This window comes from Talpa occidentalis, unplaced genomic scaffold, assembly GCF_014898055.3.
Source record: "Talpa occidentalis isolate TD23 unplaced genomic scaffold, MPIMG_talOcc4v2.1 talOcc4.12, whole genome shotgun sequence".
NCBI lineage: Eukaryota > Metazoa > Chordata > Mammalia > Eulipotyphla > Talpidae > Talpa > Talpa occidentalis.
Genome location: NW_023601212.1, coordinates 18406269 through 18513197, shown reverse-complemented (window position 1 = coordinate 18513197; position 106929 = coordinate 18406269). Strand labels below are relative to the sequence as shown.

At 52.2% G+C, this 106929-nt stretch overlaps 3 protein-coding genes across 14 annotated transcripts; 1 reads left to right on the top strand and 2 right to left on the bottom strand.

Moving 5' to 3' along the window:
* Positions 1-6287: 6287 nt before the first annotated feature.
* On the top strand, positions 6288-20460 carry TREH (trehalase). 2 transcript variants are annotated; one of them, XM_037505397.2, is made up of 16 exons: positions 6288-6316; positions 6623-6735; positions 15262-15362; positions 15494-15638; positions 15708-15795; positions 16838-16938; positions 17078-17170; positions 17276-17392; positions 17488-17610; positions 17827-17876; positions 17968-18162; positions 18683-18900; positions 19165-19276; positions 19582-19694; positions 19998-20048; positions 20243-20460. In XM_037505397.2, the coding sequence occupies exons 2-16, from the start codon at positions 6728-6730 to the stop codon at positions 20393-20395; spliced, it is 1668 nt and encodes a 555-aa protein (XP_037361294.2). In that variant the 5' UTR covers positions 6288-6316; positions 6623-6727; the 3' UTR covers positions 20396-20460. The 2 variants fall into 2 exon arrangements, with proteins under 2 accessions (XP_037361294.2, XP_037361295.1); XM_037505398.2 differs by lacking the exons at positions 6288-6316; positions 6623-6735 and adding an exon at positions 9074-9188.
* Positions 19823-65467, bottom strand: PHLDB1 (pleckstrin homology like domain family B member 1). 11 transcript variants are annotated; one of them, XM_037505389.2, is made up of 24 exons: positions 65415-65467; positions 60548-60646; positions 59244-59324; positions 58462-58585; positions 57350-57520; positions 49539-49664; positions 46598-47946; positions 43352-43633; positions 42796-42936; positions 42542-42679; positions 39898-40026; positions 39388-39543; positions 34363-34473; positions 34116-34205; positions 31056-31196; positions 29545-29685; positions 29305-29407; positions 27649-27943; positions 27470-27560; positions 25678-25824; positions 23967-24083; positions 23636-23738; positions 22757-22842; positions 19823-21968 (listed from the first exon to the last, which is right to left on the bottom strand). In XM_037505389.2, exons 3-24 carry the CDS (start codon positions 59301-59303, stop codon positions 21828-21830), a joined length of 4242 nt encoding a protein of 1413 aa, XP_037361286.1. In that variant the 5' UTR covers positions 59304-59324; positions 60548-60646; positions 65415-65467; the 3' UTR covers positions 19823-21827. The 11 variants fall into 11 exon arrangements, with proteins under 11 accessions (XP_037361286.1, XP_037361285.1, XP_037361288.1 ...); XM_037505388.2 differs by lacking the exon at positions 60548-60646; XM_037505391.2 differs by lacking the exons at positions 60548-60646; positions 65415-65467 and adding an exon at positions 59669-60077.
* A 5675-nt stretch (positions 65468-71142) lies between these two features.
* On the bottom strand, positions 71143-105900 carry ARCN1 (archain 1). The gene is made up of 10 exons (XM_037505383.2): positions 105764-105900; positions 91453-91716; positions 89718-89897; positions 89375-89580; positions 87499-87663; positions 83351-83516; positions 80066-80213; positions 79643-79751; positions 75535-75739; positions 71143-73093 (listed from the first exon to the last, which is right to left on the bottom strand). The coding sequence occupies exons 1-10, from the start codon at positions 105764-105766 to the stop codon at positions 73004-73006; spliced, it is 1536 nt and encodes a 511-aa protein (XP_037361280.1). The 5' UTR covers positions 105767-105900; the 3' UTR covers positions 71143-73003.
* Positions 105901-106929: the final 1029 nt, after the last annotated feature.

Sequence of the window (106929 nt, the reverse complement as noted above, 5' to 3'; positions counted from 1 at the left end):
AGGCTTTTTGCAAAACTAGCCTCTGCTGCTATCACCTGCAGCCTTGATCATGCTAATACAGAAGGCACTTGGGAGCGTGGGCACGGGGCATGTGTGCCTGACTGTGGACACCTGAAGCATGAGTGCAGCACGTGTCAAGTAGGCACACCTGGGCCTGGAGGCCAGGGCTATAAGGACAACTATGGGAGGACGAGTGACTACAGGAGAGGTGAGACTGTTGTAGAGCAACCCCGATACAAAACGGGGTGCCTGACTGTGGGTCCTCACCCGCGCGCTTAAAAGGACTTATCAATGCTCTACTGCAGGCACACGTGAAAGGTTAATAAAAGGTTTATTTACAACGGAAAGGGAAATGAGGAAATGTACAGCTCTGGGAGAAAAGTGGGAGACAAAGTTTTAAATGCGTCCTACCCGATCCGCCGATCAGGAATCCCAAAATGGCGCTCTGAGAGCTGGCCGCCAGCCAGGAGCCGTGAAGCCAGGAGGCGAGCGATCGCGAGCCAGAGAGCGAGCAAGCCCACGTGTTTGGTTTTTATATCCAACCTGGCTGCCCAACTCCACCCTCAGGTCCCAGCCACCCTCCCCTTGGTGGTGATGGGATTTGTCTTTCCCAATGTCCTGATGGCTTTAGTCTGGAGTGGGGGTGGAGTCCACAAAGCCTGTATGAGATTATCTCAGGACATCCTTTCCCCCTAACAAGACCACGGGAGAATGCCAGAGAGAGCCCAGAGAAAGAGTTAAGACTTTTGGGGGGCCTCCCCCTGCTGGTATGCCTATGTACCTGGTTCCCTGAGAGAGCACTAAAGCTTGGAAAATCCACTGAGGGTTCTGGAACTCTGTCGGTCTGCCCTAATCTATAGTGAACCCTCCCTGTGCTTGCGGGCACAACAGTTTCCTTCCATGCGGGGAGCCCAGGCTGTCGTGGCTCAAAGGGTCCCCTCGCTCCACCTCGCTGCCTTGCTGTCCTCATAAGCACTTGTTTTCTGCCTCGGGTTCACTGCCCTGTGGTTAGCGCTGGCTTGTGCAGTTCAAAGCCCTTCATCAGTGCTCCAGGCAGGAAGGAGGGGAAGAGGCAAAGGGCACAGCAGCCTCGGCCTTTCCCTTTTAAGGAGCATTCCCAGGAGTCCCTTCCAGCAACTTCATTTACATCTCGTTTCCAGAACTGCGTCCCTGGCCACCCCTGGCTACAGGGGAGACAGGAAGTCAACTTTTTAAAAAACCTGGACTACACATTCAGAAGGAAAATGGCAGTTTTTCCTCAAAGAAATACTCTGGGGGAGGGACAATGAGAATCTGCCCCTCACCCCAGGCTTCCAAAGATGGGGGGTCCAGTTAGTCACAGCTGAGTGGGGCGGTTGCCAAGTGTGAATTTGGGCTGCCGCTGAGTTACCGAGAACTAAGAAAGGCTGAGCTCTGTCTCCAGGTCCCCGACTCAGTCCTTCCCACCCAGCCTGCAACTTCCTCATGAAATCAACGCCAAATAAATATTTAAAGTGTTTTTCCCACGGATGATGCCCCTCCTTGTAATGTGTTAGGAAGGACTGGGCAGACAAGCCAGGAGGTGGGGTCTGGGTGAGGACATCCAAGAGAGGTCGGAGCACAGACACCCTGGGGGCGGCGGGCTGAGCCCCCTCCAAATCCAGAGAAGAGGCAGCATTATGTTTATGAGACACCCATGGTGAGTCTGTAGATTTCTTCCACGCATGACATATTCTTTCACTTTTTTTGATTTGTAGGCTCCCTTGATGTCTACACAGTATTAAAGGTCAGTCTACGGGAGCCACCCAGAGATTTGAGAATCCGTGTCCTGGGCCGAGGTCTCACTCCAGGTGGGGCCCTGTCGCGGTGGGAAGGAGAGGCCCTGCTGTGGTCAGCTCTCCTCACCCCGTCCCCGCCCCCAACACAGCAGTCACTCCAAGGTTTACATGCAGGACCTTGAGGCCCTTAAATATTGGGATATTTCACAAAAAAAATATGAATTCCGAGAACTAGGAAGATCTAGCAAATAAGGAACCCACATTCCTCACAGTAGCTACCCTTTGCCTCAGGACACTCCACAGGAAAGCACTTCCCAAGACTGGGGGGCCTCCATGGATCACCCCGCCTTGCACAGTTATGGTTATTTTCTTTATCCCCAACATATTTCACCCATTTGGATATTAGCATTTGTAAACCCTAATGGGGAACAAAGTCTTCTGCTTATATACAATGACCTGGGAGGGTGGTGTGAGCTGCTGGTCATGGTACAGACGTCCTGTGACCAGGTTCTGATTTAAAACATCACTCATGTTTGCAGGCTCACAAGCATTGCCAATCCCGCTGATGACGACCCGTGTGGAGAAACGTATTGGCTGAGTTGACGTCCCCTTGGGGATCTGAATTTTGCTGATACTGGGCTGTGGCCACCCAGCTCCTGGCTGGGCAGGGAGATGCCCAGGGGCCTGGACCTGGCAGACGCCCCAGCTCTGTGCCCTGTTCCCACGGAGAGAGGAAGTCACGGTGGTTGAGGTGAGAATAAGAGGACGGGCAGCCTGGGTGGGCAGAGGCAGCCACAGCAGCTGCAGCAGGCTGGTGCCAGGCCCAGATGCACACTTCACACCCTTTTTGCAAACATTGCTGTCATGTGCAGAAATACAGAAACGTGCAAAATCTGAGAGCAAGTGTTCAGGCGGCCTCCTGACTCAGCCCAGTCCAACCATGCACAACTTTCAGGCAACTGAGGGTTAAAAAAAAGTGTTTTGATCCACAGGTGGCTGTGGTTTGAGCAGGGGAGGGGGCAGGGGACTGAGGCATCCTTGTCTTGCTCTTGGCCTCAAGAGGAGAGGAGGCGGCAGCACTGGAGATGAAGTTGCACAGAAGCAAAGCCCAGGTTTGCTTTCCTATGGAGTGTCCCCCGCCTGCTTCCCACCCTTCCCTGCCACCCTCCCTCTCAGCCGGACAAGCTCATCAAGTCCCTGCTCATGCGAGCCGCGAAATCCCAGGGGTGTCTTGCCAGCTTCCACTGCCTCTCGGCCTGTCCTGCCCAGGGGTGGCCCGGAGGGGGCTGGACCTGAGGAGAGTGGGGATGCACCACAGGGCATCCGAGCCACCTCCTCTGCAGCCTCGGGCAGGTCTTTACACAGCTTGTGGGTGGGACGGCGGGTGGGCCGGCGCTGGGCAAGGGGCGTGCAGCGTGGGGCCCACTGTCCCCGGAACACAGAACAAGACTCCTCTCCTGAGCCCCAACCCACTCAGTGTCACCACCTGCGAGGTGGGGAGGCTGTGGTCCTCCTGCCTGAGGGTGGGGGGCGGGCATCATGATGCTCAAACCAGGCACCTCTCACCTGGAGCCCCCACAAGGGACGTGATAGCGATTCAGGATGTAGCTCTTCCCCCCACGCGCACAGAGAGGCTCCTGTTCCGGGCCCAGAAGTCCAATTCCAAGGCTAGGGTCTCAATGTTGCCCCTGGGGTGGAGCGGGTACCCCCTCAGTCCAGGCACAGCCCCCCACACAGCTGGGAGGGCTCAGGACTGGGGGTCTGGGAGCAGCACCGGCAGGTGCCCCCCGGAGGAGAGTGATGACCGGGTGTGAGTCACGTAGCTGTTCATCTCCAGGGTCAGAAGTGGGGGGTGGCTCCCTGCAAGTACTGCAACCATCAAAGGTGGGGTGCGGACCCTCGCCCCCTCCCCCACAGCGCTGACTTCTTGAGTAGGTCACTGATAACACCTGTGCCTGCCGGGCTCCTCTAGGGTCTTTAAGGCCCAATTAAAAACAAAGAATGTTCCAGGGTGAAATTGCGGACAGCTGTGAGTTCAGCGGCAGCTGGCGCTTGCCGAGCCCGCTCGAGCAGCCCCTCCGCCTTCCTGCTCAGCCCCCTCAGAGGGTGCTGGGAGACGGCTTTTCCCGAGCTCCCGGCTGTCGGGCTCCTGCAGGGCAGGCCAGGCGGCGCCCTCCTGGTTCTGTCTCTGGCTCCCCGAGTCGCCATCAGAACAACCTGGTTCAGGTCGCCCACAGCACGCCCACCAGGTTGGGGTAGGTCCGAACGCCGAGAAGGATGCGGCTCAGGCCACGCCTGGACGCCAGTGCCCAGCCCAGGCCAGCTCCCGCCGAGGCTCCGCTCTCCGCCTGCCCAGGTACCCGCCACCCCCGCTACCCTTGCGCCAGGCCCCGCCAGCCCCGCCATAGGAGTCTGGGAGGGGACAGCTCAGGTGGGCCCTGCCCGCCGCGTCTGCCTCTCACACCCAGGCCACGCCAGGGTGCCCCCACTGCTCAGGGTCCCCCACCCGGGCCTGGACCCCTGCACTCCCAGCCCCGCAGCCCTGGCCCCGCACCAGTAGTAGAACTCCACACAGCGCCCTCCTGGCACGATGAAGGGGTGTTCCGAGTAGATCAGAGAGAAGCGCTCGGGCTGGCTGCCCACCTCCGGCTTCACCTGGAGTCAGGAGACAGGGCAGGGGAGCTGGGCCCCTGGGGCTGGGGGCTGGAGGAGGCAGGGGCAGCGGCGGGTTTGGAGCCTGGCAGCCAGGACCCCAGTTCTGGCTCAGCCGTTGCTCAGCTGGGTGGCCTTGGTCAAGGCCTGGGCTGCTCCCCGCCACGGCGGCCTCTGGGGTCCCCCACACAGCGCCACAGTGAGTGGAGGCCCCACACCCAGCCTGCCTGGCAGGGCCTCACCCGCCAGCCACCACAGTGGGACCCAGGTGGGAGCCCTTTACCTCCACCCACCCCCATCGCCACCCCCACCCCAGGCCAGAGACTCAGGGTCCCCATTCTCTGCCCAGGGGTGGCTGAAACCCCAGCCCTCTCCCAGTGGGGCAGACATGGAGCCAGCGCACCAAGGGGCACCATGGTGGCACAGAGGAGGGCGGAGGCGTGTCCATGCCAGGCATTGCTGCCCTGCGTGCCCTCTCCGGCCCAGCGTGGGTTCAGTGGGGCAGGGTCAGCCTGTTGGTGACCCAGAGAGGAGCAGAGGGCCGGGCCCCGGGGGTCCCGCCGGCCCTGGGCGAGGCAGCAGCGCAGCTAGCAAAGGAGCTGGGAGGGCCCTCTGTGCCAGGGAGTGCCAGCGCCCTGGGGCCGGGCGGGAGGACGGGGCAGGTGTTCCTGGGCAGCCCCAGGCAGACCGCTGCCCTCTCTGAGCCTCGGGCCTGGGACAGACCGCGCCTCAGTGCCGAGCTGAGCACGGGGCTCTGTGGCAGCTGCTGTGCCGGCTGCTCCTGAGCGGAGACCTGGCCTGGGAGGCGCGGGGAAGAGTCAGCAGGGCAGAGAGCGACTCCCGCTGGCGTGAGGGGCAGACCAGGAGGTGACAGACCAGGCTGGGGAAGGATCCAGGGAGCTGAGGGGTTGGAAGGAGATACGCCCCTCCTCCCTCATGTTCTTCCTAGAGTGCTTCTAGGGCCCAAGTGCCAGACCCTGGTCACTCAGCCTGAAGGCAGTACCACTCTAGGGAACACCTCCCAGGCTGAGAAGTGCAGAAAACTGCGGGAGCAGCGCCTGGCTGCCATGCAGGCTGCCCTGTGGGATGAGAAATGTGCCTGGTTTGACTATGACCTTGACACTGGAAAGAACACAGAGGTTTTTTTTTTTTTTCCAAAGATTTATTTATGCATACAAGAACTGGGGTACAGGCCAGAGGAGTGGGGGGGAGAGAGGATTCACCAGAGACAGAGTGGGGAGCAGAACAGGCAGATCTACTGAAAAAAAAAAAAAAAAAAAAACTGCTGAGGGGAGCAGCAGGCGAGACAGGAGAGGTCAGTTGCGCCATGTGGGTTGTTCCCTGGCTGGCCTGGGGGATGGAACTCGTGCTGCAGAGGCTGCGGAAATAGCTTCATAGTGTTGCATCTTAACCCCTTGTGCTGCCAGGGAGGCCCAAGAACACAGAGTTCTACCCAACCAACCTCGCTCCTCTCTGGGCCGGCTGCTTCTCAGACCCAGAGGCCCCAGACAAGGCTCTGAAATACCTGGAGGTGAGGGCACAGTGGGGCGGGGCTGCTCCCCAGGGACAGGCCCACTGCTCTCTGCCTGACTGAGCAGGGACCCCTGGACAGGGGCAGCCCCGCCCCACTGCTGCTCCCTGGTCTTGGCCTGGATGCCCCACTGGCGCCAGCAGGGGGCAGCTGTGGGCAAGAAGAGCGGGCCCAGCCAGGGCAGCATCTGGCTTCAGGGGGCTCAGCAGCCTGGGTCCCCGTGCCAGCCTGCGCTCAGTCACAGTATTGTCTGCCACCTTCTAGGCCAAGCAGATTCTGAAGTACAAGCGTGGCATCCCGTCCTCTCTCAAGAACTCAGGCCAGCAGTGGGACCTCCCCAATGCCTGGGCGCCCCTGCAGGACCTGGTCATCAGAGGTAGGCAGGCGGGGACGGGGCCCACCCCAGGGCCTAGCCCCACAGGTGACGGTGAGGAGGGCGGAGGCAGGGGCCTCTCTGGCTCCTCTGCCGTCTCAGCCCCCTCGCAGCAAGCGTTCATGCCACCCGCCTGCTTCCCTCCCCCTTCCCGAGCCCTGGACTAAGAGCAGGCTGGCCTCGGGCTCCAGGCAGGAGGCCGTAGGCCCCAGGCCTCTGTCCCCCCTGGAGAGAGGAAGGCTCAGGCCTCGGCTTCCCCTGGGATGGGGGCTCTGGAGATTCAGGGCTGTGTCTGGGGCGGGGGTCCAGGTCTGGCCAAGTCTCGTTCACCTCGGACCCGGGAGGTGGCTTTCCAGCTGGCCCAGAACTGGATCCGCACCAACTTTGACGTCTACGCCAAAACGTCAGCCATGTATGAGAAGGTGAGCCGAGCGCAGTCAGGGGGTTCCTCCCGGTGGTGAGATGGGGGGAGCGTCAGGCTTTGTGAAGCCCAGGCCGGCGCCGCAGCGGCACCTGGTGGCCATTCTTGGGCACTGCATGGATGCGCGCTGAGGCCTTTCCTTCCAGCTTCCCCAGAGGGCCGGGTCGTGGGGATGTAAAACTGGTGCAGTTGCTGTGGAGGACTGACTACCCCTTCCTCAGAAATTAAATATAGTTACCACATGGCCCAGCAAGTCTTCTGGCTATAGATGGAAAAGAATGAAAGCAGGGACTTGAACACCCGTGTTTGTAGCCGCATAGCCTCACTAGCCAAAGCGCCTCCTGGAAGCAACCCAAGGGGTCCATTGACAGGTGAATTAACAATGTGTATTCATGCAACCGAATGTTATAAACCTTTAAAAATATGGTATTCCGATGTACCTTGAAACAGTATGCTAAGCAAACTAAGCCAGACAGATAGTACCAATATGGCGTTTCTACTTATGTGAAGTACCTAGAATAGGTAAAGTCCTAGAGCCAGAAAGTAGGTTAGTGGCTAGTGGGGCACAGGGGCTGAGGAGTTATTGCTGGATGTCAGTGTATGTGCGGGATGATCTTTTAAAAGGTTTAGAAATAGGGCTCCCGGTGGCGCAGCGGGAGCGCTGGTTGCGAGCTGCCTCTGCGGCGCCGGTTCGATCCCCGGCTGCTGGCCACCGGAGGAGGGTCACATGGCGCGCAGAGCCGTGCTAAGTGTACTTCGTCCTTCTGTGCTCTGCTCCCCGCTCTGGCTCTGGTGAATAGCGCTGACTGTACCCAGTGCATGTATAAACATAAATAAGCATGCTCTATAAGGTTTAGAAATAGGTGATGGTGCTAGTGCCACAACATTGTGAATATAATGAAATTTCAATATAATTGTTTAGAAATGGTTGGCACGGCAAATTTCATATACATTTATATTCATGATAAAAAATCCAAGAAGAATGGAGGCAGAGCAGGAAGGAGGTGGGCAACCAGAGCAGAGGTGACTTTTCGGGAGAGGGACGGGGGCTTTGTCAGGGGAAGCACAGGACTGGGTCCATCTGTCTTCCGGCAAATGTGTTCGGGCCCATGAAAAGCAAGTGTGAGTCACAAAGGCAAGGCCATGCCATCACCGATCTCAAAAGGTGGGGCTGGCAGAATGCCCCTGCCCTTGTGCCAGGCCCCTCCACCCCGCTGTCCTTTTAGGCCTGGATCAAAGCAACAGCCTCCTATTAGCCTCCTGGCCCCACCCTCCCTCTGCCCCTTCAACTCCACTTCCCTAATGCCAAGGTGGGGCGCTTCCTGGAGCAAATCTAATCCTGCTGCATCCACTCACAACTTTTCTGCGGGCACCCTCACTGGCGAACCTACTGCCTCCTTGACTTGGCCAAGGCTACTGGGGCCCATCCAGCCTATCTAGCATCCTTTACCCCTGTACAAAACCCCGAGTTCTACCTGGCCCAGGCCGAGTTGCTCATATTCCCTGAAAGGTATGCTCTGCAGACAGCAGTGTGGTTCCCAGCCCCCCTTTTTTAAAGATTTATTTATTTTTTATTTATACAAGAACTGGGGTACAGGCCAGATGCGCAGGAGGGTGAGAGGATTCACCAGAGACAAAGCGGGGAACAGAACAGGCAGGCTGACGAAATACACTGCTGAGGGGAGCAGCGGGCGCGACAGGAGAGGTCTGCCGTGTCATGTGGTACCCTCGCTGGCCAGCCAGGATCAAATTGGTGCTGCAGAGGCTGCAGACAGCTTCACAGTGCTGTGCTCAACCGCCTGCGCCACCAGGGGAGGCCCATCCCTTGGCAAACTTCTAAGTGACCTTCAGAACCCATTGCCAGTGTCATGACTATATTGGGTCTTCCTGGCTCTTCCCCAGACCGGATGGCTATGCTCTCCTGGCCCCCACAGCATTTCTCAGAGGTGATTGCAAGTATCATGCTGCACTCAGGACAGAATCTTGAATCACTGCATTTGAAGTGCTAATGGGAATGGTATCCTCCCCAGGTAATAGTTTGGGCATCTGGCTCATGAACGAATGGCCTAAGTATGTCCCTCACACTCAGAAGCCCACTCTCCCACTCTACCCCCACCATAGGACTCTGAGGGAAGCACCCAAGCAGGTGGCAACAGCTGAGACTGAAGCAGAAGAGGAGAAAAAGTACAAAGTGGGTTCAGGGAGACCTCTGTGAGTAGGAGTGGCAAGCAGGCCATGCATAGACCAGGTATACAGCCTCTTCAGTGGCCACGCCTCAAATATGGACTTTGGCTGCCTTGGCTAAGCAGGGGTGCCAGCCTGTGTCCAGGGAGCAGAGGTGCCTGGACTTGCTCACTCAGCCATCATGCCTGGGAAGATGAGGTTGCTGTTCCCACTGTTCCTGCTGGGGCTGGTGCTGGGGACCCAGCAGGCCCTCCCACCGCCCTGTGATAGGTAGGGGTGAGAAGGTGGCTGGGCAGGGGGCAGGAAGTCTGGGGTCTAGAGGTTGTGAGATCTTAGGGGCAAGGTGGGGGTGCACTTCCGAGGAAAGGAAGTGCATTAGACTTCCTGAGTAGCAGGCTGTGGGGGGGTGGGGCGGAGGGTGCACTAAATGTTAGTGCTGGGGAAAGACAGAGGAGCCTGCTGGCCAGAACCCACCCTTCCTCTCCCTCCCCTGTCCCTGCTGCCCTTCCTCTGCCCTCCCGCCTGCTGCTCCTTGAACTGGGCAGCACTCTTCCCAGGGTCGTTCTCCAAAACTTTCTACCCAGTTTCCCTAATATGGATGTGAGGGGAGCTCCTAGGAGCTTGAAAAGAACCTCTGGCCTCCGTTTGGGCAAGTCAAACCTCTTTCCTGAGCCTCAGTTTCTATCTCCAAATAATAGAGACCAGGGACCTGCCTCCCTGACTCACAGGGCATTGCCCTCTCTCATTCAACATGGATTTGTGGAGCTCTAGCTTCTCCTTGGGCGGCAGCAGTGAACAGGAAAAGCAAGGTCCCTGCCTTCATGGGCCTTACCTCAGCAAGGAAAGTGATGAATGACGGTAAATAACAATGAGATTACAAGTAAAGTGAAGTCAGGGAGCTGCTGGTGGGGTAAGCGAGGGTGTCTCTGGTGGGACGGGGAGGGAATTTTCCTCTGAGCAGCTGATGTTTGAGCAGAATTATGGAAGGAAGCTTCCCTGTGCGGGTCTGGGAGAAGGCAGCCCGGGCGTGGAAATTGCAGTGCAAAGTGTCCCCCAGGAAGGTGCTGCTCAAGCTCGCAGGCTTCCATTCAGCTCTGCCAGGCTCCAGGGCGGGCACAGCAAACACGGCCTTACCAGCTCGGTTATGTGGTATGATAGTGCTAAGAGACGATATTCATCTCTTGCTCTGAGCTGCTCCCAGGCACTCTGTCACGTGAGGCTGCTGTTGAAGGATCGGAAAGAAGGCTCATGTAGTTGAGGCAGAAGTGGGAACAGGCCAAGGCAGAAAAGGAGGCTCCTGAGAAGAGAACACCAGGGCTCGGGACCTGGTGGTAGACCCAGGAAAGTGAGGAATGGTTCAGCATGGGATGTACTCTGACGCTTGAGATGATAGGACTTGCCAAGGATAATTGGGGGGGCTGAGGGGGAAGAATATGCCTGGGGTCATTCGTCGGGGCAGTTTTTTAAAAAAAAGATTTTATTTATGAATACAATAACTGGGGTGTAGGCCAGAGGTGCAGGGTGGGGGGCGGTAAGAGGATTCCTCAGAGACAGAGTGGGGAGCAGAACAGGCAGATCTACTGAAATATCCTGCTGAGGGGAGCAGGGGGCGGGACAGGAAAGGTCTGCTGCGCCATGTGGGATCGAACTCATGCTGCAGTGGCTGGCTGCAGCGTGAGCTGTGTCTTTAAGCCCTGCGCCACCAGGGAGACCCCCAGTTATAGGGTTTTGTTCTGTGCAATATTACGGGGATTTCAGAGAGTCGGCATAATAGATGACCAAGTGTTTTGTTTAGGTTGTTGCCCCCAAAGTGGAAGTAGGTCCCCCAGCCACAGTGAGTTACTTGTCGCAGTGGTTATCAGTGTTTTCCCTGTAATATCATTATCAGTGGTTTCCCTGTAATAACTTAGATGAGCGCAGAGAAAGCAAGCGTGTCCGAGGGCAGAGTCCAACAGAGAACTCGCACCAGCTTCCAGTATCCACTTCCAGAACATTTGTAGAATGGCACTTAGTTTTTTTTAAAGACTGTCTTTTTTTTTTTTTCTTTCAAGATTCATTTATGCATACAAGAGCTGGGGTGCAGACCAGAGATGTGGGGGGTGAGAGGATTCACCAGAGACAGAGTGGGGAGCAGGACAGGCAGACTGACTGAAATACACTGCTGAGGGGAGCAGCGGGGGAGACGGGAGAGGTCTGCTGTGCCGTGTGGGTCAGCTCCCTGGCCGCGGATCGAACTCGTGTCCCAGTGGCTGGCGATAGCTTGAGAGCACGGAGACTTAACTCCCATGCCACCAGGGAGGCCCAGTGTGACCCATTTTCTAATAATTTATCTTTTTTTGATTGAAGTAGAATTGACGTGCACATCCTCTCCGCTTCAGTCATACAAGTGATTTGACATTTGTAAACTCATGGCCATGAGACATTTGCCGTCTTGTAGCAGTTTTCAAACTGGTGATAGTGCCCGTGACCCCGCGCTGTGCAGCACACCCCTGTGACTTGGTTTGTCACTGGAAGTTTGTGCCTCTTTAGCCCCCTTTATCCATTTTGCCCACCCCCACCCTCCTGCCCCAGCCACCTTCCTTGACCTCAGCTCCCAGGAGTAATCTCTAAGCTAGTAGAAGTGCCAAGTAGCAGGCGTGTCTTGGGTGGTCAGGTGATTAGAGGGTATCGGCCAACCTCCAGGCACAGGAGGGGCTGGAGACTGAGCTCACCCATGAGGCGAGGCCAGCAAGGCCGTGCCCGTGTCGTGGGACCCACGTGAAACCCTGGCGCCAGGGTCCACTGAAGCTTCTGGCCCATGAACAACTGCTGTGCTGGGTGGTGCTTCCTGACTCCAAGGGGAGAGGACATGGGCATTCTGAGGGTCCACTCAGACCTCACGCGCCGTGTCTTACAGAAATGAGCTGAGTGAGGGGGCTTGATTAGACCATGCCCTGAAGCCTACAGCGTCCACACTGACTCCAGGCAGCCGGTGTCACAACCGAATTGCTGTCACTCACCTTGAGAGTGTTCTGAGGCCTCCTCCGCCTTCCTCGTCTCGGGATGGGCCTGTGCCCCAGGAGAATTTGGATGTACCGTGTGATGTCTACTGCTTTAATCCCATTAGCTCATTTCCCCCCTGTTCTGTGCTAAAGGCTTTCTGTCCCGCCCAACAGGGGGGTTGAGGTGTGCGCACAGCTCCAGTGGGCTGGGCGCGGTGCTCTGTGTTGTCCACTACAGCCAGGGCCCTTTCTAGGCGTTTGACCTCAAGGCCTATTGTTACACAGAGATTAGTCTGCCAGGAGTCGTGGACCAGACAGTTCAAATACCCAGTAGGAAGCAGTTCCCCACAACTTTCCCAAATTAGTAGTTGGCACCTGCAAACTGGGAGCCAAAAGCCACGGGCATGCACCTAGGGTGCCCAGCTCGTATCATGTCGAAGGAAGATGCTGCTCAAGCTTGCAGGCTTCCATTCAGCTCTGCCAGGCTCCAGGGCGGGCACAGCAAACACGGCCTTACCATCTCAGGCATCCGGCATGATGGTGCTAAGAGACGATATCCATCTCTTGGTCTGAGCTGCTCCCCAGGCACCCGTGTCACGTGGGGCTCCCCATTCTCGTGCTCTACCCATCATTCACTCCTCCACCCTCCGCTGCTCTTTCCAGTTGTCGTTGATTTTTACCAAAATTGTCCACCTTTGGAAGGGGCTTAAATTTTGGCCACTGTGCTGTCTAGAGTGCTGGCAGCAATACCAGCCTGGCCTGAGACCCCTCAGCCCATCTGTCAAGGCTGGGGTCACGCAGGTGCAGCCGTGGGGTGATCCTACCACCTGTCTGCACAGCTGCATTCGTGTTGGCCGCTCTGGAGCCAGATGGGGTGTAGGCAGGAGTCGCCCATCAGGCCTTTAGGAATTCTGACATCTGTTTCAAAGGAGACTTACAGTCTCTTGCTTGGGGACCATCCCTGCTTCTGGCACCCCAGTGGCAGCCTGATCTTGGGGCCTCTGTATCAGGTAGGAATGTAAGTGGGAAGTGGATATAATTGGGTTAGGGGAAGAATTGTATCTCCCACCAGCAACCTCCCCACCCCCTCTCCCTCGGTTCCTAGAAAAGCAGATACACACACTCGGGCAGGCGTCACCAGCCCTTCTCGCCTTTGTCACTCCCTATTTTATTTTTTTTTATTTTTTTTTTTATTAATTTATACAAGCACTGGGTACAGTCAGAAGCGCGGGAGGGTGAGAGAATTCACCAGAGCCAGAGCGGGGAGCAGAGCAGGCAGAAGGACCGAAGCACACTGCTGAGGGGAGCAGCGGGCGGCGGGAGAGGTCTGCGCGCCATGTGGGACCCTCCTCTGGTGGCCAGGGAGCAGCCGGGGATCGAACCGGTGCTGCCGAGGCCGCGGGCAGTTTCGCAACCCAGCGCTCAACCGCTGCGCCACCCGGGAGGCCCCCTATTTTATTTGATTTATTTTTTCTATTTATTTTTTCCCCCAAAATCATCAGTTTTATTTATTTTTTAAAATTTTTTAAATTTATTTTTATATTCCCCATAAAATTGCAACCCCCTTACTTTGACCCCAATCCCTCCTTTCCCCGCCCCCACCCTCCATAGAGTGTCTCTGGTTCATAGTTTTTTGTTGATTTTGATTTTTACTTTCTTATAGTTATTCATTTTCCTGGTCCCTTATTTAGATTTTCTAGATTCCTGCTATGAGTGAGACCATCCGGTATTTTTCTTTTTCTTTTTGGCTTATTTCGCTGAGCATGATCCCTTCCAGCGCCATCCATGTTGCTGCAAATTCCATGAGTTTATCTTTTTTGATTGCTGAGTAATATTCCACTGTGTATATGCACCACATCTTCTTGATCCAGTCATCTATTTTTGGGCATTTGGGCTGTTTCCAAAGCTTAGCTATTGTAAACAGTGCTGCTATAAACATAGGGGTGCAGGTGCTCTTTGGAATTGATGTTTCTGTGTCCTTTGGGTAAATACCTAGGAGTGGAATTGCTGGATCATATGGAAGCTCTATGTTTAGTAGGTCCAGAAATCTCCACACAGCTCTCCATAGTGGTTGGACCAGTTTGCACTCCCATTTTTAGACAACAAAGGCTTCAGTCCCCTGTTCCAATTCTCTATCAAATTAGCACGCTCAGGGGGACCCCACCATCGCTGTCCATTCAGCACACTCAACACCGGCCTGTGGGTGGAGCCGTGGGCTGTCCTGAGGGGTGCAGTAGCTGGTTTCAGTGTAGCATCTTCTATTTTCAGCACTGGCATCTCTACAGTCAGGTACGAAAAGACCCTCTAACATGCCCTTCAGTTTCCCTAGTGATGCCACATGGGCAACCCTTCAGTAGTCTGGTTTTTTTTTTTTTTTTTAAGATTTATTTTTATACAAGAACCGAGGTACAGGCCAGATGTGCGGGAGGGTGAGAGGATTCACCAGAGACAGAGTAGGGAACAGAACAGGCAGATTTACTGAAAACACTGCTGAGGGGAGCAGCAGGCGAGACAGGAGGGGTCTGCCCCAGCATATGGGTATCTCTGCAGCCGGCGGGGATTGAACCCGCACTGCAAAGGCTGCGGACAGCTTCACAGCGCTGCGCTCAATCGCCTGCACCACCAGGGAGCCCCTGTTTTGTTTCGTTTTCACTGCCCAGCTGCCCATGCAGCAGTAAAAGCCCAAAGGTAGGGTATAGCGACTTTCGATTCTTCTCTTGCCACAAGGGAAACAGCAGGTAGAGTCCACTCAGCTGATGCAGTCTTACCTTCCTCAAAGATTTCCGTCAGCCTGTCTGATCTCAGTGGCCTTCCAGACAGGACACTGACCATTTGGGAATGGCCATCAGCAAAGCAAGGGGCCTGTTACTGGTCAGTAGAGTTGGTCCCAACATCCCTCAAGTTCTTCCAGGCTCCTCAAGTTCTTCCAAGGTCAGGCCCGAGGGAGAGAGGCTGCCTGCTCGTGACCGGGAAAAGTACTTCCTCCCGCTCCCGAGGGGCGTGGGCTTTTGCAAACCAGCTCTGGTTTATCAAGGAGCTCTTTGGCGCTCTCAGAGGTCTAGGAGCCTTCTCTATAACAGCGTGGCTCTGAGCTCACCCAAAGCATTGTGGGTATTTCAGCTTCCCGGAATAGTTTGCCCTTTAGTCACAGGCAGTGAACTGACACCCAAGAGCAAGCCAGTAACTGTGCCCCACATGGCGTGTAATCAAACTGCATCCAGAAACGTCCTGGGCTACCATCGCAAGGCCCACGCGCTTGGCCCATGTCCAGTCCAGGGAACGTGCCCCAGGCTGCAGCCGGCCTTCTGTCCTCACGGGGTCGTGGTGGCCTGACCTGTCAGTGGTCCCCTCTTTCTCCGCAGCCAGATTTACTGCCACGGGGAGCTCCTGCACCAAGTTCAGATGGCCAAGCTCTACAGGGATGACAAGGAGTTTGTGGACATGCCCATGAGCGGGGATCCAGGTGGGTAACTGGGGGCCCACCTTCTCCTGATCCTCCCCCTGAGACGGGGCAAAGATCAGGGAGAGAGGGGCCTCTGATCAGGGAGGGGTTCATGGGGTCCTCCTGACCCCTCCTTGCTGCCTGTTCCCCAGCGCAAATCCTCCAGCGCTTCGACGAGCTGGCCGCCGCCTACAACCACAGCATCCCCCGGGACGAGATAAAGGCATTTGTCAGCCAATCCTTCCTGGTCAAGGGGCAGGAACTGGACCCCTGGCTCCCTGAGGACTGGAGAGAGAGGTACCACCCTGGACAGGGATCTGGAGAGGGCCCTCCCGGCAGAGCCCCTCCCTGACCCCGCTCTTTCAGACCTCAGCTGCTGTACAATATCTCCGACCCCAGCCTTCGAGCCTGGGCAGAGAAGCTGCACAAGCTCTGGAAGGACCTGGGCAAGAAGGTATCTGGTCCTTGGCCTCCGCGGGGGGGATGGGTCTGGGAATCCAGCCTGCGGTCCACGCTGCCTCCAGAACAGACTGGGACTCGCTTTGTGACAATACCCACACCCCACCTTTGGGCCCTGAACACACGTGCTCTGGGAAGACGTTCTGGGGGGGGGGCACACCCAGCCTCCTCTGTGACCTGGTCTGCCCCTCACGCCAGCGGGGGTCACTCTCTGCCCTGCTGGACTCTTCCCCGCGCCTCCCAGGCCAGGTCTCCGCTCAGGAGCGGCCGGCACAGCAGCTGCCACAGAGCCCCGTGCTCAGCTCGGCACTGAGGCGCGGTCTGTCCCGGGCCCGAGGCTCAGAGAGGGCAGCGGTCTGCCTGGGGCTGCCCAGGAACACCTGCCCCGTCCTCCCGCCCGGCCCCAGGGCGCTGGCACTCCCTGGCACAGAGGGCCCTCCCAGCTCCTTTGCTAGCTGCGCTGCTGCCTCGCCCAGGGCCGGCGGGACCCCCAGGGCCCGGCCCTCTGCTCCTCTCTGGGTCACCAACAGGCTGACCCTGCCCCACTGAACCCACGCTGGGCCGGAGAGGGCACGCAGGACAGCAGTGCCTGGCATGGACACGCCTCCGCCCTCCTCTGTGCCACCGTGGTGCCCCTTGGTGCGCTGGCTCCATGTCTGCCCCACTGGGAGAGGGCTGGGGTTTCAGCCACCCCTGGGCAGAGAATGGGGACCCTGAGTCTGGCCTGGGGTGGGGGTGGCAGTGGGGGTGGGTGGAGGTAAAGAGCTCCCACCTGGGTCCCACTGTGGTGGCTGGCGGGTGAGGCCCTGCCAGGCAGGCTGGGTGTGGGGCCTCCACTCACTGTGGTGCTGTGTGGGGGACCCCAGAGGCCGCCGTGGCGGGGAGCAGCCCAGGCCTTGACCAAGGCCACCCAGCTGAGCAGCAGCTGAGCCAGAACTGGGGTCCTGGCTGCCAGGCTCCAAACCCGCCGCTGCCCCTGCCTCCTCCAGCCCCCAGCCCCAGGGGCCCAGCTCCCCTGCCCTGTCTCCTGACTCCAGGTGAAGCCGGAGGTGGGCAGCCAGCCCGAGCGCTTCTCTCTGATCTACTCGGAACACCCCTTCATCGTGCCAGGAGGGCGCTTTGTGGAGTTCTACTACTGGTGCGGGGCCGGGAGTGCAGGGGTCCAGGCTCCGGGGTGGGGATGGGGGGGCCCTGAGCAGCGGGGGCACCAGGGTGTGGCCTGGGTGTGAGGGGCAGAGGCGGCGGGCAGGGCCCACCTGAGCTGTCCCCTCCCCCAGGGACTCCTACTGGGTCGTGGAGGGGCTGCTCCTGTCTGAGATGCCCCGGACGGTGAAGGGCATGCTGCAGAACTTCCTGGCCCTGGTGCAAAGGTAGTGCGGGCACCTCTGGGCAGAGTGGAGAGGGGAACAGAGCGGGGAGCGGGCAGGTCTGGGCACTGGTGTCCAGGCAGCGGCATGAGCCCGTGTCCTCTGCAGATACGGACACATCCCCAACGGGGCCCGCGTGTACTACCTGCAGCGCAGCCAGCCCCCGCTCCTGACCCTCATGATGCACAGCTACGTGACTCACACCCAGGACCTGGCTTTCCTACGGTGGGCACCCCGCCCGTCTGCCCCCCCCAGCCCTGAGCCCTCCTAGCTGCGTGGGGGGCTGTGCCTGGACTGAGGGGGTTCCCGCTCCACCCCAGGGACAACATCAAGACCCTGGCCTTGGAATTGGACTTCTGGGCCCGGAACAGGAGCCTCTCCGTGAGCGTGGCGGGGAAGAGCTACGTCCTGAATCGCTATCACGTCCCTTATGGGGGCCCGAGGTGAGGCGGCTGGCGGGCGCCCAAGCTCATTGTGATGACGGTTGGGACATCTGAACACCCCCACCCGGCGGGAGCTCCATGGTCGGCCCCCTCGCAGGTGGGGACACTCACAGCCCTGGGCACTCAGGGGCTGCGGGGCCAAGAGGGCTCAGCCTCCTGCTTGGGCACAGAGGGACGGAGAGTCTCCTGGTGCCAGGCTGCCTGCTCTCCTGCCAGGCCAGAGTCCTACAGCAAAGACGTGGAGCTGGCGGACACCGTGCCGGAAGGTGAGTGGCTACTGGGTGAGGGAGGCTGGGCGGTGCTGGGGGCCTGCAGTGGCCGGGCCGGGCCCCACTTGCTGCGTCCCCACCCTCACAGACAGACGGGAGACTCTCTGGGCTGAGCTCAAGGCAGGGGCCGAGTCCGGCTGGGACTTCTCTTCACGCTGGTTCCTCGGAGGCCCCAATCCCGACTTGCTCAGCAGCATCCGAACCAGCAAACTGGTGCCCGTCGACCTCAATGCCTTCCTCTGCCAGGCGGAGGAGCTGATGAGCAACTTCTACTCCAGACTAGGTGGGCGCCCTCTAGGGCGGGGAACAACAGGGGTGCTTGTGCGCTTGGGCTGCTGCCTCAGCCTTGGCAACAGAACTGGAAGCAGGACCCCGGGGAAGGGCATCCGGCCTGTGCAAGCCCCACCCCTAGTGCGGCCAGGCCAAGATGCAAACAGCCCACTCTTGGCTTCACTCCCCCATTTTTTACTGGGAGGGCCTTTCAGGGCCCCTGAGAGGACACCTTAGTTCACCCATTCAAACTCCCTCCACTCCCTCTCCCTCTGCCCCCACGGCTGTGGGCCAGTGTCCCCCAGAGGAGTGCCCAGGGGAACAGGCCAGTGCAGGTCCTAGAGCAATACAGGGCCATTCCCGAGGAATGGCAGGTCCTAGAGGCCTGAAAGGTGTTGGGCTCCAGGCAGGATGCCCCCTGGGTGCTTGGTATTTTTATAGCGCTTGGAATGAGTGGGAGGTGGCCAGCGTAGAGTTCTCAAAGCGTGGAGCCCCGGGCCCTGGTCACTCAGCCTGAAGGCAGTCTGCTCTAGGGGACACCTCCCAGGCTGAGAAGTACAGAAAACTGCGGGAGCAGCGCATGGCCGCCATGCAGGCTGTCCTGTGGGACGAGGAGCAAGGCGCCTGGTTTGACTATGACCTTGACACTGGAAAGAAGAACACAGAGTTCTACCCAACCAACCTCGCTCCTCTCTGGGCCGGCTGCTTCTCAGACCCAGAGGCCCCAGACAAGGCTCTGAAATACCTGGAGGTGAGGGCACAGCGGGGCGGGGCTGCTCCCCAGGGACAGGCCCACTGCTCTCTGCCTGACTGAGCAGGGACCCCTGGACAGGGGCAGCCCCGCCCCACTGCTGCTCCCTGGTCTTGGCCTGGATGCCCCACTGGCGCCAGCAGGGGGCAGCTGTGGGCAAGAAGAGCGGGCCCAGCCAGGGCAGCATCTGGCTTCAGGGGGCTCAGCAGCCTGGGTCCCCGTGCCAGCCTGCGCTCAGTCACAGTATTGTCTGCCACCTTCTAGGCCAAGCAGATTCTGAAGTACAAGCGTGGCATCCCGTCCTCTCTCAAGAACTCAGGCCAGCAGTGGGACCTCCCCAATGCCTGGGCGCCCCTGCAGGACCTGGTCATCAGAGGTAGGCAGGCGGGGACGGGGCCCACCCCAGGGCCTAGCCCCACAGGTGACGGTGAGGAGGGCGGAGGCAGGGGCCTCTCTGGCTCCTCTGCCGTCTCAGCCCCCTCGCAGCAAGCGTTCATGCCACCCGCCTGCTTCCCTCCCCCTTCCCGAGCCCTGGACTAAGAGCAGGCTGGCCTGGGCTCCAGGCAGGAGGCCGTAGGCCCCAGGCCTCTGTCCCCCCTGGAGAGAGGAAGGCTCAGGCCTCGGCTTCCCCTGGGATGGGGGCTCTGGAGATTCAGGGCTGTGTCTGGGGCGGGGGTCCAGGTCTGGCCAAGTCTCGTTCACCTCGGACCCGGGAGGTGGCTTTCCAGCTGGCCCAGAACTGGATCCGCACCAACTTTGACGTCTACGCCAAAACGTCAGCCATGTATGAGAAGGTGAGCCGAGCGCAGTCAGGGGGTTCCTCCCAGTGGTGAGATGGGGGGAGCGTCAGGCTTTGTGAAGCCCAGGCCGGCGCCGCAGCGGCACCTGGTGGCCATTCTTGGGCACTGCATGGATGCGCGCTGAGGCCTTTCCTTCCAGCTTCCCCAGAGGGCCGGGTCGTGGGGATGTAAAACTGGTGCAACAGCTGTGGAAAGCAGCTTCTTCCAAAGAGGATCCCATTTCTTCCTTCCCCTGAAGGACTGGGGTGGTGGGACTGGGGTATCTCCTGACCTTAGCACCTGTCCTCTTGTCCCTAGTATGACATTGATAAAGGCCAGCCAGGTGGTGGAGGGGAGTATGAAGTTCAGGTAAGTGGCTGACATCCCACATCCATGGCTCTCTTGCCCCCTGAATGGATCCTGTTCGTGTTACCTCGCTGTGTGTGGGTCCAAGGGGAGTACCCTGAGCGGTGCCTCTGGTGGGAGATCCCACAGCCTCATGCGAGGACTGGGGCGGGGGTGAGGAGTCTTCCATCTTGTCCATTGGCCGTGTTTCTCTCCAGACGGGGTTCGGCTGGACGAACGGAGTAGCCATGATCCTCCTGGACCTCTATGGTGACCAGCTGACGTCAGGAACCCAGATGGCTTTCCTCGAGCCCCACTGCCTTGCATCTGCGCTCCTGCTCAGCCTCCTCCTCAGCTTACTGGCACAGTGATGGACCTCACTGCTGGGTCTGCCTTCGCCTCCCCAGGCTCCCAACTATTAAATCTGTATGAGCCTTGCCTGCTCCCGCCTCTTCATCCTCCACTGCTTGAGACCCCATGTCCTCCTGCTCCCCAGCCAGCGGCGTGGGGACAAGGTAAGGACCTGAGGTCATGGGTTGGGGGCCCGGGTCCTTTCTGGCACATTTAATAAGAAGGTGGAAATCCTGCTTCGTGAGACAACGTAGCTTGCCCGCCCCATGTAACCCAGCCCCGGCCCCACATCACCTGGCTTCCCAAACATACTCCAAATGCTTTATTGTTTTGCTGAGATGCTTACAAACACTGAAAAACACCCAGCCCGGGCCCAGCAGCCATGGGGCCGGCGCTGAGGAGGAGGGCAGGGAGCGGGGCTTAGTGTTAAGGCGTGAAGGGCTGAGGCCAGATGGTTGGCTGCCTGGTCCTCTGCTTTCTGTTTCCACCCTCTGCTGAGGCTGAGAGCAGGCAGCCGGATTGGGGGCCCTCCCGCTCTAGTGCGTCCTCTCTTGCTTGGGCTTTCCCCAGGGAGCCTCTGAACCATCCTCCGTCCCTGTCAGCACCTCAGTCCTGCAGAGAACCCCGAGGACGGCCAGTCCATGTGCCTCGCTCCTCTGGTATCTAGATTCCCCTGTTTCATCCCTTCTGGCTCTAAGCAAGGCACAAGTGGAAGGGAGAGGTTGGACTGGGGGGCTGGCAGGCTGCGTGGCAGGGCCTGGAGATGCAGGGAGCAGGGGCCCAGTCCTGTCCCCCAGCACTAGTCACCCAGGGGCCTGGGCTGGAGAGATGGTGGCACGCACCTCGGATGGGGCTGCAGCTGCGGCAATTGGTATGTAACCACGGCAATGCAGCAGTTACTACGGGGACCACGGGCTGGGTCTGCAACAAGGGGTGGGGCAGGAACCTCAAGGGTGACACCCGAGGTCACTGGCCCTTGAGCAAGTAAAAAATATAAACGGGGGAACAGGGTAGAGCGAGGTTCGAGAAGTACACTGCCTGAGCTGTCACCCCACTCTGGATGTCACTCTGCTCAGCGCCCGAGGCCTGCTGGGCAAGAGGGGATCTTTGGCAGATTCTGGTACCATAACTTGTCCTTAACAAATGAGAACACAGGCTGGGGAGCACAGGCGCCAGGGGAGAGCTGAGACGTCTGTGACAGCTCCTCGGCTCTGGCCCAGCCCCTGAAAGGGCATTGCGAGGTCTGGGCTCTTTCTCCACGCTCTAGGTCCGGCTGGCTCTTTGAGGGGCCCAAGCTCGGAAACTCACAGAGCTGGTCATTACGAAGTCGTTTTGTACAAAAGCCCACGGCTCTCCTGAGAGGCCCGTGGCCCAGCACACCGCGGCCTCCAGGACCAAGCCGAGCAGCAGCGGGTGGGCCCAGGGTGGCCTGAGGTCCGAGCTCCACTCAGGTCAGTTCATGAACTGAGTGTAGCCCTCAGCCCCGGTGACGATGACGTCCATCCAGATGCGCATGGCCTCCGCAGACGGTGCCACCATGTAGTAGAGCCGGTCGTGGGTCTTCACGCAGAAGGTGAGGGCTGGGTTCGGGCTCTGCCGAGGAAGAGAAAGGTCTGAACAGGGGGTCCTCAATGTCCAGGAAACTTCCCCTCACTGGCCTCCCTATCTGCCCCTCCGCTCCCTCCCTCCAGGACGCCACCGAGCTCGGGGTCCTGAGTGGGGGCAGGATGTGGGCTCCGCTGAGACAGTCCCTTCCCCCACCTGGGCATCCCTGGCCCCTGCAGGGCCATACGCTGTCAGTCGGGGTACTGTTCCTTGGTACCCCCAGGTCCAAAATGAATATGCAGAGAGGACCAGAGTATCCTCTCAACAGAAGAGGCAGATGAAAAAAGCTACAAGTGGGGTGCTGGGCCCCAGGACAGGGGCAGGCATCTGGGGCTTAGCAGAAAGGAGGCTATGGCCTTAGGGTGGACGCAAACATCTGCCTGTCACCCCTCCCCACCCAGGCCGGGCTCCTACTCCCCTCTCAGCCATCCTGTCCGCAGGGCCGGAGGGAGGCCTCTGGGGCTTCCTGCCATCCACCCTCATGCCTCAGGCCCCGGGGGGATGGGGCGGGGTTACAGGGAGAGTAAAGAATCAGGGGAATGGGTAGAGGCGGCGTTAATGTATGGTAGTTCTGGTTACAGGGAAGTGGGGAGAGGTACCTCAGTCACCATAGTGAAGCTGAAAAACCTCTTCTGGGAAGGGGAGAGGGAGAGAGGAAGAGCAGGTTTACAAAGAGAACAGGAATGGGTCCAGGCCCCCAAAGAGGGGACGCTGGAGACCTTTGCTCCTGTGGCCTCAGGGCCCACCCGGTCCCAGGGCTGCCCTCTGCCCCTCACCTTGGCCGCACTGCGCAGGTGGTCGTAGTACACTTCCTCGATGGCCTGGAAGTAGATGACCCCCTTCAGCTTCGTCTCATGCTTATCTGCAAAGGAAAGAAGGGCCAGGCTGAGGCCTGTCGTACTTCAGGTCAAGATCTGTTCAAATGGAGTGTCCCTGCCTGGGAAGCGGGGTGCCTCCCAAAACTAAGACAGAGCAGGGCCCTAAAGATAGGGTCAGCCTCACAGAGATGCAGAGGAGAGCGCCACCGAGGCACCACTTCCCACCTACCTGGAGAAACAGGTAGGCTAACAAATGGCAGGTGGGGTGTGTCCCGTCCAGCCCCTATGGATTTGCCTGTAGCCGCCGGGGTTAGGAAAGTGGTTGCCCTTTGAGCCGATGATGACGCTTACCAGAATGTTATCTTACACACGGACAAAACAAGTGTATGAGCTTCATGTCAGCGGTATTTGCAGTCACGTAAGATTGGAAACCACCCAGCCAGCCAGCCATTAAGTCTCAGTCTTTGCGGGAACTTGCCCAAGGGGAGTCCACGGGGCCTGTGCACGCACAGCATGCATCTAGAGCATGCCCGACAGGCTTTGTTTTAATTCCTCGGTCAGTACCTGCCTTCCCAACAAGCAGCTCCAGGGGACAGCAGTGGCTGTCACACTTATCACAAAAGCCTAGAACAATGCCTGGAACTTGTTAGGTGCAGAGCAACATTGCCAAATGAATGACCCAGTAAGTGGAGGCAAACCAGGCCCCCACTGCGTTTTCAGGGAGGGAGGGGACAAGCCTGGGTACTCACTCAGCCTTGGCCTCTTTCCAGCAGGCCAGCTGGCCCAGGTGAGACAGCCTGGGGGGCCCAGTTCTGTCTCAGACTTGTGAGAACTCACCCACGTAATAGGAAAGGGTGCGCTTGAGCCGGTCGAACACAAACCAGCGCTTCTTCCAAGATTTAATCTTGCCGCCCATCTTTACCAAGTAGCCACGGCAGACCTGGTGGGAAGCAGGAGTAAGGAAGGACCCCGAGGCACGGTCCCTAAGTCTTTCTTCCCTGAGCAGCTCCAAAGGTGCCATCCCTAGCCTCTCTGCAGCATACCAGGTCCTGGGACAAGTGCCTCTGGTGTCAGGGCAGGCACTGAGGCCACTATTCCAAGGCCCTAGGAGATGCCTCTCACCATGGAGTCCTCTCCCCAAGCCCCCAGGGCCGTGTGCGTCCTGTACCTTGCTGCTGAGCACCACGTGCAGGCAAGTATCAACGCCATGGCCTGAAGACTCGATGTGGGTCTTCAGGTCAAAGTCCTCCTTCCGGATGGGCAGGTAGCGGGTCAAGGGTCTTGCCTAAGACAGAAGGTGGGATCAGCAGGTAGCCTCTCTTCCCCCGTCTCCCTGTCCAGGCCCCTTGAGTCCTGAAACCCCCAACAGCCTGCCCCCACCCCCTCCCGTGACGGCCACTGTGCTGAGACGTGGGGCAAGAGCAGAGATCAGCATGCCTGTGCCGGCTACCTCAGTCTGGGAAAACTACCAAATGGCTCTAGACCTTGGTTTCCCCACCTGGACCAAGACACAGCCAGCCTTGTCTTGTCCCTGACCACCTCCGCCCTCGTGGACTAAATGGAAGGAAGCAAAAGTCCAGCTGTGAACATGCTCTGGGAGGAATAATCCCGAGCTTTTCTGTTTGTGACCGCTGTGGGGCCCTGTCTGGGTCACGTCCCCTCTCTGGGTGTGTTTTCTTGTTTGTAAAAATAAGGGCTTTGAACTACTGATAATCACTAAACTCTATTCCACCTTAAAAATTCTGCTACAAACTAGAATTGTCAAGAGAAGAGTATTAGGATGGCAAGAAAACAACACAAATTATTTTAAAAAACACAACTTCCAGGGCCTCCTTGGTGGCTCAAGGGGTTAAGATGCAACCTACAAAGCTGTCTGCAGCCGCTGCAGTGCGAATTCAATCCCCAGCCAGGGAGCAACCCACATGGTGCAGCAGACCTGTCCTGACTTGCCCCCTGCTCCCCTCAGCAGTAGATTTCAGTCGATCTGCCTATTCTGCTCCCCACTCTGTCTCTGGTGAATCCTCTCTCTCTCCATACCTCTGGCCTGTACCCCAGTTCTTGTATGCATAAAGAAATTTTTGGGAAAAAATAAAAAAAACACCCATAACTTCTAGGGAGTGCCCCAAAGACTCTGCCCACGTCCCATAGCAGACCTGACTGAGGCGGGAAAGAGAAGCTGGGCATCTGACAGATCCCAAGCAAAGGTTAAACAGCCGCTGATTATTTCTTAGCTCCCAAGCCTAACGAGGTGGTGACCCATTAAATTTCTTTTCACAGCAGGAAATCAGGGAGATCCCCCAAGATCCCCACCCTGGTGAGACCTACAGAGAGGTCCAATAGGAAGGGGCAGCCTGTCTGAATCCCACAGGCTCCTGTGGCTGCAGGGTGGGGTGGCATGGGATCTGGACCAGAGAGATGGGTAGGTTTCCAAGCCTCCCAGGGAGAAACTAGTACAAATCTGTCTTGGAGATATAAACAAAGTCAGGGTGAGGCCATGTGCTGGTGGTGGGGGCCTGGAGTGGGAAAAGCCCCCAGGAAAGGGCCAGGACAGCCATGAACCAGGCACAGGATGGCATCAGGGAAGCAGGAAGGAGGTACGGGCAGCTCACGAAACAGAGATGAGGCCCCTGAGAAGGACCGAGGGGAGCCTCCTTGATTCTCAGCTCCCCTCCCTGGGAGGCCTTTCCAGACCCTCTCCTCTGACCCTGGATGTCTGCCCCAATGGGTTTTTGTTCCCTGAGGCCAAATAAGTTTCAGGAAAAGTCAAGAACAGTATTTTCAGGAGCCATACAAGTTTTACAGACCAGCAGGGGAATCCTGGGATAGCCCTAGCCCTCCACAGCACCACCTTCAAGGCAATCCACCCATCACCCACTGACCTGGGAAAACTGCTTCTCCCGCATCTTGACTTCCTTCTCCACCAGCTGCTGCCTCCGGGCACTCTCGCTCTGCAACCTCCGTTCCACCTGTTCCCTCCGCCTCCGCTCCTCCTCCAGGGCCTGCCTCCGGAGCTCCATCTCCCGCTCCTGCCCCCCCAGTGCCCCCAAAGCCAGGGGTCAGTACTGAGGCATGTTCCCCCCACCCGTGCAACCCCTCCTCAGGCTGGAGGGCAGAGCTGCAGGAGGCACCCAGCTCCGAGGGCAGCCTGACGCAAGGACCCATCAGCCTCAAAACCCACCCACTTCAAGGGCCTTGGAGAAGAGCTTGTTTTAAAATGAGACCCTCCTGGCTTCTGCCAGGCCCTGCTACCACCCAGAGTTCTGTGACTCTGACAATCATTTAAACTCCCTAAGCCTCAGCTACCTCATCTGTAAAATGGTGCTCCTGATGGACTAAGGTAAAACAAAATCCTGTATGTAAACGCCCATCACTCACTCCAGCAGAACAAAGTGCTCAACAAATAAATGGGGCACTTATGTTTATCTGAACTTAGAACAGCTGCTTCTGACAGCTAGTACAACCCACTTCCCTAATCACTAGGGCCCTTAGAAACTCCAGATTGGAAACATTTGTTGCTGAACTTCAAATTTTAAGGGAAAAAAATGAACTTACGAAAGCCATTATATAAAGATTTTTAAGGTCATTAGAAGAAATCATTAAATCTAGAGCCTGTTGGTGGTGTTTCATATCTTCATCAATAATGCCGACCTTGGGCCTCCCTGGTGGCGCAGCGGTTGAGCACAGCGCTGTGCAGCATTACTCAGCCTCCGTGGCGCGGGTTCGATCCTGGCCAGCCAGGGAGAGGCCCACATGGCGCAGCAGACCTCTCCTGTCTCGCCTGCTGCTCCCCTCAGCAGTGTGTTTCGGTCAGTCTGCCTGTTCTGCTCCCCGCTCTGTCTCTGGTGAATCCTCTCACCCGCCCTCACATCTGGCCTGCGCACCAGTTCTTGTATGCATGAATAAATAAATCTTTAAAAAAAATAATGCCAACCTTCGTATCTTTAACTCCCACTTGCCATTTCTTCCTGGCTCAAAACAGCAGAATCCCCTCTCTCCATTTGTCAAGAGCTGTCTGCAAACCTGCCCTTCACGTGCATATGACTAAGAGCTGTTCCTTTCTGGTGGCCTGGCTGCCGACTTCTCCCTGGGTCCTGCCCTTACCTCAGACCCAGCAGCTTCTGCTGACCCTCTGAGTCCTCCCATGCACGGCTGCCTCGGCCGGGTAAATTGCTGGCGCCTCTGTGCTGGGTCCAGCTCCAGGCCCACGTGAAGGAAGAGTGACTTCCCTCTGCCCCCGCCACTCTCCCGGGCGCCCAGCCAACACTGCTCTGCCTCGGACATGCACCAAGGGACATCTTCTGTCCCTTCCCCTCAACCCCCGGTTCCTGCTTTTCCTAACCACCCCCAAGAGGAATGACCTGCCACTCAGACGCACGATCGAAAGGCCTGTGCTGGCCAAAATATCAGCAGAAGTAAACACACAGCCTGGAAGTTCCCACACAGGAAATTCAAGGCTAGACAATGGTTACCGCTGCCTCCTCCTTTCTAAAGGCTGTGAGACCTGTAATCTCACCAAGCTCCCTGCCCCCCACCCCCCCTTGAGGAACACAATCTTTCCAAACTCTTTCTTCCTCGCTAAAGTGGGTGAAAGGACTGAGGGTGGAGCACAGCCCCGGGCAGGTGTGCGTGTGGCGAGGGGGCAGCTCTGAGGCCCCGATCAGTCAGTCTCACCCTGGACTCCATGAGCCGGCTCTTCTCCGCGTGAGCTTCTTTCAGCATCTTCTCCATCTCCTCGATCTTCCCCACATCCAAGCCGCTCGTACTGCGGAGGGGGGAGGCAGGTGCATCTAGAAGCCGCAGAGGCCCGGGGCAGAGGTAGGCCCTGGCGTGGGGGAGGGCGGGGTCAGTACCTGGACATGTTGTCGGGGGAGCAGGCAGAGTTGGCCCCCGTGGAGATGCTGGTGTCCATGCTGTCGGAGCTCTCTAGACTCAGCGTGTCGTAGGCGTGCTCACCCTCCTCCCCGCGCTCCCGCCCAGCCGGCAGGTGGTGCAGGATGGAGTGGTGCATGAGTGGGGGGAAGCCCGAGGGGCCTGCCGGGAAGGGGGCTGCCCCATGCAGGGCATCCCACTGGCACTGGGCCTCGGCTGCTGCTTTCTGCTTTAGCTCAGCCAGTCGCCGCCGCTGCTCCTCAATCACCTGCTGCCCTGTGAGAGGGACAGCAGGGGTCACAGTGGGCACCCACCCACCTGGGGAGGACAGGGTTGCATTACAGACAGAGGGGAGAGCCAAGCAGGCAGAGGTTAACACGGGCGCCCCTCACCCCCCACCAGTTTCCCTGAAGCCCCCCACAGCCCCAGGTTCGGCTGCCCAGCCAAGGCTTGTCGCCTGCACGACGGGCCCCAGGAGCCCAGTCTGGTTGCAGCGCTTTCTGCATCCTGAGCCCACACAGGACACAGAACCTGCCCAGGTGGCGCCCCAGCGGCATGATGGCTAGGTGGCTCCAAGGCCTGATAGGTGAGCAGGACACATGCACCCATCCTGCCTGCTGGGGAGGGGGAAGGGACGGAAGACGGGACTCCTAGGAGGACCCGGCATCAGTGCAGACCCAGCAACAGTGCAGAAGCAAAGCAACAGCAGCAGGAGAGGACAGACAAGGAGAAGCACAGCTGAGACCAGACAGAGCTCAGCTCGAGGGGCGAGGCCAGCCAGAGACCCCAACCCAGCTCAGCCTGGAGCCATCATGCGGAGGCCGGGTGCAGGCAGGGGCTGCCTGGCCAGAGCCAGGGCCTCAGTGACCTACGCTCTACCTGCTGGGTCGTCGGTTGGGAGGGGCTCAGCGGGAAGCAACTCAACTGGTGTGGGGGGCCCCCAGGCAGAGTGGGGAGTAGAGAGACACAGAGGGGATGAGAGGAGAGAGAGCACAGGCATGGGCTTTCCAAACAACCAAAATGTAATCAAGCAACAAGGACTCTTGGTTTCCCAAGCCAGTGTCTCAGGGCACGAGGCCATGAAGCCATCCCCCTGCCTCTGGACAGGGCGGAGTTTGTCCTTGTCTAGTCAACAAGCATGTCCCCTGCTTCCTGGGCTCGTCAAGAAACATCTCCCATGGGCCTCCCTGGTGGCGCAAGGAGTGAAGCACAGCACTGTGAAGCTATCCGCAGCCTCTGCAGCACGAGTCCTATCCCTGGGCCAGCCAGGGAGCTACCCACATGGCGCAGCAGACCTCTCCTGACTCGCCCGCTACTCCCCTCAGCAGTGTATTTCAGTCAGTCTGCCTGTTCTGCTCCCTGCTCTGTCTCTGGTGAATCCTCTCACCCCCTGTACCTCTGGCTTATACCCTGGTTCTTGTATGCATAAATAAATCTTGAAAAAAAAAAAAAAAACCCCAGACCCCCGGCACCTTGAGCCCCCTGTCCTTAGTCTTTCAATAAATATCCAGAAAGTTCTTTGGGTGTCTAATCTAAATTCTTTCTGCTCTTGGATTAAAGGGCGTGGACGAGCACGGTAGAGGACTAGGTCCAGGGTCGCCCGGGGGAGCAAGACAACTGGCATTGCAGCCACTCACCCTTCTGCTGCAGGGCCAGCTGGCGTTTGGTCTCAATGTCCTGCAGCGTGGCTGCCAGGTTGCGAGGAAGGCTGCCTGTGCCATTCTGGGCAAGCAGAGCGCTCTGCAGAGGGAAATGGAGCACTAAGGCCAGCGCTTCAGAAGACCCTCCTCAAGGCCAAGGTGACTCTGGCCTCTTCCCAGTGTGGCGGCCTCCACCCCTCCCTCGCCACCACCCGGCCACACACGCAGCCCTCAGACCTTCGGGGAGGGGCTGCGGCCCAAGGTAGCCACGCTGAGCTGGGAGGAGGAGGAGGAAGACCCAGAGGAAGAGGGGAGAGGGCCGCTGCGGGTCCGGGGCAGGGGGCTGGCGGCTTCACCATCCATCTTGGAGCGGTAAACCTGGAGGGAAGAGACACTGCCCGGTGAACCCCAACTCTCCCAGTAGCCATCACCCCAATGCCACCTAGGCTGGCTGTGATCCAAGGTGCTGCCCTGGCACCAGGCCTCTGTCTCTAGCTGACAACAGCACTGGCCTCCCGGGCCAGCCCAACAAGCAGGTGCTAGTGACAGCTGCCAAGCCTACTTTCTAGGTTGCTCCTCCTGAAGTCACCCCCTCGTCCAACCAGCATCTTAGAAAGGCCCTGTAAGCTGACCCAGGCAGGAGTTAACGGTGTTGGGCAGAGGTGCTCCGCAGACCAACTGCAGGCCGGGGTTCCCTCTGGCCCCAGGTCTGCCACTAAGAGCGGGTGTGGCCTTGGGCCATGCACGCCCACTCTGGGCCTTGGCTTCCTTGTCTGTAAAGGGCTGGGGGGAGGCCAGACTAAAAACCACGGTCTTTGGTGTTAGAAGCCTGACCATCATGGAGGCTCCATTACTTCCTAGGCTGTGGCCTTGGCGAGTACGCAGCTTCTCTGGGCCCCAGTGTCTGATCCGTAAAGGGGAACGAACATCTCCCTCAGAGGCCTTGGTGATGATTAATTGAACTGAAACATAAAAATCTCTAACCAGCCAGGCACAAGGTAGAGGTGCCACCCATTACAGGAATCAAACGCCTACCAAAGAGAACATGGAATTTTGGCTGAGGTCGCCGTCCAGGAGGTGCCATGGCTGAGCGCAAAGAGTGAATGTTGAATGCTGGGATCTTTGGCGTTACATCTGGTCAGTGGAGTGAGATTTGGGGAGAGACTACCCATGTCCCTTTCCCTGCCCCCATAGTCAAAAGCTGGCGGCAGGCTCAAGCAGGTCCATGCCTCCCAGAGCAGCTGTGAGGAGTCTTGGGCAGGTCCTCAGGGCTGTCACGTTAAAGTCTTTGGCCCCTGGGTCAAGCCTCCAAGGGTCACCTTGAGACCAGGAGAGCAAAATGCTGGCAGGTCTCCCAGGACAGCTGTGACAGACGCAAGAGCGTGTCAGGCCCCCAGATGGGGCGAGAAGTTCTGGGGTTGAGCACAGCCAAGGAGGAGAGGCCCACTGTGCATCCCAGCCTGAGGTGACAGACTCTACCCTGACCCCTGCTCCAGAACCCCTCCAACGGACAGGCCCTCCTGGCACTCTGGGACTTGGGAGTCTGACCCTCCAGGTGCCCAAAGTGCCAGGAGGGCTGCCTGGGTGGGGGTGCTCACTGCCCTCTCAGGGCCCAGAGGTTGCCCTGGCTCAACTGACCCTCCTCCCCATTCAAGGTGGTACTTGTGCGGTTGACGCACCGGCAGGAGGTTCTCAGAGCAGAGAGGCGCAGGGTCTGGGCAAGGAAGGGCAGTGAAGGCGGGGGTTACCTGCAGCTGGCGGGAAGCTTTGGCAGGCAGAGGCGGGGGAGAGGAGCGAGGGGAGCCTGCAGCAAGGCCAGTCCCCAGCCCGGCCATCAGCTCCTGGTACCACTGCTCTAAGTCTACCGCGGGGAGTAGCAGCTTCTCCATCTGGAGCAGGGCGTGGGGAGGGGCGGGGGAGGAGAGGGAGCAGGAAGGGCAAAGGTCAGGAAATGAGGGATAGACAAAGGGGCAGGAAGAAAAGGCAGATGAGGGAGGGTGGGAGGAAGGATCAGGAACACACGGGAACCGGGAGGGGCGGGGAGAGGGAAGGAAGGACAGGAGAAGGAGCGCATGAAGGAAGAGAAGAGAAAAACCGTGAGAAAACAGTTGCAGTGAATGGGCTGCAGAGCTCAAGAACACAGGCCACAACTCCCAGACCACAGACGCGGGCCACGCAGGCCACGCCAGCCGCGACGTCGCCAGCCAGCCAGAGCCTGCAGGCGCGGAGCACGCCCTGGGCTGGCCTAGAGCTGAGAAGCCGGGAACACAGGCAACACGCAGACAGAGCCGCCAGCAGCGGGCCGGGGCAGGAACACAGACCACCCACCTTGGGTGCAGGCGCGACAGAAGCGGAGGAGGAGGAGGAGGGCGGCACGGGAGGAAGGCGGGCGGCGGGAGCCAGGTCCCGGGAGGCCGTGGCCCACAGAGGCAGGCCTGACGCCGGGGCTGCAGGTGTGGGCGAGGTGCCCCACATTGCCTTTAGCTGCTCGAGGGTCACGTACTTGGGGGAAGCCGGGACAGAGAAGGGATACGAGAGGTTAATGGGACTGAACCCACAGAGCGCCCCGCCCACGGGCGAGGGAAGAGCAGAAGCACAGAACAGAGGCGGCCTGCAGAGCCCAGGAAAGCCAGTCCCTCGGTGGCGCCTCACCCTCATGCGAGAGCAGAAGGCCGGCCCCCTTCGAGAATTAGGAGCAGTAGACGGCTCCAGAGGCCCAGGGAAGAAGGCAGTCACTCTCAAATCCACTGATGCCAGCTGCCCTTCTCCCTCGCTGTTGAGACAGATGCTGCTGCCACCTCCCCACCCCCCGTCGCCCAGGCCTAAGGGGAAATCCAGGGCATCCACTTGGGCAGAAGGGGGCTCACTCGGTGGCTGGTACCTCACTGTCAGGCAAGGGCTGGGCGAGCACGCTGGGGGAAGCAGCAGAAGCCTGGGGGTCCAAGCGGGAGCACAGCTGGAGCACCTCTGCCAGGCTCACATACTCCTAGGGGACCCAGTGGGTGGGGAGGGATGGGCAGAGGTCAACAGGCTTCAACCAGGCACCTGACACTCATACTCCATGCCACGGGCCACCACTTCAATGCAAACTCCAGAGCAGAGGGGGGAGTCCAGCGGCCCACTGTGACTGTGGCAGCTGCGGACGGTGCGGAGGACGAGGAAACCACAGGCAGAACCGACTGTCTGAACTGAATGACCGACCTCCACTTTCAAGGCTGCCTTGGCAACCTGTCCCTGCCCCAGGCAGACCCTGAAGGCTCCTCCCTGGGGGGTGCCCTGGGCTAGGGGCAGACAGAAAAGCTTAGGGCCTTCCGAGAGCCCACCAAGGACCAGCACCAACTCCCAGAGAACCCTCTGTTTCCAACACCTCAGGCATCCCCACTAGGGCACACACATGCAGCATCAAGCACAGCCACACCGTTCTCAAGGGTCCCTTGAACTTCATCTGATGGGGCAGGAGCTAGAAGGGGCGGGGGCAGAGACACCACCGAGGTAGGAGCAACATGGGCTTTGAGAAAGACCTAAGCAGAGACACCTGCAAAGCCCAGGGAGAAAAAACAGGCCCGCTTCCCAGGGGTGAGGCCTCGGGAAGTTGTAAGGATACCTCGGTGTGGGCTGGGGGGACAGGGCCGAGCAGACTCCCTGAGCAAACCTTAGAACTCTGAGTTTATCTAGGTCTGGGGGGCATGGTAGGCATCCAAAGCACACACTTAGTCAAAGCACAGGATTCAAAACCTGCCCTCTCCAGGGGGGCCCATGCTGGCTTAACTCTGGAGACCTTACTCCAGGGATCACAGAAAAGGAAAAATGAGCCTGAGGGTCCAGCAGGCTAAGAACTGAGGAACAGCATGCAAGATCTATGCAAACCAATAATCGGATTTATTGGCTGCCCGGCCCATGTGGACCAGCAGGATGGCACCTCACTGAAGCTCTGGCAAAATCTGGCCCAAAGATTATTGTCACGTGCCCTCAGCTGGACCCTTGCAAAGAACTGTAGGTTGGGGATCAGCAAGCAGGCAGGAGGCAGTGGGCACACAGAGCAGGCATTTAGCTGTGATTACCTCTTGTGCTTTGGGGCAGCGCTGAGTGGAAGCAGGTGGGGTTGAGGGGACTGAGGCGGCGCCAGGCTGAGAAGACCCTGGAAATGGGCCCAGAGCCGCAGTCCCCAGCCTCACCTCTGAGGACTCGGAGATGAGCAGTTCAGCCTACAGAAAGCGTACGTAGTGAGGGGTCCCAGCCCTCACACTGAGCCACACCACCTCAACCCAGGCCTACATTGCTTGTGCAGTGAGGCAGGAGGGAAGGGAAAGAGCTCAGGAAACTGGGCATGTCCTGGTTAGACCTCACACACCAGGCACGTAAAACTCAGGAAAAAGCAGCGAAGGTGCCTCAGTACCTACTTCTGAATCACAAGCGCGGCTATAGACTGAAGCCAAAGGAGCTCCAGGATCAGTACCCCAAGATCCCTCTGCTCCCCCGTGAGTTTAGCTACCCAGCCCTGCCCCTTACCAAAGTTCTGAGCTTACCATCCACCTCCCCCATGCCTCCTGAATCCCCCGATGTATCCTGTCACCCCAAACGGTAAGACAAGTGAGCCCCTGGGAGCCGGAAGGGTAACTGAAAAAAAGCAACTGATGGCCACACCAGGCCCAACCCCAGGCCCCAGCCACTCCGACTCAGATCTCTCCAGTTCTGGAAAATGTCCCCATACTCAGCCTCAGTCACTGGAGTGAAGGTACCACATGTTGCTTCAGGACCTCTCAGGAGACCCCTTGGGACTGAAGCTTGGACTGGCCCAACCTCATTACCTCTTTGAGGGTGGATGTGGTCTTCGGGAAAGGCCTGCCTCCTGTGAGTGTATGGTATCTTCTTTCCAACACAGCCAGTTTCTCCTTCTCCTGTAAGTCCCAAGTGGCAGAATCTCAGAAAGGAGGGGAATGACAACAGGGGAGGTGACCAAGTGAAGGGGAACCCCACAGGCTAACAAATTCTTTCCTGACCTCTGTGCTCACCTCCCACTCCCCCTGGCCCACCCCCACCCCAGACTGGGGTTACCTTCTGCAGCAGTTGCAGGGAGGCATTCTTGTCCCGGGCCAGGCGCTCTGACTCTTGCACAGCTTGGGCCCGAATCTGTCCAGCCTGACTGTCCAGGACTGCCAGGCGCTCCTGGAGGAGAGGGTAGTTGGTAAGGCCCTGGATGACAGGGCTGAGCCCAAGGGGAGGCTCAGTTGTCTTTCCTGCCCAGAAATCCTGGGCGTGGTGAAGGGAATCAACCGGCTCTTCTGCTTGGCCTCAACTCACCCCAGGAAATCTCAGGCTGCTCTGGTCAGCCTCTTCCCTCGGCCCACCCGGGGCCAGTGACCCCTGTGTCATCAAAACCAGAATCCCCAAATCTCCTTTCTCCCAACCCTTCCTCCAGGTCAACATTCCCCAAATTCTGGAGCTAGTGAACAGTTCTTGACATGGCCACCCCCCACGCCACCCTTAGTGCCACCACCCAAATCCAAGCCCTCTGCTTGCCCATGTTGGACACTTTCGCCAACAACTCCACACTGCCACAGGATCTTCCTAAAATGGCCTTTGAGGGCTGTTTTGTTTGCTTGCTTATCTGAATTTTCTAAGCTTTCTTAAAAGTATATTGCCTAGGGCCTCCCTGGTGGTGCAGCGGTTGAGCGCTGGGTTGCGAAACTGCCCCACATCCTCTGCTGTGCAGGTTCAATCCCCGGCTGCTCCCCGGCCACCGGAGGAGGGTCCCGCATGGCGCGCAGACCTCTCCTGCCGCCCGCTGCTCCCCTCAGCAGTGTACTTCGGTCCTTCTACCTGCTCTGCTCCCCACTCTGGCTCTGGTGAATTCTCTCACCCTCCCGCGCTTCTAACTGTACCCAGTGCTTGTATAAATAAATAATTAATTAAATAAATCTTAAATAATAAAAATAAAAATTAATGCATTCTCTCTTAAAAAAAAAAAAGTATATTGCCTGGGCCTCCCCTGGTGGCGCAGTGGTTGAGTGCTGGGCTGCAAAGCTGCCCGTAGCCTCTGCAGCGCCAGTTCGATCCCCGGCCACCGGCGAAGGATAAATAAATCTTTAAAAAAAAAAATACATTGCCTGAACACATTTTTAAAAATCCACAAGTAAGGTCAGATCACTCTTCTCCCCCCAGTTGTCAGTGGTTCATTACTCATAGGATAAGCACGCACTTCTAAGCCGGCATTCAAGGGATCCCAAACTGGGTCTGTGCTGTCCAACGCCTCTCCCACTCCGAGCCCTCTGTGCTCTCTCAGTTGGTACAGAGAGCTCCCGGGCAGCACAGGCCTTCTTACACTACCCCCTGAGCCCAGCAGAGCTGCCCCTGTCATCATCAAAAGCTGACTTATACCCCCGAGACCAGACTGAAAGCCATCTCCTCTCCAGCAGTTTTCCTGATCACCACTCCATTTCCTTGCTCCTTCCTCTGCAGCACCACTTGGCTTGTATTATTACTTGAGAATCTATGTCTCGTCACCACCACTGCACCCAGGCTCTCTGATCCAAGGGCAGTGCGAGGTCTTTTGTGTCGCCACATCTCCAGGCTTAGCACAGTGCCTGGCTCAACAATCAGGTGCTAAAAAGAAATGAACAGTAAGTGAGAGAAAAGGATGGGCACTGGCTGGATTAATCCTAAGAGGGCTTCCTGAAGAGGTGATCTTAAATCATCACCCTTCAAGCACTACATTAGAGAAGAGTGAATGAAAAAGGTAGTTGTCTTTAATCTGGGGTCAGCCCAAGCAAAGGAAAAAGGCCAGGGAGTAATCCTCACAGCAAGAGCTGCAGTTGAGGGCCTCCCTGGTGGCATAGGGGTTAAAGTCTCAGCACTATCAAGCTATCAGCAGTGTGGCCTGAGTTCAATCCCCAGCCAGGGAGCTAACTCACAAAAGGTGCAGCAGACCCCTCCTGTCTTGCCTGCTGCTCCCCTCAGCAGTGTATTTCAGGAGATCTGCCTGTTCTGTTCCACACTCTGTCTCTGGTGCATCCTCTCATGCCCACACCACTGGCCTACACCCCAGTTCTTTTTTTTTAAGATTTATTTGTTTTTATACAAGAACCAGGGTACAGGCCAGAAGCACAGGAGGATGAAAGGATTCACCAGAGACAGAGCGGGGAACAGAACAGGCAGACTGACTGAAATACACTGCTGAGGGGAGCTGAGGGTGGCAGGAGAGGTCTGCATGCCATGTGGGACCCTCCCCGGCCAGGAGGGATCGAACCAGTGCTGCAGAGGCTGCGGACAGCTTCACAGCGTTGCACTCAACCACCTGCACCACCTGGGGAGGCCCTACACCCCAGTTCTTATATGCATAAATAAAAATAAATCTTTAAAAAAAGAAAAAGAGCTGCTGTTTACTGAGAACCTGTTAGGAGCCAGAAACTGCTAAACACTTTGCATTTGTTATCTCATTTAACTCCCTTATGAACCAGAGGCCTTTATGCCCATTTTACTGATAAGAACACTGACGTGTTTAGGAATGAAAGTGTCTTAACTACTAAGTAGAAAAGCTACATTAGAACCAGATCTGTGGGATTCCAACGCCAGCACTCTGAATCAGAGAGGAACGAATAAGGGGCACCGGCCACCACAGCAGATAGATCCTGGCGCGCGTGGGCCCTTGGGAGCCATGGGATGGAAGCTGCAAGGCTCATGAGAAGCAAAGGGAAGAATGTCACCCCAGGTCCCAGGGGCTGAGTTCCAGTTTCCTAGGCCTCCTCCCAACTCCCACAGGGACCGACCTCAAAGGGACAGCGTAGCTGACCTAAGGTTCCCTGCTGAATGTCTCTTGAAGGAAAGAGGAAGAGGCTTGAGAAGTGGCAGGCCTGCGCCCCAGTGCAGGCCAGTGGAGGCCAAGGAGGCCTGGGTTCCAATTCTGACTCTAAGTTTATATGCTGGTAGGTTTTATTATTTTTTTAAAAGATTTATTTATTGGGCCTCCCCAGTGGCGCAGCGGTTGAGCGCTGGGTTGCGAAGCTGCCCGCAGCCTCTGCAGCGCCGGCTCGATCCCCGGCTGCTCCCCGGCCACCGGAGGAGGGTCCCACATGGTGCGCAGACCTCTCCTGCCGCCCACTGTTCCCCTCAGCAGTGTACTTCGGTCCTTCTGCCTGCTCTGCTCTCCGCTCTGGCTCTGGTGGATTCTCTCACCCTCCCGCGCTTCTGACTGTACCCAGTGCTTGTATGTATAAATAAATAAATAAATCTTTAAAAAAAAAAAAAAAGTTAAAAGATTTATTTATTTATGCATACTAGAGCTGGGGTACACAGGCCAGAGATGCAGGGGGTGAGAGGATTCACCAGGGACATAGTGGGGAACAGAACAGGCAGACTGACTGGAATACACTGCTGAGGGGAGCAGCGGGCGAGACAGGAGAGGTCTGCCTCGCCATGAGGGTTGCTCCCTGGCCAGCCGGGGATCGAACTCATGCTGCAGAGGCTGCCGCTTGCTTCATAGTGCGGTGCTTAACCCCTTGCGCCACCAGAGATGCCCTACGCTGGTAGGTTTTAGACAAAGATGTAGCTCTGAGCCAGAGTTTACACATCTATAAAATGGGGGCAAGAGCATGGGCTTGTGTGGCCATCATAAGGACCATATGAGGTGGTCCAAGGAAGCCTCCTGGCACCGCCATGGGCTTGGGAAGCACCCGCTTTCTTCCTTCACAAGCCTCGTATCTGCAAGTGAGTACATCTGTAAGGCAGAGCAGCTCAGGGAGAGAAGCAAGGGCTCTAGGGTCAGGCAGGAGCTCTAGCAGGCCCCCACTACCAAACTCAGGGTGGCCCTCAAGCCCCCAACTCACCACTTTTTGACACCCCTCCCCCAATCTCGCTGCTGTCACCTCCCAACCACTCATGCCACCTGGGCAAACTGCATGCACCTGTGTCAGTCACTGTCACCCAGTATCAGTCAGGGTGAGAGCCACCTGGGCCACCCTCCCCAACATCTTCCTAACCCTTGCTTAACACAAGCCTCCTCCTCCTACACACACACACACACACCCGTCTCATCACCCTGCTCTGGACTGGCTGGGGTCCAGAACAGACAACCACAGCTTCTGGCACTCCAACGCTGGCCAGAATACAATCCCGTTGCTTCGTGGCTCAGCCAAGGCAGGGCTGAGCCAAGGCTGAAACCCAGCTGATGCCCTTTCTAGCACCCCTGGCTGGCTCTAATATCCAGATATCGGGTCTCTGGGTATGTCCCAGCACTTCCACAAGACAGAGAGCGCCACACGGACAGGAGCAAGCCCCCCTCTTCGGCTCCCTCCAGCTCCATCTTTCACTTCCCTGCCCAGCCAGTGCCCAGCTCCAAAGTGAGCCCAGCCCATTGCACCGGAAGACTGAGGGGAATGAATAAGGGCTTCACACACTAGCTGCTGTTTGCTGACTGCTACCTACGGTCACATCCTATGCTGTTTTCACATACATCACCTTGCTGGATTCTTACATTAGCCTGCTATTGCTTTTACTTTACAGTTGTGGAAACTGAGGTTCAGAAAGGTGACATAAACTGCAAGGAAGCCATCGGTTGGGAAATCAATCCCAGACCCTGAATCTGCTACTGAGCACCTGTTAGGGGGAAAAGGCGGTCCCAAAGCAAATTCCATACAGGCTTTGTGGACTCCACCCCCACCCCAGGTCAAAGCCAAAGACACTGGGAACTCCAAATCCCATCACCACCAAAGGGAAGGTGGCTGGGACCTGAGGGTGGGGTTAAGCAGCCAGGTGGATACAAAAGGCAGACACGTGGGCTTTGGGGGCGCTCTCCATTTTTGGGCTCTTGGCCAGCAGCAGCGTCCGGTCAGCTCTGAGAGTGACTTTGGGGTTTCCAGGTCGTCGGATCGGGTAGGACGCATTAAAGACTTTATTTCCCTATTTTCTCCCTGAGTTGTACATTTTCCTTATTTCCTTTCCTCTTGTAAATAAACCTTTTATTAACCCTTTTGTGTGTGTCTGTAGTAGAGTATTCATAAGTCCCTTTAAAGCGCGCGGGTGAGGACCCACAGCCAGGAACCCGTTTAATATCGGGGATGCTCTATAACACACCCAGGAGCACACCTTCCTCTTGGCGATGCTCCGCAGCAGCTCAGCCTTGCTTCTCAGCAGCCCCTGGCCAGCCAGCTCCCGCTCCTCCTCGGCGCGGCTCTCCTGCTCCAGCTGCTGGAACTCCAAGTCCTCAAAGAGTTTGGTCTCGGTTTCCAGGGCCTCTGCCTCCTGAATGACACGGACAAAGAAGGTTGAGGGATGCTCCGCTACCAGGCTGGGCCTAGAAGCTCAGACCATAGCCGTGTACTCTGGGGGTTGGACCCTGGGAAACTGGGAAGGGACCTGCCCCCATCCAACCCCCTTTCCTCTCTGCTTGGCTTTGCCCCTTTCATGGGCATCGCTGCCTGGAGTAGCAGAAAGGAGATGATCCCCCCAGTCCGTCCCTGTCCCCTCCAAGCCACAGCACCGACCCTGGTGTCCAGCAGGTGCTGCAGGGCCCAGGTGGTCCCGTCCCACCGCTCTCCTGTCTTCCTTCCGGGCGGGTGGCCCTCGGGCCGGGGAAGGGGGGCTGGTGAAACTGACCCTTCTCAGCTGCTCCTGTAACTGTTCCCGCACTGACTCGGGGCAGTTATCGAGCTGCGTCTGGAGCTCGGCGTAGAGCGCCTGGCGGGCCTCCAGGTGCCTCCGTCCCGCGGCCAGCTCCGCCCTCTCCTGGTCGGTGGGAGGGGGAGGGGAGGGCGGGGCACAGGGGAGAAACAGAACACACACTCCTCAACTCCGGCCCGGCGCACAGTGGCAGCGGCAGGGAGGGCAGGGGGGGTGGTGAGGGGCCGAGAGAGAGAGAAAAAAATAGGGATCGGGAATGGGGGTGAAGGAGAAGAGAGGAACAGACGAGGAATAAAAGAGGAGAATAGACAGGAGAGGAGAAGATGAGGGAGAGGTGACGCGTGGGGTGGGGAAGAGCCGAGGTGCAAGACAGGGCTGGGGCGCAGGGGATGGTGTGACACAGCAGGGGTGTGGGTCCAAGGTAGAAATTTTGGTCTCTTGGAGTCCCTTAAATTAGAAATGTTTGGGGAGGGCCTAGGAAAAGGCCCTCTGTTTTCTCTCCAAACCAGCCAAGGCCAAAGCAGGTTCCCCGCTGCAAACAAGAGCCTCTAGCGCCATTCCGCCCCCTCTTCCAGGGCCCAGAGACCAAAACTTAACCCTGGCAAAGAAGGGAGAGCTGGTGAGGGTTAAATTCAGGCATTGGGAGCTGAGGATGTTAATGCTGCAGCAGTGCAGTTCAGGTGACCCCAGCCCAGCCCCCTTGGCCTTCCTCCCTCGGCCCGGGGTGGGGGTGGGGTGCTGGCACTGCAGGCTGAACTTCAGCAGGATAAGGGTTGCAATTAGTTGGCCGTTGTCATGGTAATGGGAGCCCCAGGAGTGGGTAGAGAGAGGAGGTGGATGGTTCAGTCTGGGGCGAGATGACACCTCTGAGGGCTGGAAAGGGTATGAGGGGAGGAGTTGGTGAGTCACCCCTCCGAAGGACTGGCAGAGGAGAAACCATGATTACTGATTCCAAAGTCAGAGTGGGCCGGGGGCTGGGGGCTGGGGAGGGAAGCTCAGCAAACCCTCCCAGTGTCGCCACCACCGTCACCATCACCGCCACCACCACCGTTGCACATAACTGGGCCCAGAGAGAAGGCAAAGTCCAGCCCTCCAGGTAATGAGAAATGAGGTTAGGCAGGTTCCTTCAGAAAGGCTAAGTTCCTATGCCCAGCCCTGCACCCCCCACCCCTCCTCCCAAACTTCCTACTCCTGGAAAGGGAGCCCCATGCTTGGACTCAGCCTTTACATTCTGGAAGGCTCAGGGGCAGAAGTGGAAGAGAGGCACAGCCATTTCCACCACCCCTACCCCCCACCCCTTGGTGTGTCTGAGTTTGGGAAGCCCCAGGGGACAGCTAGAAAGGGCAGCCACTGTATGGCAGAGAGCTCTGCCCAAGCCCCCTCGCAGCCCACGCCACCACCACTGGAAATCCTTACCCCTCGGCCCCAGAGGGAAGGTTGGCAGACAGCCGAGGACAGCCTGCCTCCCCTTGCTGTGCAGGCATCAGCCTGAGGAGGCACCTGGGCTTCTCCAAATGGGAGGAGCCGATGAGGCTAAAGAAGCTCCTCACCCAGGCTTTCCTCCTAAACTTGTACCCCTCCTGCCAAAGCACCAGTAAGAAGTTGAGCTGTGCCCCTGCCCATTCCTTTTTGACCAAAATACTGGGGTCCCACACCAAGAAAGGAAGGAGGCAGCATTAAGGGGGAGAGACCAAGGGCACAGAGGTGCCCAAGGAGTTAGTGCAAGAACAGGCATGGTTCAGCCCTGCCTGGGTGGCACTGGTGGTTAGGGGCATGCGGCGAGTCCAGGACAGTGATTAGAAGGGGCGTTAGTGCATCCTGGTAGGTAAGCGTGGAGTTAATTTGGCACAGAATTTGGGAGTGTGGTTTTATGGGCCAGAGCCAAAGCTCAAAAAAAAAAAAAAAAAAAGGGGGGAAGGGGTTGTCGGAGAATTTACAAGAGCTTCAAAATTGAGGGGCAGGAGGAAGACACTCAAAAAATCCAGAAGAAAATTAATTCTTGGAAAAATACTGTCAAATCCAGAAATAGATGGCCCCTCCACTTCAGAGCTTTTGGCACGGTGTTGGGCATCGTGGGCGTGGCTGGCACTGCCCTTGTGGGATGGAGCAGCCCCTGCAGGCTGGCACGAAATCTGAAAGGGGCAGGGGCAGGAGCTGGGACCATCTGGGACGAGAAGCTGCAGATCCCGAAGACTCAGGAGAAGCAGAGCCCTGAGGGCCATCTCCCAAAGGCCATGACCTGAGCACCTGAGGCATGCTTGGAGGAAGACATTCTCCAGACCCACACCTGAATCGCTCCCCAGCACCAGTCTTTCAAGCTACGCTCACTGCCCAAGAAGAGGCATTGGCACTTCCAAGAAGAGCCATGGAGGCCTGGAATGGCAGGTTCCCAGGCACCCAGAGGTAGCACAGAGACCAGACAGAGAAGACCCCAGCCCCCAGCCCCTAGCAGTGCCCTCTTCCACAGAGGACAATGCCCTCTGCCCCTGAAGGGGCACAGAAACCACCTGGTTTGTAGGATGGGTGATGAGGTAAGGGGTAAGGGGCCCCAGGAAAGGCATTTCTCCTTCTCTCTCAGGCCACTGGGACCCACCAATGGACCAGGCTAGGTGTGGGTTACCTTGTCCCTCTCTTTCTGCATGCCTGTCTCCAAGGTCACCAGCTTCTCCTGCAGCTGGTCTGCTGCCTTCTGCTCCTTCTGCAGCAGCGTGCGCTCTGCCTCCCTCTCCCCCTGCAGCAGGGCCCGCTCCATTTCAGCCTGGGGGCAACACCAGGGTCCACATCAAGGCTAGATAAGGCAGTTGGATGCAGGCCCCTCTCTGGGGGCCTTTAATCTGCCTGAAGATGAGTCCAGTCGGGATCCTCATGGCTCACCTCTCGGGCCGACTCCTGTAGCTGCTGCTCCAGCTCCTTCACACGGACCTTGAGCTGCTCCACACGCCCCAGGACCTGAGCCCGCTCCTCTTCCAAGGCCAGCACCTCTCCCTGGAGCTTGGAGCTCGGTGTATCTTCATGCTAGGAGGGAGGAAAGACATCAGCTGGGGAAGCCCAGAGTCTTCTAAAATCAGATTATAAGAAAATGGTTCCCCATTCCTCAGGGCATTTGAAAGGGATAGCTGGGCTGACAGAGGAGCCAAATTCCCCAACCTGTAAGGGGAGTGATACAGACTCAGCTAAAAGAAATAAAGTGCCAGGCCCACGTGGGGCACATGGCAGGTCATAAAAGCATATTCATAGTTTGAGAAACTCCTCAACACTTCCTTCCCTACTTGCCTCACTTCTATGTATCTCATCCCTGATCTCGTCTCAGACTTGATCCTTCAATTCCTCCCCCTTCACTGGGCTTTGGCATCCACCACACCTGCTTCCTCTGCCTCCTAGCAGGGTCCCACCTTGGCCCCCTCACCCTGCCCATCTCCCTACATCCCACCTCCTGCTGGGTGCTCTCAGTGCTGCTGCATTCCTCCTTGAGATTCTCTTCATCTGAGCGTTCCAAGCTCTCCCACAGGCGTTGGGTGGCACCTCCAGGCTCCTCACTGCTCCGCCCAGAGGCCCCAATGGCCCCTGCAAGGCCTCGTGAGGGCCTCCGGCCTGTCAGGGCCAGTGCTGCAGTGGCCTCCCTAATACTGGGCAGCTCCCCAGCCTCGGGGCCCTCATCAGCCCGGATGTACTCCGCACACAGGCTCAGGATAGTCTCCAGGCGTTGGCGCTCCTGGGGAGAGTGGACAGAGTGGGGTATGAGGGGGAGGAGGCCAGGTCCTAATGGGGCTGGAGCCAGACACAGTGTCTTGTTAGGAGAGAAAACTAGGACAGTAGGGGCTCAGGGCCCAGACTCAGGTTAGCAGAGCCCCAACCCCAAGGTCTGAGGAGCCCAGAAGTGAGCAGGCTGCTGTGCTACCTGCTTCCTCCCATCTTCCTGTTTCCTTTCTCTTATTCTATCCCAGAATGGGCTTCCCCAGGGATGCACCCAGATACACTAGTAAGCACACTAAAGACCACAGTAAGACAGACACTCAGTCTCATCCAGATATAGTACACACAGACCTGCTGAAACGGGGACACACAGAGGGACCCCCACACACCAGCACAAGAACACAACACGTGCTCTGGGTATGCGTTAACAGGCAGGTACACAGAGACGCCGGCCCTGACATGCCAAACGCACACTCACCCAGATAAACACAGTCTAGCACACAGACAGGGGGCGCCGACATAGAGCTGGAAAGCAGACCCTGGGGTCCACAGGGACCTGACGCAGGTGCACACAAGATGTGCTCCGCATACATACACTAGTCAAACAGAACTGGCCCATGGTGCCTCAGCTCCACCTCAGCCCCAAGGGGCTCCTTCCCAGCAGAGTGGGCTGCTGTCAACATTGAATACCCAGACCCCAGAATGAGTGTTTTCAGGCCTTCCACTTAGTCTGAGCACTCCCCACATACTCAGATACCTCCAGGGGCTTAGGAGGTGAAGAAGAGAGGGTACACCCATGCTCCCAGTCTGTGTCTCCCTCTCCCACTCATAACCTCCCAGCAATGAAGGCTCCCCCAAGTTTCCATGGCTCTCCAGGGTCCCTAATCTCAGGTGTCTCTCATCAGTGTGGCCATGACCCCCCAGACACTTACCCAGCTTCCCTCCCGCTGCTTGCCTAGCTCCATGGCACAAATAACCAGAACAGAATCTCAGCACCCAGGAGGCAGGCCAAGGCCCCCACCTCTGCCCCAGGACCCAGATAAGCAGCCTGGGAGAGGTAGGAGGGGCAAGGCCAGCAGCCTCCAAGATTTAAAGTGGCAGGTGGGGCAGGTTAGGGGCTGGTGGTTAGGCTAGTGGGCGGGGGTGGGGAGGAGGGGCAGTAAGGAGGAGTTGGAGGAGGCTGGGCCCATCATGCCCCCTGTGCCAGGCTCCTGGCCCCCTCTCCAGGATGAGAGCCCAGGGTGGACCAAGCATTCTCATCTAGACCAAAGCAAAAACAGTAAAGAGAAGATGTAGCAACAGACAAGACGAGGGCCCCTGCCTCATCTCCCTCTTACCCAATACAAACATTGTCCCACAACTTCACTCACCCAAAGCTATCCCAACCTCTCCTGAAAGGCCATCCAGACAAACCTCAGTTCTGGTTCTCCTCCTCAAACTAAACCCAGGGTCCCAGGCCCCCCAGGAGCCCATTCTTCTCACAAGGGGAAGAGGTCAGAATCCATTCTCCTGCATGCGTGCTCAAGTGTGTTTACACCAGCCAGATCCCCTGAGCTCCCTGTGCTATCTGGAGAATCCTGGCCCCCACCCAACATAGATGCCATCTCCAGAACAGCTGCCCAGAGCCACACCCGGCCCCCAAACACACTCCCCGAAACGCACGCACGCGCACACATGCACGCAACAACAGTCACACAGGCCGGCCCAGGTCAGCTAGCGGCTGCCCATCCTGTGCTCTCCGTCTTCCCTGCCACCCACATTCCCAGATAATTCTGCCTGGGCCAGAGCGAGCAACTCCCATCAATGTGTAGAGGCCAAAGAGAAGCAAGACAGACAGAAGAGGGTCTTTTCTCATGAACAAGCCTCAGATAGATGGAAAGTTAGGAGACTTGAATTCTCATTCCAGCTTTGCCAGCACTAGCCACATGACCCTGAACCAACCCAGTCCCCTCTCTGGGCTTCAGCCTTCTCATCATTAAGACCTGCTTCTACGGCCTCCCTTGGTGGCACAGCGGTTGAGCGCTGGGCTGCGAAGCTGCCTGCAGCCTCTACAGCGCCAGTTCGATCCCCGGCCACAGGCGAGGGTCCCACATGGCACGACAGACCTCTCCCGCCGAGCCCGCTGCTCCCCTCAGCAGTGTATTTTGTCAGTCTGCCTGTTCTGTTCCCCGCTCTGTCTCTGGTGAATTCTCTCACCCTCCAGCACTTCTGACTGTACCCAGTGCTTGTATAAATAAATAAATCTTTAAAAAAAAAAAAAAAAAGACCTGCTTCTCGTGGCCCAAGGACATTTATTCTGAAAGGCCATTCAGACAAACCTCAGTTCTGGTTCTCCCCCTTAAACTAAGCCCAGGGTCCCAGGACCCCTCCAGGAGCCCTATTCTACTCACAAGGGAAAGAGATCAGAATCCATTCTGGGGCCTGTGCATTTTCCTAAAGCTTCAGTATATTCAGGTCAATACCATTGACACTTAATGAATACATTAAAACTAATGCTGTGTTAGAGAATAAATGCAAAATTAGTATGAATTTAAAATAAAGGCTTAGGTGCCTCCCTGGTGGCCTAGGGGTTAAGTCTCAGTGCTATCACCGCTATGGCCCAAGCTCCATCCCCGGCCAGGGAGCTGACACACATGGCACAGCAGCCCTCTCCTGTCTCGCCCGCTGCTCCCCTCAGCAGTGTATGTCAGTAGATCCACCGGTTCTACTCCCCACTGTCTCTGGTGAACCCTCTCACCCCCCGCACCTCTGGCCTAGACCGCAGTCCTACACACAAATAAATAAAATCTTAAATAAATAAAACTTGAGAAAGTTCTCCTGGCCACGAGCGCCGAGGGAGTGGCCTCTCAGGTGTGTGCTGGAAGTAGGGAAGCGAGAGAAGCTGAGGGCCTGCCCGGGGGGCTCCCCACCCCACCCCTGGCCTGTCCACACCCTGGCAGAGACCCCGCCGTGGATGGTGGCCGCCTCCCTGGCATCAGCTCACCAGCCTCTCCATCTCCTGCTCCCGGAGCCGCTCCTGGCGCTGCCGCCGGTGGTACTCCAGGAGGTCGTCCTCATTGTCGCTGATCTCTGTGATGCTGTTTTTCCGCTCGCGAATGATGGGCACGCGCAGGTCCCCACTAGAGAGCTTCCTCTGAGCACGGGGGCTCTGGCGGGGGGAAGCCCCAGTCAGAGAGCCCAGACTATAGGCCGGGCTCAGCCTGCCACTGAAGCTGCCCTTGCGGGGGGCCAGAGAGTCCCCGAGCGTAGGAGAGGGACTGCGCGTCCTTCGGCCCCGTGCCCCCAGCGTCAGGGAGAAGTCCTCAGGTGAAGCCCCGTGGGCTGCCCAGCGCCGGGGGCGGGGGCTCTCAGTCACTTCCCTGGCCAGCTTGGGATCCGGGGTGGTCCGGGCAGGCATGGGGGAGAGTGCTCGCCGGGAGAGAGACGGGCTCAAGGGAGGGAGCTCCCGCATGCTGTCCAAGCCCCGCCGGCCTAGGCGGGGACTCTCGGGAGGCTGCAGGGGCCGCGTGGCTGACCCATCTGAAAATGTCCGGCCCACCAGCTGGCGTGAGGGGCTGGTCGTCAACACCCGCTCGGAGCCTGGCAGCTCGTGGAAAGGGCTGGGAGGGCGGTCCTGCAGTGCACCAAGCTTGTTTCGGGGAGCAGGGACCGGAGTCTGTAACTTAGGGCTACTAGGAATGCTGGTGGGTTGGCTGCGGGCACCAGAAGCTGGGTATTCACTGAGGCTGATGGCCACCACAGGGAGCTGCCCACCGAGTCGGGGACTCTCAGTGGCTCTGCGGGCCTCCGCCAGGACAGTGGCCGCAGGGCTGTCTGTCAGGAGACCCCGGAGGCCGGGGCTGGGAGGCCGCTCATGACCCCCCTTCCTGCCCAGTCGGGGGCTCTCAGAGGAGCGGGCACCGCTCGGTCGGGACTGTGGGGGCTGTATTGCCAGGTGGTAGCTGGAGGAACGAGCAGGTACCAGCGGGGGCATGGCAGGTGCTGGTTCCTGCCCGCTGGGTGAGTGGCTGGCACAGCTGCCACTGCTGGCCGGTGAGGAGAGTGGCGAGAAGGCTGGAGAGGTGTTCTCATAGCTGGAGCCCACAGACATGGCTCCAGGGCTGGTTGGGGGAGACAGCAGATAGCGCCCACCATTTGCGATCGGAGACAGTGGGGAGGTTGCAGCAGGCTTCTTGCCAGCAGCTCCAGGCTCCTCCAGCACCAGTGAGTCCATGATTTCCTGCAGGTCCTTCTCAATAGAGCTCACCAGGGAACTGTGGCTGGCACAGGCTGAGGGTCCCCGGGATGTAGACTGTAGGGTGTGGTTCCCATTCACCAAGCTTTCTGATTCTGCTGATGGGAAATGCAAAGAAGCCTTAGGCCCTGGTTGTCAACTTTGGGAGCGGCACATGCATGGGAGTGAGGGCACACTCCCACCTCCTGCTAGCAGAGTAGGGCTTCAGAGGCTTTGGAGAAGCCAGGAGATCAATGTTCTGGTGCCAGCTGTGCCAATGACATGCTGTTCAACCTTCCTCATGTCACTTGCCCTCAGTTTCCCTTTTTGAAAAGGGCAGGGGCTCTTCTGGCTCTAGCATTTTATGACTTAGGACAGAGTTGGTGACAATGCTAGGCACTTCTAGTTGTGGCCAAGTTACCCCAAGACTGCCTTGGTTTCTCCAGCCCCCTATACCTCTCTTTCAGGAAAGGCAGGTTGAGATTCTGCAGAGGGGGAGGGGGCGTGGAGTTAGCCAGAGGTTATAGGTGGTCCCTGCCTAATAGGACATTAGGGCCTCCCAACACAGCAGCCAAGACCTAGGAAAACCACGAAGCCTCCAGGCCTGGGCAAGGGATATGGGCTGCACCACCTTGTCTGAGCAGAGGCAAAGAAGGAGGCTAGCACAGAGGGTTAATTCCTGGAAGCCAGGCTGGTCAGCAACTCAATGAGCCCAGTAAGCCAAGCCAGCCAGCCAGAGCCTGCCTCTGCCCTGTCCGAGCCCTCATCTGCCAACTGAGAGTCACTAGACCCACTGCCCCAGGAAGTAGCTAGGATGGGGGAGGGTAAAGCTAATCAGGGAGTGGATTGGGAACCCAATCCTCTGAATCCCCAAGGTACTGAAAAGTCTGGTAGAGGAGTGGAGGAGCAGAAGGGAAAGCCCTTGCAAAAATTTGGGTGCAAAATTATGGAGACTGCATAGGACCACAGGGAGAGGGGCTGCCATGGATCCCTAGGACCCGATCGACCACCCACTTTTCCTCAGATTCCCATTTAGGTCACTAAGGCCACCTCCCTAGGTACCCGAGATACATGTCCACTTGTCCCAGTACAACAGCAGCCATCTGAATGTCAGTGCAAAGTCTGGGGTGGTAGGCCAGGTCCTCTGGCAGCCTCATGGTCTGCACTGCATGCCCTACACAGCTGGGATGAGAGAGGTTGTTCTGGCTCCCTGGGACAATCACCAACTCTCTGGGGATCAATAATTCACACATAAAGTGCAGCTGCTCCACTGAGTCATCAGCTGGCATGGCATGGCCTGGGGGTAGGGCAGGACCCATGGACATGCTTGCCAGAAGGTGGGTCCCACCAGAGTTTACAGTTTTACTTCCTTCTGCCCCCAAAGACCATCCTGAGGGTGAGGTTCCCTCATGGTGACACAGAGGGTCCCGGACACAAAAGTGGCATCTCTCAGGACAGTGGGACACAGGATGGCAGAGCCCTCCCTCCCCTGGGCACGTGATTCCCCAGTACTCTCCAAGCAGCCCTTCTTGGATCTCTCCCCGTGGCCAGACTGCCTGGCATTCTCCACCAGTGACCCAAGGCAGGTGGCAGCAAGCCCAGATCGTGGGTATTGTCCTGCTCTGACACTACAAGTGTGACTGGAGTGGGCAAAAAAAGACTGTCCAAGGAGTACCACCAATTCATTACCCTGCCCCAACTGGGGACCTACCAGGGCCAGGACTGTAGGGGGGCCCAGGGGCCCGGCCCCCTGCCGGAATCATGCTCTTCATCCACTTGGCTTCGGCCGGGTGGTTAAAGCGGAGGAAGGTGGACTGGCCCAGGCACAACATGCAGCCTGCGGAGAAAGCAGATAATACTTGGAGGGGCCGGCAACCCTCACCCGCAGCACTGGTTGGCGACCCAGGTTCGAAAGCGTCATTTGTAGCCATCCTCACAGTGCCTGCCCAGCCCGCACCTGCCTGGCCTGTTCTTGAGACAGCACCGCCAGGGCTCCAGGGCACACAGCAGAGTGGGAAGAGGGCTGGCTGCAGCGCGCCTAGATCTGATTCCCCAGCCCACTCCTCTTCTTACCAGCCGTGAGATCTTTGGGTGAAGTCACTACACCCGTTCTGAGCCTAGTGCTTGAGTTAGGAAAACAAGGACAATACCACTGACCTCGCGGAGTTAGTAAGAGAGCAGATGTGCAAGCCCCCCACACGTGGAGATCCTTCAGAGAAGACAGACACCCATGCCCCCCAAACTGTACCCATGATGCATGTATCTGCCCCTTGGGTGACAAGGTCAGTTTGAATGGCAATTTTTAGGATCACAAAAAAGCTGTGAAGGGAGGCAGGGGAAAACCATGCATTAGTTAGAAACCCCTGCAGGGCCCAGGATTTGTTTCCTGGCTCCCACTTCTTGTTGTGTGGTCTTAGTAGAGCCAGTTGCTCTTTCTAACACTAGGGTGTGAGCACCACCCTCTTTCTCTCTGACAAATCACCCTCTGGCCTGACATCTCCCTGCTCCTTAGTCTCCCCTGGAATCTAGCCATGCTTAGGCCACTGGGCCCAGCCAAGCACATTCCCAGGCAATAGACACAAGCCCAGTCCTGCCCAGGAAGTGAGTGCAGGGAGAGGGGAGGGCATAAGAGAGCCAGAAAATATAGCCAGGGGCACCAGGAGTGTGCACCGCAGCAGGCATGCCTGCAGGCGCCTGAGCCTGGCTGGCAGACCTCCGCCTCCCGGCCACACCTGGTGTTAGAGGGCTCCTGCAAGATGTTAAGTCGGAAGAGCCCTGGTGCTCTCTACCACCCACCTTTCCAACTGGTCTATGCTCCTGGCCCCTGGACCCAGTCTCCTGTCTGCCCAATCTGATGCCACTTGCTGCCCCAAGCTTCATGCCAACCTGAGCTAAGACTGGCAGGGAAGTCCGCATTCCTGGACGCTGAGGCAGTTCAACTCAGGCAAGTAGCAAGGGCAAGGGGCATCCCAGGCCACGTGGGTATCTTGGCAAGCTCCCCCAGAGAAGCTTAGGAGCCTGTTGCTGGGATCTAAGCGCTGCCGTGGGTGGGAGGTTAGCAGGCTGAGCAGCCCGTAGCAGATCACCACAGTGGACAAAGTCACCTACACTTCTTGGGCAGCGCAGCCCCTCCCAAGCAGGCGGGCACCAACTATTCTAAAGGTTGGTGGGTGGTTAAAAGAGGGGGGAGCCTTCCCTGCCAAGCTCCCAATCAGAGGAGCTGATCTCAGAGTAATCATAACTGGAATAAATAATCGCTAGCCACACCGTCCAGCTAATTACAACCACAGATGTTTCAGAAAGCTCTGTCCCAGCCCTGCCCCTCCTTTCGGCCATTTAACAACCTAATTAATGATGAGTTTGCAAGGTTTAGACAGACCCACTCAATCTCAGATTGATGGGGGTGGGGAGGGGTCAGGAGCCTGACCACACTGTCCATGCTGGGAAGAAGGTGGGAGTTGGTAGATTCCAGTCCAGCCATGCCAGGCCCACCCAAGGAGGCTGTGGGCACCTGGAGATGCTTTGCCCTAACTCCTATGATTGTGCATTCCCTGCCCCCTCCTCTGCCCCTCACCCACCTCCACACAGGGGTGTGGCCATGCTGCCTCTGGGCTATAAATAGGTGATGCCAGGCAGCAGAGCTGAATCTGTATTAATAGAGCGGGCAGGAGGGCAGCAGGACTGAGAGCAGCCCAGCTTCTGCCCAAATTAACTTTCTATTTGTACTCAGGGGCCCCAGGCATGGCCCTAACTCTGGTCCCTACCACCTCCAGGGGCCAGGCCAGCCTATTTCAGGGAAGAAACCTCCTCTCTGGCCAATTCTGCCCCACACCGCCAAAGGTCAGCTGCTCAGGAAATCCAGGAGCCTTCCCAACCACGCAAAGTGGTGGTCCATGCCCCCCATCCCCAAAGAACTCCGGGTCCAACTGTGGGCAGGTGGGTGGAGGCGCTACACATGGGGGTATGGAGGGCACAGGACAGGGTGGAGTCTCTCTCTGAGAGATGCAGAGGGGAACACCACACAAACATTCTCATAAGGCTCACACACACACACTCAGGAACATCCAGCTCACACAGACATAGGCAAACACGCCCACACTCACAAACCACAGTCTCTGCCCTGCTGGCTGCACAAGTAGAATGGACTGGCCAAGGCAGGCTGGACTGAGGGGAAAATGGGAGAAAGGGCTTTGGCGCTTCCCATCAGAGACCCTGCTGAGCCACAACACAGGTCCAGCCATCCCAACCAGGACCCCGAACCCCATCAGCAGGCAGGGAGTTCAGCCCCATGGAAGGGGGCTGCCCAGCGCTGAGGAGTGGCCCCTACCCCAGACCTCCCACTCAGAACTGCTCAGGGCACACAGACCATAGAGCCCCACAGCCTCAATCTTTCAAAGAGAGGCGGAGGACCCCTTTCCTGTGGGTGTCCTCCATCCCCCAGACGCCCCTCCCAGCCCCAGCCTCTCCAACCCGTCTGCCCGGGGCTGGGGCTGGCCCTGGGCTGAGGACTCACCGCCAAACCTGGACCTCCGGACCAATCGCCCCGGCTAGCTCGGGCTCTCTAGGTTCCTGGCCGGCCCCCCCACCTTTGAGGGGGCGGGCCGACCTCCCTCGCGCCGCTCCAGGCTCGCAGCAGCTAACAGCAAGGCAGCTTGGAGCCGCTGAAGCCAGGGGAGGGGCGGGCCGGCCAGCCTGGGCTGGGGGAAGGGAGCCAGGGAGGGAGGGACAAAGGAGAGGAGGAGGGGAAGAGGAAGTGATGGAGAAGAGAGGGGAGCTGGTTGGAGCCGCGGGGCGGGGCTGGAGGATGCAGGAGGGAGCAGCCTGGGGATTCCGAGCCAGGGCCAGGAGTAGAAGTGGGCCAAGGAGGAAAGGTTCGAGGGAGGCAAGGTGACAGCAGGGACAGTGAGAGGTAAACACTGAGGCCAGAGTGTGGAGAGACAGGCGTGAGGAGCAGCAGGGTCTGGTTGAGCGCCTTCTGTGGTAGGAAGTCACCAGAAGCCTGGGATGGAGCCAGCCCCGTTCCCTGGCTGACTGGCCACCTTGGGCCAGTCACACTCTCTGGCTTCCTTATCTACAGAATGAGGAGACTGGCCTCTATCACAGCAGAGGTTAAGCTCTGACATTCCACCTCTGGCCCTCTTGGCCCCTGTGACAAGGTCACTCCCAGGCTGGGAGCTCCGGCCAAGGCAGCGCTCTGTGCTATGTGAGCAACCCTGAGCCCAGCTGCTGTCTTCACCTTAACACCTCTGCTTCTGCCCCTTCTCTCCACACTCTCAGCAGCTCCCCCATCTCACCACCCAGCCCAGGCGGAGGCACTGCCCCTCCCAAGCCAACCCTACCCTCTCCCTTCTCCCGGACACAACCCCCAAATGTGCTAGTCCCAGCAGAGTTCTGTCACCTGAGTGAGGTTCCCTTTCCAACCAGGAGACACAGTGCCACTTGTCACTGGGACCCCAAGTCAGGCTGAGGCAAGTACCTACCACCCACTTTGGGCTCCCGAGAGCATCTCCTGTTCCTGGGACCTGGTCCCTGGATACCAGAAGTTCAAGGGACACTGTCTATTCTGTCAGATACACCCTAAAAACTCCCAGCTCACAGTCTCACACTCAGAGAGACACCAGCACTTGCCCAGTCACATGGTGGACAGACACCACTCCGTTGTGTACACTGAGTCACACAAACACCCTGGTTAAACATGCTCTGTCTCACACGCATTTATTCACACACACAACCCCCCCCACACACAAGCCCCACTGAGTTACACACTCACTCTGGCAGACTTCCTTTCACTTTGTCCCTGGAGAGACTCTGGAAGCAAGTCTACCTCCTTAGAGCTAATCAAATGATTTCCACACTTGCTAAACACCTACCCACAATGTCTGCCGTCCCACACAGCTGCTCACAGGCTCACACACATCCCTTTCCCCTTTCTGAAGGAGAAAGGAAGAGCCATATAGGGTCAAATGCAAAACAGGGGGAGGCTTTAAAAAAAAATCTCAGGAAGAGTGATTCATAGGTCTGGAAACTGTGATGGCCAGCTGGACAGATGCAGGCAGACACAGGATACCCACCAGTGAGACGCTGGGCAGAAGGCAGGCACAAAGACGTAAAAAGCTAGGAAACTTCACTTTCTCTCCTTCCTCGGAGCTCTTATTAGAGGAGATCTTTATTAGTCTCCTATCAGAGGAAGGTTGGAGGCTTCATTCCCATTTTAGAGAATAACTGGTAACTGGGTGAGAGAGGAAGAGAAGCAGAGTTCTGGAACCCAAAGGGAGGCCTTCGGATAACTCAGGAATCCTGGCTCCTCAGCATATTCCCAAAGCCTTCCCTGCGGCCTTCACACAAGCCCCTACCCAGCCGGTGAGGGGCTGGAGCTTCAGGAACGAAGGAGGAAGGAGACGTGGTGACTGGGCTGGCAGTGAATGGGGACCTACGGTCTAGACAGCCTGGGCCCTGAGCTGTGGCTTTCTGGATCCTCCCTGACTTTGTCTCCTCCCGGATCTTTCATGTGGTCTGGCACTGTGGTCTCAGGGTGGGGCAGCCCAGTCTCAGATTGAGATTCCTCCTCATTTTCTTAGTTCTATTCCCAGCTCCTCCTCTTGTCCTGTAGAGAAGGCAGCAGTATGGAATGTGCCAGGTTACCTGGGTATGGGGGTGGAATCGGGTCTTCCTGGCTTCCTCACTTCATGCTGCTATGGCCATAGTTCTTGTTAAAGGCAGGCATCTGCTTTTTGCCTGCCACCCCACACCCCAGCTCAGGCATATTCCTGCTGGAAGAGCCTGTCACTGCCATCTCTGCACATGACGTGTGCCTCTGCAAGTTGCCTATGGCTGGGCATAGTGCCCAGAATGATGCATCTAAGGCCCAGAGTAGGCGCCTTGTTATTTCTAGGGTAGCCTTCTGTTTGTTTTTTTGTTGTTTGTTGTTTGTTGTTTTGTTTTGTTTTTTCAAAAAGGAGGGTCCCTCTTACAACTCTGGATCAGGGTAATCAGACAGGGAAAATGATCCTCTTGTACATGTGCCCACAGAGAGGCATTTGGTCAGTGAGTTACTTTATACATAGGAGTACACACATGGTTACTTTGGCATGTCAGTCCTGAGTTCACCCCTGCCCCTACTTGAACACTCTGATCCATAAACACAAGCAAAGACACGAACACAGAGATACACAAGCCCGGAGTCACAAACACATCCGGTGATACATAAACACACTCCAGTTACACAGACACAGAGATAGCACATGCACCCCCAAGCTCCCCCCCCACCAGCCACCCAGTTTCCAGGGAAACGCACTCCCAAGAATGTCCGGAGTGGGGCCAGGCAGGGCTGGGCTTGGTGCCTTGCTCCAGAGATGAGACAAGGAAACCCTCAGCTCCTGGAGCCCAGGGGAGGGGGGTGCTCTGGAGAAGAACACCCGTTCCTTTGTGCTTCTGCCTACCCCTCCCCAGGCTGCCAAGCTTCGGAGACAGGCTAGCCCAGACAAGAAGGCTCTGGGGGTGGAAGGGGGAAAAAAAGGGAAGAGGGTTTAGGGTCAGAAGAGAGTGGGAGGGTACATACTTGGCAGGGTGGGGTTTTGGCTAAGAAGATTTGGGGGTCACTGGGGCCACAGGAAATGCCTAAGAACTCCATCTTGGCCCCAGACGCTCCCTCTTCTCAGGGAATGAAATGATACACTGGCAGCTTGGGCTAGAGAGGTCTACAGAGCACTGGCTCCTCCACCCTGCGCACAATACACAGGGTGTTTCCTGCTCATGTATGTGAGGGGTTCGCTCTGAGAATAAGGGCTGGGCTCCCTGTCCTCTTTGAACTCTGTTGCACCTCCCCTTATTGCTCTACTATCTCACTCCCATGTAGCCGAGTCTTGAGGAAGATATTCTCTCTGAGACTGAGGAGAGTCAGGAACCAGATGGAATCACAATCAAAGCTCCAATTTATGGGGATCCCTCCTCTTATCTGGTGTCACAGACCTTGAAGCCTGGAATACACAAGGACCTGTGTGTTTCCCTGAAGTCAGTTGATCACCCCATAACCTGAAGGGCAAGAAGAGTAGATCTTCTGGGTCAGCTGTAAGGTAGTAGCATTTAAAGAGACCCCCAAGGGGGGGCCTCCCTGGTGGCCTAGTAGTTAAGTCTCAGTGCTGTCACCAATACAGCCTGAATTCCATCCCCAGCCGGGGGAGCTGACCCACATGGCAGAGCAGACCTCTCCTATCTCGCCCACTGCTCTCCTCAGCAGTGTATTTCAGTGAATTCGCCTGTTCTGCTCCCCCAGTCTGTCTCTGGTGAGTCCTCTTACCCCCCACCTCTGGCCTACACCCCAGTTCTTACATGCATAAATAAATAAAAATAAATCTTAAAGAGACCCCAAAGGATGTGTACAGGAGATGAAAACCGTGGAGTGGGATTTATACTATGGAGGAATTTCAGGCCAATAAGAGATCAGAGTTCGCAGGAGAGTGTCAGGGTCTTCCAGCTTAGAGCCAAGCTTAGCCCAAAGCTTTGACCCTCTTGTTAGCCATACCTCTGCCTCTATTCCCTCAACCTGTTTTTCTCATCCCTTAAAGTGACAATTCATTACATAAACTGATGCCCAGAGCAAACACACCTGATCTGTCAAAGTGCCACTTGGGCCAACCTCTTACCTATTTGGTCACCATAGTAACTAGGGGCCTAGTTTTTAAAGCTACCTTATACAACAAAATGACCTTATGCAACAAAATGACCTGTTGCTTTGGGAAACAGCATGGTAACCATAGTCAAGACCCAAAAAGTGGGGCTTCCCTGGTTGCCCAGGGGTTAAGTATCAACGCTATCACCACTACAGCCTGAGTTCCAAGGAGCTGACCCACATGGCACAGCAGACCTCTCCTGTCTCACCTGCTGCTCCCCTCAGCAGTGTATTTCAGTAGCTCCACCTGTTCTGCTCCCCACTCTGTCTCTGGTGAATCCTCTCACCCCCCACACCTCTGGCCTACACCCTAGTTCTTCTATGCATAAATAAATCTGGAAAAAAAAAAAAAAGACCCAAAAAGCTGCTGTCAACAGTATTGTCACAGGAGCAGGCCTGGCCGCAGACATTGCCATCAGACTCTGCTATTGCCCCACCCCCATCAGGTATCTTCCTCCTCTCCCTGACTGCTACAGCTTTTCAGGAAAACTCCCTCTTGGCATCATGGAACACAGCCATTGTTCTCCTCACTGTTGCTGCAGCCGCTCTCCCCTAACAACCATTAATAACCACTACATCACTCCCCTTGTTAGCAAAAAAGCAGAACCTCTCTCCCCGTGGTGCAGCAGGTGGGATAGGGCTGAGAAAAAAAGCAGGTTTAAGACAAGTCTGGATGCTGGAGGGATTTAGGATGTTGTTGAGGCATACTGGAGGCACCTGAGTACCTAGTCCCCAGTATGACCATGCAGGCAGTTACCATGGTAACTGCCACAGCCGGCTTCCCCTGCACCTGTCACGCACAAGCTTTAAAAGAGACCCTCCCCCCACCCCCTTTTGGAGGTATCAAACCTTACCCTGAGTCAACCGGGTGGGCTGCCGGACAGGGAGCCCATCAACAGTGCAGGCATTGCCACAGGGGTAGAGGGTGAGTGTGCCTCGAAGGTTCTCGATGTAGCAGTGTTCGGGGGCCAGACCCGGACCCTGCAGCGAGATGTCCCTGGCCGCAGAGCCAATCACTGTCCTCCCTAAGGAGAGGAAACAAACTGAGTCAGAGAGATTGCCCAGGCTGAGGAGAGAGGGACAGAACCAAGAGGGCCATGTGGGCATAGACCACGACCTTCTGCTTCAGGGAGAGTCACTGGCCACCCCCAGAGGGTCCCTGAGCCCGGTTAAGACAGTGATAGACAAACTCTAGCCTGAGATGAGGAGGTGCAGAGGGCACAGTACATCTAGACTCCACAGACAGAGAAGGGGGCTTCTTTTCTACAGGCCTTCTCTCAGTCCCTTCAGCTTACCTCCCCCCAGTCATTTATCTCCTCAGTCCACCCCCCTTCTTATAAGTATCCCTCTCTTCTTTTTCTCTCCCTCCCTTCTGCCACCTGTAACCCTCACCATCCTTACTTCCCTCTCTCTCCAGGGAGCCTCTCCCCTCAACCTTCAGCAGGAACCACCCCTCCCCTGGCAGAGCCCCTGGGCCTGGTATTTGGAGAATGTGGGGAATGTAGTATCGCCTGGGCAACAAGTGCAGCCTGAGAGAAGAGGGGAGAGCAGAAGCTGCAAGGTGAAGGAGGCTGTGCCAGGGCCTTATCTTGGGAGTCTGCTCCCATTCCCATCTCTCCATTCTCCGCAGGCACCTTATCCCAAGCCAGCCACTGCCCCAGAGTGGGGGCCCCCTTTCTTCTTGGCCAGACTGGTTGCTAAGAGCTATGTGCTCTCCTGTTTCAGTGCGCTCCTCTTTGTTTCTAAGCTGATCTTTAATCCCAGTCATGGAGCCAGATTATCAACCAAAGAGGGCAGGCAGTCTGGAGAGAAAGGGAAAGCGGGGGATAGATGGCATGGTCTCTGATCTAGGAAAGGCAAACATTGTCAGCAGGGAGCAGAAGGGCCCCAACAATCAGCTGGACTCCAGGGCAGGGGTGTCTACAAGGATGGAGGGGCAGAGGGCAGGATGCCATTCCAGACTTACCTTCCTCCAGCGGCAGAAGGGTGATAGCCGTGCTGAGTCGCCCACTGCCCAAGCTCACCAGATGGGGTTTGTCCGTCTGCACTTTCAGCCCTTTGCCTGTCTCGATCAGGTCCAAGGGGCCTTTCTGCAGGTAGTGAGGGTGAGGGATGAGCATCATTAGAGACCCCAGGCTGACGCCTTACCACTGTCTTCCCGATGCACCAGCACTCTCTTCAGCCCTTGTTCCTCTCCAAAGGGTTCTGAGGGTGTCAAAAGGCTTAGCACAAAATCTTGCACAGAGCATTATTCCACTAAATTGTAATTAGAGCTGAATCTAGGCCACTAACTCGTCCCACTGGATTTATCTGCAGTCGTGGCTTAACTGCCCCTTTTGTCTATTAAGACAGGAATGAGGAGAAAGTAAGGGGAGCAGACCATGCTGAATAAGAGAAGGGGTACTGTAGAGGAGGACCAGTGGAGGCTAGTCGCTGTAGATTTGCCTGTGCGTAGCCACTTGGCCACAGCTGGCCCCTGTTAAGCAAAATTATAGGGCAGGGGCATGGACCAAGGGAGGGGGATAGCCCAGGGTCATGTGTAAAGTGATTCCTGACTTTCAAAGGGTATTTTCTAGGTGAACCAATTAACCTGATTCAGATAAAGACTTAGCTGTTAATAGGCTTGGGGCCTGGGGAAGGGCAGAGAGGAATGGCTGCTCTCACCATTGGGTGTCGAACACAGGTGTGTGGAGGAGCCAACCCACACCCACTAACAGCCCTCTCGCCTCCCCGCCTGACCCCACTCACCTGCACCATTGCTTGGGTCTTGCATCCAGGGCCTATCTGGTTCCTATTAAGAGTATTCATGGTCCTGGTGCTCCAGAGCTCCTGGGAACACAGCAGAAAGCAGGTGAGGTGGGGAGACCGAGACCGGGGTAGAAAAGGGAGAGGGGTAGGCTTTACAGAGGGTTCTCAGAGCAGAGCAGCACCAGGTGCCATCACTCCCCAGCATGCTCATGCTGGACAAAAAGTGGAGGCAGCACCGGAGCTCTGTGGGGAAAAGTAGTGCCATGTCTTCAGCCCCAGCACGGATACCACCCCATCCTGGCCCTTACCACCATAAGCACAAAAAGCCTTCCAGGGCCCAACCTGTATGTGGATGCTTGCCTCAGACACCCAGGTCTGAGGCCCTCAGGACATCCGGAGCCTTAAGCAGGGTGGGGAAAATCTACCTTAGTGGGAGAAGTGAATCAAGGGACCCCTCCAGGGATGCTGGTCTTCAGAGGGCCTTCAGCCCACTGCAGGGCAGAGCAGGAGCTCCCTCCCCCAGCCCTTCCCTGGCTTCTTTGTCTCTTTTCCCAGGTGTCTCAGTAGGATGTTTTCTTAAAGGAGACACAACAAGAAAACTCAACCTTTTCTGCTACCTCTATGAATCTCAACCCCTGCACCCTTGCTTCCCAAGAAAGCAAGCTCACCTGCACACTATTAGCAGAAAATTAAACAAAACAAAAAACAAAGAAACAAACAAAAAAGCCCTCAACGGTGACTAGTACTGGGAATATCGGGTTCTGGGGTTCTTAACCAGACTTGACACTGTAGGACGCTTTGGTCCTCAGAACCAAGGGTAAACTGTCCAGAGTCAGAACTTGAACTTTGTCTCTCCCAGACTCACATTTTTGGCACCTGAGAAATGTGAAGAAGGACCTTTGTGCACTACATCCCTTGGCCAATTTGCTAAAGAGAAATTTTTCCTCTCCTGTTGAAATGTTACTGGAGAAAACTGAGAAGAGTGTGGCTGAAGGGAGGGAAGGAGGCCCAGGAAGGCTGGGTTTCCCTCCACTTTCTCTTCCAGCCAACTACCAGGTGACCTGGAGAGGAAGTGGGGGGCTGGAGCCAGCATTCCAAGGAGTGTCTGGCCCTACCAGTGGGACCCAGAGGCCTCAGCCACAGACTTACTAATTTTACTCTCTCAGCTTCCACCCTTCCGGGCTTGAACTATATCATCTCCGTCACCATTTCCACCCAAGCTGGAGGAAGAGAGGCCGGAACAGAGCCTGGGACCCACCCCAAGTCCGCCTGGGAAGAGGGAAGGCAAAGGCATTAACCCATACCAGACACCGAAGCTAGCCTAGCAACTCCTCAGGAAGAATTTCCAGAGATAGAGATAGTAGTACTGCTTCTTTCCAGTCATGGAAACCCCTCAGCAGTCTCTGAGGGAAGAAAAGCAAAAGAGTGGGATGGGAATGGGGAATTAATTTATCTAAAAGGAATGACCAGGGCCTCCCCCGATGGCGCAGGCGGTTGAGCACTGGGCTGCAAAGCTGCCTCTCCTGCCGCCCACTGCTCCGTGGCCTCCCGGGCTGCTCCCCGGCCACCGGAGGAGGTTCCCACATGGCGCGCAGACCTCTCCTGCTGCCCGCTGCTCCCCTCAGCAGTGTGCTTCGGTCCTTCTGCCTGCTCTGCTCCCCGCTCTGGCTCTGGTGAATTCTCTCACCCTCCCACGCTTCTGACTGTACCCAGTGCATGTATAAACCAACCAAACAAACAAATAATAAATAAATAAAACATGCCTCTAGAAAATTAAAAAAAAAAAAAAAAGTCTCAGAGCTATCAAGCAATGGCCAGCCACTGCAACAAGAGTTCCATCCTGGCCAGGGAGCTGACCCACAAGGCGCAGCAGACCTCTTACTTATCTCGCCCACTGCTCCCCTCAGCAGTGTATTTCAGTGGATCTGCCTGTTCTGCTCCCACTCTGTCTCTGGTGAATCCTCCACCCTCACCCCTGCACCTCTGGCTGGTACCCCAGTTCTTGCATGCATAAATAAATCTTTTTTAAAAATAAAATGGGGCCTCCCGTGGTGGCGCAGTGGTGGAGCGCTGGGCTGCCTGCAGCCTCTGTAGCACCAGTTAGATCCCCGGCCACCAGCGAGGGTCCCACATGGTGCACAGACCTCTCCTGCCGCACCCGTACTTTATCAGTCTGCCTGTTCTGTTCCCCACTCTGGCTCTGGTGAATTCTCTCACCCTCCCGCGCTTCTGACTGTACCCAGTGCTTGTATAAATAAATAAATAAATAAATCTTTAAAAAAAATAAAATGAATGAGAAAAACAAGAAGGAAAGGTGAAGGAAAGGCACAGTCATTTAGTGGAAAGACTTTAGAATGCCATGCAAGAGCCTTAAATTCCAACTCAGAGTTTATTATTTATTAGCTGTGAGATCTTGGCCAAGTTACTTAACTTCTCTATCAAGTCATTCTCTGTAAAGCTGGAATAATGATTAAAAAAAGATCAGGGCCTCCCTGGTGGTGCGAGGCATTAATGTCAGCACTATGAAGCTATCTGCAGCCAACAAGGAGTTCAATTCCCAGCCAAGGAGCTACCCACATGGTGCAGCACAACTCTCCTGTCTCCCCTGTTGCTCCCCTCAGCAGCAATGTATTTCAGTCAATCTGCCTGTTCAGTGAATCCTTTCACCCCCCAACCCACCCCCGCACCACTGGCCTGTACCCCAGTTATTGTATGCATAAATAAATCTTAAAAAATATATAATGATAATAAAAGATCATGTGGATTACAGCTTGCCTGCACTAGTGGTGTAAAAGGGAATGAGTAAAAGGGCACAAAATTTCTTTTGGGGGGATGGTAGAAATGCTCTAAAACTAAATTGTGATGTTTGCACAGCTCTGTAAATGTACTAAAAATCACTGAAAAGTACATTTCAATTCAGTGAACTATAAGAGTATACACACTACACCTTAATAAAGCTGTTAGTTTTGTTTTTTGGGGTGTGTGTGTGATTATCTGGAGATTTAGGGTTACATTAAATGCCAGTTACTAGAATGAATTTTGTGACCTTGAATAAGTCACTTCACTTTTCTGGGCCTCTGTTTCTTCCCCTGTTAAATGTGTCGCTATGATGCTGTGAGGCGGGGCCGGGGGCGGATGGGTTCACTTGTTTACACCCAAGACTTTCCAGGGGCGATAGGCTGTAAAGGGATAAGGTTGATGGGGCTCGAGAGTCCTCAGAGGTGCGAGGAGAAGGGAACAGCTGATGGAGAGAGAGGGAGATATACGGAAAGAGGTGCAAGGGGAGAGGCCGAGAAGAAAAGACTCAGAGATCGGGGGTGGGGGTGGGGTGGGGGGTGGTGAGGTCGCGCCCCAGATCAGACACCTGACCCAGGTGCCGCGGGCGGCTCCCCGGACCCAGCAGCGCCGGCGCCGCGGCGCAGGGAGCCGCCACGTGGGGGCGCCCTCTCCCGCCCCCACCCCACCCCGGGGTCGCGACGGTCGCCCGCGCTGCGCCCGCGCTGCGCCCCCGGCCTCGGTCCGACGAGGCCACACACTGGCCGGGCAGTGATTACCCGCCCGGCCCGGCCCCGCCCAGCGCCCACTGCGGTGCGCGCGGGGCTCCCGAGGCGGCCCCGAGGGCTGCGCGCTCCGCCCGGGCTCTCGCCCTTTCGCAGCGCGGGCCCCGAGGCCCCAGCGGGCAGCGCCGGGCGGGGCGGGACTGGGGTTCCGGCCAGTGAGCCCCACCCGCCGGGCCCTGCGGCCTCCCCGCGCGGAGGGAAGCGCGGGCACCCGGGTCTCGCCCCGCCGTCCCCACAGCCGCCCCCAGCCCTGTCCGCGCGGCGGGGCGCCCCGAGTCTCCGCCGGGTCTCGGCCCCCAGCCAGGGTGGAGGGAGGCGCGGGAGGCGCCGGGAAGCTCTGGCCGCCGCGGGCCGTGGGGGTCCGGGCTTCCCAAGCCGGGATCGAGGCCCTGCCGGGCGCGCCGCTGCGGCCTCACCCGGGGTCCGGCGTCCGGCGGGGAGGGGGCACCTCTGGCGGCCGCCGCCGGGGCCCGCGCCGCGCACATCCGCCCTCGGGGAGCGCGGCCGCCGGAGGAAGGAGCCGGGAGGGAAGGAAACTGAGGCCGGGGCGGGCGGGCGGGGCGAGGCCCGGCCGGCAGGTGAGGGCGCCGCGGGGCGGGGGGCCCTGCAGAGAGGGGCTGAAGCCCGGGAGGGCTGGACGGACGGACGGACGGACGGAGAAGTGGAGGAGCCAGAGAAAGTGGGGGGATCGCAAAATTGAGGGGCGGCCTGGACAGAGAGGCAGAGATCGGGGGACAAGCAGATGGGGGAGCGAGGAGGGTCGGGCCCTCTGGGAAGGGCTGGCGCAGGGTGGAGGCCGCGGGGGCCCGGGGGCAGCGGAGGGGAGACCCCGTGGAGGGAACACGGGGAAATAACGGGAAAGAGGACGCAGGAACGGGCAGGCGCCCCGGAAGTGCTGAAGGAACCTGGGCCGTCCAAGCAGAGTGGGCCGCCGGGACCTGGGGGGAGAACCAGGAGACTGGGGTGAGGGTCGTGCGGGGTGACAGCTCCGCGGGCTGGGGGCAGAATAGGGTGAGAGTCGGGTGGGGCGAGGGCAGAGTGGGGTGAAGGCAGAGTGGGGTGAAGGTAGAGTGGGGTGAGGGCAGAGTGGGGTGAGGGCAGAGTGGGGTGAGGGCAGAGTGGGGTGAGGGCAGAGTGGGGTGAAGGTAGAGTGGGGCGAGGGCAGAGTGGGGTGAAGGCAGAGTGGGGTGAAGGCAGAGTGGGGTGAGGGCAGAGTGGGGCGAGGGCACAGTGGGGTGAAGGTAGAGTGGGGTGAAGGCAGAGTGGGGTGAGGGCAGAGGGGCGAGGGCAGAGTGGGGTGAGGGCAGAGGGGTGAGGGCAGAGTGGGGCGAGGGCAGAGGGGTGAAGCAGTGGGGTGAGGGCGCAGTGGGGCGGGGGTGCTGTGTGCAGAGGCAGAGGAGGCAGAGCGGGCGCGGGTCTGCGTGTGGGGCGCCCTGGCCGGCGCAGGTGGGACAAGGCCGCAGTGTGGGGCCCGCCCGCGGCCGGACAAGAGGCCTTTCTTCGGGAGAAGGGACGGCTTGTTTGTGCAGCGGGAATGGGGAGGCCCCACAAGCACCGCCCGCTCCCGCTCACCCCCACCACCCCGCAGCTGCTGGAGGGGGGCTGCGTGTGTGAGGGGTGCGCGTGTGAGGGGTGCGTGTGAGGGGTGCGAGTGAGGGGCTCTAGGGGGGCCTATCGCCGAGGGGGCTGCGTGAGTGAGGGGTGCCGGTGCGCGCGTGGCGACTGCATTTGCGGGGCCGAGCGCGCGGGGAGCGCGGCCTGGGGTGCGTGCGAGCGGGCTGGTGCGCGAGCTGCGCGCGGGCGCGTCGAGCTGGGGGGTGAGCGTCGGGGGCCGGGGGCGGGGGTGACCGCTGGGGCGGCGTCCGCTGAGTCAGCCTCCCCGCGGGCTGAGCTAACGGGTCCAGAATGCCGCCCCGCCCCGCGCCCCCGGCCCCCCGCGGGCCGCGCCGTCTCCCAGCCGCGCCCCCACTCGCGGCCGCCCGCCGGAAGCCGCCGCGGCCGAGGGGGTGACCCGCGCGGCGTCCCCGGCCCCCCCGACGGGCCCGCCCCCGCCCGCGGGTCGGGGAACTCCGCGCGGGCTCCGAACCCGGACGGCGCGGGCGTGGCCCGGCCTGGACTCGCTGCCCCCGCGCCCCACCCGGCCTCCGGACCCCTCGAGACGCGGGTCCTGGGGGAGGCCTCCCACCTCCTGGACGCACCCGGGGTCCCGGCAGGACCCCCACGCCTCGGAGCCAGCCCGGCCCCGCGGTCCCGAGGGCCCGGCCCCGGCGAGCCGCCCCAGGGAGCCGCCCGCGGTGCGCAGCTCTCGGGGCTGCCCCGACCCGAGAGGCAGCTGTGGGGCGCGGGCGCGCGAGACCCCGACAGCGTCCGCCCGCTTCAGGGGCCCCGAACCGCGGTCCCTCCCCGGAGAGGCCGAGGGTCCCCTCTGGCGGCGGGGGGGCCGCTTGCAGGAAAGCCCTGCTCCCCAACTCGGACTCACCTGGGACAGCCCCGCTGCCCCACGGGCGTCCCCCGGCTCCCAGGCCAGAGCTGGCCTGAGGGCTGTGACTTCCCCTTCCCAGGGCCGGCCCCCGAGAACGCGGCCCGCGGGGAAGTGGGGGAGCGCGCCTACCTCGTGGGGGAGGGACACCGGCCGCCTGGCCTGGCTCGGCCGCCGCCGCGGTGCGCTCGGGACACTGTTGCCCTCCCCAGGAGCCCGCGAGGAGGAGGAGAGGAGCGGGGCCCGCCCCCCTCAGTCCCCGCCCCTGGCCCCCGTCCTGTCGGCCTGGCCAGCCGGAGAAGACGCCCTTGTGGGGCTGGAGCCCAAGGTCCCCCCACCCACCCTTTCCCATAGCACCTCCCCGGCCTGCACAGCGCCCGCTTTGTTCATCTCTGCAGCTGGGCTCCCCACCGCCGCCAGCCTGCGTGCGGGCACACCCTCTCCGCCTCTCACCTCTCCGGGCTCTCCGGACCACCCTGCACGAGCTGGAAGGCGCTCCTGAGAGGGTGCCTGAGATGGTGTCTCGCTTTTTTATTTTCATCTTAGACCCCTGAATCCTCTGGCTCCCAGTGCACCTCGCAGGCACACCCCTACAACATGCTCTCAGCATCTTCTCCAGGACATTTCCTGCGGGTCCCCAGATCACCGCTGCTCTTCACCCTGTTTCAAGTTCCACCATGAACTGTAAATGGCACTGATAACCCTGCACATCGGCCTTCCTGGATTTTCCTACGGTTGGGTTGGGTCTAAGGTGGCATGCTCCAGGGCCACCAAATCTGAGCTCCACTGTGGAGCTCAGGGAAGCTGCCAGGAGCTGCCATTTTCCCACCCCTGTAGGTAGCTCCGTGGGCGCCACAGCTTGCTGGGCTCCACACTGGAATTGGCAAGCAAGCTACAGGTACACACTGAGCACACCATTCTGTAGTAGTTTGGGTTTCTGTACAAGTGGAGGGTTAATATGGAAGAAATGGAGGGGCTGAAAACCTTTAAAAAGCCTAGAAACTGGGTCTGATTGACGTTATTCTCCATCTCAGCCCTCACCAGGAAACCCAATGCCGACAGTGGATCCTCACCTTGCAAAGCCAGCTCTTGCCCCAGGAGACAGACTGGGGAGGCCCTAGGGAGGAGGACTCAGTTAGACTTGACCTCTTTCACCTGAGCTAGAGGGACCCCCTGAGACTGCCTCCCCGAAGGAGGTAGTAGCTTTCTAGCCCCCCAAGTAATAGCCCCCCAAGCTGGCATATATTCCAAGTAGTAGCCCCCCAAGCTGGCGTATGTTCCAAGCAAGGGCAGCTAGCAGAAAAATCATCTGTCCTCTTCCACCTGGGCAAATCTTGTTCTGATTCTGTGACTTTAGTTTGTGTCCTCTCTCCCTAGCTCAGAATCAGCAGGAGGCTGAACTGCAGGAATCTTGGTCATTCATTGACAGGGCCAGTATAAGCAGGGGGCCCCCACAGCTGGAGACTGGAGCTCTGTCACCAGGCAGTGGACAGGAAGGGGGAGGGGAAGGACACTATCCCCAGTGACTTGCTGTAGTTAAAAGATTAAACTACCAGACTACAGTACGTGCTGTGGGTCCCAGGAAACCCCAGAATTTGGAGAGTGGGGGGATAGCCTTATTCTTCCTCTTTTCATACTGCTTGAGATTCAAGGAGCGTTTTAACCCTGCCCACCTTTCCTGAGGTAAATCACAACAGTAATTTTGAGCTATTCTGGTAAAACAAAAAAAGAAAAGAAAAATCCAAACTGTTGTATCCTATGTGTCAAGACTCAGCAGCTGAGGGAAGAGATTTAGACCGGAGCACCTCAGAGACTTCACATAACTCTATTTCACCACCCCCAGCTCTTCTTCACTGACTTGGACAGAGGGAATTTGGGAGGATAAACAAGGCTGCCATGGATGCAGCTGATGCTGAGGCAGGGCTGGAAACAGCACCCAACTGCTCTGACCTCCTAGCCCAGGGACCAGCTGGCCCAGGATAAAGGCTCTGTGCAATGTGTCCTCGCTCCTGCTGTGTCAGGGCCCTATGTTCCCACAGTTAGAACTCTCAGGGGACCGCAGACCTACCACCCCCACCCTCCACCTCACCCCGCTCCACATCTGGAGCCCATCAGAAAAACTGAGTGCTCGCTCACAGTTACGCAAGAGGTCGAGCAGCTGGGAGCTCAGAAAAGGGGGAGGAAGAGGAGAAAACAGCTTTCCAAGCATGCTTCAGACTTTCCGAAGTGGAAGCAGGGGGAGAGGGTGAAGGCTGGGTGTGGAAGATTTTTTTTAAGGTCCTCTACACTTGGCGATGAATGTCACAAGTGGATTTCCACACTCCTCCTGCCTTTGCCGAGGCACATCTCCCACCTCTGTGCCGCCTCTCAAGTTGTATTCCCTCCAGCCCCAGAAAGAGGTGATTATTGCTCCCTACAGCAAGTAGTCCCTGTAGACACACACCCAGAAAGCTATCCTTCCTGGCCTCTTTGGGTCCTGAACTCAGGCATCATTAGCATAGGTGTGGTGCTTGCAATGATGCCAAGTTACTCCTCACTGCATCCAACTTAGGAAATACCTCAAACCTTTCTTTAGCAGCTGCAGAGGAGCAGAAACTCTCTTCTTAGTTTGTCTAGAAATCACCTCTTCTATAGTCACGCCACTCGTCCTCTCGTAGCCATCATTATAGCCCAGGCCTCTAGGCTCAGGTGTGCGTACTTATGCTCACGCCCATAGTCCAGGTGCCCATAATCAGGCACTTGTGCCCCACACCCACGTGCCCACACTCCCAAAGCGCCTTCTGCAGCAACACAATCAAGGCCGCAGGTGATAGCAACAGAGGCCAATGGTGTCAAAGCCTGATTAATTCCATTTACCCTGCACATGCATTTGAGTTAAAAAATGGAGAATAAGACCTATTTCCATTTCTCTCATTGGTCATTAATTTGTAATGCCTTCTTCAAGTAACCCACTTGGTAATCAACCTGAATGTTTATGAGTGCTTTCCAGAATTGGACTAAGCCCCAAGTAATCATTTAGCCCCTGCCCTATGAACAGCAAGGCAAAAACTTCCCTTTTGGTGGGGGATTAGGAAGTTACCAAGCCTTTAAAAACTGCCTGGTCGCTTGATCTCTTGAGAGAGAGGGGCAACAGCTTGCCTGGAAAAGGTAGTCTAACTTTTCTAAAAGCATGCCTCCACACCAGTCTCTAGCTTGCCAGGATGTCAAACTGAGCCTTAGAGAGATGCTGTCTGCCCTTTGGTAAGAGCAAAGCACAGGAACCAACCTGCCTGGGAATCTTTTAGGAGTTTCAAAGATGCTCTACAGCTAACAGCAAGTAAATTTACCAAAGGGAGAAAGAGGATATGAAGGTAGAAAATGGCTACGATAAAGGGGAGTCAATTCGGAGTTTTTATTTATTTATTTTTTTAGAAGTGAGGTACAGGCCAGAGTCACAGGGGGGTGGTGAGAAGATTCACCAGAAAGAGCGGGGAGCAGAACAGGCAGATGTACCGAAATACACTGCTGAGGGGAGCAGCGGTTGGGACAGGAGAGGTCTGTGGTCTGCCGCACCATGTGCGTTGCTCCCTGGCCGGCTGGGGATCAAACTCGCACCACAAAGGCTGCAGACAGCTTCACAGCACTGTGCTCAAGCCCCTGCGCCACCAGGGAGGCCCCCAATTCCGAGGTTTTGAGATTCCTGCAAATCTTACTAGACAGAAGCCTTATTCACCCATTTGAAACTTTGTCTAGCTTTAAAAAAAAAAAGGTTTCGTGGAACCTCCCTGGTGGCGCAAGGGGTTAAGCACCTCATTATGAAGCAGCCTCTGCAGCAGGAGTTCAATCCCCGGCTGGCCAGGGAGAAACCCACATGGCACAGCAGACCTCTCCTGTCTCTCCTGCTGCTCCCCTCAGCAGTGTATGTCAGTCTCCCTGATGTTTCCCACTCTGTCTCTGGTGAATCCTCTCACTCCTTCGCATCTCTGGCCTGTACCCCAGCTCTTGTATGCATAAATAAATCTTTAAAAAAAAAAGTTTGTAAGTAGGGACAGCTGTTGCTTCTAATTAGCCTTAAATCTTCTTCATGGGAAGTTTTTCTTCTATTTTTCTATCTTGTTCTAATAAACCCTGCCAAATATGAACTTTTAAGGAAGACTATTCTCTATCAGCCTTGGAAATCTCCCTGGATCCTACCCAGTGTGAATAATGTAAATTAACTGGAAGGCAGCTTCTCCTGTCAGAGATGCAGGGGTTGATAGATTTGGGCTTTGAAACTACTGGGTAGATGAATGACAGATCTTTTTAAAAAGGAACACCTGACCACAGAGGGGTGGGATTCTTACCTCCACTATGTAGAATTAATCCACAGCAGGAACCACAAGCCTCCTACATGAAACAGAATGTTCACTCACATCTAATTGTTTTGTTAAGTCTCCCTCACAAGAAGGCGAGATGCCGTGGAGGGATTAGCTGCCAGTCGGAGGAGGGGAGGTGTGGATGGCTCGGGTGTGTTTCGTTTCATTGGACTAAGGTTACAGTCTGAGAGGCAAATGACACTTCAGCATTAGACCAGATACTATTTCTCTAAAGCAAAAATAAATTCAAAATCTTGGTTTTCACCATTAAAACAAGCTTCCATTCCAGATACGCTTATTCCTTAAAGAATAATTTGCCTTCCAATTTGTTACTATTCAATAGTCCTTCAAGCTAAATAAAGCCTTTTTTGAATTAACTTCTAAGGCATCCATCCATCATTCATCCAGAACTAGATGACTGTTTAGTCCCTGCCCTACAAACTGCAAAGGCCTTACCGCTTTTTGTCTAATGAGGAAGAGAAGGCTCTAAATAGAACCGATACGCAAGATGAATCGTCATTTTTTCTTTGTTGGTCACAGTAAGAATTGCCCTTTATTGACTTTATTAGGCAAGGGACAGCACACTAAACCTCCATTTGGATTAACTCAATGCTTCTCCAATGTTTCTTTTCTTTTTTTTAAAGATTTTATTTATACAAGCACTGGGTACAGTCAGAAGCGCGGGAGGGTGAGAGGATTCACCAGAGCCAGAGCGGGGAGCAAAACAGGCAGACTGACGAAATACACTGCTGAGGGGAGCAGTGAGTGAGACAGAGGTCTGCCGCGCCACATGGGACCCTCGCCCACTGCCAGGGATCGAACCGGCATTGTAGAGGCTGCGGGCAGCTTTGCAGCCCAGTGCTCAACCGCTGTGCCACCGGGGAGGGGAGGTCCTCCAATGTTTCCATCCCCATTTTCTACTTAAGGAAACTAAGGCAACTGAGAAGTTGAACAACTTGCTCGGGGCTGGGCTGGGCATCAAGAGAGGGCTGGCTGACTGCAAAAGTATATCCTCACCACACTGCACTGTCCCAGTGCAGGCTCAGGCTCTGCACTGCCTTTGTCTGGTGAAGGCGGGGTCTTGGGGCACTGCCGGGGCACCAGGCTAGCCCATCAATTCTAAGGCTCCACAATTCACTCCCCTCTGCACAGTACAGACAGGGCTGGGCTACGAAGGCTGCCAAGAGCCTCCTCACTCCTTAGCCAAAGCTGCCCGAAGTCACCGCAGCTAAAAAGGTCCAGGTGGTACCCAGCAACCCCTGAGGGGGAGGGAAGGCACACAAATGCAGGACATGCATACATTCCTTGTGTAGCTGAAGTCTCATTTTTGTGACTCTACAACAACCCCCCATCAAAGACCAAAACTATGTAAATAACATTCAATTAAAAAAATATGTGTTCAAATGTAGAAAAATATACAAGCGGCACAATACCTATAATACAGGGAAAGGCAATGAATATTTTCTCTTAAAAAACCCTACTAATTTTTAATCTTAGATCCCATTACATTATCTTGAATCAGCAAAGTATGAGTCAAAGTATTCATTTTATAATACTTTTTATTTGATTAAAGAATTTGCCTTCTGTGTACACTGGAATGTTATATTCCCTATGTATTTTACAGGGTTACAAAACATCTCTCGTTTTAAATATTACCCCAAAAGTAATTTCAGAAAAAAAGGGTTTTGTGAAACTAAGCCTTTTAAAAAATCATATGGACAAGCAACTCTCAAACAAAACTGGATTAATAAGATTTCTTGTCGTCTACTTAACTACATGACAGACTTCTTGTTCCAGTCCCCTTCCTCAAAAAAACCTCATGTGGAAACCAAACTAGAGATAAGGGTTCTTCCCTGATGCAGTTAAGGGAAAGGGAAAGGCCAGAAATTTCTTTGGCAAACAATTCCATCCATGGCCATTTGTGTGACTGCTTTAAGTACACTAGACTGGTTGCAGGGAAGACCAGAAGTTGTTCCGAGTGGGTACTCTCCGGCCAGCTGAAAGTGCAGGTCACCTAGTCATCCGCCTCTTCCCCCTACCGGTGGCTGCAACCTGGCAGCAGCTTCGCCAACCCTACTAAATGCAACATTGGGTTAAAAGTCAACTCTGGATTGGCCGATGTAGTCTTTTCCATTGAAAAAATAATAGGTGACATAGGGCTGAAGAACCACCACTACTTGATGACATTCAATAGAAAAGGATTAGAGGAGAAAAGAAAGGATTTTTGAGATTGTAGCAACAGATAGGCTGGTGAAAAGTGCACAGACTGAAGGAAATGGAGTTTATACCGGCAATCTCTACTTAACAATATAATCAGCTGCCTCTTCTAATGTTAAATCCTGGTGGTGGAAAGGGGTCTCCTCATAACTTATAGCCCATGGAATTGGCAAAGAGACTTACTGAACCCACAGCTTCCAAAATCATAACCTCATCTCTGCTAGAAAGGAAAGAACTGAGAACAGCCAGGAATGGGAGGTGGTGAATGTGAGGAATGTGAATGGATTACAAAGATGGTGAGCTGCTATGTTTTAGTTGAAGTACACACAAATGTGGAGAACTGGAGGCCTGAGTAGCCCGAGCAGCAGACATGATTACCTGTGGATATGAAATTCCTAACTGAACTTAACCATTCTTCTCCCAGACATACTGAAGTGGGGGCTGTGGCATTTGAAAGCTGTTTTTCAGCTGTCCTCAACATAGACACAAGTAGGACTCACAGTACTGTTCTAAAATGAAGGGAAAGACCCAAAAGGAAAACCATTTTGCAAGGAGTGGAAGGATAACTGAATAGAGGAAAAGGATATAAGACATCCTTCTCTTTTAACTTCTAGACCCCATGTCCCTTAAAAGCAATTCACCTGTATAATCCAAAAACCCAAGAACGGATTAGTTCAACTTGTCCCAGGAGTGCCTGACAAATACAATGCCTATACACAGATACGCTGATGCTTGACTGAATGCATAGAAAGAAAAAAACTAGAGGAAAGGAATAAGAAAGATTAAAATTTTCTGCAGAGAAAACTTCTAAAAAACATAGTATGAAATATAACTGTATTTAAGTAAAGGAGCAACTAGGTGAAGACAGAGAAGCTATTTTTTAACTGGGAGCACTCTCTGGAAAGCTTGTTTTCTTGCTGGCCAATAAAATCTGCCAAAGAAATAAGCAGCCTTTCCCTTCATGTTTGTGTCATTTCTTTGCCAATGAATGTCTCTGTGACACCGAAACACTGAGGGTGTGAGTTGAGGGTCCTTGCGCGCAGAGAATCGTGCATTGTATCAGAAGTAAAGGGTCTCCAATGGCTTGTAGATTTGGAAAAAACTCTTTCAGCCACGGTTGGCTTCTTCTTTATTAATTTGATATTTTTCCTTTTCGGTTCCTTCTTGGTATTACAGGATTTCATACTTATCCACTAGGAAAGTGGTCTCTGTGGAAAACCTTACGGGGCTGTTTCCATCTACTTGGGTCACTTTGGTAACCTAGGAAAACAAACAAAAGAGTAAAGTAAATCAGAAGGAGAGTTCCAAGGTGCTAAGTTCTCAGTACAAAACAGATGAAATTCCCTAAAAACAGTATTAAAATCTCAGAAGTACTAAAAAAGTTGAATTCACAGCTACAACTTACATCATCATTCTCCCCCACTAACACAACCAATTTGTTCTCTAGATCAAAAATACAAGTATTGGGAAGATTAAAAGGTCCAGAATGAGTGGCCACCCAATTCTTGCCCTATAAAACCTATTCAGTTCATAGACATTCTATCAGAGTAATCAATTAACATTTTAACCCAAAATACACTATTCTAACTCTTTTACTCTCGAAGTCTCACTAAGCTACTTCAGCATATTTATTTGCTAGCTATGACTGGTCCTTCTAATGAGATCTCATCTTTTTATTAACAATGAATATCTAGTTTTATGAATTACCTGTAATAATGATGTCAGTAACGGCAGCAACATAATACCTGAACCACTAATTCACATTTTCTAACAAGGCTTTGAGAGAGCATTTATACTGTCATACTCTTCACAAGATCCCAAACAGGAAAATTTCTATCTAATGTCTTTGGTTCAAGAATGTGCTCCCAATAACTGATAGGGTTATGCCAATAAGTGACAAGGAGTGAGGCGTCAAGGAGGGAAGGAGAGAGAGAAAACACCAATGAGCTGCTCTTTGCAATCATCCAATAGAGGAAATTATAAATCCCAACACTTGTAAGAGAGACAGAGACCATTTGGAAGATAGTATCAGAATAACATACAAATCAACAAATCAAAGGGGAAGACAACAATATAAACTGGGTGCTTATAACACAACTTCGAAAACTGGAGAAACAGTGAGTTCAAAATAATGATCGGGCCTCCCCTGGTGGCGTAGGTGGTTGAGCGCTGCACTGTGAAGCTGTCCGCAGCCTCTGCAGTGCTGGTTTGATCTGGGCCGGGCGGCGAGGGTCCCACGTGGCCCAGCAGACCTCTCCTGTTGCGCTCGCTGCTCCCCTCAGCAGTGTATTTCATCAGTCTGCCTGTTCTGTTCCCTGTTCTGTCTCTGGTGAACCCTCTCACCCCCCACTCATACCTCTGGCCTGTACCCCGGTTCTTGTATAAATAAATCTTTTAATAAAAAAAAGATCTAGGGCCTCCCTGGTGGCACAAGGGGTTAAGTCTCAGCACTATGAAGCTATCAGCAGCCACTGCAGCACGAGTTCGAGCCTAGCCAGGCAGACCTCTCCTATCTTGCCCGCTGCTTCCCTCAGCAGTGTATTTCAATCTGCCTGTTCTGCTCTCCACTCTGTCTCTGGTGAATCCTCTCACCACCCTCTCCCAACCCCAACCCCAGCACCTCTCAACTCTAGCCTACACCCCAGCAATTGTATGCATAAATAAATCTTTAAAAAAAAAAAACTAACTGTATAGTTCATAAATTTCCATTACTCTGCTTATGATTAAAGACAGGGTTTTACAAAGGAATTGACTCTTGATATTCTGTTATCAATGTAGAGAAAATATGAAACAAATAATTCAAACACTGTATCAATTTGTATTAAAATCCCATTTTTTTTGGTAGTAATTTTGGTAGTAATTTGCAAACAAAAAAGTGTTCTTTCATTCCTTGGTTCAAATCAAGTGATGTTACAAAACGCATTAGAAAACCATGTATTGGGTGTTTTGCAAATGGATTTTAAAATACCCAATTATAAAAAAACAGGTAACTAGGAGATATGAACCCTGCATAATCCATAGGTACTCTTGAATGTATTCAATTTCCTTACTCTTTTGACAGGAAAACTGAAGTAAAACTGGTGAGAAACTTGATCAAGCTGATATAATGAGTCAGTAATGGAACCCGCTGAAGACACTAGCTTTTCTCATTGTTTTTGCTCTGACAAACTCACTCTGCTGTTTACCTGGCATCTGTCCTACAGTTTTCCCCATATAAGCCCTTTATTAAAATGGGATACCTCTATTCAGCAATCAAAAAAGATAAACTCATGCCATTTGCAGCAACGTGGAAGGAACTAAAAGGAATTATGCTCAGTGAAATAAGCCAGAAGGAAAAAGAAAAATATTGGATGGTTTCACTTATAACAGAAATATAGGGAAACCAAATAAGACATCAGTGTAAAAAAAAATAATAACAGTACAAAACACAACAAAGCAAAAACAGACAATTATAAACCAGAGACATCCTGCAGGGGAGGAGGTGGAGAGGAATGAGAGGGAGGGAGGGAGGAGCACAAGGGACTGTGGTGATGGTGCACGGGTGCCTTAGGGAAGGAAATTCTATGGGGACTCAATCTGAGGGGTGGGGGGAAGCAAATATTGTCAAAAAAATTTAAATAAAAAAAAAAACACAGTGCTCGCTTCAGCAGCACATATACTAAAAAAAAAATACAAAAAAATAAAAAAATAAAATGGGGTACCTGTATGTTACAGTAATTCTTTTTGGAGATGAAGGAGACTTGAACGGGGAAGAAGTCATTGGGCTGCCCAGCAATGCTGAACTCAAGGCTGCCACTCTTATTTTTGGCATCAATCACTGGCAGGCACCACTCCAAGGTATTTCGCCGACTGTCATGTCGATACTCGCCATCGATCTCACCAATCACAGGTGCACCGACGCCAGACCTGTCATGAGAAACATCCATGTCAAATTAACTGTCCAGAGCCAGAACTCTGCAAAGGAAAACCAACCAAAAACGTCAGTTGTTCCTCAAATTCTACCTATTATAGTCTTTAAAAAAATACTAAGCATCTACCCAAAGGACACAAAAACATTAATTCAGAAGGATACCTGCACCCCTATGTTTACTGCAGCACCATGTACAATAGGTAAGATATGGAAACAACCCAAATGCCCAAAAACAGATGGCCGGATCAAGAAGATGTTGTACATATACACAATGGAGTATTACTCAGCAATCAAAAAAAGATAAACTCATGCCATTCACAGCAACATGGATGGAGCTGGAAGGGCTTATGCTCAGTGAAATAAGCCAGAAAGAAGAACATTGGATGGTTTCACTTATAGGAGGAGTGCAAAGAAACTAAATAAAGGAGCAAGAAAAAAAGTAATTATAATAAAAAACAAAATTAACAAGCAACTAAAAATCAGAGACATTCTGCAGGGGAAGAGGAGGGAGAGGGATCAAAACAAGGGAGGGAAGAGCACAGGGACTATGGTGATAGTGCACGGGTGAATCGGTGGTGGGAATTTTGTTTTTATTTTTTGAACATTTATTTATTTATTTATGCATACAAGAACTGGGGTACAGGCCAGAGGTACGAGGGAGGGGGTGAGAGGATTCACCAGAGACAGAGCAGGTAATAAACAGGCAGGCTGACAGAAATACACCGCTGAGGGGAGCAGCGGGTGAGACAGGAGAGGTCTGCTGTGCCATGTGGGTAGCTCCCTGGCCAGCCAGGTATCGAGGATCGAACTCGTGCTGCAGAGGCTGCAGACAGCTTCATGGTGCTGTGCTCAATCCCTTGTGCCACCAGGGAGGACTGGTGGTGGGTATTTTACAGGGACTACACCTGAGAGGAGAAAGCATACATTGTATAAAAAGGAAAAATGATGTTACATAGAACCATAGTTTGCAGATATGCCTGTGGGCTACCTTCTAATTTATGGATTAGATTTAGAGCTACTGGGGAACTCAGACTAACATATGTATAAAGTGGGCTATCTTTCAAAAAATCCTCCACCAATGGTTTGCTGCCCTGTTAAGAAGTCATTTTAATAAAATGTTACATAGGGGGCCTCCCCTGGTGGCGCACAGGTTAAGTGCTGGGCTGCAAAGCTGCCCACAGCCTCTGCAGCGCTGGTTTGATCCCCAGTCGCCGGCGAGGGTCCCACATGGCGCGCAGACCTCTCCTGCCGCCCAATGCTCCCCACAGCAGTGTATTTCGTCGGTCTGCCTGTTCTATTCCCTGCTCTGGCTCTAGTGAATTCTCTCATGCTCCCATGCTTCTGATTGTACCCAGTGCTTGTATTAAAATAAAAAAAAGTTACACAGGCAGCTGTGGTGGGGGGAGGGGCTGGGGGGGAGGGAACAAGTTATTAAGAGTGTGTTTGGGGCCTCCCTGGTGGCACAAGGGGTTAAGCATAGCACTATGAAGCAATCTGCAGCTACTGCAGCATGAGTTTGATCCTCGGCCAGGGAGGTGACCCACATGGCGCAGCAGATCACTCCTGTCTGGCCCATTGCTCCCCTCAGCAGTGTATTTCAGTCAATCTGCCTGTTCTGCTCCTCGCTCTGTCTCTGGTGAATTCTCTCACCCCCCATCACCTTTGGCCTGTACCCCAGTTCTTGTATGCATAAATAAATAAATCTTTAAAAAAAAAAAAGTATGCGTGTTTTGGGGAGATTGCGATTTCAAAAACCATATTGTAGTTATTTAGAATGGAGATGAATTTGGGCCTTTCAGAGGATGTTTTTAAAAGGTTTTAGAATGTTCCAAAACTCATTACAGTTGCAGCTTCAGTGATTTACAATCCATTAGGTGCACTTTTATATGATAAGTGAAAGCACAATTACCCCTGGGCAAAATGGGAACATGATGGGAGACGTAGTTGTCCATAATCCAGAAGATAACCAGGGCTAGTAGGATGTATTTTGCACCCCCACACATGGCCGTCAGGCAGTGTTACCTACTCCTACACATTCTAAATTTACCATCTTTTAATTTACCAGTAACACTCAATGCTTACATTAGGGGCAAGGTAAATAATGGAGACAAAGAAAACTTTAGGGGTGATTTAACAAATTAACTCTTCACTCAATTTTATGGTTCCACTGCATGTGTTTCTCTCTTTACTCTTGTTCCAATTTTGATTCTGATCTTCTCTAATTTGATCAGTTCTAGACAATAGGGTAAAATGTTGTCTAAGGGTCTTTTCTGGAGACTATCGCAAAATTGAACTAAGACACAGGAAACCACCATAACCACAATTATAGGGTAGATGGAGAGGCTCAAAAATTATGGCAAACTAAAAATAGTCTAGTAAAATAAATCTTGACAAAACAAAACCCACATCTGTCACCACACCCAAGTCCTACAGCAGTTCAAGGTAGCCACCTATTGTTCTAAAAGATGATGAAGCTGTGAAGAATAATATGGTTTACACCATCTTACTGGTAATAAAGTCTCTTAAAAAATAGAAATAAAGAATGTCTAAAATCAGATCTGGTCATATGAATGCCTAATTATCAAAAAAGGAAGGAAAAAAAAAAACCCCACAAATTAAATTAGTACCATGTAATAGTAAAGATATTATAAAAAACACATTCACTGGTATTTATAATTAAGCTCTTCACTTAATCGTGGGAGAAGGTACTGAGAGGTATCAAAGAAGAGCTGGGAGTCACTGGTGAAATAAGACTAGTGCATACTCTCTGGAAATGCTACTGTGGAAATAAATTGAAGATAAAGAGAAGTTCCAGGGCCTCCCCGGGTGGCGCAGTGGTTGAGCGCGAGGGTCCCACGTGGCGCAACAGACCTCTCCTGCCTCTCCCGCTGCTCCCCTCAGCAGTGTATTTCGTCAGTCTGACTGTTCTGTTCCCTGTTCTGGCTCTGAATACTCTCATCCTCCTGCGCTTCTGACTGTACCCAGTGCTTGTATAAATAAATAAATCTTTAAAAAAAAAAAACCAAAAAAAGAGTAGCTCCAGATGATACTAGAAAGTAGATAATTTAAATATACAACAAACACGTATTGAAGTTAAATTCTGGGGAATGATTGACATTTTCATTACTTTAATTATGCTGATGGTTTCACAAGTGTGTGTGTGTGTGTAAACTTGCCAAACTGTGCAATTTAAGTATGTACAGTTTACTACATTTGCTAAACCTCAATAAAGCTGTTAAAAAATTTACCGAAAATTATTGTAGATATCTTGATTCAACAAGAATTAAGTTTCTATGAAAACATGCTCTTTATCTGCAAGTTTAGAAAGCAAAGTGAAAAGAAAAATTCAGTCTGAGAACCTCAATTTCCTTAAGAGTTACAAAACATACCAGAGAAAGTTTGAGAAGTGGCTCCGCCTTCTGGAAATCTTCACTACTACATGAACAAACTGAGGACCAACATCTGAAAACCACACTTAGGAGTGACAACTAGCTTTTGTTTCATTTGGTTTGAAGTCAGAAAAAAATCACACTTTTTGAAGTGTACAGTTCCAATGCACTTTGACAAATGTATGCATTCATGTAAACATCAATAACAGTCAAGTCAGGACATTTTCAGCATCTCCAAAATCTCCCTTATATACCTTTGCAATTAAATGTCTTCTTCTTTCTGATTTCTGCTCTAAGTATATCACCTTAACCTTTTCAGAATGTCATATAAATGGGATCATATAGCAGACAGCCTTTTGTATCTGACTTTACAACTAGCCTTTTTAAGAAGCAAATTATCTTAGAATCGACAGTGAACTAAATGCTGCCTACAAATTGAATTCCAAAAGACTAGTTCTATAAACCTAGTAAAGAAAAAAAAAAAAAGATTATATGTGGAACATCACTTACGGGAGTGGAATGGTGATAACCACATCATTCAGCTCTAAATTATCTTCTTGCAGCTCATATTCTATGTTGACATCACAGCCATTTCCACTCTCTGAGGGCCAGCAATTAACTGAGGAAAGAAGCAAAGCAGACTTACCAGATCATCAGAAAAAGTGGAGGAAAGTTAAGATGGCAATCCAAAATGACAGCTGCAGGCCTTAAACATTCTAATATAAACTATTAAAAAAATGATTTCAAATTAAAGCTATTAAAAATTAAACTTAATGATTAAAACACAAAATGCATGACTAGTCCATTTTGAAAGAAAATTATTTTTATGAAAAAAGAATTCTGTTATAGCAATGAAGATATGTGTGTATAAGCCAAGGCTATTTCGAGTTCTCAATGTAGACTAGCTTAGTGGGACAGGCCAAAAGCACTTACTTGTTAGTGGAATAAAAGATTCCTCTGTGGTTTGTAGTCTCCATTTTAGCACCCCTACGTCACTGTTGACTGGAAATGACTTCTCTGGATTTTTTAGGCCAATCAGAGATTCTGCAGTGAAAAGTTTTTTATCCACATTTGGATGGGTCTGAAATGAAAAGTAAAAGAAAACTTCTGAGGTCCAGACATAAAGAGAGGAAATAAATCCCCTCTGGTCTTACACAGCCTACAATCTACACATCTATAACAGGGTATGTAAAAAATTCTAGTTTTTTTTTTTAAAAATATTTATTTAGGGCCTCCCTGGTGGCGCAGCGGTTGAGCGCTGGGTTGCGAAGCTGCCCGCAGCCTCTGCAGCCCCAGTTCGATCCCCGGCTGCTCCCCGGCCACCGGAAGAGGGTCCCACATGGCGCAAAGACCTCTCCTGCCACCCGCTTTGGTCCTTCTGCCTGCTCTGCTCCCCTCTCTGGCTCTGGTGAATTCTCTCACCCTCCCGCGCTTCTGACTGTACCCAGTGCTTGTATAAATAATAAATAAATAAATCTTTAATAAATAAATAAATAAATAAATAAAAATATTTATTTATTTATACCAGCACTGGGTACAGTCAGAAGCGGGGGAGGGTGAGAGAATTCACCAGAGCCAGAGCAGGGAACAGAACAGGCAGACTGATGAAATACACTGCTGAGGGGAGCAGCAGGCGGCAGAAGAGGTCTGTGCGCCATGTGGGACCCTCGCCCAGCGGACAGGGATTGAACCGGCGCTGCAGAAGCGCAGCCCAGCGTTCAACCGCTGAGCCACCGGGGAGGCCCAAATTCTAGTTTTTTTTTTTTTTTCTTTCCTCTTTTCGAAGACTTTTTTTTAAAGATTTATTTATTTATGCATACAAGAGCTGGGGTATAGGCTGAAGGTATGGGGGGTGAGAGGATTCACCAGAGACAGAGTGGGGAGCAGAACAGGCAAATCTACTAAAATATGCTGCTTAGGGGAGCAGCAGGACACACAGGAGAGGTCTGCTGTGCGATGTCCCTGGCCAGGGATTGAACTGTTGGCGCAGTAGCCGGCAATAGCTTGACAGCACTGAGACTTTAACCCCTGTGCCACCACAGAAGCCCCACAAGTTAATAGTTTTGGTAAATGAAAAGTTAAAAACCATTAACCGGGCCTTCCCAGTGGCTCAGCGGTTGAGCGCTGGGTTGCAGAGCTGCCCACAGCCTCTGCAGTGCCGGTTCGATACCCGGCTGCTCCACCGCCACCGGAGGAGGGTCCCACATGGCATGCAGACCTCTCCTGCCGCCCGCTGCTCCCCTCAGCAGTGTGCCTTGCTCCTTCTGCCTGTTCTGCTCCCCGCTCTGGCTCTGGTTAATTCTCTCACCCTCCCACACTTCTGACTGTACCCAGTGCTTGTATAAATAAATAAATTAAAAAAAAAAAAAAAACCATTAACCAAGTTCTTTCCAGAATTACTACAAAGAGAAGAGTCTCATGATGGGGGTCAAGCTAGCCAAACAGAAGATAGGGTCAGACACTGATGAGTTGCCTGGGTCAGACAGCAGGCCTGACCATATACTAAGAAGGGCAGGAGAAGGAGAAGTTCTATGGGACGTTTGGTTGCCCATTTTGCCAAGAGCTAAAACTGTTCAAACTAGACCATCTGAGACAATATGATCTTTTTTTAAGATTTATTTATTTATGTATACAAGAGCTGCGGTACCGGCCAGAGATGCAGGGGGTGAGAGGATTCACCAGAGACAGAATGGGGAACAGAACAGGCAGACTGACTGAAATACACTGCAGAGGGGAGCAGCGGGCAACACAGGAGAGGTCTGCTGCACAATGTGGGTTGCTCCCTGGCCAGCCGGGGATTGAACTTGTGCTGCAGAGGCTGTGGATTGCTTCATAGTGCAGTGCTTAACCCCTTGGGCCACCAGGGAGGCCCCAATCTGATTTTTTTTTTTTTTTTAAAGGAAATCAGATTTGGAGAAAAAAGGGTAAAAATACCTTTGGAAAGCAGTCTATATATACTTTAGGAACCAGCAAAGTCACTAAGAAATAATACATCAGCACTACTTATATTATACTATTATAGATAACAACACATTCTTTCCCTGAAAAGGCTTTGTTCTTATGACAAGAGATATTAAGATCAGCCATCAAAATAAAATGTGACAAGAAAACTGTAATTCTAAGGAGGGTCTCATACATATCATACATAGGTAGGTGAAATATACATATTTATTGTGTAAGGATTTTATGCACTTTTCAAATATGCCATTAGGTATTTTCCTTCAGTTAAAAAAAAAACCACACAGGCACTGATAGTTTATATAGTGGCCACAGAAAGCATAAATTTAGTAGTAGTATTTGCTTTAATAAAATACCTCCCTATGAAGTTTAATGCATCTTTTTTGGTAAGTATGCTGTCATTTCTTAGATTCTGCTATGGCCTTTCATTCAATTCCAGTATTAAAAGGCCCTTTCTTTTTCTTTAAACTTTTTTTTTTTTTAAGATTTATTTATGCATACAAGACCTAGGGTATAGGCCAGAGGCACGGGGGTGGGGGTGGGGGTGGGGGTGTGAGAGGATTCACCAGAGACAGAGTAGGGAGCAGAATAGGCGGATCTTCTGAAACACACTGGGGAGCAGGCTAGACAGGAAAGGTCTACTGTGCCATGTGGGTCAGCTCCCTGACTGGGATCAAAGTCATGCTGCAGTGGCTGGCGATTGCTTGATAGTGCTGAGACTTAGCCTGCACCACCAGAGAGGCCCTTAAAGGAACCCCCCCCCTTTGAAGATTTACCTATTTATGCATACAAGAGCTAGGTGGTAGGCCTAGAGGTGCGGCAGGTGAGAGGATTCACCAGGGACAGAGTGGGGAGCAGAATGGGAAAATTTACTGAAATACACTACTGAGGGGTACAGCAGGTGAAACAGGAAAGGTCTGCTGTGCCATATGGGCTATCCCCCCTAGATGGGGATTGAACTTGTGCTGCAGTAGCTGCGGATTGCTTCACAGTGCTGACACTTAACCACCACCAGGGAAGCCCTTTAAAAGACTTTTTTAATACAGGTGCTGTCAATCACTCTCAGCCATCTTGGGAAGAAATCTGTTTCCTCAAGTCATCAACTGCACGTAACAAGTTAATTTCTTTCCTATGACATAAGCTATATAACCTAAATAATTTTCTGTGATCTGTGGTTCATGTGAGGAATTTCAGTTGAGAAAGAATTGTGTTAGGTAAGCAAGCAAATATCTTACTCCCTTTTCAAAAACCTCTGCATACCTGCAGCTGCACCCCTTTCTTATCTTCATTTTCCACATGAAGACGAATTCGGCCAAATTTATCATCTGAGATCCTAAGCATGATCATGCCATGTAATTCCATATTTTGTAATCCTCCATCTCGTCCACAGGTTAGTGTGATCTTTTCCTCAATCTTCATGTGCACACTGCAAAGAAAAAGCAAATTTTTTTTTTTTTAAAAGTTGTATTTATTTATACAAGCACTGGGTACAGTCAGAAGCGCGGGAGGGTGAGAGAATTCACCAGAGCCAGAGCAGGGAGCAGAACAGGCAGAAGGACCGAAGTACACTGCTAAGGGGAGCAGCGGGCGGCAGGACAGGTCTGCGTGCCATGTGGGACCCTCGCCCAGCAGCCGGGGATTAAACCTGTACTGCAGAGGCTGCAGGCAGCTTCGCAGCCCAGCGCTCAACTGCTGTGCCACCAGGGGAGGCCCGAAAAAGCAAATTTGTTCAGAAAAGTAGAAACCATAAAAAACTCCAAGGTTTAATGGTAATTAGCCACCAACTTATTTTAAGATGCTACTACTGTCTGTATCAAAATTTAAAGCATTATACTTTGTTCCAGTAATTTCTCATACTACAAGATAAATTCTCACCCATGCAAAAACAATCTATTAAAATATTCACCAAAGAACCATTTGTAATAGCAAAAGTTCAGAAAATAACTTAAATGTCCACCAATAGGGAACTGCTTAAATACATAAATACATCAACAAAAATGAATGCCAACCAGTTGTTGGGGAGAGACGGGGCAAGGAGTTGAGATGCAGCACAGGTTTGATCCCCCGCCAGAGAGGTGACCCACATGGCACAGCAGACCACTCCTGACTCGCCCGCTGCTCCCCTCAGCACTGTATTTCAATCTACCTGTTCTGTTTCCCACTCTGTCTCTGGTGAATCTTCTCAACCCCTACACCTCTGGACTGTACCCCAGTTCTTACATGCATGCATAAATAAATCTTTTTAAAAAAGTGTATTTGTAAGTAATTTTTTCCTTTCCTTTTATTTTTATTTTTTAAAAGATTTATTTATTTATGCATACAAGAGCTGGGGTACAGGACAGAGATGAGGGGGGTGAGAGGATCCACCAGAGACACAGTGGGGAACAGAACAGGCAGACTGACTGAAATACACTGCTGAGGGGAGAAGTGGACGAGGCAGGAGAGGTCTGACTCACCATGTGGGTTTCTCCCTGGTTGGCCGGGGATCGAACTTGTGCTGCAGAGGCTGTGGATTGTTTCATAGTGCAGTGCTTAACCCTTGCGCCACCAGGGAGGACCTCCTTTCCTTTTTTTAAAAAAGATTATCTATTTATGTGTGGAAGAACTGGGATGTAGGCCAGAGGTGCGGGGGATAAGAGGATTCACCAGAGACAGAGTAGGGAAAAGAAGAGGCAAACTCACTGAAATACACCACTAAGGGGAGCAGCAGGCGAGACAGGAGAGATCTGCTGTGCCATATGTGGGTTTTCTCCCTGGCCAGGGATCAAACTCAGGCTGTAGTAGTGATAGCATTGAGAATTAACCCATAGGCCATAAGGGAGAGACCTTGTAAGTAATTTCAAAAATTAAAATTATACCAGGAATACAGATATACCCTTTTTACCTATTTATTTTTTAAAAGATTTATTTATTTATGCATATAAGAGCTGGGGTACAGGCCAGAGACGCGGGGGGAGGGGTGGGGGGGCGTGAGAGGATTCACCAGAGACAGAGTGGGGAACAGAACAGGCAAACTGACTGAAATACACTGCTGAGGGTAGCAGCGGGCGAGACAGGAGAGGTCTGCTTCGCCATGTGGGTTGCTCTTTGGACAGCCGGGCGATCGAACTTGTGCTGCAGAGGCTGCAGATTGCTTCATAGTGCGGTGCTTAACCCCTTGTGCCATCAGGGAGGCCCCTTTTTACCTATTTAAATACATGTTATCTTATTTATCATTTGCATAGTTCTTTCTCTCTCTCTAAACATTATATAAAGATATGTATATATTTGATTTTTTCCCCTGGACCATTTAGTGACAGAATATAAATATCATAACCTTTTATCTCCCTAAGACTAGTGTATTTTGCAAGAACAGGAACATTCTTTTACATAACCAAGGTAAGTTATTAGCTTCACAAATTTATATTGAACACTACAAATCTACCATCCATATGCCAATTTTGTCAGCTGACCTAATGATGTCCTTTATAGCAGTACAGATTCATTCTGTACTGCCCTTAGATGTCATGACTTTATTGTTTCAAATAAGGAAATTCTTATTTCCAGAGTAAGTGAAAAAAGGTAATTAGAAAATGTAACTACCATTACTATAAGGAGGAGAAAAATAGAATATGTACATGTTTATTCAATTACAGATAGACTATTCCCCCTTAGGAATACACACACAAAAAACCAGTTAACACTAGTTTACTCCAAAAAGAGAAACTGGCATGGCTAGGTGGGGAGTTTACTGTAATAATTTTTGAACCTTTCAAATTTTGAACTGTATGAATACATAACAATAAAAAATAAGCTAAAAGGTATCACTCCTGTGGGCAATTATTAAACACAATCTATCCGGATTCTTGTTTAAAACTATTTTTGGCTGGGTGGACTGCAGAGGCTAAAAAGAATACTCTGGCAGGGCCTCCCCGGTGGCGCAGCGGTTGAGCGCTGGGTTGCGAAGCTGCGCGCGGCCTCTGCGGCGCCGGTTCGATCCCCGGCTGCTCCCCGGCCACCAGAGGAGGGTCCCACATGGCGCGCAGACCTCTCCTGCCGCCCGCTGCTCCCCTCAGCAGTGTACTTCGGTCCTTCTGCCTGCTCTGCTCCCCACTCTGGCTCTGGTGAATTCTCTCGCCCTCCCGCGCTTCTGACTGTACCCAGTGCATGTATAAACAAAACAAACAAACAAACCAGCAAACAAATAAATAAAGCATGCCTCTATTAAAAAAAAAAAAAAAAAAAAAAAAACCTGTTAAAAAAAAAAAAAAAAAAAAAAAGAATACTCTGGCATCCTCCTTATTCTCTGTTCAACTTCTAAATCTTCCCAGAAATAAAGGCACAAGACTCAAGATCACAAAGAGTGTCTCAAGACAATGAAAGCTCCCATTTACCTTCACAAGAGTATGTTCCATACACAAGAAGTATTTATTTAGAAAATAGAGTCTCAAACATTCTCTAATATCTTTTTTAAAAGGGTCAAGTATCTGTCTCATTTAAACACTAGGAACAGCACAGCAGCTTTAGTGATTTAAGAGATTTATTCTGATGTAAGCCCTTCCATTTCATAAACAAGAGGTATACAAAATACTCCTCTTTTATGCACACCTGATAGAGGTATCCTCTCAGCTCATCTTTCACTTGACCTCAAAACCATCAGCAACAGTAGAAGGTCTGGGCTTCAAAACAAGAAATCTGAGTAATGAATATGTGAACTTGATAACTACCACTTAAAAATGTTACCAGCCAACACTCCAGTCATGAGATAAGAGACAAATCCAAATCGATATTGGGTTAAAAACTTAAAAAGTGAAAGATGTTGATTTACTGTTAAAGATATTTATAAATTTTATATTAAAGACTGATTCTCCTTAAATTTTGATAAGAAAAAGACATCAATATATACTGGAGGGATTCACCATAGTTCCAGCCTTCCAGTTCAAGTCATAGAGACAAAGTATACACTAGGCATGAAGACAAGTTATTTTTTAATTTAGCCAGCAGAGTTGATAGAAGTTCCAAACTTCACATAAAATAGCTGTTGATCCTAAAGTACATCCTAAGTCTTTTAAGTCAGGAAAAATTAAGACAGAAAAAGAATTTATAGTGCGCTGAAATAAAAACTTTAAACATTATGTGGTCTGTTCTTACTGAAAAAGTTATGACTTGGGCCTCCTCGGTGGCACAGCAGTTGAGCACTGGGCTGCCCGCAGCCTCTGCAGTGCCAGTTCGATCCCCCAGCTGACGGCAAGGGTCCTACATGGCACACAGACCTCTCCTGCCACGCCTGCTGCTCCCCTCAGCAGTGTACTTCGTCACTCTGCCTGTTCTGCTCCCCACTCTGGCTCTGGTGAGTTCTCTCACCCTCCCGCGCTTCTGACTGTATCCAGTGCTTGTATAAATAAATTAAAAAAAAAATTACGACTTACCTTTCCATATTAATGGGTGGAGCATGTACTTTGTTTGCTTCAGAGGTTCGCTTGCCCATATTGGAGGACACGATAGTTTCACCTTCAGATTTCAACTTGTCCACAAAATTATCTACTTCCTTTCCTTTGGCTCCAAGTTTCAAAGCCTTGCTGGGGCCTGAAGGCCTAAGTGAAAGAATACAAAATAAGAAAAAATACATACATGATTAAAAAATAATAACCCAAGATGATAGAAGTTTCCCCTGAAGCTTTTCTTTCAGAGGAATGTGAAGACCTTGAGGGAAAAGTCCAAGTTACTTAATGTTTAGTGTACAACTAGACTGTTCCTTGCCCCAAACAGCCAATGAGTCACTACAAATTTAAGCTTCAAGTATCCAAACACCAAAGACATACTTTTTTTTTAAGATTTATTTTACTTATTTATGCATATAAGAACTGGGGTGTAGGCCAGAGGTGTGGGGGTGAGAGGATTAACCAGAGACAGAGTGCGGAGCAGAACAGGAGAGACAGGAGAGGTCTGCTGAGCTGAACTCATGCTGCACGTGTTAGATTCCCAGCCAGGAAGATACCCACATGGCGCAGCAGACCTCTTTTGACTTGCGCGCTGCTCCTCTCAGCAGATCAGTAGATCTACCTGTTCTGCTCCCCACTCTGTCTCCAGTGAATCCTCTCACCCTCCATACCTCTGGCCTCTACCCCAGTTCTTGTATACATAAATAAATAAATCTTTAAAAAAAACACAAAAAACAAAACAAAACAAAAAACAAAACAAAACTCGTGCTGCAGTGGCTGCTGATACCTTTGTAGCAGTGAGACTCAACCCCCTGAGCAATCAGAGAGGTCCCCAAGGATATAATTTTATAAACATGTGTAATGTGATAAAAACTTTGTGCCTTCCATCCAGATAAACATATCTGTGCATAAACTTTTGCATATAATTTCTATTTTTTCAGATTTCCCCCTGAAATCCATCATGAGTACTAAGACTAAAAATCTACATTCCATAAACAGTTACACCCTCAAATATTTCTTCCTCTCTTAAAATAAGGCAACTTTCATAGGAAACACATCACAGTATAATTTATAAAAGAACTTTCAGGGCCTCCCCGTGGCACAGCGGTTGAGCGCTGGGTTGCGAAGCTGCCCGCAGCCTCTGCAGCGCCGGTTCGATCCCCGGCTGATCCCCGGCTGCTCCCCGGCCACCAGAGGAGGGTCCCACATGGTGCGCAGACCTCTCCTGCCGCCCGCTGCTCCCCTCAGCAGTGTATTTCGGTCCTTCTGCCTGCTCTGCTCCCCGCTCTGGCTCTGGTGAATTCTCTCACCCTCCCGTGCTTCTGACTGTACCCAGTGCTTGTATAAATAAATCTTTAAAAAAAAAAAAAAAAAAAAAAAAAGAACTTTCACACAAAAGGAAAAATACCACACTGAGGTTTGACCTTATCCCTATATCCTCAAATTTATTTTTATGCTTTATTTCATCAAATCACTCATTATTTACAGCTGGCTAGAATCAGACATCACTGCAAAATACACACATACAGGCTTCATCTGCCATTCTAGGCTACTAGTGATAACATGGATTACACCTGGGGCCTCCCTGGTGGCACAGGGGTTAATGTCTCAGCGCTATCAAGCTATCACTAGCCACTGCAGCATGAGTTAGATCCCCTGCCAAGGAGCTAACCCACATGGCGCAACAGACCTCTCTTGTCTCACCCTCTGCTCCCCTCAGCAGTGTATTTTAGTAGATCCACCTATTTTGCTCCCCACTCTGTCTGTGGTGAATCCTCTCACCCCCTTGTCCTATACCCCTGTTCTTGTTGTATGGATAAATAAATCTTCAAAAAAAAAAAAACAAAAAACCCATGGATTATACCTGGCTGGTGCAGGTGCCACTTTTGGTTTATCAGTTTCAATGATAGTCTCTGTGATCATGGTAGTTGAGCTACCCCCAGACACTGCAGAGCTTCCAAATCCCCCAAATCCTGGTGCTTTTTTGCCCAGTCTCTCTGCATCTCTTCGGGCCTGTTGTAATTCCTTTGCTTTACGCCGCATCTCAGCCTTGGCTTCACGTTCTTGAGTCTATAAAAAGAGACACATATGAATATAGCTTTTAGTACAGTACATATTAGCAAAAGGAGGAAAGAAAATCAGATAGCAAAGTCTTAAAGAAGATATACAAATTACAAACTGGCAGTCCCAGGGAAGACCTTATTTACCTCTCTGACAGCTCTGAAAACCTTCTCCTCGTGAGAATCCATTTCTGTAAAGGTTCTGATCTGTGCCAGGTTAACATTCTCCCGGTATCCCAGGGCAACGATTTCATCAAAAGCAAAAATCAAGTCAAAACAGTGCTCTGATATTTCATTCTCCTCTAAGGCCCGGCAATATTCAGGGATCTAATCATGAATAACAATGGAAAAGATTAAGAATTTATCAGCAATTATGTTTTTCAAGCCTTACTCGTTGGGGTCGGGGAGGTCAATCACCTGGACTTTCTGAGTTGATCCCTAAAGACTGAGTGAAGGTATGACGTAGGAGCCAAGAAGCTGAATTTTTTAAAAATATCCCACAGGTGGTCTAATGAATGCATTTTGAGAAACCAAGATCTACTCACAAATATTTATTAAGCAGCTATTACACCACCAGGTCAAGGTTATTCTTCATTGTAGGGATAAAGAAGGAACAGGTAATTAGTCTGTGCCTTGTGGAGGTGGTGTTTATAATCTAAGAGGAACAGAAAACATCAGGTACACAAATGTAGACAGCCAGTGACTGTCATATATAAAACAAAGCATGTGAGCATGACTTGGAGACAAAGAGGGCCTCTCTCCGAGGTAACTATGGAACAACAGGAAAAAGTCAGTCAGTAAACAACTGGGGGAAAAGCATCCAGTTGGATTTCCCATTTTCCCTAAGCTCCCTTTGGCCCAGACCCTCCCAAGAGCACTGCAAAGGAAACCAAGTGCAGGAGAACGAAATTCTTTCCTTATCATCAAGGCTTTTAGAGCCAGCAGAAATAGGACTGGCGATGGCAATGGGGAAGCATCTAGAAGGCTCCTTCTCTCCTTCGTTAGGTGCCAGTGGCAACTCCCTGCCTTCTGAAAAACCTGGTACCTATTTCCTCTCCATCAACGAAGTGTTCCTAAAGTGCTGGGCCCAGCCAGAACTTCAGGCTGAGCCAGGGGCTATGACAATGCTCAGTCCTCTTAGCACTTCAGGAGCACTGTCCATATGGGCAGGGTCTTCAGAGTATCCTTTCTAAGTCCAGGTCCCTGGGGATCACAGGGACAGGGTGAGAGACCAGTCCCCAAGATTATGGAGAACGTGACATCACCTAAGAGGCTGATTCCCTTCCTGACAGGCTGGACAACACATAAGGAAGACATGGGCCTGGGACCTTTTAGGAGGGAAAGGGGAGTCATGTGGCACATGACACTTGAAGAGCAGGTAGACAGCTAGGGCTAGGAGGCCTGAGGCACTTCTTCCTGAAATGGTCTGCCACATCTAGGGCAGCTATGTTGTGGGCAGCTGTGATCAGGTGAATGACACTGATGAGGGCCAAGTCTTATCCTTTAAAGTATAAATTTCAATAAACTCGATTTCCATCTGTATTTTAAATAAGACTTTGGCATAAAGGCTTATCTAAAGAATAATAGCTAAAAATAGGACCAAACAAATGTCAGAACTTCAAAGGCAGAATAGAGTAATTATTCAAAAATTTGGAAGCAGAAGTGCAGTTCTTTCCTTTAGGACACTCATAGCCTAAGAGCATGCCCAGTAAATGTTGAATGTATAGGAGCAACAGGCTGCTGGGCTGGAGGGTGGCAGGCATGAAGTATGCAAACTGGTAAGCTTAGCTGCTGGTGGGGGGAGAATCACACAAAAATTTAAAAACAAACAAACAAAAAAAACTTTTTTAAGTAACCCACTATTATAGAAGGAGTATCTTACCACTCTTGAGAAGAGCCTTAGGGTCTCCAGATCTTCTAAGATATTGCTATTTTTGGTAGTAATCAGTACCATGTACAGTTTCTCCATAGGCTGGTAGACATATCTTACACTCTCTGTTTCAACAAATGTATGTTGTTTTCCAGTGTTCATGAGCTTTGGAAAAGCTGCTAACAAGCCCTCAATCCGAGTTCGGGTCATCTCCACAAACTGTCGTGAAACAATAGCCTTTCCTGCTTTCGTGCAGACAGCTGCTGCCAACAGCACCTGCCAGGAACATTATAAATAAGTACCAATTAATTATTTCTTCACATGTTCTTGCAACATCCTCATATCGTCTAAGGAATGACATATGCAGTTATTTAGTGACATGACCCTCCAACTCAAATTCACTGCTTTTTCTTTTTTTAAAGATATATTTATTTTTGCACACAAGAACTGGGGTACAGGCCAGATGTGCAGGAGGGTGAGAGGATTCACCAGAGACAGAGTGGGGAACAGAACACGCAGATTGACCGAAGTACTCTGCTGAGGGGAGCAGCAGGAGAGTCAGGAGAGGTCTGCTGCGCCATGTGGGTATCTCCCTGGCCGGGGATTGAATTCTTGCTGCAGTGGCTGCGGTTGGCTTATAGGTTGCATCTTAACCCCTTGTGCCACCAGGGAGGCCCAGGAGTGTAAGAAAATTAAGTACAGTATTTAACAGTCTTTTCAGTGCAGGAACCCAAGGGTTCACAAATAACAAAAAGACTACACATTTTGGAAGTTTCAATGCTCAACTACAAAATCTGAAATTCTTGGTCAGGTTTCTAAGTTTTATTTATTTTTTTTAAGATTTATTTATTTATGCATAAAAGAGCTGGGGCACACGCCAGAGGTGCAGGGGGTGAGAGGATTCACCAGAGACAGAGTGGGGAACAGAACAGGCAGAGTGACTGAAATACACTGCAGAGGGGAACAGCAGGCAAGACAGGAGAGGTCTGCTGGGCCAGGGTTTCTAAGTTTTAGAGAAACCTGTCCTCTATAGGTGAGCAACGTGAAGAAAAAACAAGTTAATCTATTTGAATAAAATTTTCTTTGTGTTCAATACATCAGTAAAATTTTATAATGCTTATAGGAAAACAGTTTATGTTGGAAAGGTGTTCGATCTGTATCTTTCACAAATAATTTCTCTCTACAAAACAGATTTTTCTTTCTACTTCAAGTGAAGATGGGGCAGATATTATGATGTGAAATATCTCAAGAAATACTGTCAACTCCTCTATTTCCCAAATAAGTTAAAAAGAAGCAGATTTAAGGAAGATTATGTTTGTTTCTGAGTCTATCAACTCTACTTTGAAACTCACCACAATTATACAAGCTTAAGTCACTTTTATGTTATGGAGAATCAATTACAGTTTAAAAAGTACTCCCACAGGGCCTCCCTGGTGGCTTAAGGTCACAGCTCTATCAAGCTATTGCCAGCCACTGCGGCATGAGTTCGAGCCCAGCCAGGGAGCTGACCCACATGGCACAGCAGACCTCTCCTATCTCCCCTGCTGTTCCCCTCAGCATGTATTTCAGTAGATTTGCCTGTTCTGCTCCCTACTCTGTCTCTAGTGAATCCTCTCACCCCTCCCACCCTTGCACCTCTGGCCTACACTCAGTTCTTGTATGCATGAAAAAAAAAAAGCAGAAAATGTTAGAGGTATAAAATGAGCTTGCTTAGAAGTTCAGAAAGTTACATATTTATTATTATTATTTTTTATATTTATTTTTTTAAATAAATAGTTTTGTACTTAGGAAATTTATCTTTCACCTAACTTTGGAAACTTTTGGCATCACCCAGGCATGAGACAAAGATATACTAAAGGCAATAAAGGATTAAAAAAAAAGGGGGGTGGGTAATAAAGGATACCATAGGAGAGGGAAAAAAAGCACTTACGGACCCATATTCCACTCACGTCTTTAGCTTTACTTACTTTTTTTTTATTGTTGTCTATTGAATTTTTAAAATTTCAGCTTTACTCAGGTATGACTGACATAAAAAATTATAAGGTATTCAGAGTGTACACTGCAGTGATTCCATGTATTTAACTTTAAATAAAATGTATGATAAAGAGTTCTTCAAATAATAAAAATATTGGTACACAAATAATATCTTAAATCACTGAGAAGAAACTGACCTAACCCTATCACCAGGCAAGAATATTTGTTTAGATAACTAAAACCAAACATATTTAAGAAATATGATTTCACTTTTTTTTTTTTTCAACCACAGGAGGTTTATGTTTCAACTATCTACCTACAGATCTTCCTTCACTACAATGGGACAGATCCTGATAAATTGAAAATCTCTTAAGCCAAAAAATTAATTTAACAACTCAAACCTGTGAAACATCACAAGCTTAGCCTACCCTACCATAAACATGTGTACAACACTTATATTAGCCAACAGTTGTGAAAAATAATCAACACAGTCTATTTTATTATAAAGTGTTAGGTTACATGTAATTTATTGGAAATTGTACTGAAGTGAGAAACAGAAAGACCTAATGCATATCGAATGCATATCACTTTCCACACCACTGAAAAATCTAAGTTGAATTATTATAAACTGGGGACTGTATTTCTGGCAAAGAAAAAAAAATGTAGCTCCTACTTCAGCTTATCAATGACAAGTAGAGAAGTTAGTGTAATGGTTTACTAAAGGTTTATGTGCCACATTATATCCAAATAAGGTTAAGATTTTGCCCCAAAATTAACCCTCAGGAGAGGGTATGTATCACATAAAAACTTCCACAAATGTTCATAGCAATTTTATCCAGAAGTGAGTAAACAAGATGTGGTACACTTATACAATGGAATACTATTTGGCCATAAGGAATAAAGGATGTTATAAGATGCATGGACTGTGGGAATATTATATTTTTTTAAAAAGATTTATTTATTTATGCATAAAAGAACTGGGGTACAGGCCAGAGGTGCAGCGAGTGAGAGGATTCATCAGAGGCAGAGGGGGGAACAGAACAGGTGGATTGACTGAAATACACCGATGAGGGGAGCAGCAGGTGAGATAGGAGAGGTCTGCTGTGCCGCATGGGTCACCCATGCTGCACCGCATGGGTCCCTGGCCAGGGATTGAACTCCTGCTGCAATGGCTGTAGAGAGCATCATAGTGCTGCATCTTAACCCCTTGTGCCACCAGGGAGGCCCTGGAAGTATTATGTTAAGTGAAAGAAACTAAATATAAAAGGCCACATCCTTTGCGTTTCCATTTATATGAAATACCCAGAAAATGCAAATCCACAGAAAGTAGATCAGCGGTCATCTGGGCCTGGCTAAAGGAAGATGGGAGTAACACTAATGAGTGTAGGATTCCTTTATGGGGTTATGAAAATGTTCTAAGCTTAGACAGCAGTAATGGTTGCCTAACTCTATGAATATACTAAGTCTACAAAATACTGAATTGTGCTTTGAAAGGCTAAACTTTACTATATATTACTAACCAATGTTACTTCAAGAAAAAATTGAAGAAAGGAAGGCCTAGCCTTTTGGCTCTCTGAGCAGCACAATGGCAGTGGCAAAAACAAGTGCCCTATGAAAGGACCCTATAAAAAGGGAGCCAAGAAGAAAGCGGCTCATCCATTTTCTAAGAAAGATTGGTATGATGTGAAAGCACCAGCTATGTTCATTATAAGAAATTTTGGGAAAATAATAGTCATGAGAGCTCAAGGAATCAAACCCTATCGCATGGCCTCAAGGGTTGTGGTCTTTCATTTGTTTTTCCAAGGGTTATGTTTTTGAAATGAGCCTTGCTGATCTTCAGAACAATGAAGTTACATTTAGGCGAAAAAAGCTAATTACTGAGGATGTACAGCACAAAAAATGTCTTTCATGACACATATTTCCATGACAAGATATGTTCTGGTAGTTCTTGTCTATGCCTAGGCAGGTGTTTCTTTTTACAAACATTTATGGGGTCCTTCCTGGTGGCTCAAGGGGTTAAGATGCATCCTATGAAGATAACCGCAGCTACTATAGCACGAGTTCGATCCCCGGCCAGGGAGAACCCACATGGCACAGCAGACCTCTCCTGACTTGCCCGCTGCTCCCCTCAGCAGTGTATTTCCTGTTCTTTTCCCCACTCTATCTCTGGTGAATCCTGTCACCCCCTGCACCTCTGGCATGTACCCCTGTTCTTGTATGCACAAATAAATAAATCTGGGCCTCCCCGGTGGCGCAGCGGTTGAGCGCTGGGCTGCGAATCTGTCTGCAGCCTCTGCAGCGCAGGTTCAATCCCCGGCTGCCAGTGGAGGGTCCCACATGGCGCGCAGACCTCTCCTGCCGCCCACTGCTCCCCTCAGCAGTGTACTTCAGTCCTTCTGCCTGTTCTCCTTCCCACTCTGGCTCTGGTGAATTCTCTCACCCTCCTGTGCTTCTGACTGTACCCAGTGCTTGTATAAATAAATAAATCATTAAAAAAATTTTTTTTATTTAAAAACAAATAAATAAATATATCTCAAAAAAACAATTTTTTCCTTCCACAAAATTAGAGAGTCAGCTCATGCTGATGTCAAGACATCAAGACAGTTATTTACTCCATATATTTGGTGTTAATGTAACTAAAAAACTCAACAATCAGATTCAGAAGACCTCTTCTGCTCAGCAGCATCATGTATAGTAAATTCAGAAGATGATGGAAATCATGACCCTGAGAGGTACAGACAAATGACTTCAAAAAGGTGGTCAATAAATTGATTCTAGGGCCTCCCCAGTGGTGCAGCAGGTTGTGTACTGTGCTATGAAGCCTCTGCAATGCCGGTTTGATTCCCTGCTGGCCAGGGAGATATCCACATGGCGCAGCAGACCTCTCCTGTCTTCCCTGCTGTTCCCCTCAGCAGTGTATTTCAGTTCATCTGTCTGTTCTGCTCCCCACTCTGTCTCTGGTGAATCCTCTCACCCTCCCGTGCCTCTGGCCCGTACCCCAGTTCTTGTATGCATAAATAAGTATTTTTTAAAAAACTGATTCTAGACAGCAAAGACTTAGAAAAAGCTTACCAATCTATTTGCTCCAAATGTTTTGACTTTACTTAGGAAAGTGAAACTGCTGAAGAAATCCAAGTTTGAATTGGGAAAACTCATGGAACTACATGGTGAAACAGTAGTTCTACAAAAGCTACTGGGGATGAGACAAGTGTTAAAAGTTGAATAAGCTGATGGATCTAAGCCCACCAGTCCAAGGATCCATTTAAAATTCACACTTTGGGGCCTTCTGGATGGAGCAAGGGGTTAAGACACAACCTATGAAACTATCTGCAGTCACTGCAGCATGAGTTCGATCCCCAGCCAGGGAGATATCCACATGGCACAGTGGACCTCTCCTGACTCGCCCACTGCTCTCCTCAGCAGTGTATTTCAGTCAGTCTGCCTGATCTGTTCCCTGCTCTGTCTCCGGTGAATCCTCTTTCTCACCCCCCCCCCCACTTCTGGCCTGTACTCCAGTTCTTGTATGCATAAATATATAAATCTTAAAAAAATAAAAATAAATTCACACTTTTGGGGCCTCCCTGGTGGCCCAGGGGTTAAAGTCTCAGTGCTATAAAGCTATGGCCAGCCACTGTGGCATGAGTTCGATCCCTGGCCAGGGAGCTAACCCACATGGTGCAAAGGACCTCTCCTATCTGGCCTGATATTCCACTCAGCAGTGTATTTCAGTAGATCCACCTGTTCTGCTCCCCACTCTGTCTCTGTTGAATCCTCTCACCCCCTGCACCTCTGGCCTACACCCCAGTTCTTCTGTATTTATAAATAAAAATAAATCTTAAAAAATTAATTAAAAAAAAAAATTGGGCCTTCCCGGTCGTGCAGCAGGTTGAGCGCCGCATTGTGAGGCTGTCCACAGCCTCTGCAGCGCAGGTTCGATTCCTGGCCCGCTGGGGAGAAACCCACATGGTGCAGCAGACCTCTCCTCTCCTGTCTTGCCCGCTGCTCCCCTCAGCAGTGTATTTCAGTCAGTCTGCCCATTCTGTTCCCCACTCTGTCTCTGGTGAATCCTCTCACCCCCTACACCAGCTCTTGTATGCATAAAAAGAAAATCTTTAAAATAAATAAATAAACAAACAAAGGACATAGACTCTTTCGATACAAAATTTTACATATAATTTCAGGGAAGTCACAGACCCACTAGAGCAATATTCTCAAATGGCCAAAAGAGAGTCACTATGCAGTGAGAACTATCACTAAAAATGGGAGCACATAATAAACATAATCCTGGTAGAACTCCTCCCTACCCAAAATGGGGCTGAAAACCATGGTCCTAGGAAGCTGTGGTCTCCTATCTTAGAATTTTATGAAGTTTTGAAGGAATAAAATAATTTCCAGTTAAGATATTAAATATAGGGGCCTCCCTGGTGATGCAAAGGGTTAAGTCTGAGCACTATGAAGCTATCTGCAGCATGAGATCGATCCCCTGCCAGGGAGCTAACCCACGTGGAACAGCGGACCTCTCCTGTCCAGTCTTTCCTGCTGCTGCCCTCAGCAGTGTTTTTCAGTAGATCTACCTGTTCTGCTCCCCACTCTGTCTCTGGTGAATCCTCTCACCCCCCCACACCAGCTCTTATACACATAAATTAAATATTTTTAAAAGATATAAAATACAGCGCAATGTAAACATAAAATGTCTATGTAGCGAAAACTGCTAATGCTAAACGTTCAGATCTATATAAACGTGCTGATTTAATACAAGACCTATAACTAATAACAACCCTGTTTGAAATAAGATTTGCAGGTTTCAGGATAGTTCTTAGATACCCTAAAAATACCCCCATATCATACAGCTAGAATTTGGATTAAAATCATTACTAGGGGCCTCCCCGGTGGCGCAGCGGTTGAGCGCTGGGTTGCGAAACTGCGCGCGGCCTCTGCGGCGCCGGTTCGATCCCCGGCTGCTCCCCGGCCACCGGAGGAGGGTCCCACATGGCGTGCAGACCTCTCCTGCCGCCCGCTGCTCCCCTCAGCAGTGTACTTCGGTCCTTCTGCCTGCTCTGCTCCCCGCTCTGGCTCTGGTGAATTCTCTCGCCCTCCCGCGCTTCTGACTGTACCCAGTGCATGTATAAACAAAACAAACAAACAAACCAGCAAACAAATAAATAAAGCATGCCTCTAAAAAAAAAAAAAAAAAAAAAAACAAACAAATAAAATCATTGCTAAAGGCAACCTCAAAGGGAAAAAGGAACAAAAGGGATGTGTTATGGAGAGGGGCAATTCATACACTTTGCTAGACTGTGCAAAGGCACATTATAGATATTGGCAATCTTCATTTTAGCAATATTGTAAGAATTAACTAAATGTTTTTTTAAAGATTTATTTTTTTATGCATAACTGGGGCACAGGCCAGAGGTGGGGAGGGGGGAGGGAGAGAGGATTCACCAAAGACAGAGCAGGGAACAGAACAGGCAGATTGACCAAAGTACACTGCTGAGGGAAGCAGCGGGTGAGTCAGGAGAGGTCTGCTGCGCCATGTGGGTAGCTCCCTGGCCAGCTGGGGATAGAACTTGTGCCGCAGTGGCTGCGGATAGCTCCACCGGTTGTGTCTTAACCCCTCGCGCCACCAGGGAGGCCCTAATTAATTTTTTTTCTTTCTTTCTTTGTTTTTAAAGATTTATTTATTTATGCATACAAGAACTGGGGTACAGGCCAGAGGGGTGTGTGTGTGTGTGTGTGTGTGTGTGTGTGTGTGAGAGGACTCACCAGAGACAGAGTAGTGAGAACAGCAGACTGACCAAAGCACACTGCTGAGGGGAGAAGAGCAGCAGGCGAGCCAGGAGAGGTCTGCTGCACCATATGGGAAGCTCCCTGGCTGGGGATCAAATTCGTGCTGTAGCAGCTGTGGATAGCTTCATAGGTTGCGTCTCAACCCCTTGCGCCACCAGGGAGGTCCTAACTAATATATTTTTAAAAGATTTATTTATGCATACAACAGCTAGGTGCAGGCCAGAGGTGTAGGGGGTGAGAGGATTCACCAGAAACAGAGTGGGAAGCAGAACAGGTGGATCTACTGAAAAACACTGCTAAGGGGAGTAGCGGTCTAGAAAGGAGAGGTCTGCTGAACCACGTGGGTTACCTTCCTGGGGATGGAACTCATGCTGCAGTGGCTGCGATGATAGCTTCATAGTGCTGAGACTTATTAACCCCTTGTGTCACCAGGGAGGACCCAGAATTAACTAAATATTTACTGAATACCTACTATATATACTAGGTACTTTCTGAGAATACGAATAGGAAACAGACAGGCATTCTTTCCTTGAAGAATCCTAGCAGGGATAAGACATAAATGTAAGTAACTGTAATATGAGGCTGAATATGTTATTAATTAATGTACCATGGGAATTCAGAGACAGAAGAGATTACTTTTCATTGATAAGGTAATCTTGATTAGGGATGAAGGAAAAAGCACTTAAATTATGCTTTGATGAATTGAGGTTTTTGAGTATAAAGATGAAGAAACAACTGGGTAAAATAGTTTAAGTCCTGGGCCTCCCTGGTGGCGCAGCGGTTTAGCGCTGGGTTGCGAGGCTGCCTGCGGCCTCTGCAGCACCGGTTCAATCCCCGGCTGCTCCCCGGCCACCGGGCGAGGGTCCCACATGGCACGCGGACCTCTCCTGCCACCCGCTGCTCCCCTCAGCGGTGTACTTCGGTCCTTCTGCCTGCTCTGCTCCCCGCTCTGGCTCGGTGAGTTCTCTTGCCTTCCCGCACTTCTGACTGTACCTAGTGCTTGTATAAATAAATTAATTAATTTTAAAAAAGTTAAAAAAAAAAAAAAAAGTTTAAGTCCTAAGCAGGAAATCTCTGAGACTCTGAGTCACTCCATTATCCAGATGCAAGCAAAACAGGGCTCCCAAAAGAGAACCAAGTGGCCCAAACTAAGTATGGCTCGAAACCTGGAAATACCCAGGATCCCATAATCACAGGACCACAGGGCGAACGACACAGGTTTTTCTTCATGCTGGGTATGGTTATTTTTAAACAAGATAAATTTAACCTATCCTAAATTACTATCTGGCTTCTTAAATGCCTTGAAATTATAAAGTTTCTCTTCATACCAATGTTTACTGATGTCTAGCAATTATTAAAACATACAAAAGGTAAATTTTTCCCTCTCTAATTTGATCTGATTTTATTTGTGGAAATATTAGTCTTTATAAGGCTTATATATTTATTTATTATATTTTTGGAAAAGAAAAACATAAATCTAGAAGGAATTTCCAAGAAGCTTTGATTGTTTTTACACATGCAAAAACTGAGGGCCCAGAACTTAGAGGACCTCCCCAGGACTCTTAAAAAAATGTCTCCACTAAGCAGAGCCTCCTCAAACAACTTTTAATTTATTTACAAAAAAATTGACTGTATTATTGTTTTTGGATTAAGTAACAACTTTCTCCTACCCAGATTGAAAGTTCTTTGAGAAAAGAAACCTGCAGAACCAGGTTTCTGTTTTGTCTCTGCTACTAATCATGTGTCCTTGAATAAGTAACTTAATTGCTTCTTGAATATCCCTAAAATAGGAGTTAGTTTAAATGAAAGCTAAAGTACCTTAGAATCTTTAAGATTTTATAAACCCAAGCATTTAAAAACTTTCAACAACAGAAAGCATACTCTTCAATTTCAAACCCACTGCTCCAAAAGTAGCTCCTTCAGAATCATATTTTATAATATTAAGCTCCTAGAAGGCAAACTACCTAATCAAAACAAATTGTGTGTGTAAATGAGCTGCCATATCACCCTTTTATTCACACTTGTGACAGAGGTCCAAGGGAAAAAAAAAATGCAGTACCTCAGCATAAATATGCTCAACTCCCCTAAGAAAAGTCATGGACTGACTTGAACTTTCAAAAGCTTCAGTATTCCTCACTTTCAGACTTAACCAGTCATCTTCTCCTTAATTCACTATAACAAACTTAGTAAGCCTAGTTTCTACAACTCATTTTGCCTTTTCTGTTTACATGAAATAATTACAGATAAAATCAAAGGGAAGATTACAATAAAATCTGACCACATACAAACCTAAAACCAGAACAGTTACTCAGTGAGAGTTTTACACTCATCACAAGCTTCTGTTCTAATGAGGACATCTTTCTCAGTTTCTGCAGTGAACTACTTACTTCTTTGCTGTCCACTCAAAAAACAACAGATACATAAAGAATACAATTGTTGCAGAGCTGCTGTATAGTATATGAAAAAGGAAAAAAACAAGCAAAAGTAATTCCCTAATTGGGAACTGTTACTACTGTGTAGGACTTCACTTTCTACTCCATCATGTGTAGATCAGTCAAACAAATTCAAATCTAGCTTTCTAATAATGATTTTTGGGAACTAAACTTATTGTGATTGCTAATATTTAATGTGACCACTGCAATAAGTAAACTTATTGCCTATGTTTAGTAAAAAAGAACTGCATCTGTAGATGGGCAAAGATTTCACAGATTGGCACTATCATGCGACTTAATATTAAGCTTATTATTCTTTTTTTTGTTATTCAATTCGTTTATTTTTAAATTTAGTTTATACAAATGTAAGTTTATGAAGAAAAAGAACGGACTATGATATTGGACAAATCTTGACAATAAGAACATGTTCTCAATCTGAAGAAAATTAGGAAAAAGATCAAAACAGGGCCTCCCGGTTGGCGCAAGGGGTTAAGATGCAACCTATGAAGCTATCTGCAGACATTGCAGAATGAGTTTGATCCCTGGCCAGGGAGCAACCCACATGGCGCAGCAGACCTCTCCTGACTCGCCCGCTGCTCCCCTCAGCAGTGTATTTCAATAAATCTGCCTGTTCTTTTGTTCCCCACTCTGTCTCTGGTGAATCCTCTCTCTCTCAACACACACATCTCTGGCCTGTACTCCAGTTCTTGTATGCATAACTAAATCTTTAAAAAAAAAAAAAAGAGGATCAAAACAAAAGATGTCTTTTTGTACTTCACTTTACAATAAAGTCATAAATCATTTGATTTTGCATTTGTCCATTTATCTACCAAGACTTTGTAGTACAGGGCATTTTGTGCTAAGTTCAGCACCTAAGCCAAAGAAAATTTATTTTTCAAAAACCAACATATGTACATTTATGTCCCTTACTTTGAAATGCATTTAAATAAAAAAAAAATGGATTGATGATTAGAGATATGGTAAAACAGTATAGTGCAATGTTAGTTATAGAATTTAACTGGTGGTTTTATGGGTGAAAAACTATGAAGTTTTTCAACTTTTCTAGATGTTTTAAAATTTTATAATAAGGGCCTGTCTTGGTGGTGCAGGTGGTTGAATGCACCGCTGTGAGGCTGTCTGTCCGCAGCCTCTGCAGCATGGGTTTGATCCCGGGCTCCCACATGGTGCTGCAGACCTCTCCTGGCTCGCCCGCTGCTCCCCTCAGCAGTGTGTTTTGGTCAATCTGCCTGTTCTGTCCCCTACTCTGTCTTGGTGAATCCTCTCACCGTCCCACACATCTGGCCTTACCCCAGTTCTTGTATGCATAAATAAAATCTTTTTTAAAAAATAAAATTTTATAATAAAATGATGAGTAAAAGTCAATTTTCAGAAGTTTTTATACAACTTTTCGAGCCAAGAAATCTTACAAAATGTCACTCTGTTTGGCCATCTCTATTGTCCAGTGATCTCCTTGTAAAGAATAGGATGCAGGGCCTCCCTCGTGGCGCAAGGGTTAAGACGCAACCTATGAAGCTAGCCTTACGAAGCTATCCACAGCCACTGCAGCAGGAGTTCGATTCTCCGCCAGCCAGGGAGCAACCCACAAGGTGCAGAAGACCTCTCTTGGCTTGCCCGCTGCTCCCCTCAGGAGTGTACTTGGGTCAATCTGCCTGTTCTGTTCCCCACTCTGTTTCTGGTGAATCTTCTCACCCCTCTGACCTGTACCCGAGCTCTTGTATTTTTATAATAAAATGATGAGTAAAAAATTTTCAGAAGATTTAACAATTCGAGCCAAGAAATCTTACAATGTCACTCTGTTTGGGTCCAGTGATCTCTTGTAAAGAATAGGATGCAGGGCCTCCCTCGTGGCGCAAGGGTTAAGACGCAACCTATGAAGCTAGCCTTACGAAGCTATCCACAGCCTCTGCAGCAGGAGTTCGATTCTCGCCAGCCAGGAGACCCACAAGGTGCAGAAGACCTCTCTTGCTTGCCCGCTGCTCCCCTCAGGAGTGTACTTGGGTCAATCTGCCTGTTCTGTTCCCCACTCTGTTTCTGGTGAATCTTCTCACCCCTCTGACCTGTACCCGAGCTCTTGTATTCATAAATAAATCATAAAAAAAAAAAAAATAGGATGCAGAAACATCACAGAGAAATAGTACTTAATAATGTCTTAAGACTACAGGAAAAGAATGTACTGGGCTTAGCTGTTCTCCAGAGTACACAAATCTATGGGTATCTGGATCACACCATGTTCCAAATAATCCAAACTATATGCATATTTAAGTTTGACACAATTTTAAGTCCATGTACACCTGTCAAAATAACATGCAAAATTTATACTTTTTGTTTATTACTCAACACCTAGGGTTTTACCATTCCTAGGTCATCGATGATTAAAAAAAACACCAAGTTCCAAGAACTCTTTAAGAAGCAAGATTTTTGCAAAGATTATCTAATCTTTATTTTGCTTATGTAACACAAGTTTAAATCTGGCTATTAAAATAATTTTGTGCTCTAAAATACACCACAGGGCCTCCCTGGTGGGGTTAAGCACCGCACTATGAAGCAATTTGCAACCTCTGCAGCACGAGTTCGATCACCTGGCTAGGGAGCAACCCACATGGCACAGCAGACCTCTCCTGACTTGCCCGCTGCTCCCCTCAGCAGTGTATTTCAGTCAGCCCGCCTGTTCTGTTCCCTACTCTGTCTCTGGTGAATCCTCTCACCCCCCACATCTCTGGCCTGTACCCCAGCTCTTATATGCATAAAGAAATCTTCAAAAAAAAAAAAAAATACACTACAAATACATCCAGGATGTAAAAGGAGAAGAGCTTAAAAATCTCTATCAAAATACTGAGCTTCCTGGTGGAAACAAAAATAGCAGTTTTGGGACATTTCATGTTCAACATAAAAGTTTAATGAGTCAAGTCCGCTTAATGCAATTCATAGGCCTGAAGTTGAAAAAATAAAACCCTTCCAGTGGTTTAACGTCAAACATGAATCCCCATCAAAGTCCCTTCTATAAACCTTGTCAACAGAGTGTAATCACGGGCACTAAATAACATTGTCATCTTTCAAATATGTAGGAAAAAGCTTTAAATCAAAGTATTATTAATCTATTACCCAAAGATAATTAAAAAAAAGAACATCCCTGAATTGACTATAAGACATAACGTACACTAAAACATAAATTACTAGCTCAGTTAGAGTTGTATGGAATTCCTTCGACTTCATGAATACCCACAAGTTCTAGTAACAAAGCAAGATAAAGTGGAGTCGGCAGCTCTGTTTGTCCCAGTCTCACCCACATTAGCTTTTCCTGTCTCTACCGCAGAAGGTTCAGAACACAAAGATAACGCCTCTGAAGGTAACAGATTCCAGAGTATAACCCCTCTAACTCCTCCTCCTGCCAGACATCTGATTAGGATATGCCACATACACATTTTGCTTCACCTTATTGCCTACCAGGCGCTCACACTGCCCAACGCGCTCTGCCCAGCGGAGATTCAATCACACCAAGTGGACACACCTAACTTCTGCAGAAGTAGGGGAAGGTTTCAGAAACATTTGGGTCCCACAGATTAAGGTTAGAAGCTACTGGTTCCTCTTCTATAACCCCCTTTCGAACTTCCCTCTAGTTCCCCCTTTCGAACAAACAAAAGAAAAAGTCCTGACACCAACGGATTTGGATTTCGAACATCAATTGCCCACCCAACCTCGGGGGGGTGGGAGGAGAGCTGAGGACAGAAGGAAGGGACTTCCCCGACAGAGGCCCACCCTGCTGGGCCTCGGTGGCCAAGGGCCCCGCTGGACATCAGCGCGGAGTCCGCGGCGGGGAACCCAAAGACACCCCGTTCCCGGCTCGGGTCCCAGCAGCGGTGGGTGCTAGCTGGGAGCTGGGGGGAGGGGAGGGGTGGGCGCGACCGCGGAGAGGGGCGACAGGTCCCTCGGATCTTCCGGGATGCCGGGCACAGGGCGGGGAAGGACACGTTCCCGGGGGCCCGAAAGAAGCACCCGGTTCCTCAAGCCCCCGGGAGTGGGGTTCCCCTGGCCCTCGTACCAGGCCGTCCCTCAGGGAGAGCGGCCGAGCGAGGCCGAACCCCGGGAGCGCGACCTGACATGGATCTTACCATGGTGAGGGCGGTGGTGGGGCGCACCCGCGCTCCGGCTCCACTGGGGCAAGGGGTAGGGCCAGGGGAAGGGGAGCACCGGCCGCTCCGGACCTGCCGCCCCCCTGACAGGAGCCGCCGCCGCTTCGCCTCTTGCCAAGATGGCGGCCTCGAGCCACGTCTCCAACCGGAAACGGGGAGGGTCAAAGGGCGGAGGGCGGGGCGCCGGGGTGGGGACACGGCGGGTACCCGGCTGCTGCGCCGCCAGCCGGGTGGGAGATGTGTGGGGGCTCCCCCTCGCCCGGGCGCTTGGCCCTCTTCTTGTTCCCTGTTTGTCAGCACCTGCATTTAATCTGCGACACCCCTCACAGTTTGTGAAACCATAACCACAGCCCCGCTAGCATGCGGGCCACAAAAACCCCAGAGTACACCGGGACTAGTATCCAGAATATATAAAGAACTCTCATAAATCGCCACTAAAAAGACACTCCAGTTTTGAAAATGGACAAAATAGTTATTTCTCCAAAGGAGATATGCAAATAACCAGTAAGTGCGTAAAAAGACGCTCAGCATCCTTAGTCCTTAGAGACATGGAAGTGAAGACCTTGATGAGCTACAACTGCATACTCAGTAGAAGGGCTCTAAGTGCTGGTGAAAATGTGGGAAAATTTGAACCTTCATACACTGCTGGTGGGAATGTAAAATATTTCAGTTGCTTTGGAAAAATTCCCTTAAAAGGTTAGATATAGAGTAACCAACCATATGACCCAGCAATTCCACTGAGAGGTAGGTACCCAAGAGAATTAAAGGCGTAAGTCCACACAAAAATGAGTACTCTGATACTCACAGAAGCACTATTCATAATAGCCCCAAAGGGGAAACATTCCAAATGTCTGTCTATAGATGAATGGATAACAAAAATGTGTATCTATGAAATGGAATATTAATCATAAAAAGGAATAAAATACTGGACCTACCTGGTGGCGCAGAGGTTGAGCGCTGGGTTGCGAAGCTGTCCGCAGCCTCTGTAGCGATGGTTCGATCCCTGGCCGCCAGGCGAGGGTCCCATGTGGAGCACAGACCTCTCCTGCCGCCCGCTGCTCCCCTCAGCAGTGTACCTCATCAGTCTGCCTGCTCTGTTCTCCTCTCGGGCTCTGGTGAATTCTCTCACCCTCCTGCGCATCTAA

Excerpts from the sequence above, each read along its gene's own strand:
- TREH (XM_037505398.2), top strand. The coding sequence starts at position 9,100 with ATGCCTGGGAAGATGAGGTTGCTGTTCCCACTGTTCCTGCTGGGGCTG. Across the intron at positions 16,939-17,077 it reads TTTGTGGAGTTCTACTACTG|GGACTCCTACTGGGTCGTGG; the intron begins GTGCGGGGCCGG and ends CCCCTCCCCCAG. Across the intron at positions 20,049-20,242 it reads GAGGGGAGTATGAAGTTCAG|ACGGGGTTCGGCTGGACGAA; the intron begins GTAAGTGGCTGA and ends GTTTCTCTCCAG.
- ARCN1 (XM_037505383.2), bottom strand. Across the intron at positions 83,517-87,498 it reads CCACCCATTAATATGGAAAG|TGTGCACATGAAGATTGAGG; the intron begins GTAAGTCGTAAT and ends TTTTCTTTGCAG. Across the intron at positions 75,740-79,642 it reads GTTATCACCATTCCACTCCC|GTCTGGCGTCGGTGCACCTG; the intron begins GTAAGTGATGTT and ends TTCTCATGACAG.
- PHLDB1 (XM_037505385.2), bottom strand. The coding sequence starts at position 60,336 with ATGCTGGCTCCAGCCCCCCACTTCCTCTCCAGGTCACCTGGTAGTTGG. Across the intron at positions 58,586-59,243 it reads AGACCCAAGCAATGGTGCAG|AAAGGCCCCTTGGACCTGAT; the intron begins GTGAGTGGGGTC and ends CACTACCTGCAG. Across the intron at positions 49,665-57,349 it reads GCCCACCCGGTTGACTCAGG|GCTGCATGTTGTGCCTGGGC; the intron begins GTAAGGTTTGAT and ends CTTTCTCCGCAG.